We start from the raw sequence: 136269 nt of genomic DNA, 5'->3' as shown, positions 1-136269 counted from the left end.
CTGGTGGTAAAGCAGAGAACTGAACCCAGATCCTCTAATTCCCACCCTACTACCCTAACCACTGGATCATCCTACTTCAGGACAGGAGCTGCCAATCACTCACTGTGTCACTGTATAGTGCCTGGCACAATGGGACCCTGATCCGGGTCAGGCCTCGAGGTGCTACTGGAACGTGAATACTACCAGCACTGTCTAGGCAGCCACTAGCCAGGCCATCCATGATGTGGGTCAGTGGTTGTTGGCTTTGCTGTCTTTTGTTCCACTCCTGGCACATGATATCCATGCAGACAGACAGACAGCTACCAATTTCTGCTTTTGGGTTCTGCTTTCCTCCCATGTCCAAGTCACACAGGAGCAACTCAGGGGTTTTGCATCTGATGAGTGGCCGCGGCTGGGAATTTCCAACTCAGCAGCCTCCGAGGTGAGAGCGCACAGCCGAAATGCAGAAGCACCCGCACCATTTCCTGGAGGCCTGCGCTCTGTGACCGCCCTTATTGGTAAATAACTCTTCACGCTGGAGCGGCTGTGGAATCAATGGGGGAGGGAGGGGAAACAAGGTCTTCACAACCCACAAACCCTCCAGGCTTTGGGGGAGTATCAGGGTGAATGAGGCAATTCCCACCATCCACCCACACATGTGCAGCTTATAAACAGATCAGTGTGGCTTCTTCCGCTGAGCTGGGGAATCACCCCCCTCTCCTGTCTTCTAGCAATGCCGCAAGGGGAGGGAGGGAGGGGCTGGAAGAGTCTTGGCCTTGTTTTTTAAGTATGTATAGATCCATATAAACACAGACACTTTGTATTCACATTTAACCCTTTCTGTCCTGTTCCTCCAGCTGTGTTTGGGCCCCGCCTCTTAAAGGGGAATGCCATTATTTCTTCTTGGGACCGGATGGACATTCAGGGCACTGCATTCTCTAGGGCTGATTCTCAATTACTCCAGTCCTGCTTGGGACAGGGAAGCCTCCCTGTATTCTGGGCCATGCAGGAGCCTGCTCAGCCCTGGTGCAAATTAGAGCAGCCTCAAGGCCGCACTAACTTACACTCCCTTTTCATGGTCCCTCTAAGCCCTGGAGAGCTGGGAAAAGCCATAGTGCAGTGCATCCTGCCATGTCCCCAATCCCCCCACCCCACCATACCAGGGGCTGGTGCAGAGCCTTCATGCCAACTCTGTGCTGGCTGGGGACCTGCACCAGGGGATCCTTAGGGAGCTATCTCTGCCTACCTTACATTCCCTTTGCACTGCTGGAGTGGCGTAAAGGTGCTTTGTATAACTGAGAATCAGTCCCTAGGCTTGTGGGCCCAGATCTGCAAAGGTATTTAGGCACCTAACACCCTTTGATTTCAATGGGAGGTAGGCGCCTAAATATCTCTGAGTATCTGAGCTGTGCTCCTTAGCACGACGCCCCTAGGACCATCTCAGCTGCTATTCAGAGCACAGTTCAAATTTCCATGGATCTGGCCCACCTGCTGGGATCCAAGCTTCCCAGAATCCCAAGTGGGTTTGCAAGGCTGTGTTGTGACAGTGATCATATGAGGGTGGCATGCCCATAAGTGACCAGGCATAGTCTGTATCATAAGATTCCAGGAGTGTTGCTGTGTGTGTCACTCTGAAGCCTAGAATGTCTGTTGAGTCAGTGTGAAGCGATGGAAACAGCTAGCAGCATGGCTGAGAGCTCTTTTTGTTTTGAATATCACCAAGTTCAGTCGTCGCTGGGATCACGGTCTGGGCTTTCGGCTACAATATGGCATGAGTCTATGCCATGCCCAGAGTCCTAGAGCATTGTGATATCACAGGTGGCACCACCAGCTGATGGGATCCTGGACTGCAGCAAAGAGGGGTGAAGACCTCTTGGAATCAGGAATTTCCCAGGAAGATCTAGCTCTGTGCTGAAGACCCAGCTACAGTTCCTCACACACAGATCCAAACAGGGAAGTGGATAGCTCACCTTGGAGCTGACACGAAATGTCTGTTGCATGCCAGAGCTCACAGAAGCCATGCTTTGCCAAAGCAAACTGGTGCCAAGTTTCCCCCACGGCATGTGATCCAGCCTCAGTCTGAACAGAAACCAGGCAGGTATTTCCAAAGGCAGTGACACAGAAGGGTGATTGTTAGCTGGTGTTGAGATGTTAAAGAATAATTAAGGGGGGGACCCACACTTCATAGCCTGTATAGGCCAAGATCGTGGCACACTCTTTGCATCCCTCCGTTCCACATGCAAAATCTCCACGTGTGCCATCCTGCGGTCCCCCTCTATTTCAGGGACTTCCTGCAACTTCCCTACCCTATCCCCCATGCCAGGGACTTTGTGTCCCATTCCCCCCGTCCCCCCATCTCCCCTTCTGTGTGCACCTCCACCACATGCCAGGGACTCTGTTTTCCCCATGTACTCCTTCCCCATTCTCCTCCCCTGTGAGGGATTCTGTGTGCCCGCATTTCCCCTTCCTCCCTGTCCCAAGGACTCAGCATTTCTCCTCTTCCCCCCTGCCATTAAGTCTTGTCTCTGCATGGAATTATTCCAGAATAGCCACTCCTGATCAACTCCCTGTGTGGACACTCTTATTCCAGAATAATGGTACTTTGTTCCTATTCACTTTAGCCTGGCTCTGCGGGGGGGAGAGGGCATTCCTCAGTGCTTATTACTTTGGAGTATAGTCAGTCCTAACTCAGAAGAGAGAGCCCCATTTTCTGGATGACCTGCCAGCCATCATCTGGCACAGGATTTCCCCTGGAGGTCTCCCATCCCCATCCAAGGCCTGGCTGCGTACAGGGAGAACCTTAAGTGAAGGCGCTGAGACCTGCCTGGAATTAGCATCCTGGATTAGACCAATAGTTCATCTTGACCAGGGGCCTGGCTCTGACAGCAGACAGGCCCAGCTGTATCAGAGGAAGGTGCAAGAAAGACCCCAGAAGGTGAGAAGGGAGTTATGGGATAACCTGTCCCAGGGAAAGTTTCTTGCCAACCCCTCTTAGTCAGAAGTTGGGGCTTATGCCTTGAAGCAGGAGAGTTTATATCCCTTCCAAAACAATTGCTTTGTTAATCCTTCCTGTTATAACTCTGGATGTTCCTATTAGCCATATAAAAACCCATTCATTTTTAGGGAGGATTCTGCTAAGCTTTTGGCCTCCAGGAGATCTTGTGGCAATGAGCTCCACTGGCTAATTATGCACTGTGTTTAAACATCCATCCTTTGATCAGCTGCTGATTTGTTAGGAGCTTTACTGATCACATGCACTGCCTGGGGTAGCCATGCAGGATGAATTGCTCTCCCCAAATCCTGGCTCAGTGAGCAGCAGGCTCAGTGTAAACCTAGAGGTAGATTCTTTGAGGGCTGGTAAACTCCCAATCAAGATTCTGGAAAGGACGCTTACCAGCTATTGGGTAGGAAGCGTGGTCTAATAGGTAGGGCGCTTAGCCAAGACTTGGGAGACCTGGGTTTTATTCCCAGCTCAGCCACATGTTCTCTGTGTGACCTTGGACAAGTCAATTAAACCACATGGTGGCCTTAGTTTCCTCATCTGTAATATGGGGATAATACTTTCCTACCTCATGGGGCTATTGAAAGGCTATACTCCCCTGATAGCCATACGGTGCTCAGCTGGTGATGGGTGCTGATTATGTGTGATGGGTTTGGTCACAGAGACCTCCTTGGGACTGTCACCTGACATGCTGAGATTACCTCTGAGCCCATTTTCCCTGACAGCTTGGGACTCCAGAACCCTGTCTTGTTAAGCCAGACACGTTAGCCTGCTGCAACACAGACCCAGGTCTGGTCCATGCCCCCAAAGCTGCAGACTTTAACCAAAAACTGCTCAGCAGGTCACCTATCTCCAGCACCCAGACACCCTGCTCCCAGTGGGATCCAAACCCCAAATAAATCCGTTTTACTGTATAAAGCTTATACAGGGTAAACTCATAAATTGGCTGCCCTCTGTAACACTGGTAGAGATACATGCACAACTGTTTGCTCCACCAGGTATTAATCACTGACTCTGGTTTCGTTAAACAAAAGTGATTTTATTAAGTATAAAAAGTAGGATTTAAGTGGTTTCAAGTAATAACAGACAGAACAAAGTAAGTTACCAAGCAAAATAAAACAAAAACAAGCAAGTCTAAGCCTAATACGTTAAGAAACTGTTTACAGGTAAAATCTCACCCTCAGAGATTTTCCAATAAGCTTCTTTCACAGACTATACTCCTTCCTAGTCTGGGCCCAATCCTTTCCCCTTGTACAGTCCTTGTTAGCAGATATCTTAGGTGGAAACTAGGGGTTTTCTCATGACTGGGAGCCCCTTTGTTCTGTTCCACCCCCTTTTACAGCTTTGGCACAAGGCAGGAATTTTTTGTCTCTCTGGATCTCCACCCCTCCTTCTAAATGGAAAAGCACCAGGTTTAAGATAGATTCCAGTATCAGATGACATGATCACAGGTCCTGTGAGACCTCAGCCTCCATTCTTCCAGGGCTGACCGGCTCACACCCAGGAAGGTTTGCAAGTAAACAGACCATTTACAATCGGTTGTCCTAGTCAATGGGCGCCATCAAGCTTCCAAACCACCATTAATGGCCCACACTTTGCATAATTACAATAGGACCTCAGAGTTATACTTCATATTTCTAGCTTCAGATACAAGGATGATACATACATACAAATAGGAGGAATAGATTCAGTAGATTATAAGCTTTGGAATGATACCTTAAAAGAGACCTTTTGCATAAAGTATGTTCCAGTTACATCATATTCATACTTATAAGCATATTTCCATAAAACATACGGAGTGCAATGTCACAGTAGGTACCTAGGGAGATAGCCATTGCCATGCTGACCAGCTGTGACCATATTGCCATGCTGACCAGCTGTGACCACATCCCAAATGGGTAGGACTGGTTACAGAGGCTATACTAACTCCAAGCCCTACCTTACAGCACTCCCAGTCCCTCTGACAACAGGACCCTGGAGCAATGCAGCAGGTAAAACCACACTGGATCTTCTGCAGGAGGAGACGACAAATGCAGTCGGTCGTGGAACATGGAATCAATATAATTAGATTTAAAAATACCCCTAATTATACAACAGGCTTCAACTGTGCGGCTGTGATTAAATTGGACTGGGAGACAGAAGTAACTTTCTGGGAGATCAAGTCAATCTCTGCTGGGGATTCCCCCGAGCTAGGGGATTTTCCATCCCAGCGGCACTGGCTCTAGCAATGGCATCATTTTTAAAGCCTCTTCCAGATGCATGAAAAATACTGAAGTAGATTAGACAGAAATCATAGGGATGGAACCTCATCAGACCAATGTGGTCTGGTATCTAGTCAGACCAGGGGGCCATCCAATCTGGAATTCCATGTCTCACAGTGGTGCTGATACCTTTGGCACAAAACCGCTCAAGTTCCCAACCAGGCCTCTGGGGTGCTGTGCACTGCTCTGCTGGGGGGACTGGCAAGGGGGTTGGACATTCCTTCCTGACCCCCACCCTCGAGGTGATCAGCTGATAATGCCCTGAAGCATCAGGCTCGTTCATCCCATTCTTAACATGAATATCTACAATGTTCTTTTTTTAAAAAAAAATCCAGACACAGTATATGGCTCTATCACTTCCTCCGAATGAGCCAGATGCTCTTACTGCCTCTGGCCTTGTCTGCATTGGGAATTACCAGCAATCAATGGCCAGCGCTAATATAGCTACACCTGTGTCTCTCCAAGCACAGACAAAAAAAACTGCAATTTGAACTGGCGGAGTTCCCTTCTTCTTGGAGCAGAAACAGTCTCTCACTATGAGTCTGTAGAGAGTCTCATGCAATGCAGCCCTAATGTCAGTTAATAAAAGGAGGATGCACTGATGCAGCTATGTCAGTTGCCGGTCACTGATTGCTGGACTCAGAGCAAGTTCCCAGTGTAGACAAGGCACCTGCTGAGTACATGCTGCCTGTAGGGGCATGTCCTTGGATTTCTTCTTACTGGTGGTGGATTTTATTATAGGAAACCCTCTCCCTCCCCCTCCAGGCAGCTTGGCCAAGGATGCAGCAGAGAGAGGGTCCTGAGGATGGCTTGTTCTTGGTAAGGACTGAACAGATTATTAAGCCAAAGGAAAGGCTGGAAAATTAGTTCTGAATTAAATGGTTACATGATGTTAAAAAACCAGACTCCACAAGGGGAGGGTTAAAGCAAAAACCCCAGTTGTGGGGCATATGTTTGACTGGGGCAGAAGGTAAACTGAGGCAGTATATGGTTCTGATGTCAAACTGAGTAAACAGTAATGCCCATAACACTCACTGAGGAGTCTGTTACGGAGACAGTACCCCCCACCCTTGGTGATGTACAAGTGAAGTCTGCACAGCCCAGTACAGATGGGCCCGGCTGCATGTCTATTGGCACTAGATCAGCATGTCATCTAGATGGCAAACAAGTCTTGTCTTGCATTAATCACTTTAAAGAAGACAACCTATGAGTGGGTTTGCTTATAGGGATAGAAGTAGGGACCTCTGGATCTAAAAGCATGACTCTATTTCTTGTGCTGAAAACCCAGACCCATTAGCTTGGAGGCAGACTTGGGGCTTGTCTAAACGGGACAGGAAAATTAATCTGAATTAAATTTTAAAGTGGATTAGTTAAATTGTATTAAACCACTGTGTGGACACTTTTATTCAGAATTTAAATGGCCATGATTCAGTTTAGCTGTATTCACTGAAATAAACTTAACTTGATAAGTTTATGGAGGAGATGGTACGATGGGATAATATGATTTTGGCAATTAATTGATCTTTAAATATTCATGGTAAATAAGCCTAATGGCCTGTGATGGGATGTTAGATGGGGTGGGATCTGAGTTACTACAGAAAATTCTTTCCTGGGTATCTGGCTGGTGAATCTTGCCCATATGCTCAGGGTTCAGCTGATTGCCATATTTGGGGTCAGGAAGGAATTTTCCTCCAGGGCAGATTGGAAGAGGCCCTGGAGGTTTTTCGCCTTCCTCTGTAGCATGGAGCACGGGTCACTTGCTGGAGGATTCTCTGCTCCTTGAAGTCTTTAAACCATGATTTGAGGACTTCAATAGCTCAGACATAGATGAGAGGTTTATCGCAGGAGTGGGTGGGTGAGATTCTGTGGCCTGCATTGTGCAGGAGGTCAGATTAGATGATCATAATGGTCCCTTCTGACCTTAATATCTATGAATCTATGAAAAAAGGCCACTTTAATTCTGAAAAAGAGTGTCCACACAGGTGTAATGTGATTTAACGAATCCACTTAAATTTACACCTTTAGTTAATTTGGATTAATTTTCCTGAGTGTCTCTGTGTAGACAAGTGTTTATAAACCTCTTTATGAAGTCCAGCCACTAAAGTGGGACAAAGACCCACATTGGTGAACAGGGGTCAGATGCTGGAATGCAGAGTCTCCCAAGGACCCCACCCCAACACCCATACCTGCTGTCGTCTATGCATGGAGGAGCAAGTGTGCCTCTCAAACTCCCATGAGCGGCTTTAGCTGATTCCCTTTTCACAGAGCTCTTGGAAGTGATCTACCAAGTAAGTTGTTTAGCTCTGACCATTTCTCCTTGCTGGGAACCCACTCCCACTTCTTGAATTGTGCCCCTGAAAGGTGAGCCAGCAAATGTCTCCCTCTTTGTTCCCCTGAGACAATGTAGTAGCAGCGCTTTGGGTGTAACTTACACCCTGTTGAGATGATCAGAGGTACCCTTGTTTGTCCAGCATGCTCCAACAGGGTGTAGATGAGCTGTGTCAGATCCATCCATCCACCCAAGTAGCCCTTCCTGGCCAGCCCCACCCCCATCTCAAACACCAGCTTTTTCTTTTTGAAATCTCTAATTCTGAGTGGTTGCCGGTGATGACTGCAAATCTGTGTTGTCCGAGCTCAACAGAATGTTCCCAGTTACGCTCAGTCTCTGGGCTTGCCATTGGAGGTCCAGCTCACACCACATGTTGGATGATGTCACTCCTTCCTCCAATATCCTAATTAAAATCACAATTCACAGAACAGAGGAAATGCCTGTCATAGCTGGAGGTGTGTGACATTCCCCTGACTGTTATCTGGAGCAGTGATCTGCTAGGTCACTCCAGTCCTTGACTCTGGGAGCCAGCCTTACCCTGCTCTGCTGTGAGAACCCCCACTCCTGGGCTGTTCATGCACAGCCTCTGGAATGTAAGCTGCTTGGATTGTGCAACCGAATGACACTAGCCAATATCTCCGGTCCCAGACACAACCCTAGGAACCTCCGTCCTGCAGTGTCCAGTTATGACCGCTGGACGCTGCAAGCTTATATGAGTTCGTCAATTTAACAAAGAAATTGATATTCACCAGGCTTGTTATCCCAATGGGAGTCTCTGAAACACTTCAAACCAAACGCACTGCTTCAGGTAGAATAAACAAACAAATTTATTAACTACAAAAGATAGATTTTAAGTGATCATAAGTCAAAGCACAACAAGTCGGATTTCGTCAAATTAAATAAAAGCAAAATGCATTCTAAGCTAATCTTAACCCTTTTAGTGCCCTTACAAACTTAGATGCTTCTCACCACAGGCTGGCTGGTTGCCCTTCAGCCAGGCTCTCTCCTTCGATCAGCGCTTCAGTCGCTTGGTGGTGATGTCTGTAGATGGAAGTGGAAGAGAGAGAGAGAGAGCCAGCATGGCAAACGTCTCCCTTTTATCATGTTCTTTCTTCCCTCTTGGCTTTGCCCCCCCGTTCAGGGTCAGGTGAGCATTACCGCATTGTAATCCCTGTCTGACCAAGGGAAGGGGGGTGACTCACTCGAGAGTCCAACAGATCCTTTGTTGCTGCCTAGGCCAGTGTCCTTTGTTCCTGTGAGGCTGGGCTAGGTTTGTCCCATACATGCCCTGATGAGGTGTAAACTGTCCCTCTGTTCCTGGAGAGTTTTGCCTGGGCTTGTTTTAAGCCATGAGGACACATTTTCAGCCTCATGACTATATACATGAAATTACAACCTATAACATTACTATAACAACAATGCTCAGTGCATCATGAGCCTTCCGAAGACACCCGAAATACAGAGTGTCACAGGGTGTATGCGTCCATGTGGGTACATTCAGGATATTCTGGGCACTGGGACTGTGACATTTGGCTCTGCCTGTGTTGTTGAAACAAGGTTCTGTCCTGGAGCTCTTCTCCAGTCTCTGCTTTCCTCACCCTTCCACCTTTGCTTTTGGCCAATGAAGCCTGTACAGATGTGGTTGCTGCATCCTCCCTACCCGTTTGCTCTAGCACTGTCTCCTCTCCCCAAGGTATCGGTTGCCACCCTTACTGCCAATCCATATCGCGGGTCTATGGGGAAACTGTTTCTGCTCCAGCTGAAACATCCGTTACCAAGGAAACGACTTGCTCTGGGTGCTCCTTTCTCAGGAAATATATCCCCGCCAAGCTCTCTGGTTAATTATTGGCCTCAGGAAAAGAAATAGCATCTGCCCAGCTACAGCTCAGATGCAGATCCTTAGAGAAGGGGTGCAATTCTGAATTCCTCTGGTACCTGCCCTGTTTGGGAGGCCATGTTGTCTAGTGGTGGCAGCCAGGTGGCCAGCTGTCAGGACTCCTGGGTTCCATTCCCACTGACTCACCAGGTGATTTTGGGCAAATCACTCCACCTCTCTGTACCTCAGTGAGCTCATTGGCAGAATTAATAATTTTATTAAGATAATTTTGAAGTAAAAAGAAAATGGTACAGAGTTTAAGCATAGAAGTTTCTGGTTATCAGGGAGTAAGGTACAGATTATCAAGGGGTGCGAAATTCGGTTTAGGAACAGGTGGTGTAAGGAATACATAATCTGCAATCTCCCCGATTGGGGGTAAAAGGTTAACGGGTCAAAGTACAGACATTGAGATATGGGGGTATGTTGTTCATATAATGGCTATGTTCAGGTGTGGAGTATAAGGAGTGGATACGATGATGAGGATGGATTTACCCTCATTTGGTGAGATTTAATGTTCAGTGAGTTTATGGTTCCAGTTCACATGGTCCAACGGAAAAAGTCTCTCAGTCCTTTTCCCATAGTTGATGCACGATGTCGTTCTGGCTCACACCTCCTGGTACTGTCGGTGGCTGGTGAGGTGTTCGATGTAGATGTCCCTGGACCATCGGATGGTGGCCGAGACCACGAGGCACCGCATATGCCATGCGTAGTGTCAACCGATCCCACAGGTCCGCAGCACACGCTCGTTGCAGGGATCCCAAGCGCCCAGGGCTCCGACGATCAGGGCATCCATCTGCACCTCGTAGCCCTTCGCTCTCAGGGTATCGGCCAGGGGGCCGTATTTTTCCAGCTTACGAGCTCGGGCTTCACGGAAGGCCAGGGTCCTGTTCCCAAAGGAGACCGTGACATCGACGAGGATGATCTTTTTCTGGGCGTCGTCGGTGACTACCACATCAGGGCACAACTGGCTGTCGGTACCGGGGATGGTGCAGTTCACGGTGACCTCCCCCAGGCGCGGTGCGATGGCTTTCACCAGGCGGTTCTGGATGGCATTGTGGCGCAGCTGCCAGCCTCTGGAGGGGGCTTGCAGCTGCACAGGACGTGGGGCAGGGTCTCGTTGGAGTAGCCGCACTTCCTGCAACGCTTGTCTCGGTTCCCGTGGCGGACGGCTCCGTTGAGCGGGACGCAGTTGAGCCGGGCACGGTGGATGAACCGCCAGTCGGCAAAACGGGTGAAGCCGCCCCTGGCAAGGAAGTGGTTGCTGGCATTCCACTTGCTGGTCAGTCTGAAGGCTTTACCCTGGTCCGGTTTACGCTTCAGGGTTTCCATGTACAGTCAGTGGATGGCTGCCTTCAGGGTCCTCTCCAGCATGCCGCTGGCGCTTGGGGTGACGATGGTGTTGTCGTCAGACCTGATCTGTGGCACCAGGACTCCCAGCTCCTGCTGCTCCTCACACCACTCCCAGCGGCAGCCGATGCGCTTCCCCAGGCAACGCATGGCATTGCGAGTGCAGGACCACAGTGAAGCAATATCACGCCCGTCCAGTCCGAATTCGCCATCCAGGGAACCGCTCAGGAAGGTGGCGATGTCTTGGTTGGAGGGGGCTCTGCCGATCCGCTTCTTTGTCGCGTCATGGAGGGCGTTTGCTGCGATGTTCCTTACCACGGCGTCGGGACATGTCAGCAGGCAGAAGGTGTGGGTGATCACCGCGATGTCACACAGGTCGCCCATGCGGGGGACATTGGCACTAACATGCCTGTGGGCGATGTAGACCAGCTCGTTGCTGGCTCTCTGGGGAAGGAACAGCCACTTCTTCACCAGCTGCCGGACGATCTTGTCTGCCTTGTTGAGGGGTACCTTCGCCACGGCGGATCCCCTTCGGATGAACGAGATGCAGGGGATCAGGAAGGTGTTCAGGGCGTTTATCTTCTGCCACAGTGCTAACAGGGAGGGGTCGATCTTGGCGGCGTACTGCAAGATCTCCTGGATGGTGTCCTCAGGTGTCTGCCAGACACGGAAACCCATCGGCGTGCCAAGGTGCTGGTACGCCTGCCCCTCTGCCAGGGGGATGATGGGCTCGCCCTGGATCTGGAACCCCGTCGTCTACACCGAGTCCCTTTTGCTGCTGTCGATGTGGAGAGTTGCGCACTTCTTTGCATTGAAGTGGAGCCCCATCCAGTCAGCCGCTCGACTGGTGGCATCTAGCATACCTTGGAGGCTCTCCGGGTCATCCACGGTCAGGACCAGATCATCCGCATGAGCCAGGATGCTCACCCTCTCACCATGGAGGTTGAAGCCATCTGTGCCATTGGAGATCGTTCGCAGCAACGACTCCATGGCAAGGTTAAAGATGATGGGGCTGAGTAGCAATTGGACACACTCAATAAAGTAATGCTAACTCTGCAGAGGGAATTTAAACATCCACAGTAGCTTTTCAGCCTTATGGACAGTGGGATCTCCTCGCTAGCCCAGTGGTATCCTGGACTCCCTGATGTTCTGAACGACTCTGGTGCCCCCCTGAGAATGGGAGGGCATTGTCGGGGTGGTGGGGGATGCCCTTGTGGAATGCCCTGTTACCACTGATTCCAGGCCAGCATATGGCACATATCCCCCAGCAAGGGTGGACTGCTGGGATCTCCAAGCACAGTTCCAGGTGTATCATGGGCATTGGCATCGCCTCAGAAACATCCACTGTTGGAGACAGGAGACCAGACTAGAAGAACCACTGCCCTGCTCCAGAACAGCTGTGTGCCTATGCCCATCCTAGGTAAATCTATGTGGTTCAGATGCTAAAGCCAAGGAGGTAAGTCAGTAGCTGAGGACTGGGATACCCTATGTCATTGCACTGCACGTGGTCTCTGCTAGGCCTGAGGTTACTCTCCTGGGATACGGTGTCTGGGATATAGTTTCATGCACTTCTAAAGGTAAACTGAAACCCAGACACATGGTCTTACCCTGTCTGGGCCAGACTCCAGCTCTACTAGTGTAGGAGGTTGCTGAAAAGCTACACCAGGCTGGCTCTGTTCTTGAAGTTGTGCTGCTCTCTAGTGGCTGTGAGCATTAACAGCAGCAGGAGACCTCCCCTGTGTGGAGATGGTTTGGTTAAGGAGAAGGAAAGAAGCTAAGGACGCGATGTGCCTTGGTCAGCCATTCCCAGGAGGCACAGGGTGTTGCCATGTCTAGCAGCAGAGCTTGCACATCGTGACCCATCACCATTCCTGGCGTAGGGAAGGGTCCAAACACCAGATTGCAATCCCCCTCCCCTGAATGTTGGGGAAATCCAGACCTGGATCCAGAACTAGATCTGACCTTTGCATTTCTGGCCATTTGAGCTCCACCGGGTCCAGATCTGCACTCCTTGACTAAGGAACCATTGATCCAAGCAGGCACGTCTTCAGGAGCTATTGCACAGAGGTGTGTGCAGGGCCTTTTCTAGGTAGAATATTCCTGCCCTCCCCTGGAGCTGGCAGGTAGCCCAGTGGAACCTGGGGTGAGCTCTGGGTGATGAAGGGTAGAACCCCTGACACCTAGTGCTGAATGGTTGTGCTGTTTTTGAGGAATAACACCCCCCCACACCCCCACTCATTGTGTTGTAGAATGCAAAGGGGCCCGGGCGACAGGTTATAACTTTCATGGCTAGATGCTTGGGCTCAGGTGTGCCACTGGTCACATGTGGCTCTCAGTCACTTTCTTTATCCTCCCAGAACCACGCCCTAGTTTATCACGGCTGCTGCTCTGTGCTCTGGACAGGTTTGCTGGGGCAGCCGGGCAGAAGGCAAGGCCTGGAAGAGCAGGGTGGAGGCTCCCGCAGCCATTCAGCCGCAGAGCTGAGGCAGGCAGGAAGCTGAGAAGGGGGAGGGGAGGGCAGGGGCGGCTCACCCTGGCACATGCAGCTTCTGAACTGCACCTGGGATATATGGGGATGGTGTGGCCTTCTGGGGGGAGGATAGTAGGACAGAAGGTCTTAAAGGGGAGCCCAAGGGAGGAAGCTGGAGTTACTCTAGGAAGGGGCGTGAGTTTGGACTCTAGGTCAGGGTCTTGGCTCCGCTGAGGATGGGTAAGTACTCGGGCCCAAATCCTCAAAGGTATTGAGGTGCTTAATTCCCCTTGATTTCAACCTTTGAGGAGCAGGGCCTCAGTCTGCTCCGCAGGCCATCAAGCTGCAAGATGGAGCCTTTCATGTGCTTGTGAGCTGCGTGTGAACCTCAGCCTTTGCTGCTTCCTAGTCCGTGGCCCTCCACCCCCGGGATCCTGCAGTGAGGTGGCAACGCTGAACTTGTAACGGCACAACCATTTCCATGGCAACACCAGATACAATTGGAGCTCTCTGATTGGCTGTCAGTGACGTCACCTATGTGCAGTGCATGCATCTCCACGTTTAGAGGGAGGTTTTCGCAAGTTGGCGCAACACACCCGGCTTCTGGGTGGCACGCGCTGATCTGCCAGGGTGTCTGCAGCCCAGTGTGGGTCTCTGTGTCTGGGATGCACAGAGCAGAGGAGGGCATTAGGAGGTGGGAATAGAGACAGTGTGGCAGGAGGAGGCCACAGACCCCTGTACAGAGATGGGCATGAACCAGCACCTGGATCCAAACCCACTGGAACCTCAGGGAAATTCAGATCTGCATGCGAACTGGGCAGCTCTGATTTCTGGGGCTGCTGAAGTGAGTACCTGAGGTCTTGAGAAAAACTCCATGGGCTGACCCAACTCATGTACTGTGATGGGTAGGGATGGGTGAAATGGATCAGCGAAAATAGTGCATGCCCCAAAGGGGCCCCTTCTAGATGCCAGAGCCTGCAAACACAGGGAGGGGGACATGTGGCCTAAGAATTACACAGGGAGTTTCTGGGGGTTTGTTAGCCCTGAGCTGTGGTTACCTTTATTCTTTCCTGGCTAATAATCACAGGTGCATTCTCACATTCAGGACTAGTTACCTACAGGGCGGAGCATCGAAGGAGCTGAGGTGCCAATCTGGTCCCCATCACGATAGCATGACTTCACAGTCACCAATGAATTTATCCTTGCAACACTCCCGCCCCATGCCGCGCTATTATCCCCATCTTACAGATGGGCAACAGAGAGACTAAGGGACTCACCAAGGGCAGAGTAGGGAATTGAACCCAGGTCAGCACCCAAACCACTAGGCCATCCTTCCTCTCTACCTCCCTGGCCAGGCGAGACCAGCATGCTGCTATACCCATGCAGAACCCACAGCTGCAGGGTGCAGAAAGGCGGAGAGCCTCTGAAATTCCTGCAGGAAATTTACAGTCTGTTTCCCAAGTATAAAGTGGGGAAATGGGACCTCAGCCCAGGGGTGCTGGAACAGGGAGCCAGGGGGCCATGCCTCCCACACTTTTTATGGGTGGAAGAGCGAGTGACGAGCAGAAGGGGGTGGAGAGGAGCAAGCGGAGGTGGGGTCTTGGGGGAAGAGGCAGTGAGGGAGCGGGTCCTTGGGGGAAGGGGTGGTGTGGGGATAGAGTCTTGGGGGAAGCGGTGGTGTGGGGGCTCAGGGAGAAGGGGTGGTGTGGAAGCAGGGGTGGGGCCCCGGTTCAGGCACCTGTGGGCCCCACACACACACTTTTAGGGCGCTTCCGCCTCTCTTCCCTCAGCCCTTCCCCTGGGCATATTAAGAGGGCACAGGGACCGGCTCATCCTATATATCTGTGATGCCCTTAGAGTGGGGAAGGCACAATTGCTGAAACTGAATATTCTTGGCAAGACTATTGACTTTAAAATTGACTCAGGAGCTGAAGTCACAGGACCATCACCTTGAACCCCTCCCAGAGCTGAAGTCATGTGACCCAGCTCTGACGAGCCCTGGAGGTATTCTGAGCTGCTTGGGCCAGTGTGCCACAGAAACAACGTACAAACACTTTGCATTCAGCTGTGCATCCAAACTGGGGGATGGAAAACTGGGTTTCTGGCAAAGAGTGGATTTTGGCAGAAGGGGTCTGCTTGCCTGGAAACCTTCGGCCTTTCGAGGAAACCTTTCCAACAAAAAGCTGACAGTTTCCCCTGGTGAAACCCCCCATTTTCTGATCAGCCCTCTGTAGCAGTAATGAATTGCACGCTGATCTGATGGCATGGAGATGGGTGCTTTCGGGTTCCTGAGGGAGATCAGGGGCTGGCTCCTCGGCTGGTGTAAGTCAGGGTAGCTCCATGGGCCCTCCATGGGTGGAATTCAGCAGCATTTCTCTCTAGATCTGTTTTCCTCATCTGCTGAGCTGGTTGGATTTCCCACCCGGTGCCCTCCCTGCGGAAGGCAGAGACTAGGACTCTTCATGGGGGTTCCCTGAGGGCATGGAGGCTTGGTCACTTGTGCTAAAGCTTACTCACTCAGGCCTCCAGATCCCATCAACCCTGTCAGCTAGGGCAACTTTATAGGATCCCTGAGACATCTCCATCAGGGTCCTGGGTGGAGACGATGCCCATCCAGCTCTGCTGTAGCCCATCAGAAATGGAAAGAACCCCGGGGAGCCACCAGTGTTTCCCCTACTGGTCAGGCTTCTTAAGAGAAGAGATGAAGCATCTTCACCCAGCCTGAACACTGGAGTCCATTCTCCTTGTTTGCCTCTCCCCTCCGTTTTGGATCCCGCCCCCGCCATTCCTCCTCCTTTGCATCCTTGCTGTCCCACTCTTTGCCTTCAACCCAGAGCTCAACAGCCCCTGCGCTCCCTGGCCCTGGTGTAAATCAGGAGTGACTCCCGCTGATGTAAATGGTAGAGTGAGAGCCCCACAGCAGGGGAAGACTGTCTTGCAGTCCCACCTCTCTTCCCCATTCCCCATGTATTCAGATCGCCAGTAGATTTGTGCCCTTTACCTTTTAAACTCTCCTCCCCCACTCGGGCTGGGCCCAGGGCATTTGCACACTCCTGTGTTTCTCTTGCGCTATCAGATCATTAGCAAAAAGAATTTATAGCAACTGAGCAAAGCCAGGTGCTCTCTCTGCCCCTCCCTGCCCCACCCTTGCCCTTTCTCCAACCCCACAGCACAGACTAATCTCCCCCTCACCCAGGGCATGGCGAGCTTGCTAGATAGCACCAGCCCCCGGAGCTGCTGCACCGGACCCAAGGCTAAGTGGCTACAACAGGCTGGGCGTGGCACTGTCACAGCCGCCAGGGGCATGGGGCTAGCGTCAGAAGCCTGCCCTTCAAGGACAAATGGCAAACCAGGTGGTAAGGGGAGGAGACAGCAGTCAGAACACTTTTGTCCCGCCCTAGGTGGCACAGGCGCGGACTTCTGTTTTTGCTGGTGGGTGCTCCTCTCTGCTGTCTCCCCCACCCATGGGAGTCGGGGGGGAGAGGACAAGTTGGGGGGGGGCGGAGCAGAGCATGGGTGGGGCCTCAGGGAAAGAGGCTGAGTGGGGGGGGCCTTTGGGGGGAAGAGGCTGAGTGGGAGGCGGGGCAGGGCCTCGGGGGAAGAGGATGAGCAGCGGTGGGGTGAGTGCGGGTGGCGGGAGTAAGGTGGCCAGGTGTCCGGTTTTCGACCCGAACACGCGGTTGAAAAGGGACCCTGGCAGCTCCAGTCAACACTACTGATCGGGTCATTAAAAATCCAGTTGGCAGCACAGGCAGGCTCCCTACCTAACTCCGCGTGACTCCTGGGAAACTGCCAGCATCACCCTTTGGCTCCTAGGCGGAGAGACGGCCACGGGAGCTGTGTGCTGCCCCAGCCCACAGCGCCAGCTCAACAGCTCCCATTGGCCAGGAACCACGGCCAATGGGAGCTGAGGGGCGGCGCCTGCAGGCATGGGCAGCGCACATAGCCACATGGTCGCACCTCTGCCTAGTAGCCGGTGGGAGATGTCACTGCTTCCCAGGAGCCACATGACGTAAGTGCTGCCTGGAGCCTGCACCCTTCACCCCCTCCTGCACCCCAACTCCCTGCACCAGCCCAGATCCCCCTCCTGCACCCTGAACCCCTCATTTCTGACCCCACCCTGGAGCCCACACTCCCAGCCCAGAGCCCGTACTCCCTCCCGCACCTCAACTCCCTGCCTCAGCCCTGCCCCAGCCCGGAACCCCCTCCCACATCTGAACCTCTCATCTCCAGCCCCACCCAAGAGCCCGCACCCCCAAGCCAGAGCCCTCACCCCCTCCCGCACCCCGACCCCTGCCCCAGCCTGGTGAAAATGAGTGAGTGAATGAATGACGGTTGGGCAGAGTGAGCGACAGATGGAGGGGGGATGGAATGAGCGGGGGACGTGGCCTGTGAGAAGGGGCGGTGCAAGGGGCGGGACAAGGGTGTTCAGTTTTCTGCAAATAGAAAGTTGACAACCCTACTTGGGGGAAGAGGCTGAGTGGGGGCAGGGAAGAGCCTGGGTGGGGCCTCGGGGGGGAAGAGGTTGAGTGGGGGTGGGGCACAGTGCGAGCAGGGCCACGGGTGTGGGGGGAAGATGCTGAACAGGGGCAGAGTATGGACAGGGCCTTGGGGGGAAGAGGCTGAGTGGAGGTGTAGGCTCAGGAAAGAACGCGGGCAGGGTCTTGGGGAGGAAGAGGCTGAGCTGGGCCGGGGCCTCAGGTCAGAGCTTGGACAGAGCCGGGGGGGGGGGGGGGGGGCAGGGCCATGGTCCATGTGCTGGGGCCCACAAAAGATTAATGCGGCCTTCCAGGTGCTGAGCACCCCCTAATTTTTTTCGGTGCGTGCATGAGCCCCAGGGCACTCACGGAGTCGGTGCCTATGCTAGGTGGTACATTCCAATAGGGTGGGGTAAGGGACCAATCTTACAACATTCCTCAGCAGATCAATGGTCCAATTCACCCGGTTTCCTGGCTCTGCCATTGAGCAGCACTGGAGGCTTCAGGGCCAGGTGTATTATTTGTATTTCCATAGCGCTGAGCAGCCCTAGTCATGGAGCAAGATTCCCTTGCGTTAGGCACTATACAGACATAGAACAAAAAGACAGTCCCTGCCCCCAAAGAGCTTGCAAGCTGTGTATAAGATAAGCGGCAACAGATGGATCCAGACAGACCGACTGGCGAGTACAAGGGAACCCTGAGACACTCTTGGTCATCATAACGGGCAGTCAGCTCAGCATGTCTGCAGCCTCGCTGTTGTCAAGCTTTCTCTAGGTGTCATGGCAAAGGCAAGTTATAAGGAGGGGCTTGAAGGGATGATGAGGCAGCTTTGCAGAAGCGTATGAGGCGCTCCTCCCACACACAAAGGGACCTGTTTGGAAATTTAACAAGCAGGCAGTGGAGGCTGCCATCATGGGCCCATCGGAGGTAAGCGCTGAGTGCACGAAGCCCTCTTCCCACTGCACCTGAGTGCAAAGCTGTCCCCAGGGGCGCCTCCCTCCTGAGCCATGGCTGAGATCGATACCATTGGCTCCTGCCCTGGAGCACGAGGAGTGGGTCTCTGAGCCCAGCTGACCATGAATGCAGATGCTGCTCTTGTGAGTGACAGGTTCTTTCCGGAATAAGCCCAAGCTATTGGTATCAATGACTCCCTGCAGCAGGGAGTGCCCCAGGTGAATGCCGTGCTCCTGAACATGTGGAGTGGTGTGGGTCTCTTCACATCCTCACTGAACAACCTCTCCCCAGTGTCCGCAGCCCCTGTTGCTGGGACATGGAGAGACCTGGAGTGAAGCGCTGGTCCCCTGCAAAGTGGTGCTGAGCACACAGTTACACAGTTCCTGGGGACTTTCACAGGCCATGATGTTGCAGATACAGTGTCCTAGGCTTTGTGGGAACTCCACAAATCTGTGACTTGAGTCATGAGCTTTATTAATCATGGCTATCCCCACAGCCTGGACCCCCCAAATCCCATATCAGCCTACACGAGGCTCAGTGTAAAACCTGGGATGGCTTCACTAAGGGCCAAGATCTTCTTCGGTTGTTCCCAGTCAGGAATCTGGATGTGACATCTCCTGCTGCTAGGATGCTTCCCTCACAAACACGGCTGGATCAGCAGGCCAAGAACACATGATAGATGAGGTCTGGAGGGACAGGCTGGAAGGAAAGGGGAGTCTCTCACTCCAGACCCATGTTTGATCAACCTGCAAATATCATGCACTCTCCTTACTGTTATGGCTGCCTGGGGGGATTTGGAAGGTAGCACAGATTACAGAGGCCCACCCAAGAGCATCAGAGGAACTTTCCTCCTTCAGAGCCATTTCAGTCCACTTGTTACCCTGCCTGCTGCAGGCCTCTGTAGGCCCATCCTGAGCTGGCCTGCCTTTGTCAAACACACATGCCCAAAGAGGGGAGCCATCGGATTAGCAGGCAACAGATGAACACAGGACCCCACAATCAGGGAGTCAGGAGGCATGGGAGGCAAGCAGGGAGTGCACTAAATGGAACCTCCCAACTAAAGCCTTCAGCCATGCCCCCTGTGACTGTCATCTCAATAGACCCCAGGGCACTTTTCATAAGCCTGTGGTGTAGCTAATCCCATTGTCCTGCCTGGACTCTCTGTATGATTATTACTTCTGTTGAGCGGAGATTCCCCCTTCAGTTTTACCTGGAGGACTTTTTATTTACTTCCCTTCCTGAAAATCATGGCGTGTCATTGCTGTGCTGCTATGCTCCACCCCCAGAAGTGGCTGCAGTTCAGTGGTTCATGCCCCAAGTGACTCCCTTTTGCACACTGAACGGGAGATCTTCTGGCCAGTTATTGCTCAGTCTTATTGTCCTGACAGACAAAGTCCGCATCAGTGGAGATCTGGGTGAATGGCCTGTAAATTACCCCAGGCAGGGGAATTTTGCCATGTTAAATGAAACCAAAGTTTCAACGGAGTCCAAGGTCAATATGCTGCATTAAGCATCCAGTCCCCTTAACAATAGTGCAGTGTTGGTGCCAATGCTTCCACCCTGTCTCCGTGGCCCATTCACTCCTTGGCCTCTCTACTGGAGTTCCAAGAGAACTCCTTAGTGCCAATAGTTTTGTTACGGAATCACCTGTCCCAGGTGTCATTTCACGTAAACTCCGACCACTGCTAGATGGTCATGTCTTTAGGTCTCCGCTCTGTATTGCCCAGGGCAGCAGCTGAACCAGCGATCTGGAGGTGAAAGGTTCCGTGTCCTATGGCCAATGACCATAGTACAGGGCCACTGAATGCAAATCTTTATATGAAAGGCTTGATAGAGGAATGACTGTGTCAAGTTCTCTGGCCCTTGTTATGCAGGAGGTCAGACTAAATGATCAGCATGATTCCTTCCCATCTGAAATTCTATGAATCTATGAAATTACAAGGAAAATTACAACAGTTTGCGGGGTTAAAAACATTTTCTCCTGCAGTGTCATGAACCCAGACAACACAGCCCGTTAGAGCTTGGGCACAATAAAGTGAGATGAGTTCCCGGCGTGACCTGGGGAGAATCGCTTGCTTGCTCCTCTGAGCCTCAGTTTCCCCACTGACCACACCAAGAGAAAGGGGGAGCTGAGTTCCCACAGGTCTGTAAGGTTCTGAGTTCACCAGAGGGTGAAACTGGAAGTGAAACTGACCGTACAGCCCCGTCTGGCTTCCGCATCCCAGCCGAGCAGCTACAAAGAGTAAACTCATGGCAGGAGTGAGGAGAGCTAGAGGAATTTAAAGGGTGTTAGGCTTAATTACTAGCAGTGACTGGTCCTGACATAGCCTGCTCCTACTTCCGAGTGCTTTGCCCACAGCACCATGATTGAAAGCAGTGCAGAGCACAGACAGATCTATATGCTGTTCAGCCTGACAGTGCCCCTTTAAGCCCTCACCACTCTTGCAAACTTCCTTAGAAAAGCAACTGAACAAGCACATCTCCGAAGGCCCAGGGTGTTTGCTCACCAGGCCGGTTCCCCGAGCTCTCCCTGCTTCTCTTAGTGCGAGTTTCAGATGCTGGAAACACCCTTTGTAATGAAATGTGACTTGAGAGAGGTATCCATGGCAACAATGAGCCCCCCCTCACCCCACCCAGGGGCTCAAGGTCCCCAGCTGCCTCCCCTCCCAGCCATGAGAAAGAACTGTTCCCAGGGGTGAGGCCAGCTTCCCCTCCCAGCCCCAGGAGCCAGAAACTGCACTGTCAGCAGCCACATCTGTTGCACCAGTGGGACAGGGTGAGAACACCTCCCCCGCCTCCTCCACTCAGGAGCCAGATGCCGGGAGGACAGGGGAAGCAACCCAGCTGAGCCCGCACCTGTTTACCCAGGATCCAGACACCAATGAGACAGAGAGAGAACACTCCACCCTTCCACCCAGTACCCAGGCACCAGTGGGTCAGGGGAGGGGGGCAGGAAGCTGGGGCTGTGGACCAGTCGGACATTCCTGGGCCCTGCAGTTTCATCCCTGGACACCTCCGCAAAAGGACAGAGGTGGTCACAGAGCAGAAGGGGCAGATAGGTCCCCTCTCCTGCCACTTCCTGTGGGCAGCCTCCTCCTCAGAGCCGTTGACAGCTGTCTGTCCATGCAGGCAAGCCAGCTGTCTGGGGAAGGAGAGCATCCTTCAGAGCCCTGGGAACCTGTGACATCAGGGGCGATGGAGGGTGGAGGGGCTAGATCCAGAGGGAGGTGTGGAGAGGTCACCGGATGACTTGCAGGTGTGGCCATGCGGAGGAAGGACTATCCCACCCAAGATGGAAATAAGTGCCCCCCACTTACCCTTTGTCGAAAGGTAATGCCATGCCCCAAGAGGACCTGTCTCATCTGATCTGGGTGGACATTCCCTGTATGTTCTACCTCAAAGGCATGAAGCCATACCACCAGGGCTGGGGTAAGCCCTCCTCTCAGCTAGATGGGAGACTTCTGAGGGAAACTCCCCTAGTCTATTACCCCTTACCAGGCAGTTCCCTAAACCACTGCCCCTGAGGCGGAGACCATGTGCGCTAGTCTCCTGGCCAGAGCCCTAGACTGGGATCCAGGAACCCTGGGTTCTAGTCCTGACACTGCCATCATCTCACTATTTGACCTCAGGACTAAGTCACTCCAGCCCAGATCCTAGAAGTTAGGAGCCTCAAGGATGTTGGCTTTCCCCTTTCTGTGGTTCACCTGCCATCTGTGAAAGGAGGCTAATTCACCTCCAGGGGGGTTGGGAGGATAAAATCCATTGACTATGCATGGCTCAGATACTATGAGGATGATGCCAATGTCTGGCTAGTGGTGTCAGGGGGGTGGTGCTGCTTCCACCTTTTTGAGATGTAGAATTGAGGTGTCCTCAGTAGCTATTAATGATCCCCGGGCAATTAGCACCCAGATCCTCCATTGTGTGCTGGATGGATTCCAGTTTAGGCAGTTACATGCCGCTTGAGTCAAGTGCCACCTGCTGTTTCAGGGGCTCGGTTGTCTCCTGCCCGAGAGCACGGTTTTGCACTGAGCTTGCTTTCAAAGAGCCACTACCTTGCACCCCAGAGGCAGGTGAAAGAGACACCCCTTCTGGAACACCTGCAAAGTGCCCTCTGCTGAAAGGGGCTACCATGGAAATCAAAGAGCTGCAGGAGAAGCCTTAGTCTTCGTGCATCTTTAGCTAGAAACCCAGCTTTTAGCCCACAGGGCATTAATTCCCTCTGTCCTTCATATGGGAGATAGATCGAGGTGCTTGGAGCAACTGTCCTTATTATTCCTCTGCGGATCTGATGGCAGGTGAATTGTCTGCCAGGGATGTCTCAGTTGAACTGGCTGCTCCAGCAGAAAGACTCATAAAAGACCATATATGCCTAGCTTGGTCAAGAACAGTAGCATCTATAAGGGCACAAGTGCACTCAGGGGAGGCAAAGCACTGAGCGGGGGGGCGGGACGGACATAAAAAATCCATCTGATCTAGGCAATTTATTTAGCTAGCCTGAGGGCAGGAGGTTGCATGGGCCATGCCGCACCAACCCACTGGGCTGGGGGGAGCCCTGGGGAACCGCTGCCATCCAGCCTCTCTGCAGAGAGCAGCTCCCAAGCTAGCAAGGTGTGAGCGAGCAGCCGGGCTGTTCGAGCGCAGGAGAAGCAGATGGAGCTAAAGGGCTGGAAAACAACGGCCCCTCCCTGGAGTTTGCAGACACCACCCCTGAGCTGGGCACCGACCAGCTTCCTGCTCCTCCCACACCCAGCCCTGGCTTTGCTCCATTGCAATTGCCCCCTCCCCCCTCGAAAAGTGAGCTCTAACGACCCAGATCTCGGGGGTGGGGTGGGGTGGGGGGGGGAGACGCCCCTCCTTGGACACCCTGTTCCCCAAAGGGCGTGGGAGCAGAGTTCATTGTCTAGGCTCAGCGGTGGAAAGTCTCTGGGCTCAGAAATGGGTGTGGGGGCAGGAGGAGGGTGTAGCCTTGGGGACACACCCGCCCCCCAAATTCAGTGGGAGCCGCGTTCTCCAGCCCGATGAAACTGAAAGGGGCCGAGCAAGGAGAACTAGCTGCTAGGGTGTTGCCGAGCCGCTCAGTCCGGCTTGTGCACAGGAGGTAGGTGGAGCCAGGGAGGGAGTAGCAGCTCCATCCATGCAGCTCCCCCACCCCAAGGAATCACCCCCTACAGAGGCGACCAGGGGAAGGGGTGGGGGGCTCCTTCCACCCGCCTCGGAAGGGTCCTGCAGCCTATGCGGACAGCGCTGGGCATTGGCCGTGGGGGCGGCCAAATGAGCCCAGGAGGGAGCCCAAGTTGTGCATTGCAGCTTTAAAGGGGCTGGTGATTGACAGGGCATGTAGCAGTGGATGGGGTGGAGCCGCTGGGTGGGGTCAGGGACAGGCAGCTGGTGAAAACGAAAAGAGAGAGAGGGGGGAAAACACAACATTACCCCCCACCCCCGCCCCTGCCATCAGCAAACACCAGGCGAGGAAGAGGAGAGGGGGAAGAGGAGGAAGGCTGGGTGGGAGCAGAGCCTCTCCAAGAAGCCCAGAGCCTCCTCCACCCACCGACTCCACCCTCCCCTCCCTCCAGCACAGCTAAGCACCCAGAGCTCGCCCCGTGCCTGCCCGAGCCCAGGGGGAGGCAGAGGGAGGAGCCCCCCCGGAGCGAGCCCAGGGGGAGCAGGAGGAGATGCACTCCGAGGAGCAGAAAGAGAAAGTAAGTCCCTTTCATTTTGTCTGTGGTCCCCCCCCCCTGCCCCCATGTGGTCACAGGGTGGAGGGGGAGGATCCACCTTAAGAAACAGCCTCCTTCTTGCAGATCAGCGGGAGTGGGGCCTGCTTGCAAGCCTCAGTGTCCCCTGGGGGGCGGGGGAGGGCTGTGCACACCCAGCCAGGGCACGGGAGCCTCTGCTGCCCCGCGCTGCGGATCGGGGCGCTGTGAAGGGGTCAGGTTTGGGGATTTTTTTTTTTTAACGCAGTGGACAAGGCAAGGGCTCCATCTTGCCTGGCCTCTTAAAGGGGCAGTGCACCGCTTGGGAGGGAAGGAGGGAGAAGTAGGTTGCGCTGGTTGGAAAGTCATTCCAGAAGCAGGGCAGAGGGAGTGGAAGCTCCGTTGGTGCCGAGTGAGATCTTTCCTTGCAGTCAGTGATATTGCTGGGCCGGCCCTGCACGGTAGAGTCTCCCTCTGCCCCCAGGGTGATCTGGGGTTCAGTGTGTGGGGGGGTGCCCCCTGCCACGTTCCCTGCCCTCCCATCCTTTGAGCTGCAGATTTAGGAGACAGATTAACCGTGCGTCGCGTGGTTTAACAGCTTCCTGAGCGTGTAGCAGTGACTGCTAGGCACCTATGTGTCTGACAATTCTTTGCTTTTGGAGTGCAATGCAGTAAAGCGTGTGCGTGTCTCTCTTATTGATCTGGGCAAGTGGCCTGGCGTGAGTCAATCTGGCTAGGATGTCTGGGCACAGAATTTCAGGGGCACAGGGTAGTTGCCACTTGCCCTCTTGGTGTAGATGGCTATTGCATGAGTTAGCTTTCAGGCTGGGTCCTTGCAGAGTGTGGCAGTGATGCTGGCAAAGCCAGGTGCCCTGGTTTTGGAGCTGGAGCCAAGCTCAGGTGAGGGAGAGTGGTGCATATGGAACAGGTGCATCTCAATGGTATATCTTTCAGAGAGCTGGCTGTCTGCATCATCTGAATTGAGGCCTGGGGATAGCCGTTTAAAGGGCCTCAGTTGAAAAATGAAGAAAAAAACTGACATGCATTTGTGAATAAATGTGGACTCTAGGTATGTCTCTCTTGGCTAAACACTGGGTGGGAAAACTGCTGAGACATATTAGTAGAGAACATTTTATGTGTTCATGCTGCCAGTCAGTGCCTGGTCCATGTTCTGAATAGCTTAGGTCCAGATTTTCAAAAGTGACCAGTGGTTTTTGGGTCACCAACTTGAGACTCTTGGAAAATGCTGAGCCACCTGCCCTCTGAAAATCAGTCCCCTTCCAGCTGGGCACCCAAAATCACTCGTCACTTTTGGAAGCCTTGGTTTACAGTCTTTGTTCCAAATCCTGAAATTCAGAAAACTGGAGACTCATACAGCCATGTGTGTGCCAGTACTTGCAATGTTGTATAGTTCTACAGATGGGGTCCACGTGAATTCAGACCGTCTTAACTAGAAGTGCGGTCCAGTGGCTGGCCTGAGAGCTGGGAGCAAGTCACATATCCTCTCTGTACCACAGTTTCCCTATCCATAAAATAGGGATAATCGTTACCTTCTTGCCAGGGGGCTGATTGGGCAACTTAATTTAATTAGAGTGTTGTTGTGTAAGCACATTATAGACAATGCTGAAACTTTAGTTTTAGGGTTAACTTCTTGGAATTCTTCCATCACCTGGGTGGGGAGAGGGAGTTTGTACACAGAAGATTTGAATGGGATCAGAGGTGGGAAGCCTTCCACCTCAGAAGAAGAGCATGGTGCCTGTTCTCGACCCTTGCATCTGAAGATGATCATTGATGTTCCATCCCAGTTCTGACAGTACGTTGAAAGAGAAGTCTAAACTCCTGATGCAGCCTTTACGATCTCACGAGCTTCTGCTCCTGGACAGTAGGGATATTTCCTCAGCCCATGATTTTAGAAGTGTAAGGATCTCCTGTAGTGATTCCCTGATGAATCTTGCATTGAGGAGTTCCTAAAGCACCATTTCAGCAGAGAAGCTGGAGGCATTTACAGAGCCATCTGTATCACAAAGCATTGTAGAAAGGAGAGCAAATATCATTATCTCCATTTCACAGAGGGGTAGAGCCCTGCGCTGGGATTTAGGAGATCTCGGGTCCATTCCCAGCTCTGCCACTGACTCTCTGTGTGACCTTGGGCAAGTCAGTCTCCATGTGCCTCAGGTCCCTGTGGATGGTAACACTGCAGGGGGTGCTTAGGATCACCTTGGGTACTGTTTTTCTCTGGGTGCTTCACCACAACTGTATAAGTAGGTGCAAGCACAGAGAGATTGTGATTTGCTTTAGGTTGCACAGAGTCTCAGACTTCTGCTGTCAGGGACAGGTGGAACTAGTGTAAACAGGAACCAAAGAAAAATATATACAGAGTAGTCTTAATCACTGGAGAGCACAAAACTGGAATCCGGAGTGCTGACCTGCTTGCTAGTATATCGGATATTTGATGGCATCTTTTGTGATCACTATGGATGTGTGTCCTGTTTGCACCAGTCGCCCAAGCCCAGTCACACCTGTAATCCCACCCTTTGAAATTCACATATACATCTCTGAAGACAATCCACTATAGCATCCTGGGATCTGAATGAGGGACTTGCTACTAGGGTTTAGATGGGTGTTACCAGAGGCCCAGTTTCAGTGACCCAGATTCCCTGGTTTGACTGGAACAGGTACATTTCTGTGCATAGTTGGCTCTTGGTGTATAGCTCTGTATTTGTTCAGTTAATTAAAAGGTGACTTGTAAATGATTATGACAAAAATAAAATATTGGGCTCATGCCTTTTTTTGTTGGGTTTTTTGCAGCTTTTTTGATGGAAGAAGGTCAGCAAGCTGTATGCATTTTAAATCCCGTTCATTTTATTTTTACCTGTACGGATATCAGGAAAGTTAAGGCTGGCTTCCCTGGGTTTGCTGGAGGACTTGTTGGGAGATTTCAGAGATGGGCTTTATTCTACCTTCATTGAACAGACTGGGGATGTTTAATCTTCACAAATACTTTCTTTCTCTAGAATGTTAATTGGGCATAGAAGTTTAACGGGAATCAACAAAAGCCAAGATTGTAAAACCTCTGCTGATCCCCTCCCCTCAGTTACTTGCCTTTCACACTCATGTGAGGTTGTCACTGCCCTGGTTCTCTCCAATCCTTGACGAATCTGCTCTGGACAGTGATAGGTGCTGTGCTGTGCTGGTAGCAAGGAGGTGGCTGGTCTATACTAGTGTTCCCACAGTTGCTACTGTCAGTGGAGCTGTGCTAGGATGGTCACAGATGAACTGCTCTCTAGTCATGTTATCTGCCTGGACATTTCCCAGTGGCACAGTCTCCTGTAACCTCCGTTGGTTTAACCCTCCTCCTTTCCTTGGTCATACCAATCTGGTCAGGTATCTTATCCATTCTTTTTCTACTTAATCCTTCCATGTTTTACATTCTGTTTCCCCCAATATGACTGTCAAGCATCCTTCCAGCTGCTATGCTGGAGTGGACACGTGTCTCCCAGTCTGGTTGGTGGGTACTGGCCTCCTGCATTCCGAATCCCACTCTCTAAAGATGCATTTATTAGTTTTCACTGTCAGCTGCAGAGACTCAGAGTCTTGCTCTCTGACTTCTAAGCGTTATGAAGCGTGGTTGCAAGAGGATGTGGCTTGCTTAATGAAATACCCTCCATAGGAATTTGATTCTAATTCCCGGAATGCCATTGGCAAACAGGGCGGAACTGAGGCTTTTAATTTGGTGTTTTGTGGAGCTAGGGTAGCCTTAAAATGAGTGCCCGGTTTTATTTACCTTGACAATGTTTCTATCTGTGAAAGGGCTCATTCAGGAGATAGTATGGTCTAGTGGTTGGGGTAGTGGACTAGAACTCGACCTGGGTTCTATTACCAAATCTGCCACTGACCTGCAGTGTGACCTTGGGCAAGTCACCTTCCCTCTCTGTGCTTTTGGGGCAAAACTGTCTCTCACTGTGTCTGTACAGTGGATCGGGGGGCAGTTGGGTGCTGCTCGGATACAAGTAATGGGGCCTCATTTAGCAGGGCTCCCCAGTCATTTCCTCCAGTGACAGAAATCCAAGGAAAGCCTCTCAGTTAATAGAAATAGAGCCAATTCCAGCTCCCTGGGTTTTTCAGAGGTTTTCTTCAAAGATAGATTGGGTGCCCTTTTTTAATCTCTCTCTGAAGAAGTCCTAAAAGGTACTGTGACAGAGAGCGAAATGTCCTTGAAAAACCGTACTGAATTAAATTAAAGTATCTGTGAAGTCCAGTATATTAAATACAGAGTTGATGTATGAATGTGGGCTAGAATTGTATGTAACCTCTTGAGGGGGCAGATGGGATGTGAGCCCTGGGAAGTGTTACGAACATCAAAGGACTATACTGAGCTATGGGCCAGACAAGAATGGACTTTTGGACAGTGTCAAGTAGTTTGCCTGGGAATCTCTAGTGGGAGGAGAAGCAAATGTGAATTTTCACATCTGGTTAGTCAAATGCCCAACCTTTTGAAGCTAATTCCTGAGGAGGGGTCCACTGCCTGCTGATTACCTGGCCCTGGAATCTGAAGATGGAAGGCCAAAGCTGTATGAAGGAAAGATTCATGAGAGTGCTAGTTCTGAGCTAAAACCATTCTGAACTTGTAACCACAGGGCAAACTCCTTGGTGGGGTTTGAAGGACCCATGTTAGAGTTGGGGATGATTAACATGAATGTAGATTCTTTTACTGTTTTTAATACATTATCTCTGTAATGCTTTCACCTTAAGAATAAACGTGCTCAGTTAGAAAGAGCTGTATAGTAACACATAACCGAGGGCAATTACACTGTTCATAGCCTCTGCAGAGAAAGCAAAGTGCGGACGCTGGCCTGATTAGGCAGTTTGGCTTGCTGGGAATAACACAGTATAGGCAGGGAACTGTGCAACCTGGAAAAACTCCAGTCCGGAGGGGAGAGACATACTTCTCTGCCTAAGAGAGGTGATGCCTGGGGGGCCAGGAACCTAGAGTGGGTGCCCTCAAGGGATCATGAAGGGGGGACACAGATGTAGTTGCTCTGAATTGTGACAGGTATGTATATTCTAATATTTAAAAATGTTTGGAATATTGAGGCTGTCAAATCTAGATTCTCTTAGCTATTCTGGAGGACTCGTGGTGGGGGAGGGGAATAGTTGGCTTGGCGATGACTACTTTGAGTTCAGAGGAGCTGAATCTTTTCTTCCACACGTGTGTTAGGCATTGGAGTTAAACAGGTAGTAAAAAGAAACCAACAACCAAAAATCCTGAGATTTCAACATTGCTCAGTCTCTTCCTCTCTGTTGCTCAACTTTCACGTTGTGGACTCTTGTGATGGGACTGTTTTTGTGCTTCTCCATCACAGAGGCTTCCTGGGATAGACGAGACCTGAATGTCTAATATCTACCCTTCTCCGTTCTAAAGACGTAAAACAAGGGCGTAAGCCCAATTTTCCTGGGTCTCATCAATAGCATTGCAAACCCTGGAGACTACACGTTCCAACAAGCAGTGCTCCCTCTCAATCTGTGCTGCCAGGGGCTGGGGACATGCTTTATCTGGCACATGCTTGCAGCAGATAAACCTTTTGAAAAATCCTGTGCCCATGCCCCATACCCATGGATTCATTCCTGGCGCGTGTAAATGCATGTGGAAGTTGTCATTGGGGTGAATGGATTTAAATTAAGGAGATCATCCCAAATGGGACCACTCTCAAGGCTGAACTACTTGTTTAAGCATTAGATGGCTAGACGCAGTCTTGCCTAGCCTCATGTAGGCAGGAGAGGGAACCTGGTATGAGAACCTTTGCTGAGCTGCTGGTTACTCCTCCCAAGGCAGGTACCTCCTAGCCATCTGGATCTGTGGCTGCATGAACTGGAGCTGATATTTGCTACAACATCTGGGCTATAATTCTTCCTCTGAGGTATGCCTTCTGGGACACGCCCAGCCTCTGTAGGCTTTAGGAACTGAGATCCTGAGCTTGCATTTTTTTTTAACTCCTTCTCTGCATGGCTCCTTTGCAATCTGTGGATGTCGAGCTATACCTGCTACATACCATGGCACCAGAAATGTTGCCACGTCCTCCTAAAGCATGTCACACTCATTGTGTCCGAGAATTGCTTTGTACCTCGCTGTAGTGCAGCCACTGATTGGGACTAGAAGGGGGTGGGCAAACTATTTGGGCCGAGGGCCACATCTGGGTGGGAAAATTGTATGCAGGGCCGGGGCAGGGGGTTGGGGTGTGGGAGGGGGTGTGGTGTGCAGGAATGGGCTCAGGGCAGGGGATTGGGGCAGAGGAGGGGTGCGGAGTGTATGAGGGGACTCAAGGGAAGGGTGCAGACTGCAGGAGGGAGTTCAGGGCAGGAGGTTGGGGTGCAGGACGGGTGTGGCAGGGGGCTTAGGGCAGGGAGTTGAGGGGTGGGGTGCAGGAGGGGTTCGGGCTCCAGCCTGGCACCTCTTACTTAAAGCGGCTCCAGGGTGTCAGCAGCATGCACCAGGGCCAGGGCAGGCTCCCTGCATGCCTGCACTGACCCCACGCCGTGCTGCTCCGGGAAGTGCCCAGAACCACGACCCTGCGTGGCCCCGGGGAGGTGGCACAAGGCTCCACACACTGCCCTTGCCACGCCTCCAGGTACCGCCCCGAAGCTCCCATTGGCCGCGGTTCCCCGTTCCCGGCCAATGGGAGCTGCGGGGGGTGGTGCCTGGAGGCAAGGGCAATGCACGGAGCCCTTTGCCCTCCCCTCCCCCCGGGAGCTGCAGGGATGTGGTGCCGGCCGCTTCTGAGAGCGGCGCGGGGCCTGCGGCACCATGGGGGGCAATCCTGTGAGCCAGACCAAAGCCCTGACAGGCCGGATCCAGCCCGCGGGCCTTACTTTGCCCACCCCTGGACTAGAACCTGTGGCTCCTGGGAGTCTCTACATGCCATGCCTTAAGATTGGGTCACTTAGAGCTTGCCTGTGCTATGGATTTTTGACCAATGTAACTGCTGCAGGTCAAACCCTTAGTGAAAACACAGCATTGGTGATATATAGGTCTTGCTCTGGTGTGGCTTATGCAGGTTTAAAACAGGTGCAAAACTCCCTGGTGCAGGCCAAATCCAAACTACCTCCTCCAGGAGGAGGTAATCTGGCATGGGTCCCAGGCCATGGCCAAAGTGAACAAACAGGAAGCTTGTGTCTGACCCATGTGATGCTATGTTCTACCTGATAGTCCTTGACCAATGATGGCTGGTCTTGGCCAGTGCAGCCTCCATGGGAGACCTAGGGATTTCCAGCTGTTTCTTCTAAGCTTGTTTGCCCTTCCCTCCCCTCCTCCCATCGGGCTCCCCTAGGGTGACCAGATGTCCCGACTTTTGGGTCTTTTTCTTATATAGGCTCCTATTACCCCCCACTCCGTGTCCTGATTCTTCACATTTGCTGTCTGGTCACCCTAGGCTCCCCACATGAGCCCCGATTCTCTTTGTAGCATTGCTCTTCACCAGCTGGAGCAGCCCACCTCGGACCCTGCCCTCCGGCTCCCCACAGTGTGTCGTTGTCGGTGTGGGCTGGAGTTCACAACCTCGGGATCCCTTGCTGGCATGCAGGGTGACATAGAACATGCCGTCCTGGGAAATCCGATCTCTGCTCTAAGCCTGCTGCCCTGCTTGCTCCGGGTCTTTTTTTTTTTTTTAAAGGGAGCTGAATGGAATTAGCCTCAGCCCCTCAACAAAAGGGCTCTTGTTGAGACGTACCAGTGTGCGTCCGTAGGGCCCAGTGCGTGCTGACTGGGGCTGGAGCGAAGGGAGCACCTTGGCTTTGCCAGAGATCATCGAAGGAGAATGGTGCTCTGCGACTGAGTTTTCTCTCTCTGCTGCCCTGTCTCATCCTCGGGGATTCCCTGCCCCTTCCAGCCATTCCTAGCTGGCGCATGCTCCCATTTTATTTTAAATTGAGGCAAATATATCTGAACTCCCCAGTCCCTGTGCATCAGTCTTGTCTGCAGGACCAGGGTCCTGGCCATTAGTTCGGTGCAACCCAGCAGTGGTTGCATGTGCTTTTTTGGTATGTCACCCCAAAATGGTGCCTCCTTTTTAAAAATCTTCTGTTTTGGAGACAGACTGATGTATAAATGCACAGCTCTAGTGTGACCTTGGGTAAATCACTTAATCTCATCGTGCCTCTGGTCCCCGTCTTCTGCTTGTGGTTGTATCCCTTTCTCCCGTTCTGTCTTGTCGTCTTTTAGATTCTGTTCTGTATAGGTTTTTGTACTGCGTCCATCACTGTAGTGTCTGAGTATTGGGATTGTCAGCTCTTTGAGGCAGGGACTGCCTGTTGCTAGGTTTGTACAGCACCTAGCACAATGAGGCACTGATGTTGGTTGGGTTTACTAGACTAATATTATTATTTTTGGTTTTCTGTGTCTAGGAGCCCCAGTCATGGACATGGAACAAAAGACAGTCTCTTTCCCCCGAAGAACTCAGTCTAAGTTTTACCAACACTGTAATGCAGAATGCTCAGGTTAGAGAGGTGTAACCATTTGAAGGCAAATCAGATGAGGAGCTGGCAGGTCCTGCTGGAGATATTCTGTCTCCTTAGATATGAGAAGAAGTTCTTGGGGTCCTGGAGAGCAGAGTGGCTTCAATACTGCTGAATTACCCTCTCATTCATTCTTAGCAGCATGGGGGGTTTTCCTCTGGGGGGGAGGGGAGGGCAGGCCCCAAATGGAAAGGGAAACTTAGACGTGTTGTGAACGTTTTGATTCGTTGGAAAATCCCCTGAACGAAATGAAAACTTTCCCATTTCTTTGTCCGTGTTCTGTGGCAAATCCTGACCCAGCTCTAGTCGAGGCTCTGTCTCTGAGCTGTGGCTGTAGGGCATGGCTCTGCAGGACAGTTGGTCTCTGCCCACCATTCCCACTCTCCAGTAGACTGGCACTCCAGAAAGAAATTAGGTTGAGCTTAAGCTTCAGCACAGGTGCTGGTTGGTTTCTTAGGGATGTCTTCATTACCATAAAAGCGGTAAAGAGTCCTGTGTCACCTTGTAGACTAACGGACGTACTGGAGCATAAGCTTTCGTGGGTGAATACCCACTTCTTCAGATGCGTGCTTGCAGGACTCTTAGTTTGGATCTGTAAAAGCGGCAAACACAGCTACACCTCTGATACTTCATTATCCTAGTTAACCTGGATTTTAAGTCAAACCCTCTCCCTCCACTACAGTCCGCGTAGAAAACCTCTGACCTGGGTGTGGTGGTGCTTTAAGTCCCGGTTTGCTGACCTAGCTGGGGGATAGAACCTGGGTCCAGTTTAACTTGGGCCAGTGAGGGCACAGGCAAAAATCACTTGGGTGCTGGTACAGTCCTCCCCGGAGGATGGACAAAGTCTCCCACGATTGCCTGGGAAAGAATCCTGAAGTGTCTCAGCACAGAGCACCGTGGGCAAGTGCAGGAACAGGGAGGCCATGGGACATGGGTGGGCCTTTGCTCTGGAGGGGCTTGCACTGTTGCTGGGCTAACTTGGCTGTGGATCAGCTGGGTTACGTGTGCGGTGAAGACTTGCCCTTAGGCCTTGTCTAGGCTAGGATTGGAAAGGTGTTAGCCAGCATGTGTAGACAAGGCGATATGCCTTTTAACACACGTGTTGGTCAGGTAAATGCATATAACGCCTCCCAAACCATAGTCTTGGCAAGGCCTCGCTCAGCAGAAGGACGGTCGCTATGGACAAGCTGTTACATTTCAAAGACGACTGGGTAACCTCTGCTTTGTCTGTACCTGAGGTGTAGGCAGATGTTCCCTGGCAGAATGGTCCCTTCCCCGGGAGTAGCTGGGAACAGGGGAATGCTTGTGGGATGGCGCTTTGCAGAGCGGTGAGCATTAACCCCAGGCTTGGCCTGGTGTATTTTTCCTCCTGCCATCAAATGAAACCCACAGGACTTGGTAACTGTCCAGCACTGGATGGCGTGACTGTGCCCGTGCCCTGTGTACTGAGGCACTGGGCAAAGGCCACCTGGCTCCAGAACGGGGGAAGGTGGGGTGGATTAGCTGGAGTCCAAATGTTCCTGCCCCATCGCTTCACACCCAGACTGAACCCAATTCAAACCTGAGGGGGATAAATAAACTCCATGAACTTCTCTGTTCATGAACTTTGCCTGCCTTCATTTCGGGATTGCAAAGCACGTTCCAAAACATGACTATTCCCACGTTACAGATGAGGAAACTGAGGCACAATGAGGGGAAGAAACTTGTCCCAGGCTGCAGAGTGAGTACTTGGCAGAACCAGGCCTGCTAACTTCCAAACCCAGTAGGCGAGAGGGTCCCATAGTGTTAGTGTGTGCTGCTTGGTGTCTGGCTGGGCTTGGAAATGCTTCTGCTCCCAAGACAGCAGCTCTTGGAGCCTGGTCAGAAGCAGGAAGCAGTATAAAAGATTCACTTTCCTAAGCAAATTTTTGTTTGAACCAAGAGCTGGTGTGGCCCAGTGGCTAGGGGATATGGCGGAGATTCAGAAGACATGGGTTCTTAACCCAGCTCCGCCTGCTGGGTGATTTTAGGCAAGTAACGTCACCTCTCTGTGCCTCAGTTTCTCCTCCCATGCCCTGTCTGTATGGACTGTAAGCTCTATGGGGTGGGGACTTCTCATACGCTGCGAGCAGGTACAGTGTTCTGCACAATGGGGCCCTGATCTTAGCTGGGAGCTTCTAGGTGCGTCTGCAACAAGAGTAAATAACAATGATTAATGTCCCAACCCTGTGACGCCTTTCTGAAAGGAGGCCAAACTCTGTCCCCGGTACCAAGTGTACAGGATTCCTATGCTGCACACCCGTGACTGTCTCTGGGCCTGTCAGCAGCAGGCTACTCCAGGGCCTTTGCCAGCCTCTTTCGGAACTGTTTATAGGTGTATGCAGCCTGTGTGACATTGAGAACTTGCAGCAGGCCCCCGTGGGGCTCGCAGATGTCCTTGGCAAAGGGGAGCCCCAGCAGGGAGGCTGCGCTCTGGCTCTTGCCACCATGCCTGCCCCTTTGAAACAAAGCACTTCATGCTGCAGGAGCTTTGGCATGGGGTGAAGAGGTGCTTCCTGCTGGGCAGCAGGGGGCACTAGAGCTCCCAGTGCCACTCTTGGGCGGGGCTGGGTGTACCAGTCCAGCTGGTTTCGTTGCCTCTGTGGAATATTGGGGCCAGGATCTCAGAGGATCTGACTCTTTGAACAGAGGGGTGTGTGTGTGTGTGACCGTGACCTAGATCCCAGCCTTGCAGTTCGGGTCATCTCCAAAATCCACCCATGTTGGTATGAGATCTCAGCCCAACATAGTGGCCTCAGCTGGGTTTCTGGAGTCATTTGATCCGGGAGCGAAAGACCCAGGGGATTAGAAAAGGGACAGAGGGGTCATTCAAGTCTAGGCCGTGCCAGCCTGAGTCCACCAAGTTGCTGTGGCTGGGGGCGTGAGGAAGGATTTGGTGGCCTCCTCCCAGTCTGCTGTGGAGAGGTGTCTGCTTCGTGGTTAACCCCTTTCTGGCTGTCTCGGCAATGGGGCCAAGGAGCTGGGTCTTGCATGGGGATGTGTACCCTGCCAGCTGTGCTGTATGATGATGTAGGGTCTCCTAGGCTCTTCACTGAGGACCTCTTGCTAGGGCTCCGCTCACTTCAACCTGGCCTCTTCCCAACTCTCGTGCTTCAGGGCACATGCTGCCGGCTCAGGGAGGGATTTGACACCTGGTGGGCTGGAGGCTGCCCCTTCCTCTGGTCAGAGTCAGTGGGGCTGGGGGAGGGAGGGCAGCTGCTCTGATCCGATTGGGCCAAGTGGGCTTAGTCTCCTGCTCCTTACAGGTATAAACTGGGGGCTTCCCCTCTGCTGCTTCCCACTCAACCCCAGGCCCTGCGCTGGGGGTGAGCGCCTCTCTCTGCTTCTGCAGCCACTCTAGGTTAGGCTTTGGGGTCTGTCAGGCAGACGCCATGTGAGCTGCTGCTTATCCTGCCAGCCCTGGGTCTGTGTCCACTGTACCATCCTCCCCACCCCCTCTCCAGCTGTCAGCACTGAGCCCGGGCTGCTTTCTCCCCTCCAGCTCCTCCCCAGCTGTCTTTTTGGGACCCCAAAAAAGGGCAGATTTTCTGTGGCTCTGGAGCCAAAAGAAACCGTCCCCAGGAGAGCACCTGCCTGGGCCCCATGCTCCCGCCCTCCCCTCTCAGCCTGGGATTAGCAGGGCTGGGCTGCCGCGGGGTGTGGTAACCTGCTAACCACACCCAGCTGCGTCTCTGTGCCGCAGCCCAGTGCAGGCCCCCAGCCAGCATTGCACAACGGTCCCAGGTTCAGGAGGTGTAGCAGCCGATGGGTCAGAGGATTAGGCCAAACAAACATAAAATCCGCCCCCCACCCCCACCCCAGCAACAGCTGCTTGTTGCACAGCCCTGCAGCATGTTTGCCTTCCCCTTGCCTGCCTGCGGGCCAGGCTCTGCGCACAACAACCGCTCAGCTTCCGCAAAAGGCAGCCTGGCTTCCTCCCCTCCCCCTCCTCCCTGCCCCGCCTGAATTCTGGGAACAGGGGAGCAACTCATGGCCTTGTTCTCTTCCCCCTCCACCCCCGGTCTCAGACAGAAGTCATGCAGGGCTGTGGGGCGGCTGTGCTTTGCTTCTGTGTGTGGCCTTGCGTCAAGGTACCTAGTGCTGTTTCCTAGCTAAAATTGTCCCTTCCTGGTACCACCATTGCTGGGCCAATGCCCGCCCCCAGTCACTGACCCGGAGCGTTCTTAGTGTGTGGTTTCCTTCTGCAAGGTCACCTGGAAGTGGTGAGACTCTGTTTGCTGGCGCTGTACAAATCCTGATCAGATCTGCTCCGATCACACGTAACTCCTGCTGGCCTCTCTGTGCCTCATACTTTGCCAAAGTGCTTGCCAGCTGGGTTCTGCTGAAAGCTTGCTGTGTGAGTCACTTCCCTTCCCCGCACCTCAGTTTACCTACCAGTAAAATGGGGATGGTAATGCTGGCCTGGAATTGTACAGTGCTGGACTAGAGATACCATAGAGTGCATGACTACCTGAGAATAAAACCGACTGGTCTGGTCCCAAGTAGAGCACTAGTAGAAAACCAACAGTGGAAGAAGGAAGCGTTGTGTGATGGTTTAACGACTGCACTGGCACATGCAAGTTCTAATTTCAGATTCCCTGAGTGACCCGGGACAAGTCACTTAGTATCTGTGCCTCACTCTACCCATCTGTAAAATGGGGATAATACTTCCTTTGGCTTGTCTGTTTAGATTGTAAACTCTCTGGGGTGGGGACTCTCTCATACAATGGGGCCCTGATCTGAACTAGGGACTTCTGTGATGCAATGAATGATTTAATTTGTAACCTAGGCCTCTTTACCAGGGTAATCTAGGCAGTGTCTAGACTAGGATTTGCAGATGTGACATTAACATGTGTTTAAATTAGTCTAGTCAGATTTTAGGGAAAGAAAGGTTCAGTATGTTGCTAATTTGTTTTCTGTAGGCAGTTCTTCAGAGCCCTGTATTAGCCATGTCACGTATTAGTGATTAGTATAATCACACAATCGATTACAGTAAAATCGTCCATACCTCAGTAGCCCATAATCTTAACTCCCTCCAGGAGCGCATTCCCTGGGATCACCTCCCTGCCCTGCCTTTGTTCCTTTTGTACTGCATGTGGTCTTACTAGGCCCCATTCCTTTTCACAGGCCTCCATCTCCCCTTATCTCTGCCCCAGATCAGCCCTCATCCCTATATGAATCCAGCCTCTTAAGCACTCCCTTGTCTGTAATGCCCTCTCTGCTCAGTTGATCATGCTTTTAATTGCTGCTCCTAGGGTGTAACCTCTCCTGAGTGCATAGCCCTCCAGTTGCAGCAGCTATCCCTCACCTTTGGCCTGGGTGGACCGTACGCTCTGAGCATGTGAATATTGGGTCCTATCCTGGGAGCTCAATGACTGAGGTCTCCTCCCTCTGTAGAGCCTGTAACCTTCCCGACTGATTTGCCGCCGTGCGCCAGTATTCTGTGACCTCTTTGTCTCCTTGGAACCTGCCTTCTGTGTCCCCTTCCTCCTTTCAGTGCTGCTGCAGCTTCCCTTGGAAAGGAATCCTGGCACCAAACCACAAGTGCTGAGCCCATGGTAGTCCCTGCTGTTCCCCGTCCTCCTACAGTTCCCTTAGCCACCCCCATCATGTCCACTCCTCCTTACTCCAATGCCCCCACGCTCTTTTCTGCTCTGGCCATATTGTATGTGTCTGTTCCCATCACTGGCCCAAACCATCTGTGTGCCGTCTCCCCATCCCCACCTGCTGCTCCTTCCAGCTGGCCCCCTCAGCCACCTGCTCTGCCATCCCTGAGCCCCTCCTGCTGCTCGCTATCCCGAGTACAGCCTGTGCTTTGGCCTTCATAGCTCCGCCTGTGAGGAAACCTGGTTCTCGTGTCCCTCTTCCCCAGGGTCCTCCCTTGCTGCTCTGCACCGGGCACCATCTCTAACGCCCCTGTTGGGCAGCAGCCTCCTCCTCAAACCACATCCCAAACCTTTCGTGCCTCCTCTCTGCTCCTGTCTGTCTGACGTCTGCCACCCCCCCCTTCCAGTGTCCGGGGGGTGTTAACTGGGAGCCTGAACCCCAGGCTTCCCTCTTCAGTGAAAATGACCAGAAGATAGCTAATGGGATGCCAATTTTTTAAAAAAAAAGGCTCCAGAGAGATTCCCAGCAATTGCAGTCTGGTAAGCCTAACTTCAGTACCAGGCAAATTGGTTGAAACTACAGTAAAGAACTTCATCAGATACATAGATGAACACTATTTCTTGGGGAAGAGTCAACGTGGCTTTTGTAAAGGGGAAATCATGCCTCACCAATCTACTAGAATTCTTTGAGGGAGTCAACAAGCATGTGGACAAGGGTGATCCAGTGGATAGAATGTACTTAGACTTTCAAAAAGCCATTGACAAGGTCCCTCACCAAAGGCTCTTAAGCAAAATAAGATGTCATGGGATAAGAGGGAAGGTCCTCTCGTGGATCAGTAACTGGTTTAAAGATAGGAAATAAAAGGGTAGGAATAAATGGTCAGTTTTCAGAATGGAGAGAGGTAAATAGTGGTGTCCCTCAGGGTTCTGGATCAGTGCTGTTCAACATAGTCATAAATGATCTGGAAAAAGGGGTAAACAGTGAAGTGGCAAAATTTGCAGATGATAACAAAACTATTCAAGATAGTTACATCCAAAGCAGACTGTGAAGAGCTACAAAGGGATCTCACAAAACTGGATGACTGGGCATCAAAGATAGCAGACAAAATTCAATGTTGTTAAATGCAAAGTAATGCACATTGGAAAACATAATCCCAACTATACATACAAAATGATGGGGTCTCAATTAGCTGTTACCACTCAAGAAAGAGATCTTGGAGTCATTGAATGGATGTTTTCAGAGAACTATCCACAATGTGCAGCAGCAGTCAAAAAAGCGAACAGAATGTTGGGAATCCTTAAGAAAGAGATAGATAATAAAATAGGAAATATCCTATTGCTTCTATATAAATCCATGGTATGCCCACATCTTGAATACTGTGTGCAGATGTGGTCGCCCCATCTCTTAAAAAGGTATATTGGAATTGGAAAAGGGCAACCAAAATGATTAGGGATATGGAACAGCTGCCGTATGAGGAGAGATGAATGAGGCTAGGACTCTTTCACCTTGGAAAAGAGACAACTAAGGGGGGATATGATAGAGGTCTATAAAATCATGACAGGTGTGGAGAAAGTAAATAAGGAAGTATTATTTACTTCTCATAACACAAGAATTAGGGGGTCACCACATGAAATTAATAGGCAGCAGGTTTAAAACGAGCAAAAGGAAGTATTTTTACACACAACACACTATCAACTTGTGGAACTCCTTGCCAGAGGATGTTGTGAAGGCCAAGACTGTAACAGGGTTCAAAAAAGAACTAGATAAATTCACGGGGGATAGGTCCATCAACGGCTATTAGCCAGGATGGGCAGGGATGGTGTCCCTAGCCTCTGTTTGCCGAGGGCTGGGAGTGGGGAACAGGGAATGGATCACTGGATGATTATCTGTTCTGTTCATTCCCTCTGGGGCACCTGGCATTGGCCACTGTCGGAAGACAGGATACTGGGATTGATGGACCTTTGGTCTGTCCTTTATGGCCGTTCTTATGATGTGACCAGACACATCAGCTGCAGCAGATCCCGTCTTGTACTAGCCATGATGGTGCCAACCCTGCCGGGCACTCCCTGTATTTCACCTCTAGTTCCTCTCAGTCTGTAACTTCCCCGCCCACAGACACTGCTGAGCCTGGGATTTGATCTTCTCCTCCAGGATACAGGGCTCAGACCTCTTATTCAGTGCCTGGCCTGACTCCGGATTGGGGAAGAGCCATCCCTGATAGCAAACTACTGCCAGATGAGCTGGGCAGCTTCCCCACTGGCCTCTCCCATTGCCAGAGGAGCAGGGACACTCGTTCCTCCATCGCCAGTGGGGCAAGTATTCTCCAGCTTCACCTCCGATTCCTGGTGGGACTTGGGTGTTCCTTGCCTCCCAGGTCTCCCACTACGTTGATGCTGAAGGGGATTCGGTTCTCCAGACCCAGCATGCACTGGGCTGAGCCATTCCACACGGTGGCCGGGTCCCTTGTCCTCGCTGCTGAGGTCATGTGGAGCAGTTGTCCTAAGGCCGTAGAGATCCCTTTGGGTCCGGAGGTGGTTTTTGACGCTGCTCCCTGGTGTTCAGGTTTCACATCCTGCACAGGGTGAGGAAGTCCCCGCAAATGCATCCTGCCTTGAGTGTGTGAGTTGGGGGTGGGAGCACGGGGTGAGAGACAGCGTCCTGCGGTTTGCAGGTGTGTACGGCTGTGTAACACACATGTGCTCGTGTGGGAGGGAGGTCTCGCTTTCTGTTTTGGATAATCAGCTGTTCTGGTGTATATCGTGCCTCTCCTCTCCAAAGACACCCCCGCCTCCCAGGCACCTGCTGCTGGGGTGGCTCTTCAACCATGCCCACATTTGGGTCAAGGAAACCAGGGCAAATCTACCCTGCTGTGAAAAGGCCTTCGGGTTGCTAATGCCCTTGCCGTGGTGAGGACCTTGGTTTAAAAGCTCTCACCTCCCCAGTCTCACCCACCCAACTCCGTGCAAATAGCCTGGATCTTGGGGGACTTCTATCTGGGGAGGAGCAAGGACGGAGTCTCCCCATTCAAATCTGAACCTGTGGGTCCCAGGAGCTGAGATATTTGGAACCCGATGCACTTGGGGATTATGTATCTTCGGGCCTTGCTCAGCACTGGGGGGAAAAACCAGCATCTGTTGAGTGCATCCAGTCAGGCTGTAGGTCTGCAGAGAAGTAATCAAACATCCCTGGTGCTTTTTCACAGCCCGGGTCTAGACAAAGGTGATCTTTCAAGGTAACTAATAGGAAGGGAGATTAAAGAGACACTGGAATTTGAACTTCCCTGCTATAGAAAAGACAGTGATGTATAGTGGTTAGAGCAGGCATCAGGCGAACTGGGTTCTAATCTAAACCACCCTTGCTGATGGCTCAATGCATGTGACCTTGGGCAAGTCATTTCCCTTCTCTGTGCCTCAGTTTCCCCCATCTATGAAAGGTCATCCCTGTGTTACAAAGTGCTTTGAGATCCTCGGGTGAAAAGCTCTGTGTGAATTCACAGGACTGTTACAATATAAGTTTTATATTTTATAGCACGTCTTGTGCAAATTCTGTCTCAATCACTGGGTGATATATCCCTCTCATAAATCTCCAGCCCACCGGGTGGCCCATCAGAAATCCTTATGGCCTATGTCTGGACCTGTCAGACACCAGTTGCAAGCTCATGGTCTGTTCATAGAGGCTTTGGTTTTCCCTGTTTTCCCATTGATGGCTTGTTGCCATGAGTGAGAGGAGAGGTCATGTGGGTTTCTGACTGGGCCGGCAGTGAGTTTATTTCACACAACTCACCTGGGCCCACCTTTCCTTAGCACAGTCATCAATGGTAGCAGATCCTGTGGATGGAGTAGTGTTCTCTGCTGCCCCCTCATCCCGTCTTTCTCACCACCAGTGCACGGGAGTGAGGAATAATGACTCTCCTGGGGTCCAAAGAGGTGGAATTAAAGGCATGAAAACACCCCACAGCCTGGTTACTGGAATGTAGGAAGAGACTCGCTGCATGGAACAGCTGCGAGCCTTGGCTCATTACTGATCGCTTTGCCCCCTTCATGGGATGAGCCCTTAGATCACATGGCCATACAGTAGAGAACAGAGGTGCTGAGACATTTGGAGGCCTTCAGATTCAAGTCCAAGGGCATCTGGTTTTATTCCAGTGGAGTCTGCCCCAATTTTTGCCATGAATTGCATCCCTCCTTTACAGTGCAGCCGCAGGCCCTGTTGGTGCCTCTGCATCGCTGGCCGTAGCCACCTAGCTAGGAAACTTTTTTTCTGCAGTTGTGGGAAGAGCTGTAAATATGAAGAGTGGATCCTGGGTATGACTGTGAAGCAAACAACCTCCTTCTGAGCCTAAACTCTCTTCCTCCCCTCTTCCCCAGCCCTGAGCCCTCTCTGCCAGCACAGGTGATTTTACAATAGTTCCTCTTGGTTTTTTGGTACCTGTGTGTGTGTTGAGGGGGGGCGGTGCGGGGCTGGTCCAGTGAAGAAATCTGTTATGGAGAAATCGCATTGAATCCCAGCTGGAGCTTTGTGTGGAGAAAGGATGAGTCACAGCAGGGGGACAGCTCTTAAATGGGCTAATGCTTTAGTGCAAACAGGATACATTTCCTCTAGGGAAATTCCGACTTGAGTTTGGGGTGGGGACTGTGCATAAATCGGAGAGGAGGGTCACGAGACCTGTTCCTAGGTCTTGTCATGGGCTCAGTGTGACCTTGGGCAAGTCATTTAAGCTCTGTGCCTCGGTTTCCTCATTTACAAAGAGGTGATACCCATGCCACAGGGGGGTTGTGAGGATTTGTGGGTGCCTGTTGTTATCACACTGTCTGGAATGGCTCACGACAGTGAGAGTCTGCTGGGAGGTAGGCAATCAGAAATGGGGCAGACACCCCAAACTGATGGTATGTTCTATAATTAGATTTCACTAAGCCAATAACAAATGGGAACTCCTGGATCACTATATCAGTCATACTATGGAGTCACAAACAGTCCCCTCAGACTCTCCAGTCTGTCTTGCCACCCAGACAAACTGAACTTTGTGATAATGGTCATTTAAACCAAAAATCACATCACATCAGGTTGCTCCCAGTCCCAAGAGACTAGTCACTTACCCCAGATCAGTTGGTACTCTGGATCTTACACCAAAGACAGTGCTGACAGCCAGTTCTATAGTAAACTAACTAAAGATTTATTAGCTAAGAAAAGGAGGTGAGATATTGAGAGATTAAAGCAGGTCAAATATTTGTACAAGTAAGTCACAGTTTGTAATTCCAAATGGTGGCAGTGATGTAATAAACTGCCAGTTTCCCAAACATCTTTCAGGGTTCCCAGATTGTCTCTGGAGATCTCCACTTTGCATCTGGTACCCTTCCCTGTAAGAGTCCAAGCAGCTCAGAGATAAAGCGTCTTTCTCTGAATCCATATTTAGAGTTTCTTCACCCACAAAGCAAGCTGACAGTATCTCTACGCACCTGGACTTTTCCTTTGATGACGGTGAGTGAGGAATGCATTTAGTCTTTTCACCTCCAACCATCATACATAATGGTCCCTTGCTTGGAAATTAGCATTTTCTATTAAAGTCCTTAAGTCCTTTCTTAGCATTTCTCAAGATTTCTTTAATGGGTTATTTAGTTACAGGGGTATAGCAAACATTTACAATATGTATTACATTATAACAGAAACAGATGAGTGAAAACAATGTAAGTAACATTCCACTAGTTTTCATGAAGTTTAAACATCTGAATATACTTTGACATTTAGACTCATTTGGATCTATGCTAATACACAAGTGAACTGACCTGAATACTCTCCAGCGTGACCTGGTCTGCCAGCGTCACACCTGTATCCGCTGTAATGGGAGGGGCTATAGCAGGGTGCAGAGTCATTACTAGACCTTGCTCCTGTTGCTGGCATGGAAGTCCCTGAGATGACTCTGTAGGTATGTCTACACTACCAAAAAACAAAAAAAAAAACCCCACAAAACAAAACCCTATGGCAGCGAGTCGGAGTCTGGGTCGACTCACTTTGGCTCATAGGGCCAGCGTAGGTGTAAACATTCCAGTTGGAGCCCGGGCTCTGAAACCTGGCGATGGGGAGGGTCTCAGGGCCAAGGCTCCAGCCTGAACCGGAACATCTACGCTGCTATTTTAGCCCCGTAGCATGAGCCTGAGTCCATTGACCTGTTCTCGTAGAGTCATTCCTGTGGGTGTTCTTTTCAGTGTAGGCATACCCTATGTAGCCTGTCTCCACAAACTTCCTATGGGTGTCAGCCAAGGTCTGGCCAGCCCTGCTGGGAGGGTTATGTTGGGCATTCCTGCCCCACGTTGGATGGATGATGGTGTGTGGGGCATGTGCAACACCATGCACACATCTGTAGGGTGTGTGAAGATAGGGAGGTTCCAGGCTGTGTGCGCCGCAAACACAGCGACTCAACCCTCACAGACCCATTCCTGGCCCTGGGGGATGGCATAGTGGTCTAAGCAGCAGGTTTGGAATTTGCTGGTGTCGCAGGGTCCGAGCCCAGCAGGGCTGTCTCTTCCTTCTCAGGCCGATAAACTGGACCACATGTGGCTGACTCTGAGTCTTTAGTGATTCCTGATGAACAAAAGTCCCTGGGTGGATATTTAAGCTCCCAGGACACGCTTCCGAGGGCCACGTCCGTTCAAAGACCTCTTTAATTCCCATGCTGCAAACCTTTCTGTGGACGCTCTTTGCTTATGTCAATAAACCCTGTCCTAAAGAAGAGCTCTGTGTAAGCTCAAAAGCTTGTCTCTCTCACCAACCGAAGTTGGGCCAATAAAAGATATTACCTCCCCCTCCTTGTCTCTCTTATGCAATTTAGCTTTGAGATCAATTTAGTTTAGAAGCCAGATTTAAAGCAATATAGGTGTCCATACAAGGGCTTGTGCCAGTTTGGAATCAGACCTGTTAGTTAAACTGGTTTGGTGCTGTGATTCGACTAGGCCTAAGAAGGTTGGGCGAAGGGTATGGCACATCTGCTGGAGCTCAGTCCAGATCAATCCAGTTTCTTTTGAGCCTTTAAGCTTTCTAATGTGTCCAGTGAAGTCTCCCTGCAACGGCTTGCGTCTAGCTGGTGCATCACTGCTCCCTAGAGCCTGTAGGACAGCGGGTCCTGTAGTGGTGTTACTGACACAATGCTCCATGGCACTGGAGCCGCCCTTTGTGCAGGCGACTGTCCCCATGCATGCTGCTATGCTGTCAGCCCCAAGGACGTTCACGGGCTCTCCTGCAGAGGTGGCTGGTGGGACACGGGCTGATCTAGCTGCTGGGGGTTGCCAAGGGAGCTCACTGGGCAGGAGCCCTGTGGTTTTGTGCTGTGGGATATCTGCTGGTGTCTGGATTGTGTTATATTAGGTGAAATAAGGGTTGGGGGGGGGCAGTAAACGAACAGAGCTGCTTTCAATTTCTAAAGTGCGCACCTTGGATCCATAGATCAAGATTAATCAATGGCGGTTCGCTAACAAAATAACAAGTAACCAATTGACCAGTGTCAGTCAGTGGCCCTACCCCGAGACTCAAGGGAAAACTCGGCATCTATCTACCGATGCTCCTATTCTAGCCATTCATCCTGAGGGGTCCTTGGGAGGCGCCCATCCCGAAGCTATTAATGACCCTGTTTAGGGAGCCCTAGAAGGGATCTCTGCTCTCTAAGCTTTTGCCGCTCCCCTCATCATAATCTTTGGTCTCTTTCCTCTGGTTCCTTGTCATCTCTGACTCTTGTTTCGGCCTCTTCCTCTCCACCCCCTCTGGTCCCAGGAAAAAGAGTCTCGACACCTCCCCCTCCTCCCGGTGAACAGCTGCCCGAAGAGGGACCTGAGCTGGGAAGCTGTGCTGATGCTTTTGCTGTTGTGACCACACACTGCTTCTCGCAGAGAGGATTCCACACTGGGTGTCTCCACGTCGGCCTGGACACTGAAAGGTTGAGATTGGTGTGGGTGGCTGATGATTTTTGGGGTGGCCCAGCTTGAGACACCTGGGCAGGGGGGCTGATTTTCAGACCATGCTGAGCACCCACCCTCTGGAAATCTGGCCTCTTTGAGGTGTCTCGAGTTGGGCTCCTAAAACTGAGACCCCCAAAACTACGGGTCACTTTTGGGAACCCTCAGCCAGACGTTTGTCCCCCAAGTATTATTTTGGGGGCACATAAGGGTTCCCTCCATCTCACCCATCTCACTCCTATAACGGCAGTGCAGCGTGCTCTCGCTGTGGGGGCTGCCAACTTTCTATTGAAGAAAACCCAGCCCCTTGCTCCGCCCCCTGCCCCGCCCCTTTCCCCAAGGCCCCCTCCTGCTCACTCCATCCCCCCCTCCCTCTGTTGCTCACTCTCCCCCACCCTCACTCACTTGCTCATTTTCACTGGGCTGGGACAGGGGGTTGGGGTGCAGGAAGGGGTGAGGGCTCTGGCTGGGAGTGCAGGCTCCAGGATGGGGCCAGAAATTAGGGGTTTGAGGTGTAGGAGAGGGCTGGGCTGGGGGTGGGGCCAAGGGGTTTGGAGTGTGGGAGGGGGCTCTGGGCTGAGGCAGGGGGGTTGGAGTGTGGGAGGGGGTGAGGCTCCCGCTGGGGGTGTGGGCTCTGGGTTGGGGCCAGGGATGAGGGGTTTGGGGTGCAGGAGGGGGCTCAGGGCTGGGGCAGGTGCTTTTTTTGCCTGTCTTCACAACCAAGGTCAGCTCCCAGACTACTGCACTGGGCAGCACAGCATGGGGAGAAGGTGACCAGCCCTCTGTGGAGAAAGAAGTGGTTCGGGACTATTTAGAAAAGCTGGACGAGCACAAGTCCATGGGGCCGGATGCGCTGCATCCGAGAGTGCTAAAGGAGTTGGCGGATGTGATTGCAGAGCCATTGGCCATTATCTTTGAAAACTCATGGCGATCGGGGGAGGTCGTGGACGACTGGAAAAAGGCTAATGTAGTGCCCGTCTTTAAAAAAGGGAAGAAGGAGGATCCTGGGAACTACAGACCAGTCAGCCTCACCTGAGTCCCTGGAAAAATCATGGAGCAGGTCCTCAAGGAATCAATTCTGAAGCACTTAGAGGAGAGGAAAGTGATCAGGAACAGTCAGCATGGATTCACCAAGGGCAAGTCATGCCTGACTAATCTAATTGCCTTCTATGACGAGATAACTGGCTCTGTGGATGAAGGGAAAGCAGTAGACGTGTTGTTCCTTGACTTTAGCAAAACTTTTGACACGGTCTCCCACAGTATTCTTGCCAGCAAGTTAAAGAAGTATGGGCTGGATGAATGCACTATAAGGTGGATAGAAAGCTGGCTAGATTGTCGGGCTCAGCGGGTAGTGATCAATGGCTCCATGTCTAATTGGCAGCCGGTATCAAGTGGAGTGCCCTAGGGGTCGGTCCTGGGGCCGGTTTTGTTCAATATCTTCATAAATGATCTGGAGGATGGTGTGGATTGCACCCTCAGCAAGTTTGCAGATGACACTAAACTGGGAGGAGTGGTAGATACGCTGGAGTGTAGGGATAGGATACAGAGGACCTAGACAAATTGGAGGATTGGGCCAAAAGAAATCTGATGAGGTTCAACAAGGACAAGTGCAGAGTCCTGCACTTAGGACGGAAGAATCCCATGCACCGCTACAGACTAGGGACCGAATGGCTCGGCAGCAGTTCTGCAGAAAAGGACCTAGGGGTTACAGTGGACGAGAAGTTGGATATGAGTCAACAGTGTGCCCTTGTTGCCAAGAAGGCCAATGGCATTTTAGGATGTATAAGTAGGGGCATTGCCAGCAGATTGAAGGATGCGATCGTTCCCCTCTGTTCGACATTGGTGAGGCCTCATCTGGAGTACTGTGTCCAGTTTTGGGCCCCACACTACAAGAAGGATGTGGAAAAATTGGAAAGCGTCCAGCGGAGGGCAACAAAAATGATTAGGGGACTGGAACGCATGACTTATGAGGAGAGGCTGAGGGAACTGGGGATGTTCAGTCTTCAGAAGAGAAGAATGAGGGGGGATTTGATAGCTGCTTTCAACTACCTGAAAGGCGGTTCCAAAGAGGATGGCTCTAGACTGTTCTCAGTGGTAGCAGATGACAGAACAAGGAGTAATTGTCTCAAGTTGCAGTTGGGGAGGTTTAGGTTGGATATTAGGAAAAACTTTTTCACTAGGAGGGTGGTGAAACACTGGAATGCGTTACCTAGGGAGGTGGTGGAATCTCCTTCCTTAGATATTTTTAAGGTCAGGCTTGACAAAGCCCTGGCTGGGATGATTTATTTGGGGGTTGTTCCTGGTTTGAGCAGGGGGTTGAACTAGATGACCTCCTGAGGTCCCTTCCTACCCTGATATTCTATGATTCAGGGGGTTGAGGTGTGGGGTGCAGGCTCCAGGAGGGGGGTTGGGGCACGGAAACAGGTGTGGGCTTCGGGCGGTGCTGACCTCAGAGCGGCCCCAGCATTTCCCAGGGACAGAAGTCCATGCAACTCCTGGGAAGTGGCGGCATGTCCTTCTGTTCCTAGGCAGAAGGGCGGCCAGGGTGGCTTCATGCACCGCCCCCAGGCGCTGCCCCGATCACCTGCTCTGCAGCTCGCACTGGCCTTGGCCATGGCGTTCCCAGCCAAAATTGGGAACACATTCAGGCTGCTAGCTCCCCGTTGTCAGGTAGGCAAAGATTGTTGTGCCCACTTTACAGATGGGGCAAGTGACTGGGATTAAGTGACTTGCCCAAGGCTGCAGGAGTCAGTAGCAGGGCTGAAATTAGTACCCAGGAGTTGCTGGCTCGCTTGGCTGTGCTTGGTCCTTTGGACTGTTCCCTCCCACGTGCCCTGGCTTGGGGTTGGAGAGAGAAGCACGGCCAGGAGGGCTCACGGGGCAGAGATCTGCCCAGTTCTTCTAAGGGGTCATTTCCCTCTTGCATGTGAATTCCGGCCTTGAGTTGGCGGCTGAGGGGAGCTGCCACTCAGCCTCCAGAGTGTGGCTGCGTGTGCTGGGAATGGAAAGTTGCCTTGTCTCTCTCGCTCTAGAGGCTGCCTGCTCCTCTGCAAGTGGGTGTGTTGGCCAGGGGCGTTCCTACCCCATTGGGATGGAAGGGGAACCTGCCTACAGCCCTAGTAGTTCCAAGAAACTGCCTGGGAATTCTCTTTGCCCCGCCCATGCATAAAGCACCTGCTGTCAACGCCGGGAGGGAGCGTAACGCCAGGGTGGGGTGGTATTTCAGCCACCGCTGAACCAGGCAAACTCCTGTCTCTTCTCTCCCTGAAATTCCTCTTGAGCTGGGTCTGTCCCCCACCGCCCGGCTGCTCTGGGCATCTCAGCAGCACTCTGTCCCCTTCCCTGCCTCCTCTCTGGAGTCCCAAACATGAGCTGCACTGCTTTCTTCCATAGGAGCTGCTCCTTCGTTCTGCTCTGGAGTGTCTAAGTGCCAAATGGTCCCCGCTGGCCCACTTGGTTCGCCTTTGCTTTGCCCTTCCCCCTGCCCCGAAGGGGATCAGCCCCCTGGCATGGAGCATTTTCCCCAGCGGTGACAAGGGAGCGACTCTCCCCATGTGCGTCTCCCTCTGGCCCTCCGGGCTCGTGCTGCGGAAGGATCGTGTGCCTCGCTGGGCACTGTCCTCTGCAGGATTCCTGCCCATGGCAGCACAGCCACTGGGTGCTCATTGGGTTGCTGAGCTGCACCGTCCTCACTCTGGGGCCGTAGGATGTTAATGTGGGTCATGGGCAGGCCTCTTCTGGTGAACCCCAGCACCTGCCAGCTGCTGGGGGCAAAGGGCCATTCTGTGCCACTGGTGAGAGATCCCATTCTTCTCCTTCCCCCTCCCTGCAGGCTGTCTGGCCAGTTCCCCTCTGCGATTGAGGCTGAGCGCCCTGGTCTTCTCCTGCTTGAAAGATCTGTTTGTTTGCAACCATTTACAGACCCAGCCCAGGGCTAGCCCTGTGACTGCTGCTCTGGGGAACGTGGCCATGTCGGCCACTTCTGCCAGGGGCTACCTTGTACCCTGGCTCTGCAGAAATTCTTGCTAGCTCTGGAGTCTGGGATGGGCCATGCATCAGCAAGGAACAGCCAGGCCTGGCACTCTCATCCCAGCCCACATGGGGCTGGTGGGCACGAAGGTTGAGCTCCTTAGCCCGTCGCTCGGCTTCTTTCCATGGTGGTGATCTGGTGTGAGGTTCCAGAAACCCAAAGGCCCTTGCTGACGTGCCTCAGCCCTTCTCTGGGGGGTTCAGACGCAGGCCGCCATTGGAGGGGACAGTGGGTTATAGATACCTGCCCACTAAGAACTGGACTGAGATCCCTCCCACACCTCTCTCTGGGTTTCAGGCCACTCAGTAAGCCACAGACGGTGACAGTTCTTGGCCTGGGCTGTCTTCGAAACCATGACCTGCTGGTGAAGAGCTCTGAGCCTTCTGATCCCTCCCCCTCATCTGTTTTGGCGTTTAACCAACCCCCCATCCCAAACCCCATTTTCCTGCTGCTAGTGAGTTGGGCACGGGCAACTCGCCCATGCTTATTTGTATTGCCATCCTGCCTAGGAGCCCCAGTGCATGGACCGGGACCCGATTGTGCTAGGCGCTGTACAGACATATCATCGGCACAGATAGCACATTCCTGATTCATTGCAGCACATCACAGCATGTGGCCGCATTGCAGCCACCTTTTGCTCTGTGACCGCCTTCTGTGGCCCCCCAGCCCCCTCCCCACCCAGCCGGCTAACCTGGGTTAAGGAAATGGGGGCCCTATGCCTTTAATAATAGGGTTAGTTTCCCATGGAGCAGGAGGCGGGCTCTTGTGACAGGCTTGGAAGGTCACAGCTGTGAGCTGGGTGGATGGGGGGGAGCTAGGGGGGATTCTGACTGCAGTGTTGCTGTGCGTCTGCCTGAGACCTCCCAGCCTGTCCCGCCCAATGCAGGGCTGGGATCTCTCCTCCCCAACTCATTCGCAGGGTGGGCACCAATCCAGCTCTTAAAGCACCAGGTGTGGCCGTGGGAGGCAGTCTCACAGGGGCCAGGCCTGCGGAGGCGGCAGTTGCTGCTGGCCCTTTAAAACCCTCCGCCTGCTGGTGGACAGCTCTGTCACTGGGAAACTCATGCCTGGAGTTTCTATAGTGCCGCTGTCTAAGCAGGGGTGGGGTGGACGGGGAGAGAGGCACTCTCCATAGCCAGGCCCATCCAGGACCTGGTGCAGGAGAGTACAGCAAGGGGGAGCTGCACGTCCTAGTGATGCTTCTTACCGAAGAGATGCGGTCAAGTTCCTTTGCCTGAAAATGGGCAGGAGATCATGGGCACTTCCCAGGCAGCATCTAGCCCAGCATCCCTTCCCAAATGCCTCGTTAAAAATGGATTCCTACCTATTGGCTGGCCAGCTCATTGTCCCCACTGTACAGGGGAAACTGAGGCACAGAGATGTGCCGTGACTTACCCAAGGGCGCCCAGAGAGTCAGTGCCAGAGCTGGGAATCAAAGCCAGGAATCCTGACCCCACCCCCAGTTCCAACTACCAGATTTCCTCCCCCATCCCCCCCCATACCTTTTTAATGTCTGGCCTTGAAGAGATACCCTTTGCTCACACCACAGTGTCACCCTCTACCCCGAGGCTCAGGGGGATATCTGAGCATGGAGGCTTTGGCAAATGCTTGTTTTTGTTTTCCTGGGGACCATTATTCTGTTCTCTATGCCAACCATCCCTTTTCAGATTTAAATTGGAAGTGCCCCTCTCTTCCCCTTCCAGTGGACCGTGTGTCCATGTGAACAGCCGGACACCGTACCTTACTGCCTGGGGTTTGTTTACGTGAGACATGCAGGAAATGGGGGGCCTTCCCCTCTTGTGTGTAGGGCTGCAGCAGGGGCAGCTGGAATCCCTGGGCCAGTCCTACAGTATGGGGCGGGGGCGGGTTAATAGGACGCCTGGGTTCTTTTTCTTGCTTGGAGGAGGTGTCTGAGGCAGAGCACCTGGATTCTGTTCCTAGCTCTGCCACTGGATCACTTAAGCCAAAACTTTCAAAAGTGGCTGCTAATCCTGTGCAGAGGTTGGCTTGGGGCGTCCCGCCCTAAGCTCCTAGCAGCCTGATTCTTCCGCAGTGTTGAGCACCTGACGTCTCATGGACATTCAGGGGCTAAGTACCCCTGCAAATTGATCCCTGGTGCCTTCCCCCAAAGAACGGGGACACTGAATGAGTAGGCACAAAAATGGGGACCTTGACCTCCTTGCCTCAGTTTCCCACATCTCAATAACAAAAATTGCTAACATGATTCACAGGGCGGGGAAGGTGTGGTAATTCATGTGCTTAAAGCGCTTTTGCGGGGGGGGGGGTAGAGAATGGGGCAAAGTGTTAGGTTAATTTGAAGGACAGATCACCCAGGAGGGTTTGGTTTTTGGTAAATTCCCCTCCTCTGCCTTAAAACGGGTAAGACTTCCAGGGTCGCCTGTGGTGCATCTTGACCTAGGGGCCAGCGCCAATTGGCTGCGCTCCATTGGCAGTTGATGGAGCTACACTGGCTTACACCAGCTGAGGATCTTGCACAAGTTTTATGACCAGCAGACCATCTGGATCTGAGCTGAAGTCCATGAAGTTCTGTTGCCATCTTGCAGTTGGAGGGCTTGTCTTTTAGGGAGGGATGCAGGTTCTGTGCTTGGCGAGGGCAGAGCTCCCCCCAATCCTCCCTGGAGCCATTTGCTTTGACCTCTGGGCTCTTTGGGCACATGGATTGGGGGTGGAGAAACCTGTGGTGGGTTTTGACAGGCCTGGCAGAGCCAGCTCCCCCCAGATCTGCGGGACACTTGGCTCAGCTCCTGCGTGTTTGATACCTGGTGTTATTGCAGAACGCCAGGGCAGCCTGCAGCAGTATCAGGTCTTGAACACACGCTACTGGGTGCCGTCACCGTTAGGCAGGGTGCCTCTGATCTGTAGCCCCCCTGCTATCCTAGGCCTGACACCCTGTACAGCACAGTCCTTTGAGAGCCCTGCTATTCTACTCCACCACTGTGGCCTGCAGGATCTCTGTCCCACATGCAGCTGGTATATAATAGCCAACAGATCCCTTTCAGCCATGAATATTTCAGGAGGGCGGGGTGTTTGCAGGGGGTAGGGACGTGTGTTGCAGTGGGATGAGTGGCTGTTCTAGCCATGTGCACGAAGCCCCATGTTTCTAACGCTGGTCTGTTCCTGGACTTGTCTCTGCAGGGATCTCGGATACCTGCCGGCCTCCTGCTGCATGCAGCCGGCATGCGCTCCAGGTGTTCTGTGGCCATTTCTACGTGCACCGCTGCTGGCAGATGGAAACCCCATTAAATAGCTGTGTGTCTCTGAGCCCTGTAATTACCCAATTGGTCGTTCGTGGCATAGCTGGGAAGGGCCATGTGCTGATGGAGCTGGGAGTGGGGAGGGACTGACTATGGGGTAAAGTGCAAGGTACCTCTGTGAGGTGGCACTCCCAGTGAGCATAGGCTAGTGATCCGAGCAGGGGACCCTGGTCTGTCCCTGTTGGGTCAGTGGATTACGAGTTGGGAGATCTGGGTTTGTTCCTGCCATTGACTTGCACTGTGACCTTGGTAGAGTCCCGTACCCTCTCGGTGCCTCGGTTTCCTTGCTGGCACTGTGGCAGTAGGGATGATTTGGGGCCAAGTGCTCCAGCTGTGCCTTGCCCTCCACGCTCTGGGTTAGAGGAGGGAGGGTCTGGTGGGAGAGGCAGGGCAGTGCTCTGTCTGGGGGCAAGATGTTGGCAAAGCTGGCATCTCCTGAGTTGTGCTCCTCTCCAGCTTGTGCTCTGGAGTCTCGGGAGTCAGGGCTGCTGGGAGTGTCACGTGCAGGGCGTCTGCTGGGCTCGGCGTAGTGCTGGAGGGGCATGTTTGGGCAGGCGGAGAGTTGGGCATAGTTGGCAGGCTTGAGAAGCGCCAGGGCTGGAATAGCAGGAGTGGCTGCAGGCCAGGACGGAGGAGCATCGGCAGGGCTGGGGGGAGGGGGAGCCCAAGGCTGGGCTAGCAGGCCAGGCTGCAGCGGGTCGTTGGCAGAGCTGTGTGGCTGGGGAGGAAAGGAGCCCAGGAGCAGAACAGCAGAGGAGCTGTGGCTCAGGATTGCGGGGCATTGGTAGCCCTGCGGGGGAGCCCATGACTGGAGTAGCAGAGGAGGCTGCAGGTCAGGATGGAGGCGCATGGGCCGAATTCCCTACAGAACTCGCACCACACCCAGCAGCAGAGCAGGTTGAGTTTTAATGAGGTCTAATGTTTCCCGACTTGCGTTCTGCAGTGACATCTGGTATCAAATATGCAAGGGCTGAGCCAACCAGAATAGAAAATAAAGTGTCCGCAGGCTTGGGGGGAGCTGGAATAGTGAAGGATTTGGGGGGCTGTAGGTCAGTAGTGAGGGGTATCAGCAGAGCTGCGGGTGTTGGGAGAGCCTGGGGGGCAGGGGAGGTGGGGGGGGGGGCTTCAGGTTGGGATTAAGAGACATCAGCAGAGCTTGATGGGGAAGGACACATGGCACCTCAGAAGGGACTTCCTATAAGCACATGCCGAAACACCGATTTTCCCCAAAACCTCCCTGCATTACCAGTCAGTCCCCTTGGCCTGTCAGTCACTGCATCTGACTGACCGGCTCCCCCCTGCTTTAGCCCCGTGCCCATTAGCCCTGGATCCGGGCACGCTGGCAGGGCCAAGCACCTGCTGTTCTGTATAACTGCCCTGAACTGGGTGTTTCCAGCACCCGTCTTCCTGCTGTAGGGTCCTTTTGGAGATCCTGCAGCTGTGGGGCCCAGTGTCAAGGGCCATCCTGCTGTAGCAGCGGGTTTGCCCCCAGGAGGAACCTTCCTGCCTGAACTCCAGGTGCTTGGCTCAGTCCTTTCCCTGTGCAGTGTCCTGGCGCGGTCTTCCAGGGACGGTCACGTGGCCTATATGGCACTGTTTGCCTGGCATATCGGCCAGCGCGGAGGTGGCTCAATCCAGCAGTTCTTGTGGCACTGGGGAAGGAAATCCATCCCGTCAGGCCTTACTCCCCTCTCTGATCAGTGATGGGGCCCGAGCCAGTGAGTCAGGACTTGAATCCAGGGGTAGTTCTGGTCATGCTGCCATCTAGCCGCACATCCACCCCCAATGCCAGATGGGCTGCATGAACCCCAAGGTGGGAGAGCACCTGCCTTTGTTGCTCTGGCCCTCTGATCAAACGAGAGAGCTCACCTTTGAGGGTCAGTGCGGGTCAGAGGGCAACCCCAGTGCTCCTCAGTTACAGGGGTGAAATGAATGAGGGGAAGGGAAGAGAGACACTGCTAGGCTTGATTCTCTGCTTCCCCATTCCTGTGCATGGGGTGGTAACAGTGAGGAGTTACAGTGGCTGTAGGGTGACCAGATGTCCCGATTTTATAGGGACAGTCCCGATTTTTGGGTCTTTTTCTTATATAGGCTCCTATTATCCCCCACCCCCGTCCCGATTTTTCACATTTGCTGTCTGGTCACCCTAAGTGGCTGTAAGCCACCTTGCTGCTCCCTGTATTCAGGGCTGAATTGCTAACCTACATTGTGGGACATAAAGTCAGAGCAGCCTCAAAGCTGCTCTAACTTCTGCTCTGCTCCCTGTGGTCCCTGGGAAGCAGAGGACAGCTGCAGTGCAGTGTACTCTAGCCACAGCAGGGCCTGGGAGCTGGGGCCTATTGCCACCACAACACTATTTGGGGAGGCCGCACACACCGGGCCGGGGGGGGGGCGGGGTCTCAGCAGGCTGTTTCCACCCCCTTCTTCTGACATAGAGGGGCCTGAATGTCGCTGGGAATCAGCCCCCGCACGTGCACGGAAGGAGATGACAACGTTACTTTGCCGCAGAGGCAGGGGAGGGAATATTCCCGTACGTGGGGGAAGTTCTCCTAGGACGGCTGCACAGACAGACGGATACGGGAGTCCCAGAGATGCCGAGGGAGGAGCAGATATCCCCTCCCCGGGTTTGGGTCAGTGGAGTCGTTAATCTGCCCCACCCAGCCTGATATCTGAAAGCCCCAGGTCTGGGCAGGCCTGCCTCTCCCAGGGGACTTTCCTCTGCTTATAATGAGGAGAAGCTGGTGCTGCCTGGAGCCTCGGGCCCTGGCAGGTTGAGCTGCTGGGGTGGGAGCTGCCAGTGGCAGGAGGATGGAGGGAAAGGGTGGCTTTTCCCTTTCTGTCTAGAACCCAGCTGGAAAATGCCATCTGGAGGGCACTTGCCTCTTCCTACCCCCCAGATGGGGAGCATCCCCCGAGTCACTGAGACTTGGTGGTGATGCCAGGCCCCAGGAAGAGGTATGGCTTTTTGAACCACTTCCCATCCCCTCAATGAGATGGGCTGTCAGGGTGCATGCATCTCCCTCACCCCCTAAATCAGGGGTTCTTGGCCCCCAACACTTGGATCTGAAATACCACAGCTGGCATATGGGCTAATTCTCAGGGTTGCTCCTCCCATCCTCCATGTTCCCTGTTCCATTCAGTGGAGGCTTCCTGGTTGAGACGTCCCATGGGTGAACTTGGAGATGATGCCGTTGTGTGGATTGCTGTGTCCTTAATCCCTCCGTGCAGGGGCTGGGCCAACGGCGTAGACCCTGCTTTGAGCCAGAGGTCTGTGTTCGTGGATCCCTCTGACAGACGCCCAACCTCTCCATAAACGGACGTGTCGTGCGATCATTCTTGGAGCCTGCATTCCTGAACATCCCGTTGCTGTGTACCTGTTCTCTGTACCCCTGCTTGAAAGTGGGCTAAGACCTGCACTGGAAGAGTCAATCGGGTCTTTGCCTGTCTATGCTGGGGGGTTGCAGCAGCACCCCTGCCCTGCAGGCTGCAGTGGGAGAACATGGCATTGTGAGATGGCCCTGAACCCTGGTGTAGACACCATGGAAAGCAGAGCTGGGAAGGGTTGTGCCCTGCAGCCTGTTCTCCTGACCAATGTCAGCATCTCAAGGGAGCCCCATCCTGTGGGAGGCTGTCATGCTCTGTGAGGGATCTCTGTCCTTCCGCCAAAGCGACCCTTGTCTTCTCCCCGTCCCTGAGCCCTGGCAGGCTGGTATGGCGCCTGGAGCTGCTCCATGTTGGAGGCACTCTGTGGGGAGGAGCTCCGAGGCGAAGGATGCTGAGGGGATGTAGACAGGTCACTGGTGCAGGACTGAGCTGGCTTCTACTGTCCAGGGCCCAAACCAGGCTTTCCAGTGGATATGGCTGTGCCATCCGGAGGGGTTGGCAGATGCCTTGGAGCCAGGAGTCTTCACCATGCCAAGTTGCTAGCTTTGGGGGCCATGTCCCCTGCACTAGATTGGGTACCACCTGCCCTGCTCAGCCCTGGCCCTGGAGCCACCCGGCATGTGGCTGGAGGGATGGATGGGGGATCCTTGAACTTTGCTCCAGGCGGTGTTGGCATGGAGAGAGCAGTGCTGGGCAAGGTGCCCATGCTTCTGCTTCCCACAGTCCCCTCTGTGTCTTCCCTTAACCCTTTCTGGGGTGATGCATTAGTGGCTGAGATCAAACTGGAAGGACACTCGGCATCAGGCATGGGAGCCACCAGGGGCAGCTGGGGGATTGGCCCGTGGGGAGCAAATGATCTCTTGGCTCCTCCCCCTTCGAGTTCTGGGGTCACGTGCATCCCTGGGGCCGCCCCATCCATTGCTGCTATGCCTCAGCTGGCACCTTGGTCAAGGGCAGCTGGGATTTCCCTTTGGGGCCAGGATTCAAGGGCCTGCTGTTGAGTAGTCTGAGTTGCTCCCCCTGCCCTGAGTGCAGCCCCAGGGATGCAGAGGTCCCTAAGCCCTACCTCCACATCCCCCCCCACCCTCTTCCCTGAGCCAGCCTCTCGGAGCCCAGGACCAGTCCATTGAGCGCGGCTCCAGAAACAGGCTGCCATGTGGTTACAATCAAGCCAGGCTGAGCTTGCCCCCCACTCCCCTTGCCCCCTTGCTGAGCATTCCAGAGAACCTGTCCCCAGCTGGCCCAGGGAGCCGTCCCCAGGCAGATTCTCCTGCCACCTTGTGCATGGTTCTAGCCTCTGGCAGCCTGGGCATCTGGGGGTTAAGGCAGCAGCCCAGCACAGATGTCAGGCTGCAGGGAAGGAAGGGATGCTGGAGTAATCAGGGCCTCCCAGAAATAAAGCTGGGGGGGAAGGGGCCAGAGCTCCATCTGCCATGAGTGCTCCTGGAAGCCAGAGCCCCCGGGCTTGGAGCTGGCCCTGGCTACGGGGAGGGGAGGAGGAGAGAGGGGTGGCCTCGGAGGCCTGTGCAGCGCTGTAGAAATGCATGGTTGAAATCCACCATGGGAGGTATCCCCTCGGCCTCCTGCTGACTGCACTGCCTGTGCCCCGGTCTCCGGGGACCCTAGGGGGCTGGGTGGTACAAGGGGGGGGGGCCTTTGGAGACCCTGGGTTTAAATTCAGATCAGGTTGCAGGTGGCACAAGTTTTGTTGGCTGCATTTTTGTCTCTTTTGGCAGATTGTCTGCATCATAAAATAACCCTGGGGCACCTCAGGCTGGGATACCGGGGGGCTGCGGGTCGGGGGTGAAAGGCACCGGCAGAGCAGTGCAGGGGGGAAGCTAGCCCTGTCTGCTGGCCTCTGCTTAGTCTCTCTGCTCCCCCAGGTTTAAAATCAAAGAGGCATCTGCAGTCACCTGAGCCGTCCTGGCGCCTGCCCAGATCCCACTGTGGGGGTGGGTCCCAGGGGTCCTGCCCTCTGGCCTCTGGGAGCTGAGCTTTTACCCAGGAGCCTGTGTGGTGGGAGGGGGGAGGCTGCCTCCAGCAAGCCAGTCCTGGGGGAGATGAGTGAGGCACCAGAGCAGCCTCCCCCATGGAGAGCTGGAGGGAGGCCAGCCCGGGTGGCTGCTGATTCAAGGGGTGCAGGGACAGGGTGAGTCCTGAGGATCTCAGCCCTGGTGCTGGTCTGTCTCCAGGGGCAGCTGGAACGTGAACCGCCAGTGTGGCCATCAGGAAACCCCTGCCTCAGCCACAGCCCCTTCCTCTCCTCCCCCGCCCCGCCAAGGCACCTCGGGCACTTTGTCTCCAGCCTACACCTCTTGCTGACCCCAAAGTGATAACGCCTGAGCCATGTGACTCCGGCTCTCCTTCGACTCCTGTTGTCCTGGTGACATCCCCCTCCCCTGCATCACACACATGCCCCCCCATCTGCGCCCATAGTCGCGCATACAGGGGGCCCCAATCTCTTCCCTTCCGGACAGACAGACAGACATGCTCCCCCCACACCGTCCACCCTCTTCTCCCTGGCTGCTGTTATGTTGAGTCCAGTCATTGTCCTCCAAATTTAAAAAAAAGGGGGGGGGGAGCTGTAAAATGAATGGCCGGTAAGGTCTCCCCCCCTTTCCCTGGGAGATTTCAGAGTGAGAGCCCAGCGGAAGGAGTGGGGTCTCGTGGGGAGATCCTGTGCGTTAGTTCTGGGGGGGGGGGGGAGAATGTTAGCTAGCAGGGTAGAGCTAGGATTTAGAGCCCCTGGGTTCTGTTACTAGCTCTGGGAGGGAATATCGGCTAGTGGTTAGAGCCAGGAGACCTGGCATCGGTTCAATTTTCTGGGAGGGAGCATGTCTGCTAGCTGGAGGAGAGGGCAAGGAGTTGGGACCCCTGTGTTCTATTCCCATCTCTGCTACTGGCCTGCTAGGTGACCTTAGGCAAAACACCGCCCTGTTCCGTGCCTCAGTTGCCCCATCTGTATCCCAGGGATACCATTTGATCTGGGTTACCAGCTGTTTGTTTGTAAAGCACCAAGAGGATGGGATAAAAGGAGCCCCATGCCAGCTGCTCTGCGTGGCTGGGAGCTTGCACTGCAGCTCGGCTCAGCCACGCCTGGGCTGTGAGGGAGCCAGGGTGCAGCTGGCAGCCTGAAACGGGCACGCCTGCTGGCTGATCCCTCGATCCCTACCCCTGTTCAGGCGCTTACAGCTGCCTATTGTGCGACCACCGCCCCGTGCCATGGTGACAAAGGCCACTCTGTTGTGGTGAAGCCCTGGAGAGGTGCCCCTCATCCTGCTCCCTGGCGACACCGTGTCACCGCCCCGTGATGCCACCCGTGGATAATGCAGCAGCTGGTCATTAGAGGTTACCCACAAATGAGAACCCGTGTAGGGTGCTGCTCCGTCCGAGTCCCCTCAGCTTCTTAAACCCAGGGACATGGGTGCCCAGCACCTCTGGATCAGGGCATGGGGCAGGTAATGGGTCGAGATGCAGCACAGCTAGGACCTCTGAGGAAGAATGAACAGTAGTGCAGGAAAAAGACAGTGGGTCTGTCTTCGGCAGGTACAACCGCCCCTCACACCCTTCCCGAGAGGGGGTTATGCTGAGTTTGGACTTGAGCCCATGCCCCTCGGGCAAGTGGCTCTAGCCCGATGCCACGTCTGTCAGCATGGCTTTTTGATCGCTGCGCTCTGCTAAGCTGTCTCTGGCTGATCCCTGGTAGTTTGGGGGAATTGCTGTCTCATATTGGGGACGCTGGAACAGAAAGTGTTTGTAGCTATGTCTACACTAGCACTTTTGTCGGTCAGGGGTGTGAAAAAACACCCCCCTGATGCTCTCCCGCTGACATAGCTACTGTTGAGGGTTTGGGGGAGATGGAGAAGCAGCCCTGCTGGGGAAGATCTAGAGAGCGCACAAGGGTCCGTTCGCAAAGGGCGCGGCACCAGAAATATGAGAAGCGGCATGTCATGTAGCGGGGGCTACCCCAGGGGATGGGCTGTGTGGCTGTAGCCCCTCTCCCTGGGCTGTGGGCACCAGGTACACTGTAATGCTATATACACTAAGCCAGCTCTGGCGCCGCTCCTTACTTGGCTGGAGAGGATCACTTGACCCTCCCAGGGTCTTCCCCTTCCCCCCCCCCCCACACCCATGGAGGAGCAAGGTAAGACGTGGGCTTGCTTTGATGAGCCCATCGTTTTGGGGGGAGCAAAGTGTCCAAAGAAGCAAAGTGTTGTGCTTCTTAATATCGCTTGTTTTGTGCCTGAGCGGACAGACCTATTGTGGCAGGGGCTCTGATCTCCCTCAGTGGTCCTGTGTACCCATGTGCAGGCCGCATAATAGTGGCTCACTGGAAGTGGGGGAAGGGAGAGGGAAACTTAAATGCAAAGCATTTTGCAGGGCAGGGAACACAAGCCCAGGTTTTCCTTGCAGTGTTGAAAGGCGACAACATTGAGGGTGTCTGTTTTTTTTTTTCTTGCTTGCTTTTTTTTTCCCCTTCAGAACAATCCAGAATATCAGTTATGGTCTCGGGTGATGTGTTGGAGTGGCCTCAGGGATATTTATTGTTCGATCGCTTTCTCCCCCTTCCCCTTTGAAAAGACAGAGGGGTTAGATATTTAACAAAGACTACTTTTCTCCGCAATGTTCATTAGGCATTGGAGTTAAATAGAAGCCAACACAGAGTTTTAAACAGTCTGGGCAACAATCCCATCTTCTCAATTGGTCATGGCTTTTGTGATGTCATCGCTTCACTAGATCTCCAGACTCCACAGAGTCTCTGAGGGTAGGTGGGACCCGAATTTCAAATGGAAACATTTTTAATGCCCTTCCCCCACCACCCAAAAGGAGCAGAAAAGGGCAGGTCCTCTTTAAGATGTCTGATCCAGAGACGGGAATCCCTCTGATAGTTCAGAGATCTCTTTCCTTCCCACTGCCTCGTGCCCCCCATCTCTGTTCCTGTTTCCCCTGCCTCTTTCCCCTATTGATTGCAAGCACCAGCTGGAGGGCTCTGCCCCCGCAGGCAACCGCGTGCAGGCGCGACTCCTTTGCAAGGCCTGGCATGCAGAGGCAGCCCTGGATAGTGCTCGCAGCCTGGAGCGGCCGGGCTGGGTTGGGAAGCAGCAACTTGGTGTGTTTTTCCACAGCTGGCAGGTTGTGTCCAGGGTTATGGAGAGGTTGTGAGGCGGGTGTGTCCATAAGGCGGGGTGGCTCCACACCCCACATTTACCTCTTGCCTGATTTAGCCTAATCTGCCTCTGCTTGCATTCCCAAACCCCTCCCCTGGAGCGAGTGCACCCCACTGGGCCAGTGACGGGGCAGCTGCTGGATGGGTGGGACTTTGGGGGGAGAAGGGTGGTCTGGATGTTCGAGGGCAGGGTGAGGAGTCTGTGTGTCTGGGTTCAATTCCTGGCTCTGGTGTATAACCGTCTCTGCTCTGTGCCTCAGTTTCTCCCTCGGTGGAACTGGGACAGTGGTGCTTGCCCACAGTGCAGGGGTTTGTAAGGCTGAATTAACACTTGTGCAGAACCTTGAGGTGCTGGGATGGGAGTGGCTGAGGGAGAGGTGGGGTGTTGTTTCAGCCAGACCTGGGTGAGCGGGAAACCGTCCTGGCGAGGTGCTCCAGAGCTGGTGAGCGTCCTGATGTTTGGGTTTCCATGTGTGCTGACGCAGCATCGTGATGCTGACTAGGCCCTGGAGGGCAACGTTCAACCAGGCACTCATGCTAGTTTGGGGCTGGGGTGGGGGCTGGCCAGTCTTGTACTTTCCAGGGGATGGTAACCTGAAATCCCAAGACTTCCTCTGCTATCAAGCTGGTTGTAGCAGGCTGACAGCCCCTCACTTTGTTAGCAGGTGCGAATTCTGAGGGAGGTACTTCATGAACCCCCTCCCACTCTGGGTTACCATGGGAGAGAAGATCTAGGGGTGGGCTGAGCAGCCCTGAGAGAGGAAGCCTTGCAGCTGTGTCTGGGGAGCAGGCTAGAGCCGCATGCTGGTATCTTACTGTTGCTTTGACAAAGCCAAGCCCAGCAGGGGGCAGTGTGGACTCCACGCATGGCGTGGGCTGTGTTTGAGAGCAGGCTGGGAGGGAACGGGGCATAGACTGTCTCTGGTGGCTGTGTCCCATTCTCTGACTCTCCTTTCCCAGCATGCTTTTGGGGACCTTGCCGTGTGAATCATTACCTTGCCCTTGAAGTCTCTTGTGCCCCAGGGACTGGGGAGGGGGCGGGGCTCTTGTGACAGTAGCTGAGCTGCCCAGCTGGGCTAGGATTGTGGTTGCTGTTTGCCTCCCACAGCGTGGGGTGGTGGGGGGCGATGGGTTCTCAGCCCTGCCTCAAGAACCCTCCCCACTTTAATTCACACTAATCCCCACCCTTTATTCCCCTCCCTCGAGCCCTGTCAGCCCACCTAACACGCATTGCCTGGCTGGGGGATCTTCAGGGCCATGGCTCCTTTATCTCCTTGGGCAGCTGCCCTAGGAGTGGAGATAGCACCTCTCAGGGCTTGGGGATTGACCCCTGAGCTGTGTCTACATGGTGCTGTGTAGGCCCCGGGCTCATCCAGAAAGGAGTGTGGGTGTGGGTGAGGTGTCGGCATTTATCAAGCCCTAAACTGTAGGGGAAAATGACAGGAGTTTCAAGCCAAATTACCCATCCCTCTTCTAATCTAATGGGAAGGGCAGGCGCGGCTGGTGGGGGTGGGCGGTGGCTGGGTGGAGTGGCCTGTATGTAGATGAGTTAAGATGTGCTGCCATGACACCAACGCCAGTCCCCCCTCCCCCCTGCCTGCGGAAAAAGCTATAAAAAGAATGTATTTAAAGTGATACCATCATGATAAAAATTGGAGAGAGGGATTTTAAAACCTCCACCATGCCGTTCCCTCCATCTGCAGGAGCACAGGGCAGGCTGGCCGGCTTGTGTGCAGATCCCCAGCTTGCTCTATGCTGGGGTGGGAGTCAAAAGCCAGGCTGGTCAGTTCACTCTCTGCTCCCTGGTCTGTAGGTGATTTGGTTGTATGCAGATTGCCAGCATTGTAGGGGTTTCTCCCCCCTCCTCCCAAAGGACGTATATCTCCCCCCACCCCCCCCCGCTTTAATTCTCATGGCTGCGAGGATGTCTCGGTGTCCCAGAACGCCAGCCAGTTTGGGGATAGTCAATGTGGGACTAGTGGGAGCATTGTCCTACTGCATACAGGTCCCCCTGCCCTCTTTGGGCCTTCTGTCCTCTCAGGGCTAGGCTGCGCTTGGCCCCCAGTCTATCTCTCTGGAACACCCCATGCTGCTGTCCCTGGGGTTGGAGAGGGGCAGGGCAACACGAGCCATGGCAGCTTCTAACCACAGTGGGGATAAAACGCCTCCCTCTTTCCCTGCCTGCCCCTGAGGCCTGGCCCGGCTCCAGCTCCCAGCCCAGGCGCAGAAGGTGCTCGCTCCTGAGGGATTCTAGCCCCTTCCGGAGGTGCCATCTCAGCAGAGGCGGTTATGAACAACCCCCCGTGAGGGAGTGAGGCATGGATGGGGGGGGCCTGGCCCCCCTGAAGATGGGGGTTCCTAATAGCGGGGTCAGCCAGGTGGCTGGTTAGTGTGGCCCCTTATAGCGGGATGCTGGGAGGTGCATTGCAGCATGGTGTGGTGCCAGGGCAGGTGGAGAGAGGAGAGGCTGGGAAGGGTATGATGAGGCACAGCCCCTGCCCGCTCAGTGTGGCACTCTGTCCCTCTCCGGCTGGTGGCTGGGCCACATACAGAGGATGATGAGCCAACTGCAGTGTGGGTAGCAGAGCTGGGCCTTTTAGCTCAGGCAGTTGAGGCTCGTGCTGTAAGATGCAGAGGTGTCAGGTCTGGTCCCGGCTGCCAACAACCCATCGAGTGGTACCGCACTGCACTGGCATAGCTGGGCAGGCGGCACACTCTTTCTCACCCTGGTTTGCCATCCAGGTATTGAGCTCCCCCTTTTATTTGGGCACATTCTTTGTCTCCGTTTCCTGGCTCCCCACAGCCTCCGTTAACCCTTTGTACTGAGGATCAGGCTTTCCCAGCGCCCTGCAGGATTTTGTCTGAGCACCAGGTTCACTTGATCGGCAGTCCAAAAGGACAAAGCCTGCCTGTTCAGATTGGCTGCAGCCCTCCTTCCCAGCTGGATCCAGAGTAGCTAGGGCCAAAGTTCGGCTGGAACTGACTGACTTAATGCTGCTCTGATCTGAGCCTTGGGAAGGGAAACCTTGGGGCCAGATTGCGACTCTGTAGGCCCGTTCCCAGGTCTATCAGACAGTCCGATCAGAACCCTAGCTTTCTTTTTTTTTTAATTGTTTTCTAGCTCTCCTATTTGCAAAGTGAATCTTTAAAACCTGACCCTAGTGCAGAGGTGGGCAAACTTTTTGGCCCAAGGGCCGCATCTGGGTGGGGAAATAGCACGCAGGGCCATGAATGTAGGGCTGGGGCAGGGGTTTGGGGTGTGGGAAGGGGTGCGGTGTGCAGGAAGGGACTCAGGGAAAGGGGTTGGGGCAGAGGAGGGGTGCAGGTGTATGATGGGGATCAGGGAAGGGGGTTGGAGTACAGGAGGAGGTGCACAGTGTGGGAGGGGGCTCAGGGTAGTGGTGCAGGGAGGGGTGCAAGGTGCAGCAGGGGGCTAAGGGCACTGGGAAGGGGTGTGACGGAGCTCAGGGCAGGGGGTTGGGGTGCAGAGTGCGGCAGGGGGCTCAGGGCAGGGGGTGCAGGGTGCAGGAGGGGTGCGGGGTGTGTCAGGGGGTTGGGGTGCAGGAGGGTGTGGGGTGCGGCAGGGGGCTCGGGGCAGGGGGTTGGGGTGCAGGCAGGGGGCTCAAGGCAGGAAGTTGGGGTGTTGGGTGCAGGAGGGGTTCGGGCTCCGGCCCAGCGCCGCTTACCTGGAGCGGCTCCGGGGTGGCAGCGGTGCGCACCGGGGCCAGGGCAGACTCCCTGCCTGCTGGCCCAGAACCCCGCGCCGCTCCAGGAAGCAGCCGGCACCACGTCCCTGTGGCCCCTGGGGGAAGGGGGGAAGAGAGCTCCACACGCTGCCCTTGCCTGTGGGTACCTCCCTCCACAGCTCTCATTGGCCGCGGTTCCCCATTCCCGGCCAATGCGAGCTTTGCGGAGCCCTCTGGCCCCCTCCCCCAGGGGCTGCAGGGCCATGGTGCCCACCGCTTCTGGGAGCAGCGCGGGGCCCGCAGCACCACAGGGGTGGCAATCCCATGGGCCGATCCAAAGCCCTGAGGGCCAGATACAGCCCTAGTGTAATTGGCAAAGTGATGTCTGCCTGAATCTGCAGAGAGTCTGGCACAATTACTCTTGCCATTGGGGGGGAGAAAGTAACGGACGCACTGACCTCTGCCTGAACCTGCAGACAGCCTCCAACCAAGGGTGGAGGCACAGTCACTAGAACCAGGGAAGAAGCCATCTGCCCCCTGAGCAGTCTGGGCACCTGCCATCAGAGGCGCCATCTTTCTAAGTTGCAAGGGGGTGCTTGACCCACCCGCTCCACCCCTGTCCCCAACCTCCCCACCTTGCCTCTCCCCGCCCTTGCTCCTCCTCCCCCACCCAGTGCTTCCTGCATGCCGCAGAACAGCTGATCACGGCCGAGGGGAGGCACTGGGGGAGGGGCTGCCAGTGGGTGCCTGCCATTCTCTGAGATTTAAGCGAAACGCTGTTAAGCGAATCCAATTTCCCCATAAGAATTAATGTAAATAGAGGGGGTTAAGTTCCTGGGAATTTTTTTTTTTTTGCCAGACAAAAGACATGATCTACATATACAGTACAGAGTAGCAGCCGTGTTAGTCTGTATTCGCAAAAAGAAAAGGAGTACTTGTGGCACCTCGATGAAGTGAGCTGTAGCTCACGAAAGCTTATGCTCAAATAAATCTTAGTCTCTAAGGTGCCCCAAGTACTCCTTTTCTATATACAGTACAAGTTTTAAATAATTTTAAACAAACAGTTTAATACTGTACTCACCAATGATGATTGTGAAGCTTGGTTGAGGCAGGGCCTTAGCGGTGTCGGGGTGCAGGGGCTTGGGGTGCGTTTCAGCCAGGGAGCGGGGTCGAGGCGTGGGGCCTTGCCCCTTCTGCCCGCCCGGCGCTTCTGCCGGGGAGCAGGCTTGGGAGCTTGCCCGCTCTCCGGCTGGAATGCCAGGTGGGTGGAGTGGGGCAAGCCCCCACGCCCCAACCCCGCTCCACAGCAGGAGTGCCGGGTGGGCAGGCGGAGCAGGGCCAGCCAAAAAAACCTTATAATGGAACATTGCATGACTTTAAACGAGTATGTTCTCTAATAGATCAGCAACCTAATAACAAAACAGTGTTAACCGGGATGTCTTTAAGTGAGGAGTTACTGTAGAATCTTCTAAATGTGAAACCAAGTGTAAACTGATGGCAGTGGTGTCTTCATGAGTCTGCAGACAGCCTGAAGCAGTAACCCAGAGGGGAGAATTCCCCTGCCTCCAGTAATTGTAGTTGGGATGTTAACTCTGGAACCTAATTATGTAAATTTAGTGCACGCATTAATTGCTGATCATTTTAGCAATGGACAGGAGTGGGCGTGAAGCCTGGAATGGAGTAGGGGAGGAGATGGAATTGGGAGTTGCTGCAGGGAGGGAAATGAAGAGGGAAGAACCAAGGTGATCAAAAGATGGGGAAGAGGGAGAGAAACAGAGAAAGGAGCATGGGGACGGGGGGAAGAAAAGGAACTCAGGGCAGAAACAGCAGTTCTCTTAAAGTTGGGGGCTGATTCTTACTGAGTGTACTGACTGAGAATAAATTATTGAACAAATAATAACACTAAGAGCTAAAGATTTGGTTACTACATGGAGGTGTATTCTACTCTTAATCTTTGAGCAAACCGCCCCCAAACATCAGTGATTTCTAAGGGTTTATCTATAGGAGGAAACTGACCAGAATACCTCTTCTGGAATAGCTCCCCATGGGGACAGTCTGTTCCCCATGTATAAATGACTGTATCCAGAATAATTACTCTGCTTTGGAAGTGTACGAACTATATTCTGGAATAAAGTGACTCCCTTGAGAACTATTCCACAATAACTCTTCAGGTCAGTTCCCCCATGTAGACAAGCCCTCAGGTGTTTAGGGCAGGATTTGGAAGGGGGATTAGCCAGCACATGTTAACAGCCCAAATGCAACCCCAAAGTTAGGTCTTGTAAAAACAAGTTGTTTCAGTACTGACCATCACTAGAAATATCTCTGTGACTTAGTTTCTAAACATTCAGATGGCCACTTATTGAAAACAATAAAAATTGAGGTCTTGCAGCAGTCTAGTGTGTAGCAAGGTGAACCTGACTAGCTTATTTTCATTGCCGGGGCTGCTTGAACTGCAAGACTTAAACCAACTGTCTAAATATTGGAGCCACAAGGTCGGGGAGGCAATATCTTCAGATGGACCAATTTCTGTTGGTGAGAGAGACAGACGTTGGTCCAGTCAAAGATATTACCTCTCCCACCTTGTCTCTCTAATATCCTGGGACGAACATGGCTACACCAATGTTACAAAGTAGACTCCTTAGTTTGCTATAATCTAAAGTGGCATTAATTCCACATATAAGGAGATGTTTTAATAAAATAAGTCACCAAATTCTGCCTTCTGTTACTTCTTAGCGGCCTGGTTCTGGCAGGATCGAGGACGGAGTCTCTTTGTTTTGTTGGATGATGATCTTATTTTTGTAACTGTGGCCCAGATGCTCAGCTACTCTAAATTGGTGCTAGCTGACTTCAAGGGCGCAATGCTCCTTTACCCCAGGGGAGGATCTGGCCTAATGAAGGCTCTGTTGGGGTGTGCTGGGGGGTGTTAGTTGTGCCAAGGTTGCCTCTTACACCTATCTTCTTCCCTCCCTGGCACTAACTAAAATCGAAGATATAAAGGGCATCCCTTGGTGGTGTGTGAGGGGGGTTTTGCTTGGGGAGGAGGGAGGGGGAGGCTGAGCTGGGAGGAAATTCCTGCAGAAGGTGTGGACGTGTAAGAGGCAGGGTGTGTCTCCTTTCTGCAGAGCACAGCCCAGCCCGGCTCTCATGAAATCTGTGAGGGCTGCCCAGATATCTGCAGCTCCCAGCTGTGCCCGGGAATAGAGGCGAGGCCCCAATGGAGCCAGGAGGGGAGTCAGATGGCTGCTTTCCCACGGCTCGGTCCCCTGTGCTGGAATGGCTTGAGGCTGGCGCCCGCCCCTCCACACAGGGAGCCTTTGACTCTTTTGGGGGAGAGGGAGGGGCCGTCGCCGCAGGCATTGGAGCAGCTTCGTTGCCCGATTTCCCCACCTCCTCCCAGGGAGGGGATGGGCGGGGGTGGGCAGGGAGGAAGCCAGGGAGCGGCTCTGCAGAGCAGGCAGGGCGGTTACAGCCCAACAATCTGATTACTAGACTGTATCCAATTAATTCTCAGCCATTTACAGACATTTTTACCCAGCGCCCCCCTCTAATCCAATTAGATTTTGCCAATTACTGGAGGTGTTTGGCCTGGAGCAAATCAAGAGCCTCCCTCTAACGTGAAGGCTAATGGAGGGGTGCTGGGGCGAACCTCAGGGGCCCAGATGCTCAGTCTGGGCATCTGACTTTGAAGTTAGGTGCCTAAATACCTGAGGATCTGGGCCTGGCTCCCAAGGGCTGTAGTTAGATGGGGGTCTTGTTACAGTTGTTCATATCCCAGGTGCCCCCTTGACTGGCCCTGCCCTGTGACCCAACTGCACTGAGTCCTGGTTGCTGCTGGCATCTCTGGTTCCTGCTCCATTTTCCCCTGCATCTCTAGCCCTTGCTCCATGTTTCTGTGACTCATGCCTGCTCCCCCTGTGCCCGTGAGGCCTGACCCCACTCCATTCCCCTGTGATGGCTCTGCTCCGTTTCTGAAGGCCGGGGGCTGCTGGTTCTCCAGGGAGAGAATTTCCTACCCTCTCAGCTCAATCTCATTTCATTTAAGTCACGGCAGTTTCTGGCCTCCACAGGATGAGGGGGGCCCACCCCAGGCAGGGAGCCAGGGCAGAACAGCCATGTTCTGCTGCTTTCCTTGGCTGCAGGGGCCCCGCAGCAGGGTGTGCGTTGGGGTGGGAGGCATAGGGCAATAGGCCGGATCCAGCTTGCGAGCAGCGCGACCCACCCACGCCCTGGGCTGTGCGGATGGTGTTGTGGGGGATGACCCAGGGGCCTCTCCAAAGAAGTATTCGGTTTGGGGATGCAGAGCTGAAACTACAGCCAGGATGAGGGGAAAAGCATTCATTTACTGTACTAAAGACAGCCAGTAATGGAGGGCAGGCGGGCGCCTTCCCATTGTGTGGCTCCCTTTTACCTCTAATAAATACAGTTCCCCAATGCTCCAGACTCGATCCTGATCCCCTCCAGCCCCGCAGCAAGGGGCAGGAACCCCGCTGGCAATGGAGGTAAGGCAGCATGTGACTAGACCTGGGCCCTAGGTCTCACCACCTGTCTGGGGCCATTACTCTTTCTAAGGAGAAGCTGCGTTTGTCTTCTCTGATATAGACCCACCAGGCTGTGCTACAAGGGAGGTGGCTGCTGGCTACAGCCGTGAAAACATCAGTTCCTGCTGGGACTCTAGGAGCGCCAGCATGGGCAAGCCCAGTCTGTGCTCGGAGGCCACTGTAGAATAGAGTCTGGCAGCTCAGACACGGCTCTCCCAGCCCGTGCTGGAGGAGATCACGTTCGAAGCCTTCTGGTGCCAAGGAGGCTCCTTCCTGTGCCGATCTCGGTCCTTTCCTCCTAGGCTTTCACCATGTTTTAGTGAGGCAGGTTAGTGGTGTTGTTTTTTTTTTTTTTTTTGTCCTGATGTTCTAGATTTGCGGGGTGGGGGTGGGGGAGACGCTGGGACTGAGTGGGGAAGCGACTTGCCTGAGGTCACACTGAGAGTTGTTTGCAGAGCAGGAAGTAGGACCCAGGTGTCCTGGATCCCGGTGCCTGGCTCTAACGAGCTTGGTTTTGGCTGTAGGATGGTCATGGCCTGGGGAGTCCTGGCAGATGACGGCTTACCTGAAATCTACCTGTGCTGAAGTTGTGCTTGATGGTGAAAAGTGGCCTTTTGGCTTCCTTGAACAGACCCTTTGTGCTAATGGGGCATACAAAAGCCGTGGGAGACTGTGGCAGATTGGCGTCAGTAAGGCAGGCAGAGCTTAGCGCTTGGTCTAGCTGCCGTGAAGTGGGGTTATTTCCTGCCCGCACCTCTGTGTCTGGATTACCCCTTCCAACTAGGAACGCAGTCACCAGCAGTGCAGAGGGATAAGAGGTGGGGGTGAGGAAGATTTACTGATCCTCCGGTGAAAATGGGGACTTTGGAAAGCAGGAGTTTTTCATTGCGAAGACCCTTCCAGGCCTCCTCCATCATCAAACAGCAAAAGACGCAGGGGGTTGGTCTCCAGTGTTGTCCTGTGTCTTTTGGAGGCCATTGAGGAGTTTGCAGTACCACTGTGAGCCATTTAAAAAAAAAAAAAAAAGTCCATGCCCTTTTTGAGAAGCTTGATGGAAAGAACCATCTTTGCCCCACTGCCACCTGGGGTAGCTAACAGCTGAGCAGCCCTGGTTGAGCTGAGCATGGGGGAGCTTGCTACACCAGCCACGGGATAAAGGATCTGGATGCCGACTAGCTTAGCCAGTGACTGCTTAGCCATATTCTCTCCTTCCAGCCCGCTCTCCTCCTGGACCTGCCAGTGGAAACTGCCTGGGATCCAGGCTCGACAGACTTTTCCGTGAGCAGCGAGTCAGGCTGGGCCCGAGCTGGCTCAGCCGGGTGCGATGGGGTGGGGGCGGGCGTTTGGCTGCAGGAGGGGTTCCCCACTGAAGGGGTGGGTAGTGGCAGTGGTGGGGTTGCTGATGGAAACTTAGCCTTTTGAGAGGCAGCACAGATGCCCAGCAAAGAGAGGGAGGAAGGGGTTGGTTTTGACTGCCACTGAACCCCGGAGAAAATGAGTCTTTTGTTTGCTGTTGCTGTAACTGCTGAGTGCTCACCCGATCCCCACTCTCTGCTGGAGTCACAAGAGCAACTCCGCAGTCTTAGAGCAGGAGTCAGAGGAAGTTCAACCGGATTTCATCCCTAAGCGGAAATGCAGCCAGCGAGGCGCCCAGAGCCCTGCGTGATGGCCCTAGTGCCATGGTGTTTGTAAGGTCTGCGCTTCAGGGGGCAGGGATTGTAGGGGAGGGATAGCTCAGTGGTTTGAGCATTGGCCTGCTAAACCCAGGGTTGTGAATTCAATCCTTGAGGGGGCCATTTAGGGATCTGACCTGAAAAATTGGGGATTGACCCTGCTTTGAGCAGGGGGTTGGACTAGATGACCTCCTGAGGTCCCTTCCAACTCTGATATTCTATGTGCGGCAGCAGGGGCTGGCACCCCCCCAGCGGCTGGAGGCCCTCCAGGGTAATGCTGCCCTGGGAGGTGCAGGGAGCTCAGCTTGGCTCGTCAGTGTAAGAAGTTACAGAGCAGCATCTCTGACGTAGGCTGAACAAATAAAGGGGGTCTAATGCCTGCCCTCTGCCTCCATGGGGGAAACCCGCTTGGAGCCTCTGTCCGGCTCGCTATCCATTCTCCCTGCGGTCAGGGAGAGGGCAGCCATGAAGGCAGCTGTTCCCCGACCCTCACGCGCTGCCATGGCTCAGCTTCCATCTCTCCGGCTCTGCACTGAGCTGGGCAAAAGGAACAGAGCAGCCCTCTTTCCATCCAGTGGGAGGGCCTGGCTCTCCTCCCTGGGCCCCGGTGTAAATCAGGAGTGACTCCACTGTTTACCAGTGCAGTTTTAGTACAGGTGTAAACTCCCCAGGAGATCAATATCAGGCCTCTGCACAAAAGCCCAGGCAGAGGCTGTGCTGCACATTAACCCTAGTGCCGCCCTCACTCCCTGCTCCAAACTGCTAGTCCCCTCCCCCTACACCCATCCTGCCTCCTGCTGTTTAACCCTTTCTCTTCTCTCTGGACAATAGCCCCAGCCCCTTGGACCGGACCAGCCCAGCCCCGCCCCTCCTCACAATTGTAGGTTCTCTCCCACTGTCCCTCGCCAGACCATCCCCCGCAGCTATTCAGTTCCCTAGCTGCCAGGCCCTCCTTACAGCCCCCTGGGTAAAAGCCTGAGCAGCCCCTCCCCCCAGGCCTGACAAAAATGCTGCCAGGTGGGGCCCAGCTGGAAATCCAGCAGCAGGGGGAGGGATCCTAGATGAGAGATAAAGCACCCCAACCGGTGGCTGTCAATGAGGACAAGGCTGGTGGCGAGGGGGGGGAAGGGGGATGTGCTGAGACTCTCCCCTTCTGGAGGAAGAGCCCACAGGTGCTGGGAGCGGAGGGGCAGGGAGTCTGAGGTCGCGGGAAAAGACTGGGCTGTGGAGGAGAGGAAGAATGGCCTGGCCTCCTGGCAATAAGCAAAGGAGGGATGAGAGGGGCTGCCACATAAGAAGTGATGCCTTGGCAGGGCACTGCTGCTCCCATGGCAGTGTGCTTCCCCCACCCCCGGTTGGTTTTATAGTTCATGTGCTATTAAGGCACCCCATGGTGTCTTGGAGCCAGTCTCTGCAGCCTCTTCCTGAAAGGCGGGTTTAAGGCCAGGAGTGTTTCACTCTCCCCTCTGAAGTTTGCCCTGGAAACAGGAGCGGAATGTAGGCTGTCCCTTAGGGCTTGTCCACATGGGATGTTATAGTGGTGTGAAGTAAGGTGTGAATTTCAACTCCTGTAGTCAGACCAGTCTAACCCCCGTGTGGACACTCTCATTATCAGGGTCACCTTTTTCTGGTTTCACTTAAACCCTTCCAAAGCAACAGAGGCTAACCTGGAAAAAGGCCCCTCTGATACCACCTGGTATCCACAAGGGGGTGGGGGGTGTCATGCTGATGTATAACTAGAACGGTCTACTTAGACGGGTATAACTCCTGCAGACAAACCTATACACTAGCAAATTGTATAGCTTTAACTATCCTGGGGTATAGTGCACTCAAGGAGCTTAGAGCCCACTTGGCCTGGCCTCTTGGAGTGGGGCAATAGATGTTGAGTAGTCCTACACACAACCTTAAGGCCTGGCCTACACTTAACCCCCCACCCCCCAATGGAAGAATGCTACCATTGTTCAGGGAGGTGGTGTTCCTACAGCAGTGCAAACACCCTATCTGGTGTTGGAAGCATCTACACTGAATGAGGGAGGCAACCTAGTGACAGAGGATGTGGAAAAAACTAATATACTCAATGCTTTTTTTGCCTCTGTCTTCACGAACAAGGTCAGCTCCCAGACTGCTGCACTGGGCAGCACAGCATGGGGAGGAGGTGACCAGCCCTCTGTGGAGAAAGAAGTGGTTCGGGACTATTTAGAAAAGCTGGATGAGCACAAGTCCATGGGGCCGGATGCGCTGCATCCGAGAGTGCTAAAGGAGTTGGTGGATGTGATTGCAGAGCCATTGGCCGTTATCTATGAAAACTCATGGCGATCGGGGGAAATCCTAGATGACTGGAAAAAGGCTAATGTAGTGCCCATCTTTAAAAAAGGGAAGGAGGAGGATCCTGGGAACTACAGGCCAGTCAGCCTCACCTGAGTCCCTGGAAAAATCATGGAGCAGGTCCTCAAGGAATCAATTCTGAAGCACTTAGAGGAGAGGAAAGTGATCAGGAACAGTCAGCATGGATTCACCAAGGGCAAGTCATGCCTGACTAATCTAATTGCCTTCTATGACGAGATAACTGTGGATGAGGGGAAAGCGGCGGACGTGTTGTTCCTTGACTTTAGCAAAGCTTTTGACACTGTCTCCCACAGTATTCTTGCCAGCAAGTTAAAGAAGTATGAGCTGGATGAATGGACTATAAGGTGGATAGAAAGTTGGCTAGATTGTCAGGCTCAACGGGTAGTGATCAATGGTTCCATGTCTAGTTGGCAGCTGGTATCAAGTGGAGTGCCCCAAGGGTCGGTCCTGGGGCCGGTTTTGTTCAATATCTTCATAAATGATCTGAAGGATGGTGTGGATTGCACCCTCAGCAAGTTTACAGATGACACTAAACTGGGAGGAGAGGTAGAAAGGCTGGAGGGTAGGGATAGGATACAGAGGGCCCTAGACAAATTGGAGGATTGGACCAAAAGAAATCTGATGAGGTTCAACAAGGACAAGTGCAGAGTCCTGCACTTAGGACGAAAGAATCCCATGCACCACTACAGACTAGGGACCAAATGGCTCGGCAGCAGTTCTGCAGAAAAGGACCTAGGGGTTACAGTGGACGAGAAGCTGGATATGAGTCAACAGTGTGCCCTTGTTGCCAAGAAGGCCAATGGCATTTTGGGATGTATAAGTAGGGGCATTGCCAGCAGATCGAGGGATGTGATCGTTCCCCTCTATTTGACATTGGTGAGGCCTCATCTGGAGTACTGTGTCCAGTTTTGGGCCCCACACTACAAGAAGGATGTGGAAAAATTGGAAAGCGTCCAGCGGAGGGCAACAAAAATTATTAGGGACTGGAACACATGACTTATGAGGAGAGGCTGAGGGAACTGGGATTGTTTAGTCTGCGGAAGAGAAGAATGAGGGGGGATTTGATAGCTGCTTTCAACTACCTGAAAGGGGGTTCCAAAGAGGATGGCTCTAGACTGTTCTCAGTGGTAGCAGATGACAGAACAAGGAGTAATGGTCTCAAGTTGCAGTTGGGGAGGTTTAGGTTGGATATTAGGAAAATCTTTTTCACTAGGAGGGTGGTGAAACACTGGAATGGGTTACCTAGGGAGGTGGTGGAATCTCCTTCCTTTGAAGTTTTTAAGGTCAGGCTTGACAAAGCTCTGGCTGGAATGATTTAGTTGGGGATTCGTCCTGCTTTGAGCAGGGGCTTGGACTAGATGACCTCCTGAGGTCCCTTCCAACCCTGATATTCTGTGATTCTATTATTCTATACACGCTAGGGGGTTATGCTGGTGTAGGTATGCCTACGTAGCTGTGCTGGTATAGTCTCCGTAGCGTAGACATATCCTGAAATATAGGGCAGGCATCTCCCAGTGCTCTGGAGTAATGAGTGAGGTGTAAGGTCACTGTAATGACCAGAGCCGTGACTCACTGCTCAGCAATAGCACCCACATGGTTCTGGTCTTGAGCACTGAGGGATGATTACCCCATCCCATTCAGAAGGGCCTTTCCTGTTGGACATCAGCCACCTGGGCAGACAGAAAAGCCCTTGGATTAACATCTAGATAGGTAGGTTACGTGTCACACCCTTAGCATTCTAAGCTGTCTGATTTGCATGTTGTTTTGCCTTGTTCCCTTACTTTAATTGATCATAATCCTTTGAGCTATTGACTAGGTGGCAATCGAGGAGGACAATGGAGGTGCCTCCCTATGGGGTAATACCCATTTTGCATCCCATGATGCAGCACCTTTGGCAAAGAAATCCACTCTGCTGGGGTGCAGGGGGTCGGGGTCCGTGTCAGGCAGCATGTAGGGCTGGCCCATGCTGAGTTAAAGCAGGGGTCACCCCTGTAATGCTACAGCCAGTGTGGACCCGAGGACAGATACAACCTCTGTGGGCCTGTGCCCTTGTGTAAGGTTATCCCAGAGGGTGTGGTTGGCAGTGTTTTTCCTGTGGGCTGTTTTTTCCGTTGGGTACAGGATGCCGCTCTGAGGCGGTGGGGAGTGGCTGGCAGAAGGGTGGGCAGTGATGTCCTTGGCTTGTTGGCTGAAAATTGCTCAGGGGACTGAGCAGTGCTGGGGGTGGTGGTGGTGGAAAACAGAGGCAACAAAAGGAAACAAAGGCAGGCCACCCAAAGGAGGCACATGGGTGCTGGAGGTGCAGGCCAATGTCTCTGGGGGGGCGGGATGTGGTTGAGCGTGTCCGGCTGTTTTGCACACTGCCAGGGATGCTCCCCGTGGCACTGCCAGTCTTACGCTGTCTATCAGCAGCAGGCTCCTCTCTAGCTAGCCTTATCGGGCCCAGCTGGCTGGAAAGCTCTAATGGCCCAGAGCAAAAGGGCATGTTAAAGGGGACGTTTTCACCAGTGCAGCCCTGCATGGGGTAGGGGGTGATGGGCTGGATTAGGACTGTGTGCGCTGGCCTAGAAAGAGAGTTGGGGAGCTGTTCTAAACATGGCGCCACCAGCTAAGGATGCCATACGCATCATAAAGTAGGTGGCTAAACTGGATCTAAAAGTGGGGTCATCAATAGGCAGACCGCTGGCTAAATCCAGACTGCCAGATGCTTTTGAATGTACCCTGAAATCTATTTACTACTTACTATCATTATTTTTGTATTGTTATTGTTTTCTCTGGAGTCTGGACCTTGACAAAAAATAATTGACTACCCCCGATCTAAAACCACTACTCTAACTTAGGCCCTTTGTATGGGTTTGATGCCATTTGGGCTCCTGGGCTAGCGGCAGGTGAGCAGGGGATCCCTGATGCCGCTGTAGATGGGGAGTGCATGCAGGCATGGCTGCCTTGGAAAGCTGTTTGTAACACTAATGAACACAGCCTCAGGGACGATTCCCCACAAAGGCCCTTTGCCTGGCTGGTGGGATGTATGGATGTTATAGGCTCCCCTCATTAAGTGGCCAGGCCTCCTCCCTTTAGTCCCCATAGATGGGCACACAAAGTAAGCCCAGCATGAAGCTAATGAACCTCCCCCAAAAGAGGAATGTGCTTTCATCCCTTTCAGCGCTCTCCCCACTCCTACCCCCGCCTAGGGGACAGGAGACCAGGAGGGATGGGGCTTGGCAAGGACCGGATTGGCTGGGGCTGGGGGGGTGCAGGAAGTGGGTGTGCCTGTGGCTCAGCGGGAGCAGGATGGAAATTGGCCACTGACCTCAAGCAAAGGTGAGGGTGGGGAGCTCCTGCTGCCAGGGCCCGTCCCCCTTCCCCGCTGTGCGGAGGGGCAAGAGAGCAACTGGAATGTGCCCTGCTCTGTACAGTGGGAGATGCTGTTGCAGGGGGGTGGGAGGATCTCTGCTTGGGCAGAGCAGATATTAGAAAGTTCAAACAAGCCTACTCCATGCCAGAGTCCTTGGGGAGCACTCGGCCCAGCACAGACGAGGTCCAGGCATCTTTACCCTTAGATGCACTGCCAGCAACAGAGGTGGCATGGTGGTAAGAGCACCGATGCCCTATCTCTGCTAGAGCTTCCTGCTGGGCGAGCTGCAGTCCTGGGAGGCTTCACTACAGCCTGAGAACACATGTCGGAGGGAAAGTTACTCTGATGATGTGCTCTGAGGGTCCCAGCCATGTGAGGGTCTCAAAGCACGTTGCCAAGGAAGGGTCACAAGTGTCACTGTCCCATTTTACAGATGAGGGAAGCTGAGACATGGGGAGGGCCTGGGGTTAGAACCCCAGTGATTCTGCTTCTTTATTAAGAGTGATATGGAGCCCGTCAAGAAGATGTCTTAATGGGCCAGCTGTTATAGGATCAGACTCCCTTGGGGTGTTTCCTATTGATTGATGTGATTTTAGTCTCTGCACAGGAGTATTTACTTACTCCGATTTATTTAAAACATGCCGCTCCGTGGCTCTCAGTGCATGTCCAGGCATATTTCCCAGCCTGAGTGGGATGCATTGCAGCTTGTGGTTCGAGCTGTGGCTCCCCAGAGCTGAGATAGCAGGGAGGATGCAGGTTGGGAGTGAGGGCCAGGAGCAGAGCTGTGTAAGGGCACAGTGCTGGGATAGCAGGGGCTGCAGGATGCCAGTTACTCGGCTGATGGCCCAACTTCAGCAATGGGTTAGGGCTAAGATGGCAGGAGGGTTTGCTGGGGATCCCCCTCTGTAGCCTTAAGCCCCTCTTGGATGTGTTTGGGTCTCCTGCAGGAGACGTAGATGAAGCAGCCTCAACTTGGCAGGGAACCCCAGCCGCAGACATCTCAGCACTTCATGGGCCAAGACTATAATGCAGGACAGGGATTCGGCCCCAAGCCCTTCCTTGGGTGTGGGCTGTTTAAGGGCCACAGCAGCTGGTGTCAGTGACTCTTCATCTCAGCATAGTCTGGTCTTGCGCCCCTTGCTTGCGGTTGTGGGGGAGGGAATGGTGTGTATGAAATGAGCTCCACTTGTGGTTGCGTGTGAGATGTGCCTGTGTCCATTCCCAGGAGGGTGTGGCAGGGCAGGGAGGGGAATACGCCCAGTCGCAGGTGTGGATGAGGACATGCCTAGAGCTTTCAATGTGCACACGCCCATTTACGGGGCGGGACGGGGTCAGAGAGTGCCCATTCAAGGGGGGATGGGAGCTCTGCAGAGCAGAGAAGCTGACCGCACCCATTTGCTGGGGAAGAGGGTGGGGCTACGGGCATGCTAGGAGTTCCCTCATGATTAGTCTGGAGACCCTCAGAAGGGCTCTGTTTGTGTGCAGGTGAATTCCCTCCCCCGTGTCTCTCCAGGGACTCTGATGGGCTCTCACAGGAATGAAGTGGGCCCAATCATGGGAAAGTGTTGGGGCATAGATGGCTCATGGTAGCTGTGCCTGACCTAAACTCAGCTGAGCCACGTCAAGGCCTTTTGTCTTTAGGAAACTAGATAACTTTCAATCTAGGATCAGTCCGCTTACCTGTGGCTGAGGGAAGGAGGCATCCGTGATCTAAATAGCTTAATCCTACATAAACCAGAGCAAATCTGCTTTCCCTGCATATCGAGGCAGCTCCAAGCCTTTGGGTTGGGTTCCTGGTGCCCCACAAAATCATGGAGATGATCATGTGTCTAAAGCCTGAAGTGGCCAAGGTCTCCCAGCCCTTTTCAGAGCTCCCCTGTGGCAGCCTGTGGACAGTAGGACTTTGGGGCAGTCTGATGAGAGCCCTGGTCCATGGTGACCACTGACCTACTCGGCTGCCTTGGCCATCAGGGCTGGTGGATGGGGGCACCCAGTGAGTCTTGAGTGCAGGGTGCCAGGAGTAGAATTTGGAGTGGGGATTTTCACACACCCATCAGAAGCTTTGGAATTCCCCCTTAGCCCAGCCTCGCCATGGTACAGGAGGTGGGGTTGCTGCCCGAACCAGTTTCTCCCTGCCAGCTCGGCTGGCAAGGCATTGAAATAGATCCGAAATACGTCTGAGGACAGAATGCAGTCATTGTGCTGGCCTCGGCGGCAATTGGTGCTCTTGGCATTGGTGGAATGATGGCATTGGTTGCCTGGTAACCTGGGGTGGCACTGTCTGCATGGCGGTGCTGTCTTTGCCCGTTCAAGTCACCTGCTCTAGAAGGTTTCACCTCCAGGGCGGAGCCATCGCTAAGCGTCGTCCCCGGGAGCGCATGGCAGCAGGCTGGTGACGTGGAGCGGTCGTTGGTTTGGGAATGGGCATTGCCACATGGGCCAGCATTTTGTAGTTAAAGGGATCACAAGGGAACAGAGAGACCTGTCAGTGGGAGGTGGTGCCCACTGCATCCTTGGATCTGATTTTATCCCTCGCAGCTCAATGCCTCCTGAGACTGCCCGCTTCTACTCCCCATATGGCTGGCCCTGGCTGTCTGCCAAGAGAAGCAGACAGAGGTGTGTTGTGTGGCCTCTCTATTGGAGCCCTAGTTGCCCAGCTGGCAGAATAAGCAAGGAATGGAGCTTCAGCCCCCCCTTCCCCACCCACCCCAACCTCTCATGTCAGCAGCTATGGGATTTATTTCTCTTTGTCACTAGAGATGGGCCCCCAACCAAACCCGCTGCTTCCAAAGGCCCCAGGCTTCTCAGCTGGCCCTTCGCCCTCCAGCAGCCTGGCCCTGGATCGGGGAGGCCAGGACCATAGGGCTGGTTTGGATGCTGCTGCAGCCATTGCCAATCGCATAGCTCCAGCCCCGTGCTGTGCCCTTTGTGGGCCCAGCGCGGCCCTGGCCCAGCCCAGTGGTGCCTGGTTCCGCAGGAGGCGGCTGTCGGGGCTGCGGTGGCGTTCCAGGCTGGAGCCGCTGCGCCAGCCCTGGTGACGTGGGTGAATAGCGGTGCCGGGGGAACACAGGCTCTTCTCTATTCTGCCTTCCCCCACCCCAAGCCTCCTGCCCAGCTGGAGCTCCAGAGGGTTTTGTTTGTTCAGCTTGGGAGCTGGGAGGGTGGAGTCAGGGAGGCCTTTCGTTCCCCTGCCTCGCCCACCCCACAGCCAGGGCAGGGCTCGGCTGGAGCCAGCCTGGGCTGGAGAAATAGCCCTGTCAGCAGCAGCAGCCAGGGCCCCCCAGTGCAGTGTCTGGCTCCACACCTCTCAGCTGCTCTGCGTTAGGCCACGCTTGGTTTAACCCTTGCCTACCACCCCCAACTGCCTCTCTCAGCCCTGCGGGAGGGGCAGATGCTGCCTTTGGAACCAAGTAGCTGAGCCGGCCTCTGGCCAGGGTGGCATGGCAGGGGTTAACACTAGGTAGCAGCAGGGGCGCTGGAGCCTGGGAGAGTGGGGGTGGAGCAGGGTGGGGGCGTTATGAGGGTATGTGCTTTGGGGAGAGGTCCATGTATGCAGGTGGTAAGCGGGGGAATAGTCCCGCTATTGTGGGGAACTTTCCTGGCTTCTGCACTACCCTGGTGAAGTGGGCTAGCGAAAGGATCCGAGTCCTTGCTCCCACTTCCTTTACCCAGTGGCCTCCCTGCCCTTGAGGACTCCCCTTCCACTCTCCTGCCTGGAAGAGTCCTCGTAACCCTGACAAGGCTGGGCCCAGGATTCCTGGGGGGCTTGACCCCCAAACCTGCTGTGGTCACCTAGGACACCTAGGGTGTCCCCACTCCGGGGTACTCTCTCTGCACTGGGCACTTCTCTGACCCACTGACCATTACATACAAGTTAAAGCAAATGCAAGTTATTTAATCAACAATTAATTTTAAAAAGAATAAGGAATAATGAGAAAGGTTAAAGGAAACACATCAACCCGCTCTGTGGCAGGGAACATCACAAACAGTGTCTCTGCAATGTCAGGGCAGTTCAGTGTCTGTTCCTTGTAAGTCCCAGGCCTTCTTCTCAGGCCCTGGCTGTGCTGCAGGGATGCTGTGGGTTGGACACTTGGTCTGGTGGTGGTCACACGCTCTCAGGCTCTAAGTGGTAGGACCCTTCTTCCCAGTGTTGCCCCCACCCTGTCGGGGTTACAATCCAAGCCTGGCCTGCAGAGCCTCTTGGCTGAGGCTGGGCCCGCTGCCCAGGGTCCCCCTCGGTCTTCCCAGCTGCTCACCGCTCCCAACTCCAGACTGTTCCAGCCCCAGCTGCCCCACTCTGTCTCTGCACTGCTGCTGCTCTGCCTCCAGCTCCCCGGGCTGCTTCTTTGGCCCCTCTGGCTCTGGTTGCTGCAGCTCCGCTCCCAGGACAGGTCTGATCTGCAGGCTGCTTCTGGGACTCTGCTCCCAGCACTGACCTGCTTCCTGGGCTGCTTTTCTGGCCCCTCTGGCTCTGGTTGCTGCAGCTCTGCTGCCAGGGCAAGTCTGCTCTCTCTGGGCTGTGCCTTTGGCTTTGGGGCTGCAGCTCTGCTCCCAGGACAGGGTCTGCTCTCTCTGGGCTGCTTTTCTGGTCCCTCTGGATCTGGCACAGCTCTGCTCCCCAGCTTAGCTTGGGCCCCTGCTTTCTCCTTAGCTCAGCCCCACTCTGTCTGACCCAGGCAAATCCAGCTCACATGGAGGACGGGACCTCCCTGGCCTCCTGACTCCCTGATTAGCCTACCCACCCTGTCATTCAGGCTGACCTGGAGCATTGGCCTCTCCCTGTTGTTCCTGGGAGCTGTCAGTCTCAGGGTCCTGATTCCCCATCGACCCTGCCCCCTTTTTAGTACTGGGAGCTAGCAACTAAAACACCCCCACTGAATGTTAGTAAGGGGGCAACAGTCCCCTTACACAGGTGCAGTGAGAGAATGTGGAATAGAAGTGCAGTGAGGTGCCAGGGGAATATCAGCATGGGGATAGGTGTAGGGGGTGGGTCAGTGCAATGCGGGATGTTGAAGGGAGGTGCAATGGGGTGTTGGGGGTTTAGCATGGTGCTGTGGTAGGCGGGGTGTCGGTGCAGTGGGGGGTTTGTAGGGAGATGCAATGGGGTGTCTCGGCGGGTTCAGTGTGGTGCTGTTGTAGGGGGTGTGTCAGTGCAGTGGGGGGTGTTGGTGTTGGGGGTTCAGAATGGTGCTGTTGTAGTGGGGGTGTCAGTGCAAAGAGGGCATTGCAAGTAGGTGGAATGGGGAGTCGAGAGTTCAGAGTGGTGGTGTAGGGGGTGCGTCAGTGCATTGAGGGGGTTGTAATTAGGTGCAGTGGGGTGTCTCAGGAGCGTTCGGCCTAGGGAGGTGTGTGGGGTGGGGGGGGCATTGTCTTTTCTACAGCTTCCGAGCTTATATCTGTTTTGGGGTGTGATCACCTCCAGATGTAGCTTGTGTCCACACACGTACTTGCTGTCCCAGTTTCCAACCAACCCCTTATCCCCCTTGTCAGCTGCCTCAGCTTGGCATATCCTTGGCTTCCAGCTTGGCCCACTGTCCATTTGTGCTGGAGACAGAACCCTCTAACGGGTACCTGTGCCAGCAGCTCGGCTCTTCCTCCCTCCCTGCTGTGTGCACTAGGCACCCCAGGGGTGCTCTGCGGGCATGGGGAGAGAGCGGCCCAGACTTTCCCAGCATGCCCTGTTGTCCGCACAGCTCAGCCATGGGTGCCAGGCAGAAGCAGCTCTCTCAAGTGGTGCGTGTCGCAGTTGGGTCGAAGGAGCGTCGCCAGCTGGCTGCTGAAACACTGTTGTGCTTGTAGCACAGGCAGGCCCGAAAATCTGGCTGATTTGGGTGGTCTGGGCAGTAGCCTGGGGCCGCTGACTCTCGGCTGGGAGGCAGGCTGCGTGCCCAACGGGTTGGCATAAGCTGTCTGCTCCGCTGAGGCAGGCAGCTCCAGCTGTTTGATTTTAAGACACTCTGCAGTCCTGCCTCTTAAGAAGCTTCCTTGGTGTAAGTCAATTAGAAATGGTGCTGGCTCAGTGATGTCACTATTGGGCCCTCTCCCCTGCCCCAGGCTTCAGGGAAGGGTGGACTGGGGGGAGTTCCCTCATCACCCCATCCCACAGGGAGCCCTGAAGGGTCCTGCCTTTTGGGGTCTGACCCAGGGCGCAGTTAAAGGGGAGGGTGCGCATGTGTGAATCTCTCTCTTGCCCTGTTCAGGCCTGGTGTGCATGGCCTGCATGTGGCTGGAAGGGAGGGTTGGGGGGTGTCACAGGCCACCCCCAACTTAGCACAAGCCCTGTCGGGAATCTCCTAGCCAGACGTGCATTGGGCTGCCTTTCTGCTGGGAGGGGAGGCTGCAGACCTACAGGTTCCTTCCCTTCCCTGCGGGAGAGCATGCAGCAGATCTATCTCTTTTAAGGGGAGCCTTTGATTAGCCCCCCCGTCAGTCCCCTCCCCCGTCTGTCCCCTTGCGGGGAGCACACCATGACCTCCCCGTCCTTGCTGGATCTCGTGCGCTCGCCGTTGCCATGGCGAGCATTGTGTCTAAATATTGCAACCAGTTGTCAGGCTGCCTTTCCCTGCCTGCCCCTTCCTGGCTTCCAAAGCGCCGGGCGCTCGCTGGCGGAACGACCCGCTTTGCTGCGGCTTCTGCGTGGGTGCCAAGGGATGGAGGCTGGGGGAAGGAGCCGAACGCTGCCCGGCGAGGCGTCCCCACCTGGGGACAGGCGAACTGGCACGCTTTGGCGGCAGGGGAGGAGCCGACAGCCGCAGGCTTGGCTTGGCACTCAGCCCCTCCCTTCCCTCCCCTCTCTGCAGCCCGTCCCTTTTAAGGAGCTCCACCCAGGGTCAGGCCAGGGTGGAGCTGTCAGACTATTCACACCTCACAGCCCAGGGCTGGCAGGCTAGACACACCAGCAGCAGGCAGCTCTTTATTCAGAGAGAGACTCCTCTGTGGAGGAGCAGAGCTCTCTGACTGCTTCGCGGTTGTGCATCTCCATGGAAGGCTGAAGGCTTGGGCCTGTGCAGACCCCGACGTGAACGTGTATCAATAACAAGGTGCCGCCATTGGCCACATCTCTCCCTTTTTTGTTTTGTTCTTTTTTAATTCCCCTTCCGCGTTCTTCTGTTCACCCAAGAGGCGTGTGGGGAAGAGACTTGGCTGAGGATCTAGGGACCTCGACAGTGTGCTAAGTTGCCAGGTGTACAGGCCGGAGGAGGTGAGGGAGAACGGGGGACCCACCCTGACCGCCAACTGGCAGAGCCCTGGGTTTTGCAGGGGGACCCCGACTGCACCCACACGGGCTGGTATCCCACCTCCTTTGCCTGCTCCCGGCCGCCAGGAACAGGAGCGTCGTGCAGACCTCGCGCGTGGTGAGGGGCAGCTGTTCGGAGCCCGGCTCAGGAGCATGATCCTCCCCGCAGACAGCATGAGCGCCGTGCAGTACCGGAGGAGCCCACCGCGCGCCGGCTGGGCGGTAAGTGGCTGGCTGCTTTTCTGGTGGGGAGCTGGGATGCTCCCCTTGGGGCAGGCTGCAATGCTGGGGTGGCATTTTCCACTCTTGTACTCCAGGGCTGCATGGTGTAGGCGAGCTACTTTCTGGGGGGGGGTCGGGATATCTCCCCAAGCCCTCACGGGGTACATCCCCGATCCCGCCCTTCTCCTTTTTAACAGCCGTTCTCACCCCCCAATTCACACATGCACCAGTCCTGGGCATGGCCCCAGTTCCCCCTCTCCCACTCTGCCATAGCAGCCCTGGAGAGGAGGGGGCACCTACTGGGCCTTAAAGCCATGGGATGGTTGCTCAGCCCTGGAGGGCTCTGAGTCCCCGGTCCCCTTTGGACTCCGAGGGCGGGCGGGTGTGTGCAGAGAGGGGGATGGGTGTGTGCCTGTCTCCTCCCCCAAAGCTGGTGCATGGGAGGCCAAAGCAGAAAGAGCTCCAGCGGGCTGCAAGGCCAGAGGCAGCAGGGTGCACTGCCCCTTTAAGAGGGGGCTGGGACATGGGGGACCTTTAGGGAGCAGATGGGAGAACAATTTGTGGCGTGTGCACTGCTCCTTTAAGGAGGGGAGGAGGAGGAAGGTGTGCCGTACCCACTCGCCTCCCCTGCTCTTTAAGAGCCTGATGCCCTCAGCCGACACTGGGTGGCAGCAGCAGGAGGGAGGACTGGCGGGGAGAAGGGGTGTTTGGGCTGTATTCCAGGTTTCGTTATGGTCCAGGATACGCACACACCTCCCTCTGCAGGGGTCCCCCAGTGTGGATGGGAGGTTTGCCTCACGTGGTTATTGTTGCATTCAACATCACGCAGTGGGGGATCTGCTCCCCATCAGGGTGCTGCCACTGCCCCTTTGTCTCTTTTCCTTTCCCTTGCCCTCTCCTGTTTTCCCCTCTGCATTTCCTTCCCTGCAGCAGCTCCCAGCTCCCACCTCTGGAGGGCACCATTCCCCCCACCCCCATTTTCTGTTCCATCTGGCAGTGGAATAGTGAATATTAACGTAGAAGTGTTGTCATTAGGCCTTAAAGATGACACCCCAGTGAGATTAGTACGGGGCAGGGCTGTTCACCCCTTGGAGTTATTGTTTAAGGCTGTCTGCAGACTCAGGCAGACCTTGTGCCTTTACTTTACATTTGGGCCCCATTTTATTTCTGCAGCCAGGAGGGCTAGAAACATACTTTAAATGAATGCCACAATTCTGCACAGCCTGAATATGCATCATGCGGGCCACACCAATACTTCATGAGGGCTGGATCTAGCCTGCGGGGCTGCATGTTGGTTGCCCCTGGTGTAGAAAGAGTCAGGGACCTCCCTGCTGCTAAAGCCCTTGGGAAGGAGGGGATAAAAGAGTGTTTCTTTCTCCTGAGTGATGCCTCTAACTGCTCCCAAGAAGCCCTTGTCCGTGCTGCCCCCCAGCCAGACAGGCCAGTCTGGGGAGCCCTGGGAAGGGCCCCACTGGGAGGATACACAAGCAATGCTGGGCTGTTATGTCCCGTCTGTTGTCACTTGTGAGATCATTGAGGATGAGGACAAGGCGAGTGGAATGATCTGGGGTGCCCCTCTGGGACTGGCCATGTGTGAAGTCTTCCGACTTCAGATCTCTCCTCCGCACCAGAGCCCTTCTGGGCTCCGCGCTGAGTCCCCAGCTCCCCCAGAAGCCATCCCCAGCTGCTTTGAGTCCCAAAGAAAGTGTGTCCTTGGCTATGGTTTGGTCAGGGATGGGACTGGGGTCTCTCTCCCCATGGTCACTAGAGTTTGTCCTGTTCTGGTTAGGAGGGACGGAGATCCATCACCAGCTGGTGGGAAATGGGACCAGGTGTTCCCAGCTGGCAGCAGTGGTGGAGCCCAGGTGGGTGCAGGTGGAACTCTGCCTGCCCCTGGGGCAGTGCTGTCTCTCTAGGTCAGAACTTCAGCCAGGGCTGGTATATGGGAAGGCTGAACTGTCTGTGTGCTGGGGAGACATGGAGGGCTCAAGGCTCCAGCGTTGTCACTGAAAGCCTGCCAGGCCTTTCCCATGCCCTCTCCCCAGTTTATCACCTGGCGATCGCCAGGAAAGCTGAGCCTGCTGTGGAGCCGAATGGTTGGTCAGTGCAAAGTTGTTCCCCAAGGCAGAATCCTGAGCCCTTTGCATTCTCGGAACTACTCCTAATGCTGAATGTCATCCCAATGTGGCCTCCACAGCTTCTCCACCAGAACTCGGACAGCACCTGATTACATGGAAACGCAATGTCAGGACAGTGCTAAGAGGACAAGATGAAAATAAACTTGCCTTAAAGCAGTGGGTGCAGCTGTTTGGATACATTTCCCCCCCCCCCCCCCGCCCCCTTTTGTGTTCATCTCTTCTCTGGGGGCCAGGAGCTTTGCATTCATTAGTAACCAAATCTCCCCATGTTGCCTGCAACCACTGCTGTTCCAATCTCTCCAGGTTCCCATATGCACTTCCCCCTCCACTTGTGGTGTCCTCTGCAAATCTGGTAATGGCTGAGTCAAGGAAAACCAGACAAAGAAATCCATAGGGATCTTGAGGCTCTGAGTTCAGCTGATCCGGGACCCCCCAAGTGTCTTTGGCTGGGCTACTAAGAACTAGCAGGAAGCTTCAGGGCTTGAGGACGGAGAAGCTTCCTCTGTAGCTAACAGTGCTGCCCTTTAAATGATCATCCCTGCGCCGTCCGAATTCCAAGGCCATTGAGGGGAATGGGGCAGTTCACAGCTCTCAGAGCTATTGTCTCAGGCTCTCCACAGACATAGGGCATGTCCACACTTAAACCACTGCCCTGCTGTAGACACTCCCAGCAGGAAAGATGGCGGTAGCCTAGTGCTGTCTACACTGGGGTAACTGTGGTGTGGATTTTACACACTCCTGAGTGATGTAGTTGTGCCCACCCAATTTTCTAGTGTAGACCAGGCCTGTGCTAACTCGACTCAAACCAGGTGTAAACTGATTGAACTGTGCCCACATTAGGCGGATGCCGTGGTTAGGCTACACTTGATTAATCAAAAGGAGTACTTGTGGCACCTTAGAGATTAACCAATTTATTTGAGCATAAGCTTTCGTGAGCTACAGCTCACTTCATCGGATGCATAAAGTGGAAAATGTAGTGAGGATGTTTTATACACACAGACTATGAAAAAATGGGTGTTTATCACTTCAAAAGATTTTCTCTCCCCCCACCCCACTCTCCTGCTGGTAAAAGCCATTTTTTCATGGTCTGTGTGTATAAAACATCCTCACTGCATTTTCCACTTTATGCATCCGATGAAGAGAGCTGTAGCTCATGAAAGCTTATGCTCAAATAAATTGGTTAAGTCTCTAAGATGCCACAAGTACTCCTTTTCTTTTTGCGAATACAGACTAACACGGCTGCTACTCTGAAACTTGATTAATCAGTGCAGCCTTTGCTGTCTAGACAAGGCCTTACTTACTTTCGTGCAAACTGAAATTCTGGAGCATCAGATGAAAACTTGGCAGAGATACTGGGATGGTCAGTCCAACCCCAGAGTTACAAATCCCATCATACTAACCCTAATATGGGGATTTATTCCAGTTTTGCTAACCATAGCTACATAGTGGCTCCCTACATTTCCCCTGCTGTTTCAATTGGATATGGGATTGTAGGGTAATTGCTAGGATCATCTGGGTAGATTTTACTTAACTCCCTGCCATTGCAGGGGCCTTGGCATTGGTGCACATTGGTCCCTCCTGTTTTCTGCCCATGGGCTGCAGTACTTCGGCTGAATTCTGGGTGTTGGGCTTGACGTGATATATAGCGGGTCAGACTGGATGATCTGACGCGCTCTGTTCTGGCACTTCCTGTCCTGAACTCTTGTGGAATGTTGCTGTTGAACAGTGGCCACGTTTCACTCCAGTGGTGGCTGCATCTCTATGTGGAAGGGCCCTTGGGGATGAGCACTACAGAAATGTAAGCTTCTGTGGCTTTGAGTGTGATTGCTGAATCTCTGCTGGATGCCAGCGAGAGGGAACGTGGGGAATGAGGCTGTTGCAGGCGGTGCGAATCCTATGTCTGATAGGGTCTTATGGGGTGCAGTATGTCAATGGAGCTCCTATGTTTGTTTTTTCCCCCTTGGTGCTGTCTGTGTGTGGGGGTTTGTGAGGGAGGAGAAGGGTGATGCTGAAGCTGACTGGAGAGACAATTCCATTCCATGGGCCTCATCTCTTGCTTTAGGAAGGAGCCAGGGCTTTGAAGTGCATGGGTGTGGGACAGTAGGTTTGGCTCTGTGTCAGGTCTGGTGTAGTCTTCTCTGCTGTGCATGGATCCGCCTCCTGTGTCCCCGAGGAAATAGCGAGAATGGGCTAGGAAACTCTCATCTGGGCTGAGCTCGGATACCCCAGCAATGAGCGTGTTATAAATACGCTGCTAGGGTACTGCAGACTGGATTTCAAGCCCCGCGTTGATGCTCAGGAGCTGTGATGTGTTTATGCCGAGCCTGTGGAATACTTTGGTGCGAAATGCTCGTCCTCCCAGTGCTGTTAGCCTCCAATATAAAGAGCTTTGCTGTATCTTGGCTTGTAGTTTCCTGGCATCTCCATCTCTGCTGATCCCTGGGATCTGAGAGCGCTCGCAATGTTTCCTCCTTTGGAGACACTTCTGAATGCAACCCTTCGCTTGGTCCCCATGACCTTTGACCCTTGGTGCTGGGAGTCTGGGATCTCCTTGCTGTGAGGCCCCATTGCCCATCTTGGAACCTGGGGTGACAGTTAGCCCCATGGTAAGGTCGCTGACGCTGGTTGGAAGGCTGGACTGGGCTGCTAGTTTGCTACCAACTGTTGTAGCACATCTTGTGGGGACCCTTCTAGACGGGTTTTCTATGGGGTCTCTGTATCTCGCCCGTGGGATCAATGTGCTCTGTTGGCTTTGTCCACACTAAGCGTCTGTGCTCCGAATGTTTGCTGGCTGCTGCATGATATAGTGCACTGTGAGGCGCTGCTGAAAGGGACAGCTGGAGCCCGGCCCCCCGGAATCACAGGGCCACATGGCAATGCACTGAGGCAGCACTACAGCAGGATGACATGGTGTTGACCACACAGGGATTTCCAGACCCTCTTCTTGCCGGGTGAACTCCTGCTCGCAGGACACAAGCCTGGCTGGCAGCCCTTTGCATCGCCCCCCTCTGTGCCTCCCGGCCTCTGCATGAGGGAGCGGGTCTGGGGTCTGTTGCTGTTCATTTGCGACTCTGATCGAACATTAAAAGCAGCTCCCCCTCTCGCTCGTTTGAGGGGCATTGGGCTCCCCGTTCACACTGTCCCGGGGAGGTTGAGGCAGGTTTGTAGGTACTCCTGAGGTCACCTCCTTCGAAGGAGCCTGCTGGGTTCCTAACCTGGGGCTCGAGGACAGGTTCCCAATCCTCCATTTCTGGGGCTGTGGGGACACAGCTTGCTCAGTGGCGGGCAGAGGACTGTTATAATAAGCCTGTGTTATCTAGGAATTCATAGTTCTGTTCCACAGCCTCTCAGGGCCACATGCTGTGACTAATTGGTAGCAACTGTGATGCTCCAACAGCACAGACCACTACCCGTTGAGCTCACGGAGAATCACCTTTTGCTGATAATATATAGGGACTATGACACACACTCAGGCAGTTCTGACTGCACCAAACACAGCCTGGCAATTTGGGTCAATAACCAGGGAATGGTATCCCTAAATCAGAGGCCCCCAGGGGAGGGCTGCAGGATTCCTATGCTGCTTTGGAGTCCCCTAGTGGTTAAAGACTGATGATCTCTGGCACATGCATCCCACTTGCTGGTTGAAAGCTACAGCTCCTTGTAGCCCTTGGCAACTTCCTGTCTAACCCCTCTCCTGCTGCGCTGAGCCACAGGAGGGGATGGTGCTCGTGGCTGATGATTTCAGAGCTAGCTGACAGAGGCTGCTGTTCCCCAGCTATGCATGCACAGCCAATCTGGCTGGATTTCCAGGTGATTGCAAGGAAATGCCAAACCAGCATATCTTTGGTTCTTGAACATCCCCTAATCCCCACAGGGATCTGTGCACCACGAGGCAGTGAATAGCTCTGCCTTAACTGGAGAGCACATGCTCTTTTGGGGGCTCAATTCAGCTTCCTTTGACATCCGTGTCCAATCTCCTGTTGACTCAAGTGGTAGCCAGTTGGGGCCCTCACTCCTTCTTTTTTCTTTTTTTCTTCCCCTTCTTAAGGTATGTGGTTTAAAAAAAATAAAAAAAATCTTCCTTCATTAAACTCCAAAGTGGGGTCTGAACCCTCCTGCTTCAAAGCATAACCATGGGGGCTGGGAGGAAATATCATGTAGGGGCACGTTCTCCCATAACTGTCTCTTGTGGGGGAGGGGGGATATCTTGCACATCTCTCTGAAGCATCCATTGGAATGCTTCCGATGAAGTGAGCTGCAGCTCACAAAAGCTTATGCTCAAATAAATGTGTTAGTCGCTAAGGTGCCACAAGTACTCCTGTTCTTTTTGCGAATACAGACTAACACGGCTGCTACTCTGAAACCTGTCAGAGACAGGATACGGGGCTGGGTGGACTCACTGGTCTGATCCAGTCTGGTGCTTCCTATGCTCCTCGTATTCCTGCTAACAGATTAGATGATTTGTAACAAAATAGCTTTAACCATGGATTTCCTTTTAATGGCTGAGGCAGCTGGCTTCAATTTCAACCCATCAGGCACTTTGGAACAGGGCTGGTCAGTTTCACGTTTCGTCTCCTGTCTGTTTCCCTCTGACCGTAGCCCAAAACTTCGATATTTGGAATCCCAGCCAGGGAATTTTTAAATTCACTCACTGCTCAAGGGGAAAGAAATACTCTTAGAACTGAAACTCACAAAATCCTATCCACATATGTTTGTGTTAAGTAAGCTTCCTAAGCGTTAACAGCTCGTGCATACGGGGCCTTGAAAGGCTTTGCTCCTGCCAACTTCCTTTGGCGTAGGTAGGTTTGCTCTGTGCTTGGATTCTGCCTGGGTCGAACAGAACCAGCCTGCCTCTGCCCGTTTGCCCAAGACTCAATCCGTAACTCCTCACACACACACCCCTTGTCCCCACTACTCTTTGTATATTTCATGCTGCTTCCCCCAGCCCCTGAACATGCAGAAATACCACAAGACAGGCTGGGCTTGTGAGACTTCCAGCCTGGCTCTGCAGGCCCAAATGTCTCTGCGAGTTCAGACTGGTATATCATTGGGGGCGTCTCTGGATCCTTTCAATGGTGGCCCCTTGCTGTTCCCACTGAGAGTTGGCCTGCATTGGCCATGTGGTGTCCCTGGTGGCCCTGAGCAGTAATGCCTGATTCACCATAACAGTTTGCTTCCACTCTTGGACCCAGCCCCTGTTCTCTTTAGCTTGGAGGCTGGTGGGGGTGATGCACTGAGCCCCTGACGGTAGAGGGGGCAGAGAGCAGCATGGGGCAGGTTGCTCAGTGATGTGCAGAGCAGCGTGGGCAGGAAGGAGTTAACAGGGAGGGGACAGGGGGTGCTCTGTGGAATCCCGCCCTGGTGTCTGGTTTTGGAGAAGGGTGTGAAGCGAAAGGCCTGACAGCAACTGTCGTGGATGGTTTTGTCAGAGACACCTGCGCTGCACAGAGTGGGACTGACAGGAGAGGCAGGGCTGGCCAGGAGATAAAAGGCTTGGGGATAGGTGGGGGGCCTGGATCAAAGAAAAATCTGTGCTCTGGCCTGGCTGGAGGGGCCTGGATGTGGAAAGCAGATGGGAAGGGAAGCAGAGGGATGGCTGAAGGAGGCCATAAATCTCAAGGGGTGTCGGATGGGCTGTGGTGGAGAAGGGCTCTGGGGGTGGATCAGCCAGGCTATAGACTGTGGGGTGGGTGGCTTGAACTGGGAGGCTTCTAACCCCCCTGGGATTCAAGCCCAGCTCTGTCTATAACTGTTGGGGGGCAGGCAAGGCCTGCAGAGCGCAGCTAATCCCTGGCCTGGCTGACGCCCTGAGCAGAGCCTGGGGCTGCACATAGCCGGTGGGGCTAAGGTGGCTGCCAGAGGGAGCGGGGAGGGGGAAGGAAGGCAGCCAGGCAGGCTCTCAACAGGATCTCTGTGTGGGTGGCTCCGCTCAGGGAGTGACAGCCGTGGGTTGGGCCCGCCTCGGCTTGCCTGCCAAGGGAAGGATTTGTTTTGTCACCAGGCTGGCTGCAAGAGCTTGGGCCGCAGCCAGGCAGCACATCAGAGCAACCCAGGACAGTGCACCTATCCAGAGCAGCCTATATGGCGAGGGTCCTGGGCGCGCGGAGATGACTGGGGGAGGGCAGTTCATGCACATGAGGTCAGGGCTGGGTTAGGGTGTGAGTCTGACCATCTCCTCCCAGCATGCCCCCACCCCCTGTTTGGGATCTGAGGAGAGGGCTGCGTCTGAGCCCCTGGCTTCCCCGGCCATGCCTCTCCCAGCCACGCCGGCAGCCTTTTGCAAGCATTTGGGCGGCTGGCGCGCCTCCTGCTCCTCCCCCCACTTGGGCATCAGCCGCCAGCACTCCTGGGCTCCATGCCAGGTGGTGCCAACTTCTGCTGCCACTGAATCCCTGCTGCTTCCTAGTGCTCAGCCAAGCTGGGGGTAAAACCGGCTCCATCCTGGGCTCCCAGTCCAGCCTCCTGGCTGCAGACCTCTTCTTCCCTGGGACAATGACCTCCCCTCACAACCCAGCCACCTTCTGGTGCAACTCACCCCTGTGCCTGAAGGATTAATGTGCCTGAGGTTAACCCTCTCCCAGATGCCTGGCATCCTCTCCCAGTTCCCATCCTGCTGGCCAAGGGCTGGGTGGGATTCTCTTGTGTTCCTCAGCAGCCTGGAAAGCGATAGGGGATGCGCCCCCAAGGAGATGCTCAGCACAGCTCTGCCTAGATAGTGAACTCCTACCTCTCCCCATTCCCCTCTTGCCAACTGGACCCACCCACTATGGAGGACATCTCTGTGCCACGTAGCCAGGCTGTGGTGCCCCCTTGCAGCCCCAGAGGAGCACAGTGCTGACTTCCCCACTGAATCTTGTGGGGGAGAGGTATGGGCACCCCCTAGTGAGCAGGGAGGGGATATTGCTGCTCACCCCCTGCTCTTGTATCTCCTTGGGAGGGGCAGCTGGTGCCCCCCTCACAGGAGTCCAATTGGCCTGGGCGGGAGCCCTCGTCCTCTCTCATCACAGCACCCCCTCGCAGCCAGGGATGGGCAAATGTTCTGCAAGCTCCATGAGGGTCGTCTCCTCGGGGGCTGCGGGCCAACCCCACCTGGCCCATCTCTTGGGCCTGCAAGGACAATAAACCGACCCAGCGCTCTCCCCAGCCGCCTCTCTTGGTCCATGCGCAGGCTGCAGGCCCCAGCTGGTTCGTCTTGTACTCGAAGCCAGTGTGCCCAGCCTGGGGACGCTGTGGCTGCCTTGCTAACGATCAGAAGGGGGTGGCAACCCTGGTCTGTCGGGGGGGGGGGGGGGCCTTTGGAAGCTGACAAGTAAATGTTTATGGGAGCCTCAGAATAGAGCCCAGGGTTCTGAGCCCAGCTCCACCTTGGTCCACACAGGAACCCCCTGATTGCTGCCAGGGGGCAGCTGAGTACCCCACTACTTCGCCCATGCTGCTCTGGGCTGTGATTCGCCGTGTCTTTTAACCTTTGGGCTGGGGACAGGATCCCCCCCGCAGCGCTAAGGTGTAACCACGGGGCCAAAAAGGTGGGTGGCTTGGCGGGGCTGGGAGGGAAGAGTTGGATCTGCCCCAGTGACCTCTGGCCGTTCTGCAGAACCATGGAGTTTGGACATATGAGCTGCTCCCTGGGCGCACAGCCGTGATCTAATTCTCATAGCAACCCGCAGGCCTGTTCCATGCCTTGGGGGTGTGCTGGGGGGTGCTTTTTGTTCCTTCTCTCCCTCCCACTCCCCCCCCCCCATCCCCCAGTGGAGACTCAGCATGCGTGAGCTCCACCTGCTGCCTCTCCCCAGCCCAGGCCCTGCACTGGAGCACAGTGCCCTGGGTGGGCTGGCATCCAGAGCCAGTGGGGCAGGGGTCTGGCTGCACAGGAGTGGGGCTGATGTTTGTATGACGCAGGACACCCCCTGCCCCCCATTGCCCCGAAGGTGCACAGACAGCCATCTCCCCCTTGCTCGGGGCCTGCACTACAGTCTGAGGTGGTGGGTCAGTGCCCTGGCTTTCTGCCTTCAGAGATCAACGCTCACATCCTCGCTGAGGTCCTGCATGAGATCCACCCTGGTAGCCTCATCACAGTCCCTGCAAAGCCATTCTGCAGGCTGGCCCCCTTCCCCAGTTCTGATCCAGGGGCTTGGGTGTGGAATGGCAGTGGTGCTGGTCTGGAGTGAGCTGCGTAGGGGTCAGGACTGGACCTGCACTCCAGCAACCAGCAAGTCTAGATCAAGTAGCAGCAAAGAGCGAGGTGTGGGGAGCCCAGGATTCCTAGGTGGGGGGCTGTGGGTTGGTTGATGGGCAGCAGAGAGCTGTGTGCGGGGAGCCCAGGGCAACCAGGGGTGAGATGGGAGTGGGGGCTGTGGATTGGGATTGAGGGGCAGCGGACAGCAGTGTGAGGCGAAGAAGCACAGGACTGGACTAGTAAGGTGTGATGCAGGTTAGGACTAAGGTTCATTGGGAGACCTTTCACATTCTTAAGGCCCAGCAATGCAGGTACCAGCCTGCAATGAGATGAACCACGCCAGCCGCACTCATGGCACAGAAATGCCCTGATCAGGATGCTTCTGGGGCCCTGCTAGCATCATACAATGTTAGCCGTGGAAATCTACTAGCAGGCCCTGGTCTTCAGTAGCCGCTTTCTGGCTCAGAGCCAGGGCACCCAGCTCTTCGGGCAAGCTTCCAGCACCTGGACTCCTGGGTCAGGCAGAGAATACGTTCCCCTGGCTACTGTCAGGGCTGGTTCAGACTACACTTGGTTGGGGGGCATTGCTGGGCAAAGGGAAGGGGAGGGGCTGCTCTTTCAAAAGCGAATGCAGCAGTGCTGGTGAAAGGCCCCCGGGTGCCAGCTCTGGAGGCCTCTGTATCCCCAGAAGGGGGTGCCGGCTCCTCCCTGCCCACCCTGATCTAGAGGGGAGCTCCATCTCCAGGGTGTCACCATGCCTCTGCTGAGGCTGCCAATAGATTGTGATGTTCAGGAGGAGGCGGGTTAGTACCAATTATTTAATGTTCCCTACGGCATCAAATCTCAGCGCCCCCTTCTTGAGTCACCTCCTCCAAGTCCCGGTGACTCCCTCCTCCCTAGTGTCAAGCCATTCTGTGCCACCTCCCAGCTGAGTGGGGGTTGTCTCCATCTCCCTCCCCCTCCCAGCGTTTCCCTTTCCCGCTTCCCTCTGCTTCTTCCTCTGCCAAAGGGCTGGGAGTGAGTTGCTGGATGGTGCAGCCTTGATCTGTGCCCCACATTACTGCTGCTATCCCAAATCTGTCCATGCTTTGGAGAGGGAGTGCATCCATCCATACAAAGGATTTACTGAGCGTAATTCCTCTGCCAAGCTTCCCCCCTCACCCCGCCCCTGACCCACTCTCGCTGAACAGGACCAGACGGCACATCAGAAATCAAGGGGGAAGTGTCCTGAGGACTGTGCTTCTGGGATGTCTGCTGTTTTGGGCGGGGCGGGGCTGTGGTTAGGGCCCAGGCTGGAAGCGGGAAGGCCCGGGCTATATTCACAGATCTGCCCTGGAGTCACTGTGTGACTTTGGCTGGTCAGTCACACCTCTGTGCCTTGGTAAACTATGTGTGTAAAAGGTGGATGGGGTGTGTCGGTGTGGAGAGGGGCGGGTCAATGAGCGCTTATGGGGAGAGCTCTACTCCAATGGAAGTGCCGGGTATTTCCATGTCACCGCATAGGAAATCATGGGATTAGATTGCTCTGTGGAAACATTACCTGCATTTCTAGCTGAGGGCCTCAAAGCATTTCCCAAATGTTAATTAAACCTCATGCTACCTCCTGACAGGCAGCTGAGTATCACCTGACCCATGTTGGGGAAACTGAGGCACAGAGTGAGTCACACAGTGACTGAGGCAGGGATAGAACCCAGGAGTCCTGACTCCAAGCTCATCTGCACCAACCAGCAAGTAATACCACCTCCCTCTCCCCTGCTGGCTTGAACTGGGAGCAGTGTGACTCCACGGATGTGGTGGCTGGGCCTGGGAGCCCTCATCCATGGTGTTACACTCCTTGAATGCTGTCAGTATGTTCCTGCATTCTTTACAGGCTGTCCCAGAGCCTCAGGGCTCTGCGGCCTGATCCTGGGAGGTGCTGAGTGTTTCTTCCTGCCATTCAAGTCAGTGGGAGTTGAGAGTGCTCAGCCCTTGAGAGACCAATAGCGAGGTGTCTACAATTTTGCATCCCGTTTTCTATCTTGGGCAGAAGCAGGTAGACCTGGGTGCCATGCCAGTGGGGCTCAGGAGAGCCCCATAGCACAAGATCCTCCATCCCCCTCATTAAAGAGGGTAGCTGGAGTCCAGTTCCCAGGCTACCCTCACCCATGGGCAGCCAGCACTGTGATGACCTAGTGCAATCCTTAGCCCACACATGGCATGTTGGCGTTGCACATTGGCCCCAAGCTGGTGTCAATGAATGCTCCAGTCAGAAGCGACATGTTACTCAGTGTCTCTGCTCCCCGGGTCTCTCTGACGCTCCCTGTCCTCCCAAGGGGCTTCCCTATCAGCTTGGCATGGCAGGAGATGACATTTCTAACCACCAGGCCTGGGATCAGAAAATCCACTCAGCTTCTCTGCTGTACGGCGAGCTGGGAGCTGCGATTGGCTGCAATGGTGTTGATGATACACGAGGTTGACTAGAATGCAGGCCGCCGTCTTGGCTTTGCCGGGCGAACAGGAATAGCAACTTGTTTGTGTCAGAAGCAGATCTGACTCAAGGAGCGAATGATTCTCTGACGCGAGCTGCCCTTTAAACAAAATCCACACACGTGCTAGCCTTACTCCTGCAGCATTACATAACCCACAGGCTGATGGCTGAAGGTCACTGGGAGTGGAAGGTGTCCAAATAGCGCTCGGCAATCACACCTAGAGCGTTCCAGGGAGCAGCTTGTGGGGAACTGAAAAATCACCCTTTTCTTGTCCTACTCATGAAATAGCTAAGCACTAGGCTAGGCAGCCTCTTCTGGATGCTTACGGCATAAGATGCCGCTATGTAGAGGTGTTCAGTGCAGCACTCAACCTGAGTCTAGCTTGTCAGTGTCAGTCACTCCAGTGGCTAACTCAGCACTGAAGGGATGACTTACTGATTGAACTGCTTTGTTTCCCTTCAAGGGTCGGTTCAGATCCAGGCAGAGTCAAGTCAGCCAAACTAAACTTCCCAGGTGCATCAGTGGCATTCCACCACGTTTTGCTGGGTTGGGTGGAATTTTTTCAGATGAGACCTTTGTCACCCGGGTCCTTTCCACTTTGCATGATATTCAGAATTCCCTGGCCCTCTGTGGTTGCCCCTGTATCCTTTGTAACATACTCCTGTTCTCTCGTCTCATCTCTTTGTGCTGTGTTTTCATTGGCCGCTACTCTCAACCCCAGAAGTGGCTGCATTTGCTGCCTGTGTATAGTGGGGCCTTTTGGGATGAGAGGTTGTGACAGAAATGGCGATTTCCTGTAGTATCCTTGGAAAAACCTTATTGAATTAAGTTTAAGTATCTTTGGAGTCTGTTCTAGTAGTTGTAAAGGTTAAGTATTATTATGGGTCTGGATGACCCAAGGACTATACTGAACAATGTGGCAGACACAAATGGTCTTTTGGGACAATATATGTGAAGTGGTTTTGCTGGGAAATTTGTAGAGGGAGATGAATGCAATTCCCTACTCCCAGTTATGCACAAACCCAGTCTTTTGCAGTGGGTGGACCTCTGTCTGCTGATCACCCGTTACATGAGGCCAAGATCAAAGGACAGACTGAACTGTTCTGATTCTGATTGAGGACTGTTGTACACTTGTAACCACAGGAAAGACCTCGTGGTGGGGGGTTTGGAGGGCTGATTCCTACCAGAGCCCTCCTTGGAGCTGGGAGTGAGCTCTGGTAAGCAGGTGTGTAAGTTTTTTTACTGTTTTTAAGACATGGTCTCTGTGATGCTTTTACCTTAAGAATAAATGTGCTTGCTTAGAGCTGCATGGTAGCTTGTGATTGCTGGCAATTCCAGCTCTTCGGAGAGCAAGCAAAGAGCAGATGCTGGCCTGTTCAGGCAGTCTGGCTTGCTCAGAATATCCCAGTGCAGGCACGGAGCTGTGCAGCCTGGAAAACCCTAGCCAGGAGGGAGCGAGATACAGGTCTGCACCCGAGACTGGGGACGGCTAAGGAACCTAACAGGTGCAGTTGCCCTGGATTGTGACAGAAGCATTGTGTAAGATGAGCTGATTGCATGTTGCAGCATGTGGGAGTCTCCCTACCCAAGAGAGTCATGGAACCATCCCCACGCCCTGCAGCAGGCCTAGCCGGGGAACCAGGCTGCACTGGTGGGTGGGCGGGGAGTCTCATTTTCTAATTGACTTTGGTCAGGGTGTCCAGCACATTGATTTCAAAGGCCAGGGCTTCGGAGCTGCCTGGAGCTGTGCTTCCTCCCCTCCCCACCCCAACCCCCCTCATCTGCTCTAGAGTGGCAGGGGAGGGAGGGTTTGGCTGTGGATTGAAGTCATCCCTCTCCCCCTTCCCCTCTCTTTTCTCCCCACACCAGGAAGCTCGGTAAAGTGGTACCCCAGGGCAGCATCCATGGGTGTTTGTCGGGTGTTTTAGCAAGTGCCCCGCTTTGAAGCAATGGGAGCGAGAGAGAATCGTTGACTCAGACCGGGAGCCTGAAGCCTAGTGGCCCTCTGCCAGTTCTGTGTGGCTGCTCCACCCGACTGGCTCCGGGTCCCGGTGCTTAGGTTCCAAATGGCTCATCCCATGACCCAGATTCACTCCTTGTCTCCCCTCCCACCGAATCTGGGCTCTCTTCCCTGCATGCACACAGGCACACATGCAGTGAATGAGTCTTGCCTCCCATCCCCTGGCTGAGGGGATGCCAGACCGGCTGGGTGCATTGGAAGGATCATTCCATTGGAACTGGCGGGGCAGGAGTTCTTTCTTTTTAAAAACGAAATGCAGAAAAAGCCAGAATAGGAATTTCTCAAGCTTACCCCATGAACGCTGCTGTTTCTGATGCCGCGTTCCCGAGGGAGGATGTTGGTGGGCGTGCGGGTAATGCTAGCTTTCTGGAAGCGCAAGGGTTAATGCAAGGGTTCTTCCACCCACACCATGGCACGTCTGGGACTGTGGTGTAACACGGCAGGGTGAATGTCTCTGGCATCTGCTCTCCCTTCTAATCCAGTGTAGTGCTTAGTGGTGTGATGCCCATGCCCACAGCATGGTCTGAGCACAGGACTGGGAGCCAGGACTCTGGCGCTCCCTCCCAGCTTTGCCAGTGATTCACTGTGACCAATGGGAAACCTGCTCTCCCCCTTTGTGCCTCAATTTCCTAATCTCGAAGACGGGAGTGATGGCCCCTGCCTCCCCAGGTGCTCCAATGCTGTGGAGAGCATGGCCATGGCAGTACCTGGACAGATGGGCGTTGAGAGGCTGAGCTCTGTTGTGTGTCTGATGGCTGCAGTCCAGCTCCCTCCTGTCCCCTGTGTAGTGAGTCTGTGCCGGGGGAGATGCTAGCAATCTGCCAGCAAAATGACCTGGAAGAAGTGGTTGGCTCCAGCTACCTCACCCTTCCCTCCCCCACCACAGAGCCAGTGTCCTGTGTGTCTCTATCCGTGACTAGCTATAGTGCTGGGATGCGTTTCTTGAGAGCCCCTTGACCCTGCTGCATGGAGCTTATGTCATGCTGGGCAGTGTGGCCCAGTGGGTGGGGAACTAGGTTGGGAATCTGGACATTTGGGTTCAGTTCCTAGATCTACTGGGTGACCTTGGGAAAGTCACTTCCCCCTTTCTGTGCCTCAGTTTCCCCATGAGTAAAATGGGGGACACTGGTATTTCCCTCCCTCCCAGGGTGTGGGGCAGTTTCCCCCTTCCCAGTTGCCGCAGCGCCTCCCAGTGGAGGGCTTGGGAAGTGCCATGTGCTGGCCTCACTCAGTCCACGCCCCGGTGCCCTCATTGTTGATTTCTTGTCTCTCCCAGGCTGCAGGCTCAGTCCAGAGTAAGGTGCTGCCCAAGATGAGCTCCTCATCGCTGCTGGAGGACAGCTCCATAGAGCCCCCGGTGCTGCTGACTGACATAAAGACGGAGCCTCCTGAAGAGTTGCTGGCCAGCGACTGCAACCAGCCCCAGGCCGAGCCCGTGGACCTGTCACTCAACAAGCCCAAGGTGTCTCTTCAGTCCTCCACCCTGCTGCCCTCCTCCATCAGGTCCTCGCCCATGCTGGTGGCGCCACCCATCCAGGCCCCTGTGGTCTCCATGTCACCCACGGGGCTGGGCTCTTCGTCCGCCATCCCCGCTGTGCTGTCCCCTGGCTCCATCCTGGCCTCCACGCAGGGCAGCGGGGGCCAGCAGATCCTGCACGTCATCCACACAATCCCCTCGGTCAACCTGCCCAGCAAGATGGGCAATCTACAGACCATCCCAGTGGTGGTGCAGTCCCTGCCCGTGGTCTACACCACCATGCCCACAGACGGGGTCACCGCCGCCATCACCGTGCCCCTCATCGGCGGTGATGGCAAGAACGCCGGATCTGGTAAGGGCTCACTTCCCTTCCCCAGGGCTGTGGGTTGGGATTGAGGAGTGTTGGCAGGATTTGAGGAGCATCGGCAGAGATCAGTGGGTAGGGGAGCCCAGAGCAGGAACCACTGGGAGATGAGGGAGCGGGGTTGTGGGTCAGGCTTGGGGAACCCAGGGCTGGACTAGCAGAGTGAAGCAGTAGTTTGGGATTTGAGGGATATTGGCAGAGCTATGGAGGGATCCCAGAACTGGCCCAGCCATGGACAGATTGGGCCATGGAGACTGGACCCCTGGAGATGGGATCCTTCCTGGTTAGGGCTGAAGCACATCAGCTGGGGGCATCGTGGGGGAAGATTGCCCTGCCGCTGACCCACTTCCGTGGCAGAGCTGTCCATCTGGTACCTTTCACCAGGGCTAGCGTCATAAGGCAGCAGCCAAGCCAGGGCTTCATAAGGTCCTGTTGGCTCCGCTCCCAGAGTGTGATGAAGCCCATCTGTCTGGGTGTGGGAGGAAGCCTGGCGTGCCGGCACTGCTGCAATGGGCAGGCATCACGTGGTGCCCAGTGGGCAAATGCCTTGCCTCCTTCCTTCACCTGTAGGTGCATGATGCTGCATGACGCTCCCCTGACCCCAAGTGGCCAGTTGTGGTAGTGGTAGGTGGGCGGTTCCTTCTCCACGGGCTCCGAGTTCAAACCCAGCAAGAGGGAGCAGGGGTAGGTGTCTAACTCCATGTTCCAGCCGGGCTTGTGTCAGCCCTGCCACGTGCTCAGTCACTTCCCGGGAAATGCAGCATGTGCTTGGGAAGGCGAGGCCCCGCCTGGCGATTGGAAAGGCTGTTGGGTGTCCCAGATGCACTAGCATAGTCGGGATCTGCTCTGCTGGCCCCTCTCTGACCAGAGCCCATGGTGTCTGTGAGAGTCCCATCGCTGATCCCCCCCTGCCAGCAGGCCGCGGACTCAGAGCCTGTGTTCCCCAGCTGCTCTCTCCAAGGCAGTTGGGATTTCCCGCAGTGTATTCTGGACCTCTTCTTCCCCTCCCCCTGCCATTCCCCTTTCCCAGCCTCATTCCCTCCACTGGCCCCGCAGCTCCCTCTCCATATGCCCTAGCCCTGCACAATGTGGGGTGCCAATGGTTCTGCACCGAATCTCCCCCACCCTCTGCACCATCCCCCTGCACCCACAGCATGTGTGCCCGGGAGCCCACCCCTGAGAAGGTGCAGCCACATCAGACCCTGCCTACTGATGTGGGGGTGGGAGGGGGTTTCTCCATAAAGGCCTGGCTCAGCTGGCTTCCTCCCTGTTCTTTGGGAGCCCTGACTGCCTGGGAGCTGCTCTCTGGGGGTATGGGGCGGCACTCAGCACCTGGCGCTGGCACTTCAGTGTGCCCGGGACTGATGGGACTGGTCAAGGGGGGCTCCAGGGGGGGCTCCCCAGTTGCAGGAGAGGGGTGGGTTTGTAGCCACGCTTTCACAGGTGGTCCCTGACTCTAGTTGCCTCAGTGCGTGGGAGCTTGGCTTGGGGCCCCTTAGCATGTCCAACAGGGCCCTGTGAAACCGGATACCCAGAATTCAGGACCACCTGGGGAGGATGGAGGGGAGGTGCTGAATGGGCTGTTTCCTGGCTAAGAGTGTTGGGGGCAGGGTGGTGGTCCTGTTTGGGGGAGAGGGGGAGGGAGGGGAGTTTTCCCAGTTGGGAGATGAACATGATTCCTACTGGAGCTGGAGGAAGGGAGTTTCCCTGCTCTGTGTGTGCACTGGGGGTGGGGTTGGGCGGGGTCCCAGCTCTGTGTTTGGGGGAAGGATGTGATTCCTGTCAGAGGCTTGGGAGGGGTCCCAGCTCTCTGTGTGTTTGCGGGTGGGTTTGATTCCCAGCTGGCTGATCAGCACTGGTAGGCGCTGGGTGGTTCCCGGCTGTGGGGAGGGGATCAGCCACCCCTCACAACTGCCTGGCAGGCCCCACTCCACCCTATCTGTTCCAGTTCTCATGCTGCACCCATCACCTTGGGCTCAGTGCCTGTTTCTTTCCCACACTGCCCGGAGCTGCATGGCAGAGCTGGGATTCCTGCCCGGGGCAGGCGGGCCCCCCAGTGCTGGGGAGCTGCCTGGCTCCACAGTCGAGTGGCTGTGAGTCAGTCAGCCGTGGGAGGAGGCTGTCTGTCTGCCCTCCATCCTGGGGAGTGGGGGAAGGGGGGGTTTGGCAGGCTGCCTTCTCCCTCACCACAGGGTGGGGTCTTGACCTCCCCTCCCAGGCCCCCCCTGCGGCCGGCTCCAAGGCTGCTCTGGTTCCAGTTAGACTGGCTCCCCCCCACTCCCAGCGCTTCCTGCCTCCCATCCGGTGAGCAGAGAACTCCCAGGCACTTCCTGTCGGAGGCCCTGGCTGGTTCCCCTCTGGCCGGGGACACGTGTGGAAGTTGGGGGGCGGGAGTAGCTGAAATGAACCAGGAGCGGGGGGAGGGGGAGCTCTTTCTGGTGGCTGCACCTATGCTCCAGTGCCTCGCCCAGGGGGTGGGGAGGGGACGAGGTGGTGGGGCTGGGCCTGGGTCTTGGGGTTTGGGTCTGGATCCCAGGGATGGGCTGGGGAACTGTTGGGCCCCATCCCTGCCCAGGCTGCCAACCCCCTCCCCCAACCCCATCAGCTGTGCCAGGTGTCCTGCTCTGGGGTGCGAGCCGGTCCCTGTCCAGCTTTGTGACCGACTCCTGTGCTGGGCGTGTCGAAGGCCCCGCTGCCCCTCAGAGCACGGGTAGGCCTGTCTCAGCCCACTCTGAGTGACTGGTGGGGGCTGAGATGCTGCCAACCCCCTGCTGGCTTGGGGCGCTGCTTTCCGCTAGACAGATTAGCAGGTTTTTCCCTGGAGCTGGGCTCTGGGGCTGGGTGAAGTGCTGTGGGCTCAGGCTGGGAACCTTCCCCACCACTCCAATTGCCCTGTCTGTCCAGTCCTCCGCACCCCATCCAGTGCCATCCCCCCACTGTGCCAGGCAGCTCCCTTGTGCTGCTGGCTCATGTCTCTGTGACTGGGCAAGGGGCAGGAGAGGTGGATTCAGAGGGGACTCAGGGCTCCAGTGCTGGGGCGGCCAATGTTACAGACAGCTCTGGGCAGGGGTGAAGCGACCAATCCCTGCAGCCCAGGGGAAGGACCCTGTGGGTTCTAGGTCAGCAGAGGGAGCGTTATCCCATGGTGCAGTGGCTTTGATCCTTGGGCAGAGCTGGGGACAGAGCAAGGGGATGTGGCTCTGGGGCTGTCTCTGGTTTCAGTGGGTCTCTTTCCTCCTCAGTGAAAATTGACCCCAGCTCCATGTACCCCCTGGAGATGAACAGCGACAGCGAGGACAGCGTCACGGAGAGCAGCTCAGCCCCCTTCCAGGACCTGCAGAGAGAGTGAGTGCCAGCCACACACTGCCCTGGACTATGGCTGGGGTGGGCCCACTTCTTGGTGATAGAGCTGGGATTGGCACCTGCATAGTACGGGGCTGGGGCGGAGGAAGCAAGGCTTGCCTATTGGGTCTGTCCAGCAGGGGAGGGAGTATCGGCTTCCCCTCCCCCACGTTGATGAGGCTGCACAAAGCTGCTTCATAAATGACTGCCCAGGGCACTGGCATGGTGCTACCCATTATGGGGGTGGAATCCGGCTATGGTAGGTAAGGCCATCCCTGGGGTGGGGCTGTGGTTCCCTGGTTGCCGCGAGTCAGGCGTAGTCTGCTACAAGGGGCTGTGCCAGCCCACAGGGAGAGGGTGGGGCCCCCAGGAACCCAGCGCTGGGTGACACTGCTGTCTCCCCCTGCCCAGGTCGCGGTCGCCTGTGGCCCGGATGCAGCGGGCCGAGTCCCCCGACTTGAAGAAGAGGCGGATTCACCAGTGTGACTTCGAGGGCTGCAACAAGGTGTACACGAAAAGCTCCCACCTCAAAGCACACAGGAGGATACATACAGGTAGGGCTCGGCGGGGCAGCCTGTGTCATGCTGCTGCCAGCCCAGCCGGGGGACCTCGGTGCTGCGGGGGGGACTCTCCCTCGGGCCCATCCCCCCCCACGGCCTTTCTGCTCACCATAGCAGAGACTAAGGCATGGCTGGGCCGTGGTCACTGAGGTCCCCTTACCACTGGGACAGGATAAGGTCAGCAGGGCAGAACCTTGCCCTGCCAGGGCCCGTGCTGACCCTGCTCTGTGGAGGAGCTGCTCCAGGGCTGACCTTGCACAAGTGCTGAACTGGCTCCAGTACAATCCGTGAGTGGCAGTGCCTGATGGATGAGATTCCCTGCCCCACCCGGGCAGGGGTTTCTGGGTACCAGCACAAAGGTAGCTGCACTGGGAGCTGGTGTGTCCCTTCCTACACAGTGCATTTGGGCTGAGATCCCCAGAGGAGGCAGAGGGCGGGCAGTGCTGTGGGGTAACAGGGAACACACAACCCAGTTTGGCTTACTTTTGTTCACCTTGGTTTAACTCCAATGGCTAGTGGACCATTTTGTGAGCTCTCCAGCCTCAGAGACAGCACAGCTGAGACCCCCACCAAGTCCTCCCACAAAACCAGAGATGCCCTAGTTCAGCATTCCTGGGACTCCTCTGTGATCATGCCCTGCATCTCCAAGACCCTGTCCATCCTGTGGTCTGGCAGGAAGGGCCTGTGAGCTTATCTCCACCTTGGCTTCATGCCTCTCTGTGCCCAACTCAGTGGGCGCAGGGCCATGCCCTGCAGTCGGGAGAGCCCAAATGCCCAGTGACTCCAGTCCAGGGTTCTCAGTTTGGAAAGCTGTGAGCCATGTGCCACCTACTCCAGGCTGCGTTGAAGGGGGCTTTTTAATTAGAGGGAAATTCCAGCTGCCAGCCCTCAGGGTTAATTGCGAAGGGAGCCATGCTGCTCCGGGCTCACAACTTGCCCACAATCTGCACAGGCCCTGACTCTCTCTGCGTATGGTACTGTCCTCGCTCTGCTTGCATGGGTGTGTAGTTCTCAGATAACCACCAGGGGGCAGACGTCTGCCTTCTGGACACAGCTTCCAAGTGCTGGGTTGTCTGTGAAAGCCTTTACAATTGGATTTGAATGTGTGGCCTTGAGAGCTGGGGAGCCAGGGGAGGAGATTCATATCCCCTGGGGGCAAGAGGAGTTTTGTGGCTGGGTGCCATGGGCTTCCAGATGAGCTGCTGGAGTGGGCTAACTGGGACATATGGCATGTCATACTGGAGGGATATTGTCCTGGATCCTCTAAGGCATTTAGGCACCTAACTCCGATCGGAATCAATGCCTTTGAGGATCAGGACCATTAGCCCTTTGGGGCTCAGAAGGGGATTTATTTTTGCTGACCATGATCCCCTAGGCTGTTCCCTGCTCTGCTTCATGGGGGAGGGCTTTTGTCCTCCTCTAACACACGTGTGTGACTGAGAATGCAGTGCTGTCCCTCCCGGCTGCTGCATCTGGCCCCACCCGGCGAGGCCGTAATGTATAGGGCTGCGTACAGTGCAGCACGAGGAGTCACGCCCTCTCCATCCCCTCCCCTTGAGGGGATCAGCTCAGGATGGAGGCTGTTAAATACACTTCTCCCTGGGCTGCAGAAATCAGGGGGCTGTTGAGCCATCCATCCATCTCTTTGCCTTGCCCCCATCTCAGGGCAGCGCCCCCCACAGTCCAGCAGCAGACCCCTGCAAACAGGAAAGCCTGCATACTCTCTGAAGGGGGGGATAGATTTCCCCCCCTCTGAATTAGTTGTTCAGTAGGATCAAGGGGTCCCCCAAACTCTGAAGGGGGTTTTATGGGTGTAACTGAAGGCAGGATTGGGACCCTATCCCGTAATCCATGAGGTGCACGGATGAAAGATCCATTCCTTTAGAGAGCCATTGGGAACACTGCATTATAATAATAGAATTGTAGAATATTAGGGTTGGAAGAGACCTCAGGAGGTCATCTAGTCCAATCCCCTGCTTAAAGCAGGACCAACCCCAACTAAATCATCCCAGCCAGGGCTTTGTCAAGCCAGGCCTTAAAAACCTCTAAGGATGGAGATTCCACCACTTCCCTAGGTAACCCATTCCAGTGCTTCACCACCCTCCTAGTGGAATAGTGTTTCCGAATATCCAACCTAGACCTCCCCCCACTGCAACTTGAGACCATTGCTGCTTGTTCTGTCATCTGCCACCACTGAGAACAGCCTAGCTCCATCCTCTTTGGAACCCCACTTCAGGTAATTGAAGGCTGCTATCAAATCCCCCCCTCACTCTTCTCTTCTGCAGACTAAATAACCCCAGTTCCCTCAGCCTCTCGTCATAAGTCATGTGCCCTAGTGCCCTAATCATTTTCATTGCCCTCTGCTGGACTCTTTCCAATTTGTCCACGTCCCTTCTGTAGTGGGGGGACCAAAACTGGCCGCAATACTCCAGGTGTCACCTCACCAGTGCCGAATAGAGGGGAATAATCACTTCCCTCGATCTGCTGGCAATGCTCCTACTAATACATCCCAATATGCCATTGGCCTTCTTGGCAACCAGGGAACACTGTTGACTCATATCCAGCTTTTTGTCCACTGTAACACCTAAGTCCTTTTCTGCAGAACTGCTGCTTAGCCAGGTGGTCCCCAGCCTGTAGCGGTGCATGGGATTCTTCCGTCCTAAGTGCAGGACTCTGCACTTGTCCTTGTTGAACCTCATCAGATTTCTTTTGGCCCAATCCTCTAATTTGTCGAGGTCACTCTGGACCCTATCCCTACCCTTCAGCATATCTACTTCTCCCCCCAGCTTAGTGTCATCTGAGAACTTGCTGAGGGTGCAATTAATCTCATCATCCAGATCATTGATAACGATGATGAACAAAATCGGCCCCAGGACCGACCCCTGGGACACTCCATTTGATACCAGCTGCCAACTAGACATCGAGCCATTGATCACTACCTATTGAGCCCGACAATCTAGCCAGCTTTCTATCCATCTTATAGTCCATTCATCCAATCCATACTTTTTTAACTTGCTGGCAAGAATACTGTAGGAAACCGTATCAAAAGCTTTGCTAAAGTCAAGATATATCACGTCCACCACATTCACCATATCCACAGAGCCAGTTATCTCATCATAGAAGGCAATCAGGTTGGTCAGGCATGACTTGCCCTTGGTGAATCCATGTTGACTGTTCCTGATTTTCCTCTCCTCCAATAATCCGTCTGACCACGAGATGGCGCCATTACTCCACACAAATCCACCTGAAGCTGATGAGGCCGTTTGAGCCAAGACTTAGAAAGCCGGCCCGCTCCCAGTCAGACTGAGGCAGGGATTGCACTGCTTGATCCTTTCTGTCTTTGGTTTTTCTCTGGTCCACATCACCGCAGCATCTGACCAGCTGACAGTCTTTACAGCACCCGAGTGCTGTAGGGCAGTGCTGTTATCCCCATTGTACAGCTGGGGAAATTGAGGCACAGAGTGGCTAAGTGACTTGCCCACGGTCACGCAGGAAGTCAGTGGCAGAGCAGGGAATTGAAGCTGCCTGGGCCACAGCCCAGGCTAGTGCCAGTCTTCCTCTCCATCTTCTAATGAGACTCTCTGCAGCCGCTCTCCGACTGAACCTACTTCAGCGAAGGCAGGCAGAATGCGAGTGTAGCTCTCGTAAAACCAACAGGGAGAGCTGTGGGATAGAGGGAAGGGATGGAGTCTAGCCTGAATAGACAGTGCCATGGGGGGCGTGGAGTAGAGAACTTTCCTGCACTGGCCAAGGGATGGCTAATCAGCAGGCCTCTTCTGTCCCGGGTTTCTCTGGCCCCAACGAGCACATGGCTCTGCAGTATAGTTGCTAAAATGGCAAAACCTGCCATCCCAGTTGCTCTGCTCCATGCATTATCTTCCTAGTGAACTGAGTCCAGTTCTAGGTCTCTGTCCACACAGCCATAGCCACTTGGGTGCGATTATATCTATGGATCATGCCACGTGTTTTAGCAAACAATGTAGTTTGAACTTTGTGGGGAATTCTGAAAGCGTTCCTTGGCACTGTTTCTTTTTCATATCCCCCTGCCTGAAAGCTGCTTTGTCTCACTCAGTATTGTGAGCCCAGCTGGAGAGAGAGAAAACAAATACAGTTATAAACCTCCTAAAATAATCGAAAACATCCATTTCTATACAAAAGGATGTCGCCCTGCTCTCCAGCCTACCCCCATTTCATACCATGGGAGAGGGGCTGTGAACAGCACTCGGATGCTCTGAAATGCTTGCGTGGCATGCGCATAACCCCCGCAGCCAAGGGGCATTTAACTCCGATGTCCTATTGCTCCCACCTCTGCCCTGCTAGCCTAACAACACTCATAGCAGCATCCTCTTACCCACCCACACAGGTATCCTAGCAACCCAGGCCAGTATCCTAGTCACCCCTCCAGTATCCTAGCAACTCCTCCAGCCCCCAGTCTCATGGAGGCTCCTCCCCCTCTCCCTTATGCCAGCAATAATAACAACCCTCTACAGGGGTACATGGCTCCTTCAAGCCAGGATTGCCTAGGTCTTGACAAAGCCTCCTAGTGTCTCAGATAGCTCTTCAGGTTTAGACTCGAGCTGGCAAACCTACAGCATGAGGTGATGGAAATGCCAGCCCAGAGGCGTTCCAAGAGGGTTATAGCAGTTTTTGTTGTGGATTGATTTTTATGTTGTTACATCTGCCTAGCGTCAATGACTAAATAACATTTTGGAGAAGGGAAGTTTTTGTTAAAGGTTCAACAGCCTCCCACCTTCCACCAAGCCACAGCGTGCTCCGATTGCTTCTACCTCCCTGAGGTCTTCCAACAGAGCCAGGAGAGAGCAGACATTCCTAGTGCTTCTTGGGTGGGGCGGGGGGAAAGAGGCAGAGCCTGTGTCCTCACCATGTGACTGTGCAGCAAGGATGGAGCCCTGATCTGGGTAAATGCTACTGTAATGCACCTAATAAATAACTGAGATCAGGCATTATTACTAATTAAGAGCCTACAGGCCTTAATATCTGATCTTGGTTAAGGCTTGTAGGTACTGCTGTGATGCCCCTGGTAAGTAATAATGCCTGATCTCTGCTGACAGCCATAGGTGATACCATAATGCACCTAATAGATACTGCCTAATTTGGACGGAGGCCAGTGGGTGCTGCCATAATAGGTAGAAGTTTGATGTGTGCCCAAGCACTGAGCTGTCCCCTCTGCTCCCTGTGCAGGAGAGAAGCCATACAAATGCACCTGGGAAGGCTGCACCTGGAAGTTTGCCCGCTCTGACGAGCTCACCCGGCATTTCCGCAAGCACACAGGCATCAAGCCCTTCCGCTGCTCGGACTGTGACCGCAGCTTCTCGCGCTCGGACCACCTGGCCCTGCACCGCCGGCGGCACATCATGATGTAAGGGGAGGGCCTCCGGCTCCTCCACCGCCCCCCGCCTGCCCACCCCCGCCTCACCAGCCACAGCGGAGAGACTGCGAGACGGGAGGCACCGTCCCCAGCTTGATTCAGCCTGGCAGCAGGCTGGATGCCAGCTTGGCACCTGTGGCTGCCCACACCTGAGAAAGCAGACCTCCTACCACACACATGAGAGCTAGAATGAGGCTCTGGAGAGATGCCCTGCTCCTTCTCTTCTGTTCTCCTCCCCTTCCTTCAGTGGCTGGAAAGCCCCAGGATTCCTCGAAATGGCACCCAGCTCTTCATCTGGCTTTGATTTTTTTTTTGCACATTGCCTTCCCCTCCTGGGTCAGGAAACACAGTGGGTGTCCGGCACATGTGTGCACAGCCCCAGCACGACCCTGGCCTTGGGCAGTGAATCAGACTGGCCGGACGGCGTCGCTGCGGGCAGAAGGCTGCTGCTGGGGGTTGGACTGGGGGTTTGGCTCACGGCTAGGGGCTGGCCGTCTCCTACCAACGGGCTGATGCAATAGGACTCCATTACTGTGAAGCTGGCACTGCCGCCTCTCCTGTTCCACGACACATCAAATGTGGCTTGTCCTAGCTGATCCCTTGCACTCCCTGAGGTACTGCTGGCATTGGAGAGCCCGCCTGGCCTTGGCTTGATCTCTCTCTTTCATGAGCACATGGGTCGTTAGCGAAGAGGCCTCATTACTTGAGGACAAGGGGCTCGTGGTGTTACCTGAGGAGGGAGGGCCCGAGGAACAAAGAAAAGGGAAAACTTTGCGGAACACGGAACTGTGATGATTTTATCTGATTTTAGGGGGGGGTGGGTTGGGGACCCTGAATTCTGCCCACGCTGCAGGGCCAAGGAATAGGACAGTAGATATGTTTCTAACTTAAACCTAGCAGCCTGGACACGGACTGTTGCATTTTTCTATTGCTCGTCTGGCCTGCAGAGGCTGAGCCGGCCCCGTGCTGTGGGTGGACTCATGGGGCTCTGTACTGGATCATTTTGGACTTGATTTTGGGGGGGCTGTGGGGCTGGAAGTACACACGTCCGTGCACAGTTGATATATATATATATTTTTTTTTAAGAATTGCTTTTCCCCTTCCCTTCTGCAGGGGCGGAGCTAAGAACCTGCTGCTTTTCCAGATGCGCCTTTTTGTGTCTGCATCTTTCTCTCTGGTGGATTTGAGTTTGGCAAATGCAAGGATGGAGTGCGCCTGCCAGACAGCCTCTGTGCTGCCCACGGGAGAGGGGGCGAGTACAGTGGCTGGAATTGGTGGGGGGAGGGAGACGGGAAGGAGAAGATCGTCAAGATGAGGCAAACTGGATCCTCGTTCTACCACCAGCCTGGGCTAGGGATCTGGTGTTCCAGCTAAAGCCAAGAATCTGCCAGCAATCCTGGTATTGACATGATGTATATGCTGAAGGGGAGAGACTGGGGAGTCCCATTAAATGTTTGGTGCTGCGTGTGGCTCTGCTTATCACATTGTTTCCCCTTTGCTCCCCAGTCCAGCTCAGCGCTGAGTTCATGTAGGCCCCGCAACTGCATTTCACTGGGCAGATTCTCTTTCTTCCTCGCGTCCCTTTCATTTAAGAAGGCTCTTGATCCATAGGTGCCGACTCTGTGGGTGCTCCAGGGCTGAAGCACCCACTTAAAAAAATAGGGGTTGCCCAGCAGCTGCAGGGCCTGATTAATCTTTTGTGGGCCCTGGTGCCTGGACCATGGCCCCACCTGTGCTCCACCCCCTGTTCCACCCTGAGGCCCCACCCTCACTTGGCCTCTCTCCCTCCACCCCCCTCCGAAGCCCTGCCTGCCGCTCGCACGGGAGGGAGGGGGTGGAGAGGAGCACCCACCCGCAAAACCAAAAGTCAGTGCCTGTGTTTTGATCAACTCGCCACCCACTGCAGCTCCTTCGCGCCTCAGTGGAACCTGGAGCCAGTCCATAGCAGGGGAGGAAGACGTGTGTGGCCACTATCCGCCTGCGGGTTATGCAGCGAGATCCCAAGCCCTGCCTCTGACGCAGGCCAGCCCTCCTCTGAAATGATCTCCCCAGGCATTGTCCCTTCCTCGAAGGGCGTGAAGAAGTCTTTCTGCATGAGGGAAAATCCCACAGGGCCTGCTGCCCTTTCCAAAGCTTGAAGCTGCAGGACAATTGTTTAGGGTGAGGTTCCAGACAGGCTGGCATTTGAAATTCCATCTGGGTCACTTTGCAGCTGGCAGCTAGCTCCATGGGGAAGTAAACTTATTTCATCCGAACTTCAATCCTCAGCCTACCAGGAACACAGATCTGCCTAGAGTTTTCCCATCCCCCACATTCCTGTTACCTGGCTGGCCTCAGTGTTGCCAACTCTGGCTGTATTTGGTGTTTTTCTTAAAGCTGCAGGTCCTGGACTCAGGTGACAATGTCAGCTTTCATTGAAGAGCAAAGTTTTTCCTACCTTCCTGGTTGTGGAGCAAACTTTGAACATGTGACCTCTAAAGGCTCCAAGCGAAAAAAGCCCCACCCAAAATTGTGTTTTATAAAAACCTCATGATTTTTGAATGCTCGGGGTTGGCAATACTGAGATGAGATCTGGGAAGCCGACAGGCCATGTGTTTTGATTTTAATTTCTTCAGTCTGCTGTTTCCTGAGCGTCCGTGCAAAACACACACGTGCACACATGCAACAGAGCACAACAAGAAAACGAGGAGGGCAAGAGACGTCAAAGGGAACGGTAGCTCCCCTCTGTCTGAGCAGGGCAGGCTTTGCTTTGGGATTTTTACCATGAAATATTTTAAAATCTTGAGCTGTGAGATATTTGTACAAAACTGTTTGACGTTTTTCTACATGGGAATAATATGGAAAGTAGATGCATTTTATTGGTGTGTGTCTTGCTTTTAAAAAGAGGCTTTTTTGTCTTTTGGTTGGTGGGAGGGAAAGGGCCGTAGTTTCAATCCAGTAAAAACAGATCCCCCTTTCTTGGTTCTCGGCGTGATCTCTATAAAGGGAAGAAGTTGTCAAGCACAGTTTTGGGTTCCAAAATTTAGATTTCAACCTCCCCCCCCCCAATAAATAAATAAAAAAGGCTTTTACAAAACTTAAGAGCAATAGATCTATTTCTATGGAGTTTAACAATATAAGTCTAAAGAAAATAGCATTTACATTTAGAATTTGGAAGTACTTTGGAAGTAGAATTTGGAAGTAGACATTTGAAAATTTCTTTAAACAAATAAATCCCTCCCTTGAAGTGTTTGCAGCCCAAACACTGCAGGGCTGGGAACCCAGAAGTGAAACTGACTTCCTGAGTTGGCAATGTTGAGACAGCGAGAACTGTAGACGGCCTACAGACTCAGATGATATGGGAAAGAATGGGATGCTTCAAATTGCCTTTGGATACCATGATCCGAGATGGTGTTAGTAGCCAAGATTACATTATTAATAGAGCTGGTTTTGTGAAAAAGTTTTGAAATTGTTTTCTTTTTGCAAGGCTCAAAATGAACCCATTTATTTTCACTATTCCTCTCCCAGGCCCCTCAATTTGTCTTTTTCAACAAACTCATTTTTTCCCGTTCCCATTGAAAATGGCAGGGGGTGAGGAAAAGAAGGGGGACAAAAGAAAAGGAGAAAAGTAAAAGTAGAAAAATGATACATTTCAAATAAAACATCCATGAAAAGTTTCCAGAACATACAGTTTTTGGACATGCACAAATTTTTGGGATGCAGAACAAATTGCGACTAGCTGTAATACACAAACATTGAAAGATGGTGTTATTGATGAGTTGGTTCTTAGCCTTGCTCAGTTGCTCTATTCCACCCTCCTCTCCTTAAACTACTAACCCGCTGCCTGCTGGATTCAGTAGCTAGGAGCATGCAAAGACAGACTGCTGGAGGCCTCGCTGCCCCATCTACACTACGAAAAATAAAATAATCAGGAGCCTGATTTTCAAAGTAGTCCCCAAGCTCACCCACGCTCCATGGATTTCAGTTGAGTTGTGGGTGCTGAGAATCTCAGACAATTGGGCCCTACGGGCCAGGGCCCAGATCCTCTAAAGTCTTTAGATGTTTTTCTCTCATTGAAATCAATGGGTGTTAGGCCCCTAAATACCTTGGACAGTCTGGGCCCAGATCCTCAGCTGGTGTCAATGGTCATAGTTCCATGGAAGTCAATAGACTGCTGACAGTTTTACACCAGCAGAGGATTTGGCCCCTTGGGAATGTCTACACTGTGATTAAAAACCTGCAGCACCAAGTCTCAGAGCCCACCCCCCTCGCGGGGTCTCAGAGCTCGGGCTCCAGCCCTAATGTTTACACTGCAATTTTATAGTACTGCAGCCCGACCTCCATGAGCCTAAGTCAGCTGACTCAGGCCTGCTGCGGCCATGTCGTGGGCCTTTTACTGCAGTGTAGACAGACTCGGTGTGTTTAAACTGTTATGAAATATGATTTGTTTCAGTGTGGATTGGTTTTTTGCCTCTTTACACTGGGATGGGGGGAAGGTTAAGGCCCCGGGTTCTTGTCTAGATATCTACCAGGGTTAGAACTGAGTTTCTTGCCCTGATTATAACTCTGGGGTTTTTCTGTGCCACGTGGGAATGAAAATACCAGTCAAGATTTTCAAAAGTCACTTTGGGTGCCTCAGTTTTTAGAATTGACCAGCTTTAGAGTCCTTTTAAAGGGGCCTGATTTCCAGAGGGTGGGTTTTGAGCACTTCCAACCCCTTTAAGCTGTCTTGAATTGGAGCCCCCCCAAATCACCCTGTTTCCAACACACTTGGGCCCAAATCAGACTTCCCAGCAGTGTTTTGAAACTTGGTTATGTCTGTAGACAGGGCTTGCCGCACCCCGTCTGCTCCAAGGCAGAGTAGATGTGTGCTGTTTAGGGTATCGTCTGTTGGCATGCCTGAACAATCAGACCGTGCTTTCTCCCAATTTGAAGCCAGCTGGGGTACTTAACTTCTGCTTCCGCTTGCACATGGCTCAGAAGGGAAAATGCAATGGAGGGGGATGAGGCAAACCTGGCGCTTTCTCAGTGGCTAAGTGAGCTGGGGTTGAGCAGGTCTCCTGCATCTTCTGATCCAGTATTGCGTCCCTGACTCAATGGATACATGACCGGGAAATTAGAGCTTGCAGAGGTGTGAACTGCCTCGCCCATCCATGGGCCATTAACTCTGAAGTAAAAAGAAAAGGAGTACTTGTGGCACCTTAGAGACTAACCAATTTATTTGAGCATAAGCTTTCGTGAGCGACAGCTCACGAAAGCTTATGCTCAAATAAATTGGTTAGTCTCTAAAGTGCCACAAGTACTCCTTTTCTTTTTGCGAATACAGACTAACACGGCTGTTACTCTGAAACCTGTATCTCTGAAGTGATGACATTCAGTGTAAGCATCAGTGAACAATGTCAGTGCTGGTTACTTGAGCTGCAGGAACATCCAGCCACAATGGGGTTGTGGGTGCAGGCTGAGCAAAGCCCCCACCACTCCTATCCCACCCCTGTCCCACCACAGAAATTGGGTGAGGGCTGGAGCTTTTGGGGAATCACACTCTTCACATGTTGTGGTCCAAATGTGAGTTGCATGCGATGGGACAATGGCTTGAACAGGGGCAGATCCCCTTGGGCCCAGATTCTCCCAGGCATTTAGTATCAATGGAAGTTAGGCGCCTAAACATGTGTGAGGATCTGGGCCTTTCTCCAACTTTCACTTGGTAAGACCGTTCTCTCTAGTGCTTAGAGCAGAAACGCAGGGCTCAGGACTCCTGGGTTCTATTCCCAGCTCTGCCGCAGATGTGCGGTGTGACCTTGGGCAAGTCATTTTTTTCTCTGTGCCTCAGTTTTCCCCATCTGTCAAATGGGGATAATAATACTTAACCTACCTCACAGGGGTGTTGTGAGGCTTCCTTCAATGTTTGCAAAGTGCTTTGAGATCCTTGGATGAAAGGTGCTATGAAGTGAAAAGTATTATTATTTTATTTTTAATATTAAATAACTTATAACGAAGTGCGCGCGTGCCGTGGGCTGCAGGCGATGTGAAGGCTGCAATGATGGACGCTTAGTGCAAGTGGCATGTGACGCCATTCGAAACCCTCGCCTTTCCAGCTGTGCATCATACTGGCTTCCTGGGTCTGGTGCTTCCCAGACAGCTGAGAAGCTGCAATGGGACCGCCGCCCCCAGCAGCTCAGACCTGATTCCCTAGCCCTGCCCCACTAGCTGCCTCTGGCATCATCCGCCCTGAGAGAAGCACCTCACTGAGCTTGCCTTCAGCGGGGGGGTGCTTCGTGTAAATCTGGCCCCTCACTGTTCTCTCTCAAGGACCCTTTATGCCCTAGTTGTTGGCATCAGGGGAGGGGGTGGGTATGTAAATCAGCTCCCCAAATTCTTGGGTTTTGCTCTTATTTTTGGATCAAACCAAAACCGCTCTTCCACCACCTCCAATTGGGTTGTGTTCCCAGCCCCGCCTGGGAGATCCTCTTGGCCCTGCTGGTGTGGCATTTAATGTGTGTTGTTGCTAACTGGTGATCAGAGAGTTACTGGCACCAGTGAAACATGCTGGGAACGCAGATTTGGCTGGCTCTGTGTTGTCGCGACTCTGGCTGAGTTTTCTGTTCATGGCTAGTTCTTTCCCTGCGCGCTGTGGATTTGTTTTAGCCGATCTCTATCTCTGCATCCTTTCTGCTGCTGCTCCTTACCTTTCCCTGGGTCCATTATTTTAGTGATGTGTCATATGGAACACAAGCCCACCATGCAAACGGTAAGTTCAGTAGTGGCTCTGAGCCAGATCCTAGCCCTACAGAAAGACTGATTGGAAGAGTAAAAGCCTGCAGTAGGTTTGCATGACCAAGCAATCGCTCCTTCCCCCGCCCTCAACCCTCTTTTGGGGCCTTGCTCTCCTACAGCCCAGAGAAGATGAAGTGGTTTGGATGGGATGGTTGTTGTGACCCTGTGTATTGAGTGATCTTATCCAGTTTGATTGTTGTACTGTTTTTTTGTTGTTTTTTTTTAATTAATAAAATGGTATTTTAAACTTGGGAACGTTGTTTTATTTTTCCTTCCAATGGGATCTTAGCCCTCTTATATCCCCAGCTACTGGGATCTACTTCTACAGACATATTGGGACTCCATACTTAAGGGCACATCGATCACAGCTGCACTGCCTGAGTATCCTCCCAGCATGGACTAAGCTCCCAAAGTCCTGTCCTAGTATGCCGTGGGCACATCCCAAACCCTGGGAAAGAGGCCCTGGGAGCTGGCTGCCCCTTTGATAGTTTCAAAGGATGTTGGAATACTTCTCCCTACCCCCCAGCCAGGCTGCTGATGGCTTCATTTTCCACAGAGGGCAGGAATTTCATTTCCAAATGCCTTTCTGGCTTCCGACCTTGATCCTGAGATGAACTGAACATCTGTTCGTTATTGTACAGTAGTTTTCTAGAGGCTCCCTCCGGGACTTTGCTGTAGGTGCTGAACATACACATGGCGAGCAAGTCCCTGCTCCAAAGGGCTTACAGGATAACTAGGCAAGACAGGTGCAGGCTAGGAAGGGAAACTAAGGCACAGAGTAGGGAAGGTCACACAGTAGATCAGCGGCAGAGCTCTCCTGAGTCCCAGGGCAGGACTCTACCAAGTGGCTCATGCTGCTTCTCCCAGTAACGTCAGTGGAAGCTGAGGGCACTCCACGCTGGGTCGGGCTTGGGCCTGCTGTTGCCGACACTAGGATATCAGCTCATTCAGAGGAGCCCCCAGGACTGAGCACCTACAACTCCCCTGGATGTCCATGATAGTGCAGCCTGAGCAGAGATGTGGGGATTTGGCTGCTTCCCCTTTGGGGATGATCTAGGCCAAGTCCAACCTCCATCCCTTTACAGAGACCTACCCGCTGTCTGAACCCCCGTCCCCCCCATGACTGTCTATAATTTCCCCTCCTCTGCTCCCGCTGGGGTATTCTAGCGGTGATTGGGGTGGAGACTGGGCCTCCCCATCCTGTAGTGTCAGGAGCCCCATTCGCTCCAGCTGCCTTTCCTTGTCCCCTCCCGCCCCATAAGGCAGGCTGCGCCATGGCAGGGCAATCCAGCCTAACGCAGGGCTTGCTGCTCTTCACGGCTGGGGACCGACTCTGGCAACGTCTTCATTCCTGCAGGAAGTCAAGGCGAAGTAGCATTTACAGCACCTTCCGGCTCTTTGCAGGGCTGAGAGACACTCGGGTGCTGGGGACTCCGGGACACCACTAGTGTCTGCTCTGAGGGTCTGTCGGCACCACAGCTACAGCCAGGGCTGGAGACCGGCTCGCAGCACGGTTGTCTGCTGTCCTGATTCCAACACTGCCCTGTCCTCTAGCAAGGCTGGAGTGTACAGGCTGGGCCTCCACCAAGATTTTGAAAAACAGTCCCCCCCGCTGCTACTGCTGGGGCAGCTTCAGCAGTGCGCCTGCCAGTGGGCGTGGTGTAGGGGGCTAGGGGCTGTTTGCTCACCGTGCTGTCTGATCTTATGCTCAGGGCCGGCTCTAGGATTTTTGCCGCCCCAAGCAAAAAAAATTTTGGCTGCCCCCGCTTTTTTTTCGTGCCCCCCCCCTCCCCTGGCTCTGCCCTGACTCCGCCCCTTCCCCAAATCCCCGGCCCCGCCTCCTCCCCTGGGCGTGCCGCATTTCCCCCCTCCCCCATTGCTTCCTGCGGCTCCCCCACCGCAACCCCCCGACCCGCCCTAGCTCGCCTCCACTCCACCGCCGCCCCCGAGCGCGCCGCCGCTCGGCTTCTCCTCCCTCCCAGGCTTGCCGCACCGAACAGTGGCAAGCCTGGGAGCGAGGGACGGGGGAGAAGCCGAGCGGCGGCGGCGGCGCGCTCAGGGGAGCGGGCAGAGGTGGAGTGGAGGCGAGCTGGGGGCACATTTCTAGGGGCGGCATGGCCGGCGCCAAAAGGCCGTCCCTAGAAATGTGCCGCCCCAAGCACCTGCTTGTTTTGCTGGTGCCGAGAGCCAGCCCTGCTTATGCAGAGCAGGCTTAGATGGTACGGTGGTACCTGGGAGGCACAGGGACTTTCCACCCTTCCAGCTATGGCTGGTGCTTAGCTGCCGGGAGCCACACCGGTAAACTTGCGGGGTGGGGGGAATCTAAGAGTAGGCAAGGCCAAAGTGTCCTTGAACTTCAGACAGGCCATCCCTCTGTGCTATGAAAGGGGGCAGGGGACGTCACTGACTGTCACAGAGATGGAGCCAGTTGTTTTCCACTGTCCTCTCCCATGAACCAAGCCAGATGGAGAGGAAATATGCAGCCTTAAAAATTATTAATAAGGCTAGTCCCACTCTCTGCAGATCTCTCTCCCTTCCTTCCAGCCGAGCCCTGAGTCCAGGGCATTTGTTTTCACTAGGCACGTCCCATCCCACATGCCCTGGGGATGAAACCCAGTTTGGCAGAATTAGCTTAAAAGCTGAGATAGACCCGAACCCTCAAAGCCTGGATCTGAATGTGGTAAACTTTGAATTCAAGAGCCCATCTGTATTTAAATGTGGGTTAGGCCAACCCCCATCAAACCAGGCTTTGGCCTGTGCCTGTCGAGCACAGGCTAGACAAAGCATCAGAGGAGTGAAGGACTGGAACAGCCTTCCAAAGGAGGGCAAAAACCCTAACTGGCTTCAGGACTGTGTGTGATAAGTTTATGGAGGGGATGGTAGGACTAGACTGCCTACAATGGCATGTAGCCCATCTGCGACTGCCAGCAGCAAATATCTCCAACAGCTGGTGCTGGGACACGAGATGGGAGGACTTTGTCTTACTATAGAGAATTTGTTCCCAGGGAGCTGCCTGGTGGGTCTTGCCCACATGCTCGGGGTCTAACTGATCACCATATTTGGAATTTTCCCTTGGGTCAGCTTAGCAGAGACCGGGGAGTGGGGGAGGGGTTCGCCTTCCTCTGTAGCATGGGGGCACGGGTCACTTGCAAGTCTGAACTAGAGTAAATGGTGGATTCTCTGTAACTTGAAGTCTTTAAACCATGATTTGAGGATTTCGGTAACTCAGCCAGATGTTAGGGGTCTATTTCAGGAGTGGGAGATTCTGTGCCTGCGATGTGCAGGAGGTCAGATTAGATGCTCATGATGGTCCCTTCTGACAAAGTCTATGAGATTCTAAACAATTCAGTCCCACGTGCTCTGGCAATGGGAGAGGAAATATAACCCCAGGCCTGCTCCTGCGGCTCTGTCTCAGCGCAGAAGGGACCAAACGGTCTGAATGTTGCAGAAGTTTTTGCCATAAATATCCTATGAAATGGGTAGCTTCTTTTAAACGCTTTTGATCTCTGTGCCCAACACTGGAATAATTAATGATCATTCTTTGCCCGTCTCTAAGGGCTTTTCATCAGTGGATCTCAAAACACTTCACAGATTAAACAATAATTTCAGCATTCAGTAGTCCACTATTGGGGACTATGGCAGATCTTTAACCTCACATGCAGCACTGGCTACCGGGGATGCAATGTTATCCCTATTTTATGGAGAGGGAAGCCGAGGCGGGGGAGCTCAAGCCACTTTCCCCAGGACCCAGAGGGAATCAGTGTCACAGTTGAGATTAGAACATGGGGCCTACTTATAGCCCACTAGACAACATTTCTGTGCAGCACTCTGGCCGCTCAGGTGCTGGGTTGGCTTCAGCATCCCACTCCCAGCCCCTTCCCCAGGAACCTGCCAGCTGAGTGCTTATGAGGCTGAAGTTGCTGGTGGCTGATGCTAGGGTGACTGGAAAGACCCCATCCCTGCAAGGGCAGAGCCAGCTGCCTTGGCACAAGTGTGTGGGAGGGGGCCAGGTGGGGGAACTGAAGGTAGAGCACTTACCACTAGGCAAACTGTCCAGCCTGAGACCCAACTGAAATGAGGCTAATGGTGGCAGGGCAGGCCCAGCTCCAGCTGCAAGAGGTTTACACCCAAAGTCTCAGTCATGGCCAGTGATTTGTGGGTGCATCAATTCCGGAGGGGGAAGGGAGGGTGACTTTCAGAAGTACCATGCAACCCCCATGCCCAGTGACTACAACTGGATCCAAGGTTTCTCCATGCCTTTTAAAATCCAGCTCAAGGTGGCTTGTAGCATTGCTCCCAAACCTCTGGCCACAGGTAACCGTGCTGGCTTTAAGGTGTGACTGATGGCGGTAGCAGCGGGGGAGGGTATGCGACCAGCGAGAAGTGTCTGGCAGATCCTCAGTGATTCTGGGAAAAGCTCCTCCGCCCCAGAGGATTGGGGGTGTTTGTGCTGGGCTGCTCGGTTAGGAATGTCTGTGCTTGTTTATACAGTGGAGCTCCTTTGTGTGTGTTTCATAGCAAGGGGTCCAGTGCCCACTGGGGACACTGCCATGGGCCTCCCTTGAAACCGCTTCAGCCTGGCGATGCGAGGAGCTGGGGCTGGAGTCAGGCCCGGACCCAGAAACAAACGAAATATTCAAGATTCCAAAGAAGTCCTTGAAAGCCCTTACAGATAAGAGAAAAGGGTTGTTCCAGCAGCCAGCCAAGTGCAGCACAGACACACGGCTATTGCTGTGGCTGCAGGCAGAAGCTTGGCAGGGGATGCAAAGTGGCAGGAGAGGCCTTGCTGTTGAGCTGGCTGGCTGGCTGTGTCAGATCCTTGCTCCAGCTGCCAGTGGTTGCAAAAGGCTGATACAGCAGCCCAGGACCAGCCAGGCACAAAGCCCCCACCGGCTGTGTGTGTTGGAGCTAAAGGCAAAGGGAATTTTAAAAATCAGGTTTTACGGAGAGCTTGGGATTTGTTTCCCACTTGGCATCTATGAATTGCCCTCTTACGCTCCCAACCCACTGCCAGGTAGCCAGGGGGAATCACAGCACAAGAGACTTGTCGAATCCTTGTGTTTTGTAAGCTTTCTAGCACCTCCACCCAAACTACATTGTACCTGCCTATGGCGTCTTAAATATCGGACCCTTTGGCCAATGGCTCCTATTTCTCTGTGGCCACATCTATTTGCAGGAATGTGTGTGCACGTGTATATTTTAGGATTCCTACACAAAACTAGCGAAATAGAGCCATTTGTTGTGGGTGGGTGGTGTGGTTATTGGCCTGGGCTTGGGAGCACAGCATTCCCCGCCGGCGATGAACCCAGAAAAGCTAAGCGGAGAATGCCCAACAAAGCATGGTGGTGATGAATTTCACCTGTGAGCAACTCCTTGGCTTGTTCCTCAGCAGAGAGCCACTTCCTCTGATGTGCTGGCTATCCGAACGCGCTTGCCAAATAGCTCTTGGCCTGTAGCTTGCCCATGAGCGAGTATTCAGTATTTCAAATCTGAGCTGCTTTGATTGGACACACAGCTCCCTCGGTAAGTTTCTACTCCCTGACTGGCTGTAGGTACCCATTAGGATCAGGTTTCCACTGTGAATGCTCACAATTACACATTTGAAATTTGCTTTCTCTGACTATTCACCAAGAGCTGCTTAAAACGGGCTGTTTCCACAGGCCCTCTAGCCAGGAACCACATTTGCTTGAGGCATGGTGTTGAGGCCCCTCCCCATTGACTGGGTCTGGCCAGCTTAAGGTCTTGATCTAGCCCCAAGACACATCCAGCATCTGCAGAATGCACACTTTTGCTTAAAACCCCCCAGCTACATTTCCATGCAAACTGAAGCCAAGTGTAACCGATACAGCGATGTGGGCCGACAGCCTGAAACAAGAGCTCAGAGAAATACATACTTTCCTCTTTCAGCTTGGTTAGGGTGCTAATTCTTAAGCTTAGCAGTGACACTTTAAGCACCAGGTTTTCAAACACTTTAGGTGAACAGCAGTGCATTCAAAATGCACAGCTACCACAAGAGTGTGTGCAAAATGGGTAGTTGCAAAGGGTAAATGATCAAACCAAACACAGGGATAACTATAGTCCTAAAAATGCCCTGCATCATTTTTCCCTCTGAACAATGCTGAATCCAACAGTAACTTTGCTAACTGCAAGGTCAGTTTCTCTATGCTCTGGCTCTGTCTGCAGACTGCACTCTGGGGTAAGGTACAGATATCTCATCTCAATTATTATTTCCAAGGAAGAATCTGAACTCATCACCCTTCCCTCGAATAACCATCAATTTGTTTCCCTTTGGTGACCCCTGGTTTGTTCTAAGGCCATAACGCAACTCCTCCAGCCTCTTTCTTCAGCTCAGCTGCTCTGGCCCCAGAACTAGTGGGGGGGGGAGTGTCCGTGCGTGCATGTGTGTCTGTGCATGCTGGCAGGACAGTCACTCCAGCGTGATGTCAGGCAGTGGGATGCAGTTTGGGGCAGTCGCTGAGCTGCTGGAGAGGCCAGTTCCAGTTGGCGAAGACAATGGCGACCCTTTCCTCAGAGATACCAGCAGGGAACCCAATTGGGTTGATCCAGTAGATCGCCTGAGTTGACTTCTCTCCCAGTGGGTAGAGTCCATGACCTCCTTTTTGGGGTCAGGTCCTCTGGAAACAGGTTCTTTGTGTCCAGCATTGCTCCCTGATGACATTATGGAACAGAATCGCTCTAGCTGGGACACAAGATCTGCTCCCACCCCAGGCAGACAGGGCCGCCGCAGGAATCACTGACTGTTAGCAGCCCAGGCCTAACAAATGCTGAATCTCCTGCCATATCCCTGATCATGACTAGCTCCATCTTTCCCGTCATGTACCTCAAAGCGCTTTACCATCTGTTCAGTGGGTGTGATTGGGACACCATTTGCAGTGCGTCAAAACTGAGAGAACTTTATTGGGCCTAGAAAATTTATGAACAATGTTGCACGCTCTGCACCAGCAGATGGCGCTCTTTACATTAACTAAGCTCTTTGGGTTAGGGATCGTCCTGTTCTGGCTGTGCAGTACCACGCACAATGCACACTCCTGGGGCAATGTAATAGAGCTATTAAATCAGAACACGCACCCACTCTCAGCTCTGCCTGGGCTAGAGCTGGTTGGGAAAAGGGGAAATATATTTTGTGAAAAAAAAATTACAATCATTTTTTCTGTTTCGTTTGAAATTTTATTTCTTGTTTTTGAGGGGAAAAGTTTGAAATGAATGTTCCCCAACTTTCTCGTGCCTTTTAACTTTTCTCCCTCCTGCACTGGGATAAAGAGGCGTGTTCATTAAAATTTTTGAAAAAGTGACATTTGTTTTCCTTCCACCGAAACAAAATAATTTTTTTCCCTGAAAATTCTTCCTTTAGAAAGTCCAGGTTTTCTTTCTTTCTTTCTTTCTTTCTTTTTTTACCAAAATGAAGGAAACTTTTATGAAAATGTTCACTTTGATCCAAAAAGCATTCGCTGTCAAAAAAAAAAAAAAAGAAAAAAGAAAAAAAAAAGTTCAGAGGGAAAATTTCTTTTATACATAACTCCCATCCCATTATGTACTTCAGTTATCACCGTGGCATCTGAGTTCGCCCACCGGTGGAGGTGTCATACCAAAAAGCACAGGGCTCTGGTCACAACTCTCTGTGAAGCAAAACCTTCTGCAATGGCCACCTAGCCAGAGGAGGAAGAGCTAGGCAGTATAAGGAGCTCAGCTGCGGGGAGGAGTTAGGAGGAGTTTCCTCTTCCGGGGAAGGGCCTGAAGAAAGGTTCAGGAATTGGGATTGGTGGTGGCAGGGTTAACTCCTGTGGCGGGGAGGGTCCTATAGTGGAGAGGAGCCCCAAGCTGGTCTGTGTAGAAGACCCATTCATCCAAGGTAAGCATAAAAAGCAGCTGATCTTCTTTACAGAACCACGGAGCTGAAACAATAGGAGCATCACCAAGCACAGGTAGATCGCAAGGCTTGAGTAGAAATTGAACTAAGTAGCGCAAGGGGTTTTCCTGGTGACTGACATGGAGGCTGGGGCATCATGTGAAAGAAGCAGAAGAAAGCAAAGGCCACAGCCACAGAAACACTGGTAGCACTGTCTCAGGGTCCCACTAAAGAGAGTTTTGGGGCAGAGTGTTGGCTGGAAATAAGCTTGGAGCTGTGAGTCATATGGTAATTCTTTTTGTTTCCTTGAATAGCGCACTTTATATGTTCTTTGTAAATAAACAAGATGGTGTCAAAGAAATACCTGATTCCATCACCAGCTTCTCCTCTCAACCACAGGACCTTGAAAATCAGCTAACTGCTTGGGTCAAAAAAGGTAAGGCTTTGTGTGCTGGAAGCTGGTCAGATGGCAGCAGCTCAGGACATGTCAGAACTGCCCCTAGAGGACTGCTGGCCTGCAAGAGAACTGGCTTGAGCAGTGGCGGCCCCCCAGGGCCATTTTCTCCCCAAGGTCATAGGGGTTTTTGCTTCCAGAGCAGCATTTCCTTTGTCAGACGCACTAGCCCCTTCCCTGCCCCCACCCTTTAATAGCATTTCCAGCCTCTTTGCCTCTTCTTTTGCTTTCTTACCCTGATGAAACTTAACACTATGTACATGGTTGTCGGGACAACTGGTAAACAGCGTGCTGGATGGACTGGGAGGAGACAGGGCTCTGACGAGAGGCTTGTGTTCTCCATGGGAACCAATATTAGATAATGGGCTCTTCAGTCTAACAGACAAAGGTATAATAAGATCCAATGGTTGGAACTTGAAGCTAGACACATTGAGATTGAAATGAGGTGTACACTTTTAACAGCAAGAGGAACTGATCATAGGAAAATTTACAAAGGGTTGCGGTGGATTCTCCAGCGCTGAAAATGTAAAAGTCCAGATCTGCTCTTCAAACAGGAGTTTACTCCTGAGGACATTCTGCCCCCCAAAATTAAAAATTCTTCACACAATATTTTAAAATTCTGCAAATTTAATTTGTCAGATAAATGTGGAGGCTCCAGCATGGCATTGGGGAGCAGAGGGCACTGGCTGCACAGAGGTGGGAGATCACTGTGTAGCTCCTCCCATCCCGGACACGGACTCAGCAATGCTGCTGCACCCAACCCTGACACAGCGCAAGGACCAGGTCTGCCCCAGAAATACCCCAGGGCCCTGCCCCTCCGTGGCAGGTGCATCAGGTGTGGGCAGGCTGGCTCAGCAAGGCAGGATCAGAGTGTGGAGGGCCTTAGTGTGGGTTGAGAGGGTTCTGTGTGGGGCAATCTGGGTGTGGCAGCTCAGTGGGGGATCCGGGTATGGGGGAGGTTCTGGATGTGGGGGGGATAGAGCTTGGCAGGGGGGTCCGGATGGGAGGTCCAGATGCTGGGGAAGTGGGGCTCAGTGGGGTGGAGATCCAGGTGCAGCTGATTGGGGCTCAGTGGGGATCTGGGTGTGGGTGGCTCATCGGGGTGGTCCAGGCACAGAGGGAGTGGGGTTCATTGGGGTGGTCCAGGTGCAGGGGGGTGAGGATTGGTGGGTGGGTCTGGGTACGAGGGGGTCTGGATGCATGGGGGTTGGGTGGATGTACAAGGATCCCTCGCCCTCCAGCTGAGGAGCGATGGGTGCGGGAACTGCAAGTGGGGTCAGGGGGAATTTGCAGGGCTTCCTGCAGCTGGGGGAGAAATCGGGGCAGGGGGGTGGGTCTGACCCAGCCCCGGATGCTGGGCAGGGGAAGAGGAAGTCCCATCCTGCTCAGCCAGGACTAGCAGCTGAGCCCAGTGCAGGGTAGGGAGTTGGGTCTTCCCCAGTCCCACCCCCTGCCCCACAGTGATTTAACTCTCTGACGGCTGCCCTGGGCACCCGAAACACACTGCTGGGGAGGGTCGCATGACCGCTTTTGTCTTGTGGCTTCCCCTTGCTTCCCTGTCAGAAAGCCATGATAAAGAGAATGCACTACAGTACTTGGATGAGGTGAATTGAAAAACACTATTTCTTTTATCATTTTTACAGTGCAAACGTTTCTAAAAAAAAAGAATATAAAGTGAGAACTGCACACTTTGTATGCTGTGTTGTAATTGAAATCAATATATTTGAAAACGTAGAAAAACATCCAAAAATAGTTAATACATTTTGATTGGTATTCTATTCTTTAACAGTGTGATAAAGCTGAGATTAATCTAAATTAATTTTTTTGAGTGAATCGTGCCAATTAACTGTGATTAATCAACAGCCCTAATTCATGCTATAATAAACTGAGGAATAATGAAGATCAGAAGGCTAAGGGTGACTTGATCTTCCTGGAGGATTTAGAACAGGGATTTCTGCAGGGAAGGCGAGATACATGACCCTTTTCAGACCCCACTAAGCTCCTTCCAGCTGGCTGCTGAGAGCTCTCCATCCGCTTTCTTTGGGATGCTGGCTCAGCCAGCACTTCAGCCCTTCAGTTCACCGACGTATTCCAGACCTGCTTTGTACCTTGGATGTTGGCAGCTGCTCTGAAAAGAGAAAATACAACCCGTTGCGTAGCAGAGGCAGCCACCCCATGCTCTGCTTCATCATTCAGAGACAGGCTGCCCCCCAGGCCCAGAGCTGGAGTGAAGTAGCTACCCTCTTGGTCAGTGCACATTGTGTGTCCCCCTCAGTACCTGCTCCATAGAGGATATGGTCCTGTGACAACTCTCAATGTGAGAGGAAGGAAGGGCCAATGGTTAGGGCAGTAGTCTAGCAGTTGGGAGACCTGGGTTTAAGTCCTTGATCTGTTCAGACTTCCCTTGTGACCGTGGGCAAGTCACTTAGCTTCTCTGTGCCTCAGTTGGGAATAGCACTGTCCTACTTCACAGGGGGTGGTGAAGCTAAATGCAGTAAAGGTTGAGAGGGGACTGGATGTTACGGCGGGTGGGGTGGCGGACGTAAATACCTAAGATGCTGAGTCTCTTTAGCTCAAGCAGTGGAGACTCATGGTCTCACCTTTGGAAGTTCCTGCTTCAGGCCCTGGTGTGTCAGCCAAGATGGTGCCTCTCACAAAGTCCCTAGCAGCAGAGTGGTTTAAGGCAGTGAGCAGTAGAGGTGAAGGGAGCAAGGTTGTCCACTTACTCATTAGCAGTGGAGTCCTGTAGGGAGGACAGTCCCTGGCCATTGAAGGCCTGAGGGACGATGACATTTCTTTGGATTGCTGATGTTGTAATGCTCCTGGAGAGAAGAGACAGGACTTGGCTGCAATGAATAGGGGTGGTGGTTCTTAATTCTGGCAACTGGAGATACAGACCCCTGTCACCCCAGCTCCATGACTGCCCCTTCTCATAACAGCTATATTCCACTAGAGCAAATAAACCCCAGGCTAGTAAGGGACGCTCATGAATGCAGGAGACAGAAGTTTCATGAGAACTGGAGCTAGACTGTGGAACTCACTGCCACAAGGAAGAAGAATGATCATGGACCTCTTCATGTTAAGAACTAAATACAGACCGTATGTCTGTGACTTAGCTTTCCCTCAGTTTCTTCTCACACATCCTCACAGACATAAACACACTCATTCACATGCACAAACACACACAGATACGCAGTGCACCCACCCACTCACACACAGGTAAGTAACATAACTGCCCAGTCACATACACACATGCAATCCATACATGCTAGCAAAAAAGAATCCTATCAAGTGATTTCTCTGACAAGATGGGAAGGAAGAAAGACACAGAGAAAGATGATTATGGTTATTGTTAAATGCTTGGGAAGTACTCATGATACTACAATGCTGGGAATAGATCAGATTTGATAGGAATTGTTACCAGATGTGCCCGTTACTTTGGGGTATGTTCATTTATTAGGGTTACTTTTCTGTGGGGGGGTTCTGTAATTCTATCAATGTACTGCTTGTGTCACTTGTGTTTTCATAGGGAGCTCTACTTCTCCCTTCTGCAAGTCCCCTCCCAATGGAGCTATCCTGCAGGACCTAGGTTCCCCAGGGCTGGGTTCCTCCAGCCCCAGAACCGGATGAACACACACACACACATTAACAGAGCAAATCTGCGTGGACCGGATCAATCAGCACTTTCAAGCTGACCCCTTATATGTCCCTGGGCTCAATAGGCTGGGCCAGGCAGCACTTTCAAGCTGCCACCCTTATGTGCCACAGGTACCGCACCAGAACAGAGTAAGCCTGAGCAGGCTGGGTCGAAGAGCACTTCCAGGCTGCCACCCTTATGTGCCCCTGGACTCAGTGGACTGGGTTGAGCGGTGGACTGGGTCCCTATCCCCACTTTCATGTCACAATTGTTCTGGTAGTAACCCACTTGATGAGCAAACCCCACAGGATTTTTGGGCACTACAGGGATCTTTAGCTTAGGTAAAAGAAGCGTTGCTGCAGAGTAAATGGGGAAGCTAAAAACACAAAAGAGTAAAGTTCAGAGAGAGAGAGACAGAGAAGCAACCAGCTTAACCATAAAAGTTATTTATTGAATAATAGTGATAACTACACAAGGAGAGCCTGAACCAACGTTAACAGTTACCTTATTAAAGGTTAATACCTGAGGTAGAAAGGTAAACAGAGAGAGAGAGGGAAGGATCTCACCGCTCCATGAAGCTTGAACTGGTCGGGGTTTCCAGATGATGGTGGTAGCTCAGGGCCCTGAGTGCTGGAGACAGGCAGAGCCCTGCGCACGCTCAGTTAGGAGCAGATGAAATCCCAGTGAAACTTAGATGGAGTTTGGGTCCATGCATCAGAACACTTACTTGAACATAGGTAGGGGTTTTGTAGGGAAACAACAATGATTCAAGGGAGAACACTAGATTTGTTTATCGGTAAACTGATGACTCAAGGGTTTTCTTTAGGCTAGACAATAGGAGCTGACCACTGTTGGCTATGGGTGAGTTCCTTCCAGGGAGCTCACAATGCAATTAGGCTGCTTCAGTATTTTGGATATCAATCAATGATTCATTACTAGAATTGGTCTGATAGCTGCTGAGCTGGGTGTGCGCAGGCGTAGGTTCATTAACATCTGGAGCAGAGATCCCCCATCATGCAGTGCTTCCCTGCTTTTCTGGTCCCAGAGTTCCATGTGGTTCTTGCCTTGGAATCTCTGTTCTCCATTCTGTATGCTAATGCAGATGCCTCCCTGTCCCATCTTTGATGCAGATGAGGCTAGGGGAGTTGTCTTTACTCTTGGCCCCCCCGTCAGGAGCGGTCTAGGCGTGTCTCCCACTGCCCTTCACTGCTCTCTGCAAGTCTTTTCTCCGATCAGTTTTGGTTCAAGCAGAGGCTGGTGGTGGGGTGTCTTTCATGAGTCAGACAGGGTGGATACTGCGTCCTGGTTCCCCAAGAACACAGAGCTGACTGGTATAAGAATATTCAAGCAAGATTCATTGCAGCCTGCATCCAGCTGTAACAGGGACACATCACCTTAAGAACTGCCTGCCCCAAGGCAACAATAAACAAAGATTTCTCTCTTAATGGGCAGCTGGCTGGATGGCAAAGGGTGACATCAGATTCGTTCATAACATTTGCCTTTTCTTTTTTAATCTCTGGTGCATATTTCCCTGTGGTTCCACCCTAATCACTTGGATACTGGGGCAGTACATCCTTACATGACACTTGTTGGTTTGCATAATTCAGAGCTAGTGTCACATCTTCCCATGAGGCAAACACAAGAAACTTTTATTATTATTAAACATCTTTATTACGGTTGCGCTTAAGGGCCAACCAAGAACGGGGGCCCCATTGTGCGTGGTGCTGTACAAACACCAAGTAGTAGGTGGTAGTGCTCCAAAGGGCTTGCAATTTAAGTGGACCAGTGTGATGGGATGTCCATCCCACACAGGCCTGGAAGGGGAGGTGGTCAGGTAGGCCTATTAACTGCTCAGGTTGCACCTGAAGGAGAAGCCAGGTAACTTAACTGTTGAGGAGAAACAGGTGGGGCCTTTATAAGCCAGGAAGCTGGCACCAGAGAGGGGGCAGCAGTCACTCACTGGGAAGGGTTTGGAGGGGAACCAGGAGTTGTAGGAAGCAGTCCTGGGAAGGAGCAGTGAGGGCTGGGAGAAGAAAGCCCAGAATGGCTGAGTTGAGAGTCCCTGGAACCTGGAGTCATGGGCAGGCCCGGCTTCCCCTACTGGCCACTGGGGAAGTGGCACCATCAGGGCAGTGCTGGAGAAGATGGTCTGAGCCGGTTTGTACAGAAGGATTTTGGGTAACCTCCAGGAGGGGAAACCATGTACTAACCCGGCCGGAGGGGGCTGAGTCATAAAGAGGAGACTGCGGTTCCTGGAGCGAGAGGGACCACAGGGCAAGATGACGACAGGACGCTGCTAGAGGAGGCCACAACACCTAGCTAGAGCTAATTCCCAGGATAGCTAGGAGGAGGCGCCACCTGCAGCGACTGAACCCTGTTGCAACCAGACAGACATAGGGTAGGGGAAAGGGATAGAACATGGTAGTAAAGTCACCAGTGTTATGGCTGCAAACGGTATATTAGTGCCCTGATGAGTGGGGTTTTTTTTGTGGGGGGGGGGGTTAGTTAGAAGGGGATCAGCTACCTGAGAAAGAAAATGGCTGAGAAAATAAGCTGTGCTGAATAGAATGGATATTCCTGTTTTTTGTCTTTTTGTAACTTAAGGTTTTGCCTAGAGGGATTCTCTATGTTTTGAATCTAATTACCCTGTAAAGTATTTACCATCCTGATTTTACAGAGGTGATTCTTTTTACTTTTTCTTCTATTAAAATTCTTCTTTTAAGAAACTGAATGCTTTTTCGTTGTTCTTAAGATCGAAGGGTTTGGGTCTGTGGTCACCTATGCATATTGGTGAGGATTTTTATCAAACCTTCCCCAGGAAAGGGGGGGGTAACGTTTGGGAGGATTTTGGGGGGGAAAGATGTTTCCAAACGGCCTCTTTCCTAATACTATAATACCGGTTAGACGTTTGGTGGTGGCAGCGAAAGTTCAAGGGCAAAAGGTAAAATAGTTTGTACCTTGGGGAAGTTTTAACCTAAGCTGGTAAAAGTAAAAAGAAAAGGAGTACTTGTGGCACCTTAGAGACTAACCAATTTATTTGAGCATAAGCTTCCAATGAAGTGAGCTGTAGCTCACGAAAGCTTATGCTCAAATAAATTGGTTAGTCTCTAAGGTACCACAAGTACTCCTTTTCTTTTTGCAAATACAGACTAACACGGCTGTTACTCTGAAACCTGGTAAAAGTAAGCTTAGGAGGTTTTCATGCAGGTCCCCACATCTGTACCCTAGAGTTCAGAGTGGGGAAGGAACCTTGACAGGGGTCGAGGGAGCAGGAGGTAAGATGGCAAGAGGAAGAGCTGCGGAGGGAAGCTGAGATGGAGATTGTGAGGGAGGGGGATAGGGAGGGTTTCTCTCTTGATTTGAAATGGAGTGGGTGGAGTGGCAGCAAGGATTTTAGTCTCGGCCAAGGGCAACAAAAGGTTAATCCATTCCTGCTGCACTAAGAGCAGGCTGGAGATGGCTGACATGACTAAATGGGGTGTGCATCAGAAGCTGTGTGGTGCAGGGCGCTCCTTAGCTAGGTGGCACCTGTGCCCTCGTGCTGTTCTCGCCGGACTGACTCTGGCACTGCTTGCTCAGCCTGACGGGCCCATCCAGTTAGCGGCAGTGAACGGGAAGGAATGCTAATGCAGTTAGCCAGGCAACAGCCAAACCCCGCCAGAGCTCCCCGCTTGCATGCCGCCCTCGGATCCGTGCACAGCCGGCTGCAGCCGCTCGGCACAGCAGAGGAGTGCGTGTGCATACAAGGCCAGGGATGAGGCAATGCAGGGAGGCGGCCTAGCACGCTCCATGAGAAGACAAGTTCACTGTATCTCGCACACACACAAACGGGAACAAGAACAGCCGCAGGGCTTGTCTGTGTCATGTCAATTTTTTTTCCATTAAAACCTGGCACTCCCTTGTATTTGAACACCTGTCACCGAGCTGGCCCACCACAGAGGAATCTACTCGCCTTCCTTGTATTTTGTGACCCACCATGACCTGTAAATCCTTCCTCACCCACAGAATCGGGGGGCGAAGGGCTGCTAATCCTTCCCCCGGGACATGGTGTCCCCTCCATCCCAGCCTACAGGAATCTAGGGCCAGGTATTCAGCACGGCTTCTGACCCCACTCTGTGATGTGGGAACCTGCCATTCTGCCCCGCCAGCGTGCCAAAGGGTGACTGAGCCCCTTTAAGAAAGAGGGTCCCAGTGAATGAACAGGCCTGGCGGGGGACTGGGTAAGCACCTGGGGGGGTGAGGAGGGGGGGAAGGGCAGGAGAGTCTCAGGCATGGGAACTAGGAAGGGAGGAAATGAGTGACTCTGCCTACACTGAGAAACTGAGTAGGAGGTAGGTTGCCAGGGAGGGGCTTAAAAGGAAGAGCCGGGCTCAGTTGGAGGGAGACCTGAGGAGAGTGGGGAGTTGTGCAGGGAGGAACTGTCTGGAGGGAGCTGCCCGGGAGGGCTGAGGATAGGAGACCAGCATGGGGGAAGGGGAGTCCTCGTCTGTTGACCTTCCAGAGCAGGAGAGGCTGGTGAGCCAGGGCTGGGTGGCTGGCAAGGACTGAGGGGAGGAGACCAGCAGAGAGGTAACTTGCTGTCTCGTTGGCCTGTGTTTGGGACAGTTGTGAACTACGGGCACTATGGGATAAATGGACAGTGGGCTTTGAGGGGCTGTCTTGCACTGTGAGGAGCAATAAACTGGCCCCAGTTGGGGGAATATTGGACACGAGAACGTGTGGTGGCTCCCAGGCAGCTGGTTAGTTTGGGACCTCAGCTCCCATGTAAAAATAAGTTGCTATCCTGCACAGGGAAAACCAAGTGTAATTGGTGCAGAGACTGAGTCTGCAGCCATCCTGCAACGACCGCTCTCAGAGGTGGGAACTGTCCTGTGCCTCTCATTGGCCGCTCCAAAGCGGGGGGGGGGGCACCTCATGTTGTGGTGCGCCTATGGTCCTGGATTGCCTTGATCGCACAGTATGAAATTCACCTCTGGGCAGAGAGACAGCACAAAGCTGTCATCTGTGGCTGCAATATGGGGGGTGGAACTGGGGAAAGAGGGGCAGCTTTCCAAAGGGCCCTTTGGTGGTGTGGCACCAGAGGCTCAAAAGTGCAAGCTGGGCTCTGCTGCTGCTGGTCAAACAGAACCTCAGCATTTACTCCTGGCCTCTCACCTTGCTCAGTGAAGATCTATTGCCTTCAACTCTGTCCACCTCCCATGTTCATTATTGCCAGAGGAACAAGCCTCAGCCTGGCGCACTGCTCAGGGAGAATTTCACCCAATTAAATTATCGCTTGATCTTTCCTAAGGGGGCTCATTTTAACAAGCAGGCTCTGCCCTAAACACAATAAAGGTTCCCAAAATAGACAAGATGGGCTATTCCAGGGTTAAGAACCAGTGCCAAGAAGCCTCTGCAGCTATCTACAGCAAATCTGATTAAGAAAACCTGTTTTGAAGAGATCATATTTTCCCGAATCTAGTTATGAGCTGAATCTGTCTTGTTCTTTGGTTCATAAATTCTGATAGGCCTTATTTATGACCTGAAACATATTTGGCAAAGGGCAAGAAATAAAGAGAGGGCTAATACTGTATTGAGCCAAATGTGGTGATTAGAAGCAATAAAGGATTGAAAACCAGGTGGGCCAGCGCTTCAGCTAGTGTAGTTACGGGTGCCCAATAGCACATTTGATTGTGACCATGACCACTTAATTTAAGTCCTTGATTAAGCAAAACACTTAAGCACATGTTTATTTTTGAGCAAGGGATGCAGATTTTATGGGCATATTTTTGTATTGCCAGTACTCAAAATAAAGCTGTAAGTGCCTTGACTTGATATGGAACGAAAGTTCTTATAACGTTCTCAGAGTCTGTTAGGCTATGTCCTCTATAGTACAACTATTTTAATTAAAAGAAAAAACCCACTGTTCTTTTGCTGTGATCAGTGTTTTGTGTAGGTCCTACATAAAAATATTGCTGTCCCCACCTGGTCTTAATTTTGCAACAGTAAGAGATGGTTTCTAGGGCTGCGCTGACATGAGCAATTACGCTGATCCAGATCAAGAAAGTAGCAAGTAAAAAAGAAAGGCTGTGTTAAGCTGGGGGACTGTTTCAAACAGATGGAATGTGTGTTCTTGCAGCCCCAAGAAGCCCTCTGTGAGATCCCTGTTATGCTAGGTGCTGTACAAACACCCACTAAGAGACAAAGAGCTTAGCGTCTAGATAGACAAGACAGCCACAGGGAGGGAGGGGAATCAACAGCAGTAAGT

At 53.6% G+C, this 136269-nt stretch overlaps 1 protein-coding gene across 6 annotated transcripts; it reads left to right on the top strand.

Moving 5' to 3' along the window:
- The first annotated feature begins 24051 nt into the window (after positions 1-24051).
- Positions 24052-118316, top strand: KLF8 (Kruppel like factor 8). Of its 6 annotated transcripts, none has more exons than XR_006283623.1 (6): positions 24052-24394; positions 101456-102008; positions 105263-105365; positions 105774-105916; positions 111125-111925; positions 112425-118316. XR_006283623.1 is itself a non-coding variant. In XM_043522091.1 (6 exons), the coding sequence occupies exons 3-6, from the start codon at positions 101492-101494 to the stop codon at positions 111304-111306; spliced, it is 945 nt and encodes a 314-aa protein (XP_043378026.1). In that variant the 5' UTR covers positions 24053-24394; positions 46283-46445; positions 101456-101491; the 3' UTR covers positions 111307-118316. The 6 variants fall into 6 exon arrangements, 3 of the variants coding, with proteins under 3 accessions (XP_027682152.1, XP_043378026.1, XP_007064009.1); XR_006283624.1 differs by having other exon boundaries at positions 111125-116462; positions 116656-118316; XM_043522091.1 differs by adding an exon at positions 46283-46445 and having other exon boundaries at positions 24053-24394; positions 111125-118316.
- Positions 118317-136269: the final 17953 nt, after the last annotated feature.

This window comes from Chelonia mydas, chromosome 9 (genome assembly GCF_015237465.2).
Source record: "Chelonia mydas isolate rCheMyd1 chromosome 9, rCheMyd1.pri.v2, whole genome shotgun sequence".
Lineage (NCBI taxonomy): Eukaryota > Metazoa > Chordata > Testudines > Cheloniidae > Chelonia > Chelonia mydas.
Note: the sequence above shows the minus strand (reverse complement) of the source record. Positions and strands in the feature narration are given on the sequence as shown.

Coding starts and splice junctions, on each gene's coding strand:
- KLF8 (XM_007063947.4), top strand. CDS start 85,309: ATGATCCTCCCCGCAGACAGCATGAGCGCCGTGCAGTACCGGAGGAGC. Junction 85,378..101,455: donor CACCGCGCGCCGGCTGGGCG/GTAAGTGGCTGG, acceptor TGTCTCTCCCAG/GCTGCAGGCTCAGTCCAGAG. Junction 105,366..105,773: donor TTCCAGGACCTGCAGAGAGA/GTGAGTGCCAGC, acceptor CCCCCTGCCCAG/GTCGCGGTCGCCTGTGGCCC.